The 112,165-nt window shown below is 39.8% G+C and overlaps 1 protein-coding gene across 2 annotated transcripts; it reads right to left on the bottom strand.

Moving 5' to 3' along the window:
- Window positions 1-21,552: 21,552 nt before the first annotated feature.
- sema3g (semaphorin 3G) lies at window positions 21,553-88,828 on the bottom strand. 2 transcript variants are annotated; one of them, XM_085258973.1, is made up of 16 exons: window positions 88,476-88,828; window positions 66,440-66,600; window positions 60,898-60,960; window positions 54,112-54,231; window positions 45,280-45,370; window positions 43,174-43,290; window positions 42,844-42,986; window positions 41,081-41,195; window positions 40,882-40,951; window positions 40,615-40,759; window positions 35,532-35,763; window positions 35,306-35,397; window positions 31,642-31,683; window positions 31,304-31,529; window positions 28,963-29,090; window positions 21,553-27,603 (listed from the first exon to the last, which is right to left on the bottom strand). In XM_085258973.1, the coding sequence occupies exons 1-16, from the start codon at window positions 88,582-88,584 to the stop codon at window positions 27,091-27,093; spliced, it is 2,367 nt and encodes a 788-aa protein (XP_085115099.1). In that variant the 5' UTR covers window positions 88,585-88,828; the 3' UTR covers window positions 21,553-27,090. The 2 variants fall into 2 exon arrangements, with proteins under 2 accessions (XP_085115099.1, XP_085115098.1); XM_085258972.1 differs by having other exon boundaries at window positions 28,963-29,093; window positions 88,476-88,827.
- Between the last annotated feature and the right edge of the window lie 23,337 nt (window positions 88,829-112,165).

The raw sequence follows: 112,165 nt of genomic DNA, 5'->3' as shown, positions 1-112,165 counted from the left end.
ATACGGAAACACCATTTTTACGAAGGTGTGAAGAGTTAATCTAGCTGTGTTTGCTTTTGCAAGAGAACTACAATGTTTTGATTATTGGTTGACAGGTTTTCTTATTTGTGTGAAGAGTTTTGCAAAATTAGCCAATAGTTACAATAAATGTGCTTAAGCAATCAGAAAAAACTGTAATTTACCAGGACTGGAGTGTCATCTGTGTTTTGACCACATGGTGGCAGTGTAAGAACGATCATTTTTGTTCTAGTCGCTATGACTACGCTGCTATAAAACTGAGACTCCACATACAGGGCTGGACATTGGAAAGGCTGAATGGTGATGTTTTATATAGTAAAACTGATAGATGTGTAACATTAACAGTGTTAATCATTCCTAGAAATCGGAAGCAGAAACACATCATTTGGATTTCCAGCTGCCAAAAAGTGAACTATAGCACTCAATAAAAACACACCAACAACAAGCTGCTAATTGTTGTCTTACTACTATTAAGCCCACTGACTGTCCTGTTATTGCTGATGAAAATTGTTACTTGTTCAGATAATCAGTGGTGTTAGTGCAAACAAACACAAATACACATTTAGCACAGACATGTCGAATAGAGAAAGCAGCAGACAGCTGCTTTGCATGGTTGACCTCTCTTTTTGTAGCTCTCCCTATTTAACTGTTTAACTGCATCTACATCTTTGACATGTGGACCCACATTCTTCATCCTGAAATCGTCACGGCAGGCCGCTTAGCAATGGGAACATGAACACACATGCACACTGGGACTTACAACACAGCGCACACAAAGAAACGAGCAAGACCACGACCATTCCTTTACGCATGAAAAACATTCACATATGTTCAAGTTTTCAGACGCTTACACACACAAATGGAGTATGCGGTCACCAGTCATAAACACATAGGAAGGCAAATTTGGTCCATATTACTCAAACTGGCAACCCATTAGTTCCCCAGTGCTCTCAATGAGCTGCATTATTCTGCAAGTGTTAAAATGGGTCTGCTGTGCTCTGTGGAGTTATAATTGAGGTATACTGATTTTACTGGTTACTATTTACCACTCTGTTCCTATTTATGTGTTCCCTGACTCGTATGTTGAGTCAGGGTTGAGATTAAAGAGTGAGGTTATTTTGAAAGAAAAGAAGTCAATTGTTGGTTCACTAATGAAGCAACAGGGGTTTAATGATAAGAACGTGGATTAAACATACACACAGTTACCTGTCTTCTTAAACTGAGGAACCATTGTAGGGTGCAATGGTCAGTACTTATGTGCATGTGTATGTACACTGTATGTTTCTAACTGTGTATCTTTATCAAGATACCGATCTGTATGTGTCTGCATCAATCATTGGCTCTGGGTCGTTCTCTAGTTAACAAAAGGTATGAGCCAGTGATCTGTTAACACATAGTAGACAACTTTTTGCTAAAATTTGTTACCAGCAGCCTATTAAAATGTCATAATTTGTTCTCATTTAGTTAAATCCACGAACAATGTCAAAGATAGGACAGTTTAAGTGACATAAAACAATATTTTTATAACAACAACGTGATTCCCAAAGAGCTATTAGGTGAAAGTTTAGCATATCATAGCATGCTGTGGAGTGTTTCTTTAAACGTTTTGAGGAAATTGGTCTTCTGATGAGGGTTCAGTGAACAGTAGTTGAAGCAACTGAAGGGCCGGATGGATCTCGCAGGTCTTTTGTCAGGTCTTTGCTAGATCATTTCTTAAGTACAAGTACTTCGTCACTCTACTTAAGTAAAATGTTCAGGTATCTGTACTTTACTTGTGTATTTATTTTTTGGACAGCTTTTTACTTTTACTCCTTACATTTTTAAACAAATATCTGTACTTTCTACTACTTCAAAACAGGCTTTTGGTTTAAAACAGTTGTTTCAAGTAATTTTTATGTCATTGTGGGCCTTCATATATCAAACCAGTCTGAGCCTGAGTTACACATGAAAGGCAGATCAACGAGGCAAAATCAAGTGACACAGTAAGGGGTTAAAGTGTTTTTATGTTTTTTTAGCAGAACACTGTGATGAATGCAGATGTTCATCAATTGTGGTTGCGAAACCTCAGGATCTAGCTAGCACTACATAATTGGAGTGAGAAGCATAAAGGGAGTCATGTTTTAAGTAGCAGGTAATTTCAAATGCAGCGTTTCTATCAGCTTAACAAACATCAGCAAACACAAACTTTGCGTGCAGTTTGTCGCACAGTGTGTTGCTAGCTAAAGGTCCAGCTGCTGGTTTTCACAGGGAGAGAAAAAAAAGAGAGCAAACTTCACTCAGAGATGGAGAAAGATAAGAAAGACAGGATAGATCATATTTATAAGGCAAGGACTGCTCAGTGCTATGTGCAACACTGGAATTTTAAACCTTCAACTAACTCCTCTAGTCAGTACGAGAGATATTAATTACCCCACATGCTGAATTTCACGTTAACCCCTTCCCTACTCATTTTCTGTTCAAAGGCAAAGTCACCTGCTACCATTTTGGCAACAGAAAATAGAGGATTGTTAAGAACGGTTTACTCCTTTTTTTTCTGCTGATGTTCTATTTAACTGATTCAAGCTGAGTAACTTTATTACAATTAAAATTTAAAGATGTAAAGTATGTATTCTGATTTACATAGCGCAAGGTTCAGGTAGCTTTCCACAAAAATAGCAGAAACATCAAGTTTAATTCATTGCAAAAGTCAAAACCAGCACAGGTTTTTGGAGCCACAGGCAGATGATGAGAGGTGAACCAGGTTTAGAAGTTTTATTACACAAGAGAAGGTGTTGCAGCCAAAGGCAGACAGGTGAACATCCACAAGTGAGTTGTTCTTTCCCACAGAGAAGGATTGTTTTCTTTGGGCACACCAGAGGGAATCTAAGACAGATGGAGAAAAACAATCAATGAAGACAGTTTTCTAAAATGACACTAGTTACTGCAGTGAGTAAAAAGCTCTAAGTCAAAGTCTAAGAGTACTGCACTGGACAAAAAGAAGCAAGTAAAAGTGGACATGCAATCACTGTCAATAAAATTATATAGCTAGGGTAGCTTCTGTTATGATATGAGTTGACATGAATGTAGCTTTTAACTGAATTCGTATCACTATAAACATGCATTACATTTTAGTGACAGACCACAAAAACAGTCTCCAATGTGATATCCTGTGTTTATTCTGCACAAAAACAGGAAGATTTACAGTATATGAATGAGAAAACTTTAATGTAAAAGCAATTAGTTAGCATTATGTCCTGATGCATAGAGTAGAAGTGTGAGTTTTTAATTGCTTTAGGTAAAATGTACTGCCTTTGTGTTGTTAAGAGACTGAAAATAAACACTGTGCACTTTTCTCTGCTTATCTCATTTGCTATAAACAATTCCTTCAATTTGGAATATTGTGATCACATTACTGAACCTTTCCCTTAGATTTTATAACTAAAGTGCCACTCTTTAAAATTTTTGTTTTTTCTTAAACACCACAATGGGTACTAATTGGCAATTAGGTTGCTGTTAAAAGTCATATTTTAATGTGTACTTGATTGATTTAAGGTGTGTAAATGTGAAAAGGACTGAATATTTTTTGCAAACAACATATTCCATTAATAATTTTTGCAAGGCAGTGTAAATATGACTTTATGATCAGGGCCTGAGCCCTCCCGAAAAGTTTGATCCTAGAGGTTCCCCCCTGCTCTGTACACAGACACAGGATATCAAGACTTTTTTTTCCAAAAAAGTGAGCTGATAGATTTGCAGAGATTTTTTGTGATAACTAGTTAATAATGAACACAACTTGTGCAGAAGAAAATGGTTAGTAGAATTGTCCTTTACTTTCTTTCTTTGAGTACATTTCAGAGCCTTTACTTTTTCACTTGTACTTGAGTAAAGAAGTTTAATCAGTACTTCAGCTTTTGGAGTATTTTTAAATGTAAGTATCTGTGCTACTTAAATACAGAATTTCTGCTTAAGTACTCCAGATCCAGACAGTCGTCCGTAAAATGCGGTGGAGGCACTGTGGCTCTGCGGTTCGGGGCTGCAGTTCAGCCAGTGGTGTTGGAGATCTTGTCAAAATTGAAGAAAAGTGCCGTCAGATTTTGATCCACCGTGCAACACGGTGCATACCATCTGGAAACTGTTTGATTGGAAACAGCTTCATATTTTATCATGGCAATGATCCCAAATGCACTGCCAATGCAGTAAAAGCATACCTAGATGCAAAAAACACACAATTGAACACTATCAGTCATGGATTGGACCTCAACATTATTGAAGCAGTTTGGGATCAGCTCAACAGAGAACAGAACAAAAGGAGGAAAGATCCAAAGAAGAGCTTTGAATGTCCTTTGAGACGCCTGAAAAACTATTCCTGAAGACTAATTAAAGAAATTACAAGAAAGCTATATAGCAAATATTAACTTTCAAGCTTGTTAGAGCTATCCAAGCTCTGTTTTTTACTCATATACTATTATTCCATTTATATTTTCATGATTCAATAAATCGCTGCACCTGTTTCCCATTTTCCCAGAAAAATCTAAAAGAAGGGGTGAATCAGTACTTTCACACAGAACTGTATTTTCATATATAGCTATACAGAGAGCATCATGATGGAATGAATGGAAGCTGGCACACAGTGACCTACAGGAAACAAGATATCACTGAGACTCCTACACACGCAAACTAATGCCCCCTATATTCACTGTTTTCATTCAATTTGTCCCACCAATACTAAAAAGAGTTGAATCCTGTACATTAGTGATCTCATAACATATTTTAAATAACAATAAAAAAACAATATTTTGATCTAAAAGTAAGGCAGTGGATATAAGACACAACTCTGTAGTGTTGATGGAGAAATATTTAAATATATTGGAAAGTTTTTGGACTTGCAACAGTGTAGCGAAAGGATATATCCATGGCAGCTTGTATTGAGAGAGGAGAGCATACACAAAGACACTGCACTCCAGTACTGAGAAACATCCAGAGACATAATCAATAGCTTGCATCAACAAAATTTTAGAAACTTCCCACCATGCAAAAAATTACATTTTCTTTTAAGCTTATTAGTGTATCAACTTTGCTTCCTTAGATCCTCCACTCTGTTATCCATTTCAGAGTTAGTCGGGGAGGGTCTGGAGCTGTCTTAGGGCGAGAGGCAGGGTAAACTCTGGAAGGTTCACCAGTCTGTCACCATTCATACTCTCACTCACGGACAATTAAAAATCAGCAATTAACCTAACCCCACTAACTGCATGTCTTCAGCCTATGGGTGGAAGCTAGAGTATCTGGAGAAAGACCCCAGCCTGGTAGCAGACTTGAACTAGGAACCTTCTTGCTGTGAGGAATCAGTGCTTATCACTGCATCACCGTGCTGCAAAACTTTACACCCTTCAGAAGTATAATGTTAAGATAATCTTTATTAATACATTAACATTATTACGATCATGTGATCACTGTGTCTGGTTCTGTTGAAGGCTTTAATATAGTTTACATTAAATGCAACAGTAAAATCATGTTGTATCACTAAAATCTTTATATTAAAAAACATCAAACTTAGTTTAGAATATTGAGTACATAATTAATTGTAAACCTGGATAACCTTTTACTTTAAGCCTTTCATACTTTCACAACCAAAGAGAGACACAGAGTTGTGTGCTACTAATAAAATCTCTTTTTGTTAGGATGTGTGCTGCCGAGATTCCTCCATTAAAATTTTTATTTGTAAATTTAAAAAAACAAATTACCTTTAGAAAAAATATCTAAAAAATTGAGTTAATATAAACATAACTCTTTGGAAATCTGAGGATAAACAGAACTTCAACTTCAAGGATATACAGGTAAGGTAAACAAAAACAAAAAACAAACAGTATGCTCACCAGCCACTTTGTTAGGTACACCAGTTCAGCTGGTTGTTGTCAGTCAGTCACATGGCGACAACTCAACGCATCTGGTTATGTAAACATGTCCAAGATAACCTGCTGAAGTTCAGAGCTGAATCTGGCAGGTCAGACGGTCAGATCTGAGTATGTCAGTTTTTAATGAAAATGGTCAGAGATATGCAGCAGAGCATCTTTGAACACACAACACATGGAAACTTGAAGCAGATGAGCTGCAGCAGCAGAAGACCACACCAGGTGCCACGCCTGTCAGCTAAGAACAGGAAACTGAAGCTACAGTTCACACAAGCTCACTAAAATTATACAACATAAGTCTGATGAGCTTGAGTTCGGCTGTGACATGCAGACGGTAGGGTCAAAACTCGGTGTAAATAACATGAAATCATGGATCCATCCTGTTTTCTATCACTGACTCAGCCTAGTGGTAGTGAAGATGAGAGCTTTAGGTGGATTTGTTGGAGGATGTGACACAACGTAAGGCTGCCTCTAATGCTTGATTTGCTTGTTCAGATAGTTCATTATTCTTTGGGTGAAACCCTGAAGTCAAGCTATCCTTGTCATGAAGGCGGAACACGTGCTGCACAGGCAGACTGGTAGTCTCCACAGCTGCAGGCGTTTAGGAAGGGGTAAATAAATAGCGGGGCTTCCACTTGGTCTGGGTCCTCTGCTTGGCTCAATCAAGGCCTCCCACAAGGGAAATGATGGTTTCTGAGGATGGTTTCTCCCTAAGAGAAAACTGCTGAAAGACGGTGTCAGACTTAACAGATGAAGCCAGAGCAGTAAGTGACAAAACTCAGCTAGCCTGACAGGAGTTTGACCTTTTAGTGGTTTGGATGCAAGCTCCTATAATGAGTTCACTCCACCAAAGGTTGTTTGGCCTCTTCCAACCAGTGCCTCTACTCATTTAATGCTAATGTAATGGGTTGTTGGGTCTATGGCAGAGATTATCCCTTAACATGAGAAAATCTCTCTCTTAGTAACTCAACAAGACATAACCACAATTCCTGCGCAGAGAAGAGACAAAGGTAAGGCAACAACAAAAACCAGAGCATACAGCAGTACTGACAATGAAGCCAACAGCACTGTTGCCAGTTCAACGATCAGGCATCAACTGAGGGGTTTCCTACATCTTGAATAGCAGGCAGTCAGTCATAGGATTGCCACAGGTGAGTTCATTATCTCAAGCAAAGGTGAGAAAAAGGAAGGAAAGAAATAAACGCACACTCACAGAGGGAAAGAAGAGAGACCATGATGAGAAGAGTTACGTAGAAATGAATCAGGTGCACAGAAGACTGAAGGACCATGTTACCAGCTTCCTGAAATATTACAGCATAGGGCAGCCCTGGTGGTGTCCAGCGTCACACAGGGAATCAGTCGGACATTTTACCAGCAATGCAAACCAAACTCTTGTTCCCGTTGTACAGTGATTGACTGGCCTGTAACAGTGGGCCTGATATTCCATGCTTCCTAAGCATTCCTCAAAAAACACCCACAGGGACACTTTCATTTGCATTTCCATGTCCACAACCAAGACCTCCTCCCACACACACACACACGCACAAACAAACACACACACAGTAAAACTCACTGACAAGTATAATGATTAATGAGCCTAATTAAAAGTAATTACCTTGGTGATTAGCCTTAACAAGTTAAAAAGCCTGTTGGCACAACCGAGACATGGTTCCCACTAAATAACCATAGTCACTCATTCAAACGCACACACACCGACTTCGAGCCAGTGCCAGATTTGTGGTGATGGAAACCTACCACCCTGACAACACAAACAAACAGCGAATTGTTTCTACAGAACACAAGTGGCTCAGACACGAGACAGAACGACTTCATACAAAAGCAAAGACGCCCTTTTGAAAAGGATTGATTCTATTACAAGATTAAGATTGAGATCTATTAAGACTGATTCTATTTAAGATTAAGATTACAGAAAATGCTTCCAAATGCTTGTTTGACCTGAAATGCTGACCGTTGGCCAAAAGTACGTTCTACTCTGCTTGGACATAATTATACATCATGTTTTGACCTAGAACCAGTCAGAGCATGTCTTTTCATTTTGAAGAATACTGTACTCCAAAACCACAAATGTAATCTAATACTGAGAGTGTGTTACTTAGTGTTTGCACCATGTATTGTGTGTAAGTTGAGAGCAGACCATGAAAATCAGGCTATTTCTAAGCTCTGTTAAAAAAAAAGTATATGGACTCGTGCATATGTCCTGCCAAAATCAAATATCCCATGAGCAAAATCAGGTTATTTAATCATCTATGCCAGTGAAGGGTTAGCTGTGTCCCTGAAACACACCTCATTTGACCAACTATTTACTTTATAAAGGGAAAATGGGAGTTAAGTGAAAAGTTCATACCGCGTGGTGAAATAGGTGGTTTGCCGGTACTTTCCAAAGTGACACACAACTATATATTTTCCAAAGAAAAAACCTCTATAAGGTAAGAAGACTACTTGGTTATAGATGTTAAAGAGGCCCATATCTAGATAGAGGGAAGACCAAATTAAAAATGATATCTCCATAGTCAGACTCTCTTGGATGTGGAATTCTTTCATCCCAATGTTACTCTAAGATAGGAAAACCCTCATTTCCATTCCAAACTAGGTGTCAAATCTCTTTTCACTGATGCTTGCTATGTTCCGTGCTAGCGTCCTGCTGATGCTCCACTGCATATGGACAAAACAAAACTTATTGTGACTACATTGATTCTGACTGAAATGATGTTTGTGTAAATCTATCACATTCCAGGTGTTTGATCGTAGACCAAAGTGTTTGATCAGTTTTGAACTGAAGGTGGTGCTAGAGGAAGTTCTGCTCATGATAATGAACTTGAAAACATGTAAGGCAAGGCAAGGCAAGGCAAGTTTATTTGTATAGCACAATTCAACAACAAGGTGATTCAAAGTGCTTTACAGAGACATTAGAAACAAGAACAAATAAAAAGCATGATTTAAAATTGAATAAAACAAGCAAATAAACTAACTAACTAATTAACAAACAAACAAACAACAGTATATAAAATCAAAACAGATAAAATCAGAACAGTAGATAAAATCAGTAGTTAAATGTAAGTTTTGAAATTTAAGCTTAAAGTGTGGATTTGGTGCTTTATTCAAATGCAGCTGAGAACAGGTGAGTCTTCAACCTGGATTTAAATAAACTGAGTGTTTCAGCTGATCTGAGGCTTTCTGGGAGTTTGTTCCAGATATAAGGAGCATAAAAGCTGAATGCAGCTTCTCCGTGTCTGGTTCTGACTCTGGGAACTGATAAAAGACCGGATCCAGATGACCTGAGGGATCTGGATGGTTCATACTGGGTCAGGAGGTCATTGATGTATTTTGGTCCTAAACCATTCAGAGCTTTATAGGCCAGCATCAGAACTTTAAAGTCTCTCCTCTGACGGACAGGCAGCCAGTGTAAAGACCTCAGAGCTGGACTGATGTGGTCCACTTTTTTGGTCTTAGTGAGGACTCGAGCAGCAGAGTTCTGAATGAGCTGTAGTTGTCTGACTGATTTTTTAAGTAGACCTGTAAAGATGCTGTTACAGTAATCAAGCCTACTAAAGATGAATGCATGGACTAGTTTTTCCAGGTCCTGTTGAGACATCAGATCTTTTATCCTTGATATATTCTTGAGGTGATAGTAAGCTGACTTTGTTATTGTCTTAATGTGTTTTTCTAAGTTTAGGTCTGCATCCATCACTACACCCAAATTTCTCGCCTGGTTTGTGGTTTTTAGATGTATAGATTGAAGTTCTCTGGTGACCTGTAATCCTTTTTCTTTGGCGCCAAAGACTATTACCTCAGTTTTGTTTTTGTTTAGCTGGAGAAAATTGTGGCACAACCAGTCATTGATTTCCTCAATGCATTTACCAAGAGCCTGTACAGGGCCTCGGTCTCCTGGTGACATTGTGATATATATTTGTGTGTCATCTGCATAGCTGTGGTAGTTTATTTTGTTGTTGTTTATAATCTGTGCCAGTGGGAGCATGTAGATGTTAAACAGAAGGGGTCCCAAGATGGAACCTTGGGGAACTCCACATGTGATACTTGTCTGCTCAGATGTGAAGTTACCTATTGATACAAAGTATTTCCTGTTTTCTACGTATGTTTTGAACCAGTTTAGTACAGTTCCTGAAAGACCTGTCCAGTTCTCCAGTCGTTTGAGTAATATGTTGTGGTCAACTGTATCAAATGCTGCACTGAGATCCAGTAAAACTAGGACTGACATTTTTCCACTGTCTGTATTCAGACATATGTCATTAAACACTTTGGTCAGAGCGGTTTCAGTGCTGTGGTTCTGTCTAAAACCTGACTGGAAGGCATCGTAGCAATTATTCTGTTTTAAGAAGTAACTGAGCTGTTGAGAAACTGCTTTTTCAATGATCTTACTTAAAAACGGGAGATTTGAGATCGGCCTGTAGTTGTTCATTTGTGTCTTGTCAAGATTGTCCTTTTTCAGTATAGGTTTGATTACAGCAGTTTTTAGTGATTCTGGAAACACACCTGATAATAAAGAAAAGTTGACGATCTGTAACAGGTCTGACTCTAAAGTCTTTGAGACCTTTTTGAAAAAACTTGTTGGCAGGACATCTAAACAGCAGGAGGAGGAGTTCAGTTGACCTAAGATGTCCTCCAGGTCTTTGCTGTTAATAGGTTGAAACTGTTTCATGGTGTTTAAACAGTTTTTTGGTGGACACAGTACATATCCTGGATCTGCTGTTGATGTACCAATTGCTTGTCTAATTTTTTGGATTTTTTCAGTGAAGAATTTGGCAAAGTCATTGCAGGCCATGGTCGAATGAAGTTCAGCTGCCACTGACACAGGAGGGTTTGTTAGCCTGTCAACTGTAGAAAATAAGACCCGAGCATTATGGCTGTTTTTAGTGATGATGTCAGAGAAGTAGGACCTCCTTGCATTCCTCAGTTGTAAATTATAATTGTGAAGTTTCTCTTTATAAATGTCATAATGAACCTGGAGGTTTGTTTTTCTCCATCTGCGCTCAGCTTTCCTACAATCTCTTTTTTCATTTTTCACCAGTGTGGAGTTTCTCCATGGAGACTTTTTCCTTCCAGAGATAACCTTCACCTTAATGGGAGCAATAGTGTCCATTACATTTAACATGTTAGCATTGAAGCTATTGACGAGCTCATTGACTGACCCTCTGGACAGGTCAGGTGTTAATGGGAAGACCTGGTTAAAGATCTGACTACTGTGTTCAGTTATACACCGTTTTGTGATCACTGTTGTTGATATATTTGTGTGGGCTGAGATTTTACTTTCAAAGAAAACACAGTAATGATCAGACAGGCCCACATCAGACACAGTAACCTTTGAAATGCTCAGGCCTTTGGAGATCAGTAGGTCAAGAGTGTGTCCTCTATTATGTGTGGCCTCTGTTACATGCTGAGTCAGCCCAAAGTTGCCCAGAGTGTTACTCAGGTCTTTAGTCCCTTTGTCCTGAGGGTTGTCCACATGAATGTTAAAATCCCCAGCAATAATTACACAGTCAAAATGTACCAGATTTTATAGCTATTCACTCACACACACACACACACACACACGCACACACGCACACACACACACACACACACACACACAAAGAAAAGAAAAGCAACTTTCAGTCATTTACAGGGTATAGCTGAAATAAGCTACCAAGGTCACTAAAAGGCAGTAGGTAGTGCAAGAGTTAAAAGGAGGGAAAAGAAGAAGACAATCAAAATATTCTTTGAAACAAAGCTTGACAATAACACATCACAGAAGAGAAACACTAAGTGGACGGTGTATTAGTGTATGTATCTAAATATGGAATGATATGTTTCAGAAAACCATATAACATAAAAATAGCAATAAGTCAACAACTAGCATGCACTGACACAAAGCTGCACACAAATCTCTGGATGACAAATATCTTTACAAGTACTTATAGGAAGCAACATTTCCTGTTGATCAAGGTGTGACTGTTCCTACAGGAAGGAAACAGCTGAATGACCGCTGCGTTCTATACAAGACACTTCCCTTGACAGACGCACGTATATAAACGTGGATAATGGATTACACTTATATACACAAAGCACATGGTAGTTGAACACCAGAGATGGGCAGTAACGTGTTACTTGTAACGCGTTACTGTAATCTGATTACTTTTTTCAAGTAACGAGTAAAGTAAGGGATTACTATTGCAAAATCAGTAATTAGATTACCGTTACTTTCCCGTAGGAACGCTGCGTTACTGCGTTACTAAAACCGTGATTTTTTTTGCGAGAATGTCTCATGACAGTGACGTAAGCAAGTGCGACGTTGGTGACAGCAGCTGTGTGCAGATCAACAATGGATAATATATCGAGTGCGGGAGAGAGTATGAGCGTGCAGCGTTTAAAGTGTGGAAGTACTGACCTTACTTTGAGTTTGATTCCATAAAAAGTGACAAAAACATTAGCGTCCATCGTGCGTGGGAAGAAAACTTCTTTTTACAGCGAAAAAAACCCCTAAACTTCCGAGCAAGCACCGAGTAGCTACGACGTGATGGGAAACTCACAGAGACACTCGCGCGGATTCTTCAACTGACCGCAGCACACCTGCACCAGGGTAACCCTCCGCCTACCCTGCTCCTGCTTTACAGGTGAAAATAGAGCAAAAGGACCGCTGAGTCTTTGACTTTATTTATTTTCTGCTGTGTTTTACTTGCATCTGTTTGAAAGAGTGAGTGAAAACACAAAAAATATTTTATTTTATGTGCTGGAATGTGTAGAAAATAGGTTTAAATGTTAAACTAATTTATTCAAGTCAGAGAATGTTGCATATAATTAAATGTTTTGCTTGATGCATAAAGTTAAAAGATTAAAACTGATAAAACAAGTTAAAAAAAGAGACTTTTCCATTTGATTACATTTTGTATGATGGATTATGTAGAAAAAGTAGAATTGGGCTGAAAGATCTATCACTTTATCACCTCTTCAGGTTGTAAATCGTGTTTTTAAAAAGTAACTAAGTAACTAAGTAACTAAGTAATTAATTACTTTTGAAAAGAAGTAATCAGTAAAGTAACGGGATTACTTTTTGGGGGGAGTAATCAGTAATTAGTTACTGATTACTTTTTTCAAGTAACTTGACCAACACTGTTGAACACACAGCTGAACTTCACTGAAATGTAAAAGAAAACACATCTGCATGGACTGTAAGGCTTTTGAAAGAGGAAAAACAAGGGACAAGAGGAAAACAAGCAGATAAGCTTATTAAATCACTATATGAATCCTTATTTAGATAATTATCCAATATGTTTTGATCAAAACATTACAGCAGTGAACTGTGTACTGAATTATATGCGAGACGGTGGGAAAATAATGCGGGGTTTTTCTTCTTCTTCTCTTCATCACCATATCTGCTCTCTTACCAGGTACAGTTGTTGTAGCAATCAAACACACACACAACTGCCCAGTGCTCTGAGACTGTTCATTACCTTTGACATAATAAGGACAATCTGGAAAGGACAAAATCCTAATGCAGCACTGATCCCAAACAGGAAAAAGAGCAGGAAGTAGACTGAAAGTGTGTGTGACGGTAAACAACCAGTGGTATGTCTGTTATTCACCGGAGTTTCCAGATTTATTCAAACATTTGGCACGAACATGTGTGTTGTTTTACTGTTTACTTCCACTTTAAATAACCAGGTGTTTGTTCTTCTCTGAGATGTGTTTTGCGTAACTACAGTATTACTTTGTCTCCGATCCAATCAGTTTCCAATGCCTAACAGATGACTCTCCTTGCCAACCCACATGAAAACACATTTTCTTTTTATCCGTGCAGCAAACATCTGTTCAAGGGTCAAAAACAAAACAAAAAATCTTGCTAATATCAGGAAATTAAAAAGCCCAAACATCATCATGTATATCTCTTGATGACAGGCTGCGTTATACAGTGATGATACAAAAGCCCTGTCATCTGCTTGGTAAACAGTGCAAATGAAGTGCTAACCTCAGTGATGACTCATAAACGCTGATGTGCTATAAATCATGTTCAGGATCAGGTATGCAAGGGGTGGGTGAATATTCTGAGTCTGGATTCTGGACTATTAATAATCTGTTTTGCTTTAAGTCTACACGTCCAGACATGAACTCAGCGCGGAGCAGGAACGGGCCACAGTGTCACTACACCCCAGATGCAGCCAAGTTAGCGCCTCACCACCACAGAGGTGAAGCAAATTGCTCTGTCTCTCATATTTTCTTTCAATACCAGCAGATAAACTGAAATGGTGCAGTAGTAAATCTATCCTATGCTTCCTTACTCATCTTACCCAGGTCCATAACTTCAAGTCTATCACCACAATCAGGACAACGTTTACACCCTCCCTCTCCTCGCCTTTGCCACTGACCCAGACAGCATATCTACAGCAGCAACTGTTAATGTAAAGTCTTGTGCTTTACTATTGAAGTATTAGACTTTCACCTTTCACCCAAACACAAATCCACTAATCTATTCCTCCTGCCTAGTGACCAGATTTGAATGGATGTTTTATTTTGTTTATTAATACGTTGAAGTTGTTAGTTAGAATTCACTTGCCTTATTTGTGCTCTTCAGAAGTCATTAAGCCTTTATAATCCATCTGTGCTTCCAGGAACTAAGAAATTCTCACAATTTACAGACATGTAGACTCTTCATAAAGTGTGACTAAGAAAGTGGGTGGAAACGTCAGCATCTAATATGATGTTTTTCATATTCAAAAGAGATGTTGGTCTCAGTGAGATTTCCAGAAGAAGTCAAATTCAACATCAAATAAGTGTGTCACAGCGAATTATGATCAACTTGATTCCAGCAGCAGAATGACTCCAGACGTCTCCATATCGGGGATAGTCTTAAAGTCAAGAGGTTTGTCGTGGGTTTCCTGTCACTCATCAAAGACACAAACAAAACGATTCAAAAGATTCTTGCTTCCTTGTGCTTCTCTCCAAGTTCACTAACATAAGACAAAAGAAACTGCTGGGATTGAATTTAACAGTCCTAGTTTATCTTCAAGACAGTAAAATCTGATTTTTTTTTTTTTTTTTTTTACACCAAACACAACCTTTTACTAAATTCGGAGAGATCTGAGTAATTAAACTGGAGCACATGCTCATGGGAAAGGTTTTCAGTTAGGGAGGTGCATTTAATGCAATTTTTTAGCAAGTGATGACAGACTAATCCACAGCATCTATTTCCACAGGAAGTTAAACTTGATATTAGTTATAAATATGGGGGAAAACATTAAAAAAATGTTGCTTGGGATTGAGTTAACAACTTGAACTACATTATTCATTAAACAGAAAATCGATCAACTCTGTGTTTTTCAGCCAGATGTTCCTTGCCCCCTTTTTCTATAGGATACATCTTTGGTGACCCTGCAACAAACCTATTATTTGTCTTATTAACTTTGAAGCTGCAATCAAGTCTTGTCATCTTAAATCTTAAAAAGGAAAAAAAACTTCTCAGCGAACAGATTATGTGTCTGGAGGATTTTTTTTAGAGCTCTGTTCTTTTTCAAATGAAACTTAAGTCCGCACGGATTAAAAAAAAAACGATTTCCACACTATTTTAATTAAGCATCCTTTCAAGTTGCATCAGTGACTTCTTTTGTGGTTTTATGAAGTATGCAAGCCTAAGGACGTTCTTTGGTTATGTGAAACATCAAGGAGGGTCAGTGAGAGATAAATGAACCTGGACTGTGTACTGAAAGATAAGTAATATATAGTCCAGCTGAAAGTGGGCCACAGTGTTTAAAGGCGTCCAGGGACTGCGTTTCCTGTAACACCGTGGGATAATGACATTAATGAGTGATGGTTCTGTTGTATACAGAGTCCCACTCCCATTCTGCTAAAATAATCTTTTATTTTGAAATGTCTTTTATTTCTTTCCTTCGGGATGACTGAGACCAAACATAAAAGACTCATGCTCAAGCTCGGCTTCATTTCTCATGAGTCTTCCTTCTTCCCTTGGCCATTTCCCTTGTTTGCCCTTGATCATCACTTTCTTTTCAAAAATTTACTATCAAGTGTACCCCACCCATACCCCCACACACATACTATTATGTTTTCCTCCTCCGTTTCCTTTGTGTACTATTTCTCTCCTGCTAGTCCAAACTTGTTGCTTTGATACAATTAGGATGATATGTGCATATCCACAGTCCACTGGTTTACAGTTAAGAAAAAATAGCAGTCATGTATGCATGTTGGGAGAGATCCTGACATGTGGAAGTTAAAGACAATGTGACATTTCATTTGGCTTTGTTCTGTTTTCATAGCTGCTTTAAGTTGAGCTGTAAAAAAGTAGTCTGTTGAGAGCTTCCCTTACAAAAAGAAAAAAGAAAATGAAAAGTGGTTATTCTAAAAATGGGATTTTATCAAAATGTTCAAAAAACGAGTCAGAAAAAATATTAGAAACATCCTTTTAAATTGACACATATGAATGAAAGCTCCCCATTTCACAATAACTACCATGGTAGTAACAGGAAAAAATGTTTTAGAATGAAGACAGATGTCATCCACTTCAGCGTACTACAAACACATGTGGATTTTTAGACTTGTTTTTTTAAAGTGTTGCTGATGTCAAGTCCCCAGAGCAGCCTGGTTTTGCTGCTGATGGGTGATATTTTACTTTAGAGGAAAGTTATACAAAAACCAGAATGTTCCAAAATGAAATATCACTTCACCATCTATCCAGCACAGCCGGCCCCGTCTCTGTGGATTAATCTTCATCAGTCAAAATGGAGCCTCCACATCTATAGCCAGCTCCCTGTAGATTGCTTGAGCATGCCAGTACTTCACACACACACACACACACACACACACACACACACACACACACACACACACACACACACACACACACACACACACACACACACCTGTGTCTCTTTATGATTTCCTCTCAGAATGTAATCACTACCAGCCTAATCTAAAGCTCACAAAAGCTTCTCATCTGCTTTTAGCAAAGTGCAATCAGCATACATTTTCTAGTGAGAGCCAATACATCTAATGCAGATAGCTCTGTTTGAAGATATTGTATTATATCCTTACTGCAAAGGTATGTTTTGCACAAAACGCAGAACATAATAAAGAAATAAGTAAGTCAGTAAAATATGGCTCTCCAAAGACAAATACCGGAAAGCTCAACGGTAGTGAATCTGCCCACATGTGAAACATGCTGCTGTTATGAAAGAAGGATAGGACAGCAGGGATGCAGATAATCTGAAATAATACAGGCACCATAGTAAATGTGTACTGATCTTTTCAAAATCTCTTTTTTGTAAACAGGTTGCTAAACTTGGAAGCAAAACGTGGATTCGAGGCAGAAAAAAATCACAATGAAGCCAAAAATTAAAATGAAATTAAATTGTTTAATATATCATTTAATATGATGTTATAGAAATGGTGGCAGTATTGGGCAGGTCATGCTCTGCAGTCAGTCCGGGTGACACTTTCCAGCGCACAGAATTTAAAAGACAGCCTAACCCATTATGATCAGTGAGTTTAGACTGCTCCTGAAACAGCAAAATAAGCTCAACAAGTGGACACTTGTTTGTAGTCCTCCAGACAAAAAAGTGGACCTACTGAGGCCAACATGGTGAGGTGGGAAAACTGAGCTATAAAGTTGTTGTTGAGGTGCTGTGGTAAAGTTAAATCAGAGGCTATAAAGCTGCTTAGCCCAACCTATTTGAACGCAAATGACACCTCAACACCGGACTGTGGCTAAATCCATCCTGGGAAAGTTGAAGAGACAGTATCGCAACATATTTTGGGTCTTAGCAAAAGGAAACAGTGGTGGCAGAAACATGAAGGTTCATCTATTACCGAGATAATATATACCTTTTCTAGAAATGCAGCAAAAGCATAAAACAGCAGTCGTGTGCTGTATTTTCTTTCCAACGTTTACTACTTTTAAAACATGTTTATTGCCCCGGGAGCCTTCAGCAGCAATCTTTTCACTGGAATAAATGATTGCTCTTGATTATATGAATTTAACCACAGTGGTGTCAAATATTGTTCTATTATATTTGTCTCTCTTTTCCTTTTTATTCTTTTTACTGGTAAAAAGTGATGCATTGCATTAACTGCTCAGCAGTGGGCATGTTATTATTAAGATAATTAAAGTCCTTCCAGTGTGATCCATTATAGCTATTAAATATATCCCTGATCAGCTAATTTAATATCAGTATATAAGTATATAAACATACCCAAAATTTGACTTTAACAGGCCAAGTGTTTTTCCATATGGTCACAGTTTAGTCAGGCATAAGAGGGCTGTGTACAACAGTTTCAAATGAAACATTATATGTGTGCATATGTGAATCAGATCTGTAATGGTGGCCAAGCTGATCCATGTAGATTCTTGCTTCTAAAAAATTCAACTGCGAACTAGAAAAAAAGCTTTAATCCATCTAAGCGAAACAATGCAGTCCGAGCTGATGAAGACATGGAAACTCAGACATTCCTCTTTTTAATCTAAAGTGGCTTCAATCAGTCAGCTTTAAATCATCTGATGGATTTTTATGGCGTGTAATTTATAACAAAGTGTTATCATTCAGATTCACATTATAAATTTTATGGTTACAGGAACTGTGAATAGAGGAAACGAATACAACATGATCAAAAACACTATTTTCAATAGTTAATTGTCTGTGAATATGGGAAACTGTCTGAGCCCTGGTCGTTAAAGTTCATTTCATTCCTCATAAACATGTTAATATGTTTGTCAAGACTGTTGATACCAGTGCATGTAATGGTTATTTTCTCTGAGAGAGAAAAAGCTTTAGTATTAGTATGCAGTGCATACACAAAGAAAATTTTAAAAAGTACAAATAACTTATTGTAAGATCTGAAAGACCTGAAAGAATAGAAGTACCAAGGGCTAAGAGAAGAGCTCAAGAAGATGTGGAGGATGAAGGTAACAGTGGTCCCAGTGGTGATTGGAGCACTTGGTGCAGTGACTCCCAAGATAGGCGAGTGGCTCCAGCAGATCCCAGGAACAACATCCGAGATCTCTGTCCAGAAGAGCACAGACCTAGGAACAGCAGAGATACTGCGCAGGACTCTCAAGCTCCCAGGTCTGTGGTAGAGGACCTGAGCTTGAAGGATAAAGACCACCCACAGGAGTGACAGAGGAATTAATTATGTATATAGTTGTTGATGCATCTATTTTCAAATTAAAATTAAGTTTTCTTTTACAAAATATTGTAGAAATGCAAAGTTGCATTTAAGCTAAAAAAAAAAAAAAAAAGACACATATCTAGTTCTATACAGTCCAATCGTTTCTGCAAAATTTCTATGTACTAAAAATCTCAGAATATTTCAGATCTCAGTGACCTCAACACTCAAGGTCAGGGGTCAGATTTCAAGATTTCAGAAAATCTTGTGAATGCTAAGATTTTGAAACTGATACCAAAGGTGTATATGCACACATATGTATTCGTACATATGTACACATTTTTAGGAGGCTGAAAGGTACCACTGGCTGCTGCAAGTAGTTTCTTTCTTTTTTTTCCTTTTTTTCACTGAAAAGTAGGACATGAGTGTTATAGTAAAATGCAAATAATGCAAATGGTATCTGGGACATAAACAATCATGTTATGCTCCTAACAGAGCTTCAGCTCTTTGCAAGTACACACAGCATGCTACCACAAAGCTAGCAAAGAACCAAGAACGATGAGCCATTATATTTAAACATCTGTTGGGAGGCACATTGAAATCTGTAGCATTATATAACAGGACAGATTTTGTTATGATTTAAATGTCTAGGATACACCTGAACATGTCACAGACAAAAGAATATAAATATTATTTTACCATTTTAGCACTTGAATTTAATTGTTATTACAGGAGACAGCAACAGCTCCCTCTGAGCTGTAGTCATAACAGGAAGCAAATGTAGGTCATAACTCAACGTAGAGAGATGGGGCTGGCGGTGGCAGTGCAGCAGCATCAATAATGCTGTTGTGGATCAGGATTATTTTAGTTAACTAAAATTAAAGTAAAGTGTAAAACAACAATTTAGTTAACTGATATAAAAAAGACAGTAAAATAAAGTAAAATATAATAAACATATACTGGAAATATCCTTAGCTTTAGCCTTTGCTTAGACTTGATTTATATGTTTAATACTGGGAAGTCTATTGTGTTTGTTACACTTGTACAATAATCAATATATAGTCAATAATAGAGGTTAAACAGCCAAGGTGAATTTGATTATTAGAAAATTTATATCTCTTTTTTCAGTAATAGCTGACCATGTTTATGTCTATCAGTGATACAAAGATGGATGTGGCCAGTGTCATGGCATCCATTGGTTTTGTGGGCTCTCATTTTGAACCCTTGAGCTTGTTATTTCAGTTCACCTTTATTATTTTCAAAACAGGACATCGCTGTATTTGGATAAAATCATTTTAATCTGCCAGTTAATATTCCCCCATGCTAGTTTTCCATAAGTCGCTGTGACATTAAACGTAATATGCAAGACTCAAAACAAAATGTACCTTCCTGACAAAGTTAACTTAACTTTTCAACCTCAGAGATTTCTGCTTGATGTGCCCATAGCCTGGAGGTAAATCTCTGCACAACTAAATGAAATCTCCCATTAAATCACTGGAAACCAAAGCATAAAGCTATTTTCTGCAGGCTGTAAGACTTTTACATGTTAATGAGATGTGTCCAGAATTTGAACATTTTGGAATCCGCAGACAGGAACCTCCTGAGGCTCCTGTTGGTTTCCCTTTGTTGATTTCTTGCACATCAGTAAATCCTCAAACTTACTTCAACAAACCGAGGCCGCTTTACTCTCTTTTACACGTTGACTGACGTCAGAACTGGTATTTTGAAGTTTTATAGCGAGCTGTGTGCACGCTAGAATTTCTCATCTGCACGTCAAACGCACGAGCCAACGTTCACTCGGGCTTGTTTGCTCTGTGGTTGTAGTAATTGACAGGGTGTGAAGTCGTTTAGTGGGTTCAGTTGCAGGTTTGATTTTTATGAGATGGTCTGTTTGCTGAAGCGACAAGCAGCCATTGTTACCCCACATTTCCAGTGATGTTACAGCCCAATTACCCTCCAATCACACGCATGGCCAGAACCAGTAACCGGGCAGTAAAATAGGCAGACACTTGGTCTCTAAGTCTCCAATGACCCACATATGTTTTCCTGCTATTATGAAGACTTTTGAGCGAGTGCACACACACACATACACACACGCACACACTCATGAGCATGTGAAGAGCGTATACAATTGCACTGAGATATTTGTTATAGTATGAAAACCTCTTTTAGCTGTATGTATTTTCTAACTTTAAGGTTGGGTTGAGCTAAAAAACAATGCTTTAGGTCTTAACAATATTAAAATAGAGTCAGTGTCTTGTACTGTGACATTTAGTGCTTCATCGCCAGTGTGCTCCATGGTGCTTGTTGCTGAGTATGAAATAGAGCATGTCTTGGTTTCAGTACAGTAAATGTTGCCGTCTAGATGAGTGATTAGATTTAAGGCATTGCTATTTATCCACATTTATGTCACTGGTCCCATTAGTCTAATCCTCCCACAACACTACAAAGTCAACCAAAGTCAAAGTATGTTCACTGCAGTCTGTGAATAAAGTTAAAGTAAAGCAGCCAGTCATGGATCACCTGATGTTAAAAACTTTTAATTGTGTTAAATAGCTTACAAGTTCATAGCATGCAGGATAGAAAGACATTTAAATAGTATTTAAATATACATTTAAATAAGACTCTTTCTGCCAGAGTCTAAAACCAGCACACTTTTTTAAACCACATAATAATGGGAAACTTCACAAAGCAAAGTATTATTAGCTGAAGAATCCTTACGGTTAAAAACATGCTTCAAGAACCCTTCAGGTTTAAAATGATTATGTGCTAGCTGGACTGCAACTACTGAACTACAGGCTTTTCTATTGTATAACTGATAAACCACATTTTGCATTTTGTTTCTTAATGCACTTTAACTGTGGAGTTTAGAGCATGTGCAGACTTCTGTCAAATTCAGGAGGAGCAGCTACAGCCCCCGGCAAAACTATGGTATCACGGCACAATAATAAATCAGAGATATGACACAGAACTATTTTATTCATTAGCTGAACATTCTGGCTTCATGAATCATACCTCAAACAAATTAATTTCAACTATTTTAATACATGACATTTCTGTTCAAGATCATGTGGAGGGGAAAAAAATGGAATCACTGTTGAGGAAATCATCTCAATTTAGTACCTCCTCAGGCTTTTATGACGCCCCAAAAGGTTTGAGGCATGGAGCTCACTAATGAAAAGCAATACTCTCCATCTGGTTAATTCCAACTTTTTCAAATAACAGCTGAGCTCAGTTTTTCACCATAAATTTTCAGTCAGATTGAAATCTTAACCCTTTTTTTGTGTCCATAGCACTGAGGTAATGGGCCTTTTCTGATTAAATGACTCTATTATCATCACCAAACCGGCTTTCTGATTAGAATGGTACGAAAATCTGAGTGTACACTTCTGCATTTACTGCTGAAGTAATGATTGCCATCTTCCCCGGGCCTTTTATTTGATAAAGTTTGCTTGTTTTCATCAAGCAGTCATCTTCATATATGTGTCATTGGAACAGCATCAGGGTATCTTTTCCTTGCCTAGTTGGCTGACTTTGTGATTTATCACTGGAGTCACTTACATCCAATCATCTATAGTCCCAAGATTGAGAGAGAGAGAGAGAGAGCGAGATAGCCTTTCATTCTCTTTTTAGCTCACTGTAACCTTGTTTCTGTATGGATGTTAGTGCTGGTTTTCCTTTTGGTTTTCTGTATGCAGATCCCATTTAATTTTTATAATTCTGTCACAAACATTATGGCCCATTTGTTAACATTTTTGAACATTTTCCATTTTCAGGGCGTACTGCTCTGATTTTCTATCCTGACACTTTGACATCTCCTGTCTACCTGCAAGTTTTCCTCCTAGAACTTTCCCATTTCGGTTGTACTTACTCCAAGTTATAGACACGGTTGACTGGGAACAAACATCTTTAGCTACACTTAGTGTTGGATTCTTCTGGCAATGAGTTTGATTTAACTGACAGCTCTCTTGTTGGGGGCTTGCCTCCTTTCAATCAGCCAGGTGCAACAGCTTCTCTTCCACTACTTGATTTTGAAAAAACCAAATACATTAATTACAATTATTTAATGTGCTTGAGGTATCTTTCATGTTCCACTATTAAACAAAAACAGTTTTGTGACACAGTTTGTTTATTTGCTACAAGGTAAAGGAGTTGAATGAAGATCCTCCACATGCAATGATGCTATAATTTTTTGCCAGAGGGTGTAAACACTGAAACAAGCCTCCTGCCTCAGAAAGGTTCATTTTGACAGATTGTTTCTGCTTAAACACAGGTGTAATTAATAGCATTAGTTATAGCCCATTTCAATTTATATATGTCATGGTGCTATACATAGAATGGGATGAAAAGTTTTGCACTTACATCTATTTGCATGTCAGAATGAAGACTGTGAAAAAGGTGTCTTAAAACACAAGTATCATGATGTTAACTGGTGAATCCCCATCAAATGAAAATGAAATGATCTCGAGAGCATGGGATAGCTATAGAAAGTGAACATCATAAGAACATCATCCTAAGAAGATAAAAATAGAAAATATCACATGCAATAACAAAACACACTTTGTGCAAATCTGAAAAGCACTGAATGGATTTACATTGTTTATGAACCATGCACAAATAACTGCATTTAGTCAGTCACGGCACATTTGTCTGTAAATATGGAGTCCACACTTGTTAAATTTCAATATATAAGTTAAGTAACAGCAAGTTTTAGCATTTATTTTTGGCAATTTCCTCTTCCTGACAGTTACTGTTAGATGGAAATTTGCATGTTTGTACAATTTTACTATGTTTACAATCACGATTACAAATCAACTACACCTTAAAAACATTTTAAAATGTCGCAGTGGTAGTAATTCATGCCTTACTTAGATAAGCAGAAGCTCAAACAAAAGACACCACGGCAAGAAAAGGAAAAAAGTTCACACTAAAATAGGAAGCTTTGAGAAAAAAAACCCTCTTCCATCCTAACAGTGCAGTAGAAGAAGAGTTTATAGAGAAAACACAAGTAATAGGTGTCATTTAATAGGCTTTCTCATACTCTCAAACTAAGAAAATAAACTTCGATGGATTAAAAATGATCATTTGCTGCAAAACTGGGGTTGGAGTTCGGGGGGATCACATTTTAGAAATATTATACAATGATGTATTAAAAAAATAATATTATGGGTTAGGATCTTTAGGAATTCCAAATACAGCCTTCATAAGATGCTTATAGTACCTCTTTAATTAACAACACCCTGACTCTTTTTTCTGCTTTTGTCACTTCTGTCATTTCCTTTCTGTTTTGAAAAGCCATCGACACAGACCACAGAGCTTCCCATTTAACTGTAAATACTGGAAGGACTATAAGAATAAGTACATTGTTGTCGTTATACGTATAGCACACGCTCCCTGTGTTTGTGAAGAATTGCCTTTTGCTAAGCGTACTTGATTACCTGGTCTTTTTATACAGTTCTTTACCAGTCCAAAAACAGTGTTTATGTTGAAGAGATCACTGGCCTTGAGGAATATAACTGGTGTCTCTAGATAATAGTCTGAATAAATATGAGGCTGGTGTTAACAGAGAAGTTATCCCAACACTCATGTCTCACCCAAGTTCAACAAACAGATTTTGTCTTGTTATGAGGGATTTTTACATTTTGTTCATGAATATTTTATCAGAATCAGAATCGCAATACTTTGATAATCCTAACAGAAATTATGTTTTTTACCCAAATATATAATGCTTATATTTCACCTTATTCGGTATTTGTAGTTTTTCAGACAACACTCAATGGTTAGAAACCAAAAGCAAAGCGAAGCCTTAGGAGGACCTGTGGCAGATGGAGATTGAGATCTCGTCATTACTGCTACACCAACACAGGGAGGATAAACGTGAGTGTGAAATTCACTTATTTCCAGACTATGTTTGTTCAGTCTCAATCCCTTCTGTCTTGAGATATGTGCTCTGTTCCATGATGTCAACCATATTTTCTCTTTTCCACCCTCGATTTTAGAAAAGAATTTTTTCTCAGCATTCATAAGTCATATTTTAACGACAAAGCTACTCTTAAAACTAGTGTTTACACTGCAGAAAACTAGAGGAGCCAGCCAATACACTTGACCCCTTTCTATCGTTCCCTCCATTATCAGCGGAGAGCTTCAGCACACAGAGAAACTGTGGGAAAATTAGCTTAAGTGTGAGGCAGGATCCCCCACAGAGAGGTCAAGTTACGTAATTTTGACTTGAATAGCTCCTTTTAACCAGCACTTGAAAAGAAAAAAAGAAGCTATTTAAAGATGTTTATGAGATTGTCACACAGACAAATTGAAAGCATAATGCTGAGTCATTTTGTACAGACACAATAAATGCATAAATTAAGAGGTTATTAAAATAATTGTTATTTGTATGGAAAAATAAATCAGGGTCCTCATTCAGACACGATGCTGACATGTGCCAGTGACTTTAGCTTGATGGAAAGGACTAAAAAGGAGCTTTAGTGAGAGCACTTAGTGCACAGAGACGTATAAAGTTCACAGAGCTAAATATCAGAGACAAGTATCATGCAGGTTCTTTCTAAGAGGTGTTATGGCATGTAACCAAAATCATGAAAAATAAACCACCATTTTGTTTAATGGAAAGTTCAACCCAGTGGAATAAACATAAAGCCATGTGCCTTTAATCTGCTGAACCATCAACAGTCGTCTTATGGTAGCTTCTGGTTTGAGCTTATGCATTTAGCCGTTTGAGTGAGACTTCCATTAATGTAAGACTTGGCACAAATGGAGCCAGACAGACCAAGATCAGATACAGCAATTGCCTAAACATGTTTACAAGTTGCACTTTCCTTCTGCAAATATACTGCAAAGTCATTTATGAGCTGAAGTCACACATGAATATGTAATAACAAGCAAGGTAAGAGACACAGGTCATTAAATGTAAAACAAGAAGGAAATGAATCCAGTGAACTGCATCGTATGAAATTCTTGCAAAAAAAAAAAAGTGTGTGTGTGTGTGTGTGTGTGTGTGTGTGTGTGTGTGTATCCTGGTGGGGACCAAAATCTGATATTTATTATACTGGTGGGGACTTTCTGCACCGTGGGGACCAAAATCCAGGTCCCCTTGGGGTTGAAAGCAATTTTCACACTCAAAATGTGGTTTTAGTGTCAGGGTTACAATTAGGTTATGGTTAGGTTTAGGGTAAGGATCAGGGTTAGGCATTCCTTTTTGATGGTTAGGGTTAGGGTAAGGGGCTAGGGAAAGCATTATGTCAATGGGATGTCCCCACGAGGATAGCAAACCAGACATGAGTGTGTGTGTGCTCTTTGCAAAAGAAAATTAACAATTACATACAAGTAATCACAAACCACCATTGAAGAGTCAATGAGGCTGAAAAGCAGGAAACCAGCTGTAACTAAAATCACCCTGCAGGTACGTGTATGTCACTTAAATCAGAGAATGAGAAGTTTTGCAGGTTTTCTCAGTGAAGACAGAAGTTGATTAAATCAAAACATTTCCTGCCATTTCAGTGACACTAGAAATACGAAAGAACAAAGGTGGGGAAGGCAGACAACTCCTCAGTGACTGGGATTTTAAAAAGCATCCTCAGAGTGTAGTTGAAAAATTGTCTCTGATCTCTTTTTTTAAACTACAGTCAACATCAGGATTAGCAACAACCTGTTTAGTTCAGTTGGAGTCTCTTTTTGTGCCATCCCTCCAGACAGGTGAACACTTCGGTCTATTTTCGGGTGACAGCCAGAAACACACGAGTTATGCACTAACCTCATAATACCCCAAACTTCCCATACACTTTCACATGCAGTTTTTCAGCTCAAGTTGTGCTTCCATCCAACATGACTGTCATTTTTTCAGATTCTTTATACACTAATTTTCTTTACACACTAAAATTCATTTTGTTAAAATGAGCAAAAGAGACACGCTGCTTTGATCTACCATGGTTTTACGAAAAACTATTAGGCTGGTCTTTATGCCTGTCTATTTATCTTGTCCTGAACTAACATTTGTCTTTTTTCCCACTTTCATTTTTGCTCTCATATTCCACTCCTCGCCTTCTTTTTGTCACTCCTCCCACGCCCTTAGATCCCGCGGCGTCCTGTTGCGTTCACCAGAGCTCTTGCTACGAGCCTTCCTGGCGCTCTCCTGTGCTTGGCGGTACTTCTCTATCATGCTTTTGTGTTTCCTCCTCAGCTTGTCATTGCACCACATCCTCTCGCAGTACTCCTCCACGTGCAGCAGATTCGACGGCCCGATGAGCTGCATGATATCCTTGAACCATATGCGCGACTGGCCGATTTGGCTTGATGAACCGCCCCTGCTGTACGCGCTGCAAGGCATCCAGGCTCTGAAAGTCCCTGTAGACCGGTCTTTGATTGAGTCAGAGTTTCCTGTGTGTCCACGCGACATGAGCTCATCCACGGTCTCCCCTTGGAGGACTTCGAGGGTGATGCGGGCCAAAGTCTGCGTGAAGCTGTGCTCTCGAGAGCGGCAGATGTAGACGCCTTCATCTTGGTGGAAAAGGTTACGAAACAGGAGACCCTGATCCGTGGACATCACACGATCATCTAGCTTCACCTAAGTGTGGCAGATAGAAAATATGTGTCTGATATTTGATACAACAACATATTAATGACCTCACTAAGTCAATTCAACCATCACTGCTTTTCACTTGAAGTTTGCTTCAATTTGTCAAGTCATAATGATGCAACGTGATGGAAATAACTTTTCACAGATTTGGTTAAATCTCCACTGACTAATGCAAAGAGCTACATGTGCTAATCAAAAAAGCATGAAAAAGTTAACTGGCACTTTATATATAACTGCAATCAGACCCTTAACCTAACATTTATCTTTTTAATTTATTGCTATATATAGAGAGATTTGTTTGTTGGTTGGTTAATTCTTGATTTCTGTTTAAAGTTTTAGGATTTCTGTCCCTAAAGGAGTTCTGACCAGGATTTGACCTTAAATAGCACATGTTTCTCAGCGCAAATACCACAGAGGCATTGTTCTTTAAAGAACTAAACACTGAAGACTGCCCAACAATGTGTAAACACAGTACAAAGAAATCGGGACAAGAAAGCTTTCAGTCTTCACTTCACATTATGAGAAAAGAGAAAGGGAGAACTGTTTGTATTGTTTTCTCAACTTGGTTTGCAACATCAAAAATATATCATGGGATCAGTCACTGTTTTTATTTTTTATTTTTCTTCCGTTTTCTTTCCTCACATTCTCTAATCTTTCCATACTGCCACCCAAAGTCTCTCTGCCAACCCTATTCATTTCTATATTTTCCTCCATCTACCTCCCAACTCCCCCGTCAGATCCTATCTTTCAACCATCCTTTGATGCCAACAAAAACATGGCAGCCTTGTCAGATAGAGTGGCAGCCAGATGTTTATTTGCAGGGAAATGGAGAAGGGTGGTAATGCTTTAATACTTGCATGGCTGACCACGACACTCAGTTTAGCTTGGAGGAGCATGACCTCAAACAGTTGAATGATTACTGTGGGTTTGGGCATACAGAGCAACATAATTTTCTGACTTAAAAAGAAAAGAAAAAAAGACTGTATTTAAGTCTCAGTGACCAGCAGACAGTGAGTGACACTTTCAGTGGCATATGGTCAAGTTTTGCAGAGAATTCACAGTTTATGGAAGAGAGAGAGAATGATTGGGCATTTTGCTTTGAAATGCAGCTGCTTAATTTCAACCACATGTCAAATGGTTGTCAACTGTATCAACCACGTGCCAAACTCACACTCAAGTCTAACTTTTAAAGGCAATTACTCAGAACATTCTTTGCCAGAAGTTTTATACCACCCCTTGACTGTTTGCCAAAACCTTCCCACCTTCATCCTATTTTGGATGCAGTGACATCGACAGGCCTTTTATTGTGTTGATTCTAACCTGAATGTTGTTCACTGGGAATCTTACCTCTTCCTTGTGGTCATCACGTTGGACCAGCCAGGTGACAGTTGCTTGTGGGGAGCGAGGAACACACTCTAGGAAGGTGCTGTTGTTCTCAGTACCAAAGACCACTCTGTCTTCTGTTACATCAAGGTCTTCTTTTTTTAAAACAGAGAGTGACAAATAGTTTATTAAAGAATGAAATCTATCCAACCATCCATCCGTCCATCCATCCAACATCTTCAGTCTGTCCTGGGTCTAATCATCTCAGCTGGTTTCTTTTGTGGCAGGGGACAGTGACTCTACATTCATTCCCTCCTGAATGACTGAGCTCTTCACCATTATCTGACAATGTGAGCCCAGACCTTTGAAGGGAAGTACCACTACCTATATCCGGGTTACATTCTCCACAAGGACACCTTCTACTGTACAGCATTAACAGAATGAATATAAAAATAAATATAAAGACCTGAATATTAGGTGTGTAGTCACAGACAATATAGTGAATAAAATAAAACTCTGACTGACTTAGTCAAGAGTTTGTCATGTGACTACACATAAACAATGAAGAGATGGAATCTGAAGACGTCTGCCCCTTGAGTACTTATGTAAACAACCTCACACTTGGGCACAAAGAAACTTTGGTTCACCAGGTGGGTGTTAGGGAGGCATCTTTCATCTGTGCACTCCCTTACATTGTGTGCCCTTAGGTAAGAAAACACACTCTTTCTATCCCAATTCTCAATGATGTAATTCCTTTTTCTTGTCTGTCTTCACATTTTCTCACCCTGATCTCCAGTATCAACTCAGCCATTTTCTGCCAAGAACTCAGTATGTTAGCTGATATTTCTACTTCACAAATCCCAAAGCTTACACTATGAGAACTAGTTTTAAATGAATCCTAGGTTGTTTTCTGCATGCACTAACATATTGTAAAACCTTTGTCTCATATACTTGGCAAATATGTCTCAGTCACATGAGTAAAAATAGGACAGCTTACCCTGAGATAGTATAGTATTTTTGTAGTCAGAGACCAACTGCAAATAGTTGAGATGACCACTTTAATTTACAAGCTGATTGTACAGGTTACCTGGTGGGACCTGTCTTCAAACAATCACAGTCCAGCTTAGACTGGCTGGACTCTTAAATAACTGCAGTCCAATTTATAAACACAGACAGATTGCCAGCAAGTTGCAACCAGTGTGAGTCTGTCTGCACTGGGATGCAGACTGACTCACCTGACTCCACTCATTTGTTTTGCAGTAGGCGACTCGATTCAGCTAGTTGTTATCTGGTTATATTCTTATAAAGTTAAAAGCAAAGTTTCCAATTTTCCATTTGAAAACAGATAAAATGTTTGTTTCACATCTGTCAGCTCCTGGTTGGACTCTGCATGTGACTAGTTAATGTTGATTTCTATGCAGGGTAACAAGATTTAATCAGAGTACATGTAACTGACAATTTAACCATTTCAACTAATGCAAACAGCTTGATGACTGACTCTGATAGCTTTTCATTTTATTGCTACACCAAAGTTCCTTTGAAGATGGCAACTGACTGGTCACTGACATGGTAAAGCAACCATTTCAAAGGCAATGAGATCAAATTCATTGGACCAAGAATCATTTTGGTTGAGCTGCGGTCTTCAATCACTGTTTTAATGATCTCCTACTGTAATCGCTATGGTTGTCATCCTGTGGAAGAAGTCTCACAAACATAATCTGACCCAGACAGGCACAGCCACGTTCATTTATTCTTTCAAACTAAAAGAAGCCGGCCTTTGATTTCTAAAGAGATGTGCAGTATACAGGAGACTGACATCTCACTGGTGTCCTTCCTGTCTACTCCTAAATCTCTTAAAATCAGTGAAAAGAGGTCATGCATTTTTCAGCTGATTGCCACTTTGATGTGGAATGATCAGCAACTTCAATGTTTTTCTGGGTTGTCCTACAAAAGTCTGAAATATTGCCATACCTTACACTTCGTTAAGACGCGGTTGTAGCTAACATAGTTTAAAAACCACTCCGTCTCAGGTTTCAGCTCTCCCATGATGGATTGGTTAACCACTAGTCCATGATGTCATGTGGGTTCCTTTTTTAATCATGACAGCTAGCCCTACTAGAATATGAAAATATCAATTTAGTAAGCTTTTGTTTATCCAGTGATTGTAATGCACACTAGATGACAAAAACAAAGACTACTTGATTCAGTGAAGCCCAGTCAATGAAGGGGTATGTGACAGATGATTCAATTGTTTGACTTTCAGAGAAAAGCCTTACAGTGGTTACTTCAAGAAGTCACTGTGGCCAGTCCCACATAATCAACAAAGAAGAAACAAAGAAAGGGGCAGAGTTACAGCCAAGCTTACCACTGAGATTCTGATCCACACACTGCAGTGCAGGGTTTCCATGTCTGATGTCCTGTCTGCGGTAGCGTCGTTTGCTGTTGGGAATGAATCGCGTACAGGACGATCCATCCCATGCACAGTAAGGGTCTCTGGCAAGACAGCATTCAGCACAGGCTTTCCCGTAAGTTTCACAGCGATGGAGCTTCACCTGCGCCACACCTAGTGGAGAGCTTGCATACAAGGCTTGCTGTTTGAAATTATGAGGAGAAAAAAGGAAGTAAGGCATCATGTAGACAACACTGCATGTCAACTGACAGAAGCAGGCACTGAAAGTAGCAGCTACAGTTGGATTAACTCACCCTTTTCACAGATATATCCAGTGACGTAATTGGAGTTGGCACCTGCAATGTTGAAAATAATTAACTTCTGTTGTTGCACTTAGAGGCTTAAAGAAGGGTTGAAATAGAAGAGCAGAATCATAGATTTTACAATTTATGAACCAGCTTTTTGCACAATTCTTGCATACTATCATCTGCAAATAAATCTTAAAAGATAAAGTAAACGAGATGCTGACAAGATGGCGCGGCCACGTCCAGACGCCTTCCTGACCGCTCCGCTCCGACTATCCACTTTTCTTGTTTTTTACTTATTTTTTGCTCTGGTTTACATCCCAAAATCCTCTAGTCTTATAGTATACGACAGCGGATCACTTGTAAACATCGGTGCCAAGGTTGCACATCTAATCTTGGACACTTTTAAACCTGACCCTTCCTGGCCGCCAGAGATTCTACGCGGCGCGGAGAACAACAAAGGACAGGCCGCTCATCCGAGGCGCAGAACAAAGAAGCGCCGGGGAAAACACGCTGGTATTAGGAACAGACTGAGACAGCAGGCGCATCGCGCACCACTGCCCAGTATCCTACTGGCCAATGTACAATCCATGGAGAACAAGCTCGATGACCTAAGAGCAAGGGTCACCTTCCAACGTGACATGAGGGACTGCAACATTCTGTGCTTCACGGAGACATGGCTGACCCCCACCGTGCCGAACCAGGCCGTAACTCCGTCGGATTCATTCTTTGTGCTCCGCGCGGACAGAACGGCAGAGTCGAACAAAACCAAAGGTGGAGGAGTATGTTTCATGGTAAACAGAAAGTGGTGTGATGCCAGGAGCATTTCTACTCTCTCCAGCGGCTGCTCGCCACATCTGGAGTTCCTGAGCATTAAGTGCCGCCCTTTCTATCTGCCCCGTGAGTTCACCTCAGTCATCGCCACGGCGGTCTACATCCCACCCCAAGCGGACACAGGTATGGCTTTGTCCGAATTACATGATGTGCTGAGCTCGCTTCAAAACAAGGACCCGGGCGCAGCCCTCATTGTAGCAGGAGACTTTAACAAAGCGAACCTCAGACAAGTCATGCCAAACTTTTACCAGCATGTCTCGTGTCCAACGAGAGGGGATCGGAGTTTGGATCACTGCTACACGCCATACAAGCAGGGCTACAAAGCTGTCTCACACCCGGCTTTTGGGAAGTCTGACCACAACGCCATCTTCCTCATTCCCCAGTATAAACAAAGCATACGGAGGGAAGACGTGACCACGAAGGAAGTAAAACGGTGGACTGCCCAATCAGAAGCTACGCTACAGGACGCACTCAACGACGTAGACTGGGACATGTTCAGAGCATGCGCAGTCGACATCAACGAGTTTACGGAAGTAGCAGTATGCTTCGTCAATATGCTAGCGGAGGAGATTATCCCCACTGCGAGAGTCACCACATTCCCAAACCAGAAACCGTGGATGGACAGATCGATCCGCACTGCAGTAAACGCCAGGACCGCCTCCTACAACGCGGGTCTCGCCACTGGCGATATGAGCGCCTACAAAGCGGCCTCATACGGCGTGCGGCGCGCGGTGAGAGATGCCAAACGCAGGTACCGGGAACGTGTGGAGTCCCGCTTCCACCAGGGCGACACACGGAGTATGTGGCACGGACTACGCACCATTACGGACTACAAAGCCAGGGACACTGCGCCGATCAACGCCGATTCTGCATTCACCAACGAGCTGAATCGGTTCTACGCCCGTTTCGAGGTTAGCCAGGCGGCTAATGCTATCTACCGCCTGACTACCGAGGACAGTGACGTCATCAGCGAGAGACCGGTGACCAGCATCGCGGAGCATGACGTCCGAGCGGCACTGAGGAGAGTGAACACAAGGAAAGCGGCGGGGCCAGACGGCATCACCGGCCGTCTGCTGCGCTGCTGTGCTGACCAGCTAGCAGGTGTGTTCACTTACATCTTCAACGAGTCCCTGGCGAAGTCTGTGGTCCCCACATGCTTCAAAAGATCCACCATCGTCCCTGTGCCCAAGAACAGCAAACCCTCATCCCTGAACGATTACCGGCCAGTTGCACTGACCTCGGTAGTAATGAAGGTGTTTGAGAGGCTGCTGAAGAACATCATCTCCTCCTCCATCCCAGACACCACAGATCCGCTGCAGTTCGCCTACAGATCCAACAGATCCACAGAGGATGCCATCGCCCACGTCCTACACACCACTCTCAGCCACGTGGACAAGAAACAGGGTAACTATGTGCGAATGCTGTTTGTTGATTACAGTTCAGCGTTTAACACAATAGTGCCCTGCAGACTGTTCACAAAGCTGAGGGATCTGGGACTTAACAGCCGTCTGTGTGCATGGGTGTTGGACTTCCTCACTGGCAGAACTCAGGTGGTGAGGGTGGGCAGGTGCTTCTCCAACAGCATCACCATCAACACAGGAGCACCTCAGGGATGTGTCCTCTCGCCACTGCTCTACTCCCTCTACACTTCAGACTGTGTGGCCACCCATGGCTCCAACACCATTGTGAAGTTTGCTGACGACACAGTGGTGTTGGGTGCCATCTCCAACAACGATGAGGCGGCCTACATGGATGAAGTGAAGAATCTGGCATCGTGGTGCCAGGACAACCACCTCCAGCTGAACGTCAGCAAGACCAAGGAGCTGGTGGTGGACTTCAGAAGGGGTCAGCACAGAGACTACAAGCCCATTATCATCAATGGAGCTCCAGTGGAGAGGGTGCAGTCCTTCAAGTATCTTGGTGTCCACATCTCCTCAGACCTGACATGGGCTGCCCACATTCAGGTCCAGACCAAAAAGGCTAGGCAGCACCTGTATCACCTACGACAACTGAGGAAGTTCAGGGTCTCTCCAAAGATCCTCAGGATTTTCTATACAGGCGCTGTGGAGAGCATCCTCACACAGAACATGACATCGTGGTTCGGGAACAGCTGTGTGAAGGACCAAAAAGCTCTCCAGAGAGTGATCCGTACAGCAGAACGCTGCTGCAGGATTGCTCTCCCCCCGCTTCAGGACACCTACACCAGGAGATGCCGGACTAGAGCAGTGCAGATACTGAAGGACCCGTCCCATCCTGGCAACAAACTGTTCCAACTTCTGCAAGCTGGTAGAAGGTTCCGCATCTTCCGGGCAAGGACAGAGAGACTCAAGAGGAGCTTCTATCCCCAAGCCATCCGTGCCCTAAACACACACACCCGCCCTCTCACATCATCTATAATTGACTGAGTCAGGACTCTTCCAGACACTAAACCAAGGCACAATGTACATTTCAATTCCTTTAATTTTAAATATGTTTATATTGTCTATCCTGTAAAATAGTCAGATATCTATTCATATTAATGTACAGAATTCACCTGCTTGCTGCTACTACTGCACATTCACCCAGTGTATATACTATGTGTGTGTGTGTATATATATATATATATATATATAATGTTCTTCCTCTACACCCCCCCCAATTTTTGCACATGTCGAGGAGCGTGTCAGGCTACATTTCACTGTGTGTTATACTTGTATAACTATGCATGTGACAAATAATAAAGAACCTTGAACCCTTGAACCTTGAACCTTGATGATAACACGTTTCTGGAATATGGATGAATCCTACAGTACATTATCACAGAGTGTATATTTAACCGACTCAATGGAATAAGCCTTACTTTAAAGACTTGTAGCTCCTCTAGTGTGACTTCCTCTGTCTCTAGACTGTTTCCATTGTTTAGTGCAATGACCTTCAACACTGTGCCAATATCTGAAAGAGAAGCAGAAAAATTAAAGGGCTACAGAACAGACATAGTGTTGTCTGCTCCAATAATTCAGTGACTGTGCTTGGATGGCTATAATGGACCTGGATGCCTAAAAGTTATGGAATAAAAATGCACCTACCTGTGCCAATAAACATAACATCATACTGCCCATCCTCCGCCTCAACACGATCCACCACTATTTGTTTCAGCTTATAAGGAATGTTGGCCTTTACAAGCACAGGGCGACGAAGGGCTGGATACACCGGCCGCCACATCAACGGGTGGCTGCGGGCAAACTGCAGGACTGAATCGGGGAAGTCCTTTGTGCTGCCAAACTCCCTGCCAGGTTGGTTGATGATTTTACTGGGGCACTGGAGAGATATGAGGGAAATAAGAAAGACATAGAGAAACAAAGGAAAAGAGAGAAAAACTAATGACGATAGCTGAAATTCAGTCCATAGAGAAAATTGTTGTTTGGCTAACTGATGGCACATTTGCAGTGAAGAAAGTGGAAGGAGACATGGACAGGCAAACAGAATCACGACAGAAGGAAGAAATTTAAATTCTCGCCTTTTCCACGTTGACTCTAAATTCCCAGCATTTTCTTGCATACAGGGGGTGTGCTTTCGGTAACAACTGTGGGCTAATTATTGTGTAGAAAACTTCTCAGAAAGCCCTCATTAAGAGTTTTATTGTGCCTGAAAACTTTGGATGAAAGTTCAGAACCACTGTTGCAGCTTTATGTGCGTGGTAGCAGTTTTTTTGCCAAAAAACAAAGAAAAAAATCTAGTCATTTGTGTCAGTGTAACAGTGAGAAAATGAATGTGCTAGGAGATTCTGTAAAAAATTAATAGTGCTGAAAACAGTCCAAATGAAAGCATTTATATGACCTATATGGTCTCTGGGTTTGTTTATTTGATTTAGATCTGCAGCTCTCCATGAAGCAGCTTAAGGTTTTGTGACACACACTGACAGTTTCATTAATCTTCATTGCAACTCTTTTACATTAGATTTATGGGTGAGAAAATGCCAGTCATCAGATACTTGACCCCTCCATCTCTGCTGGTGGTCAAAACCACTGAAAAGCAACGGCTTTTTCTGCGCTTCCAAAGCTGATTTACCTTCTTCAGTCTGTCAGTTCGTTTAGTTTTCTCTTAAGCTTTGATGGCGTTCCTGTCACAGTTAAAGGATGACGCAACCTGCTGTGGCTCTTATTAAGTTCAAGTACTTCAACAATAAGCAAGTACGGCTTGACCTCTTCTTTACAGAGGTCTTTACTTTCAAGATAAAGAAAAGAGGTTCACAAGACTGCAGTCTGGATTTAATATACAAATGGTCACCAAAGACAACAAAAGAGTACTTACTGGCTCGTTTCAATAGTGTTACTTTATTGAAGTGCAAGTGCTGCAACCAGTTTTTTCATCAGTTCAGATTGCTCAATTCAGTTGAGTTTTTATTTCTGGTTGAGTTGAGTTTCATTTGTTTCAGGGTAATTGGAGGTATTATGACACAAACATGTGTAGAGATACCAGTATCCTCAATGCTTTTTACGTCACAGAATAAAGACTATAGACTATCAGATTCTCTGATTATTTGAAGTTTGGCTTCTCTATGCTGACGACAAGTTTGACATTTAAAGAACAAAAAAGGTTGCAGTAGTAACGGTTTTGCCAAAAAATCTTAAACTGAGGTTGAGAAATGGAGAGAAATTAAATAGAGATTAATGAACTTAAACGTAACAGATTCATGAGAGTCCAGTTTCGTATTTGATCACATTATAATGGAAGGTATGGTATTGTTATATTGTATTGCGTGTAATTGTCTTTCCAGACTGCACTTCCATATGGAGGGAATTTAATTACTACTGCTTATCACAACAGTAACTGATCCACACAATAGCTCTGGAATGGCATAGATCCAGTTTCAGAGGGGGGATTTGAGCTGTGCAGGGAGGTTACCCTCAAATATGCACAAACTATCGATGCATAATTTTTCTGAGTATGCTTTCCAAATCACACTGGTTATAATTTATTCCAGAAGATGTGGAATGTATAAGCTAAACCCTTCAAAGAGAATAATAATAACTCACTAACTTCAAATGTTTATCATACAGTTTTAAATATGAATGCATGACATTGTTGTAAATTGTTCTAGCATACCTTCCAAGCACAATTTCAAATATGGAGCAAAATCAATTGGTGGTATTTGTGTACAGTAAAATTGACCTCACACGTAACCCTGAACATGGTTTCTGAACAGAAATAAGTGTACTTAAAATGCATCTGTTTTCGACCTGCTCAGCTTACACGTTGAACATTAAATGCTTGTGCAGCAGAGGAAACTTCACTAATGTGTCTCCATTCATCTGTTTGCACTTCAAGTAAAACCTAAACTGAAAAAGTTCCCAAGTTAATATTCGACCTATCTAAACTTTGCTGCTGCAGCTGAACTGCCTTATGTCTCCATTTAAAGCCCAACAATAAATAATGAGAAGGAAATGATGTATGTTTGACAGGCACCTATTAATTTATACTATTACTGTATATGTTCACGTGTCAAGCATATGTTTTGTAAGTTTAAATCCTAATGAATCACCTGCATTTTCACCCCTTTTTGACCTCGAAGGTAAAAGAAAAACAAAAACAATACTTCATACTAGATAGGTTGGTGTGGGCAGATATGGGCTGATTTAAAGCATTACAAATATAACTTTAATGCCAAAAAGTATGGTTCATCCCATCTGACTTCACTGTTCTGTAAAGATTAAGAATTAAGATAAAGTTCAAGATCAAATCTGAGGCTTTCGTGATGAAAATTTCAGTAAAGATGGCAAAAAAAAAAAAAAACAATTTCAGAAAACATAAGGTTAATAAATCTATCAAATTCCATATCTGTGCCTTGGTAGGATTACCTCTACAGCTTTAGCAAAACTGTAATAAAAAAGATCCCCCCGTCATTTGGTCTGCTGGAAACAATTCTGGTGAAGTTTAAACACAGGAACATCTCAATCCAAGATAAATATCTTGAGCAGATAAATCAACTAAATCTGAAATTAACTTCCATTTTCCATTCTTTTATGTTTTGACAGGTGACTTAAGAGACGATGATGGGTAGGACGAGGCTTAAATCTGTTTCAATGAAAAATCCATGGAAATAAAAAGGACTTTAATGTTCTGTCGGTGCAAGTGAAAAAGAACAATGTAGGTTATTGTAACTGAGTTTAAGAGGAGAGGGTAACAATTTTAACTGCAGCCAAATATCAAGCCAGAAAAAAAAAGCAACCTCACTCTTCCCACCATCTGTGCCTCCTCCGGTCTGCCCTGAGCCATCACCATTTTCTTTCTCCTTCTCTATTTCCTTTTTCCTTCTCTTACTCGCAGATTAAGGCCAAGACATTCCTGTTAATCAAAGAGCCAGTGCGGAGAAACCACAGAGGTGTCTGCTCTGTTCTCACATAATTCATTTTCCTCCTGCCTCCATACTCTCCCATTCGCTATGGTAATGATGCTGCCTACACATGTGTTTGTGTGTATAACAACACTGAGTTACAGCGATGTGGCTGGGAGAACTTGACAGAGCTCTGCTGAGTGTCAGGATGTTAACCAGAAGAAGGGTCTGCACTGCGTACAGTCATCACAGCTGCACTGCCGTATACAGTAGTTTAGTTTACTGACACGGAAACTTTCTACACCCCATTCTTAATGTTGTGATAGCTCCTCTTTCCCCTCGGATTCAGTACACACAGGAGCCGAGCAACTGTTATTACATATATACACACCATTGCAGTCCTTTTTCTTTTTTTTTTGCTAAATAAGTAATGAAAGAAAAAATTGAAGTGTCAAACCACAATCAGATATGTTTCAGCTACTGTACGGGAGGTAATTTGCAAATGTTATGAGTAAGCTTCAGTTAAGTCAGTTAACCAACAGTCAAGTTTTACTATTACTAGTAAAGTTTATATATAAAGTTTTTATATATATATATGTATACATATACATATATATACATATACATATACATATATATACATATATATATATGTATATATACATATATATACATATATACATATATATACATACATACATACATACATATATATATACATACATACATACATACATACATATATATATACATACATACATATATATATACATACATACATACATACATACATATATATATACATACATACATACATACATACATACATATATACATATATATATATATATATACATATATATATATATATATATATATATATATATATATATATATATACATACATACATACATACATACATATATATATATATACATATATATATATATAAGCCATGAATGGATGTACGTTAATCCATTCATGGCTTCATCCAATTCTCACAAGAAGTCAGCAACAGGGGAAATTTTAAGGTTTGATCTCAGAGTTGAAGGTGTATCACGACTGAAGTGTTATTGGGGCAGTTTGAACTGTTGCTGGCAGAGATGGGATGTCATCTGAGGAGGCAGAGGAGTCATTGACTCATTTGACCCAAACTAATTGACCTGGATGGGGTAAAATACTATGATTTTAATATTTGTATATTTAATAGCTTGCTGCCAAATGCAGTGGTCTGAGTTGTCTGATCTGTTTATTTGGATATGAAAAATCAGAAAAATCTTTCTTGGTTCGCAAATTCGGCCATTGAAATTATGCACTCAGTGTGAATAACAACATTAAGAATGGGTGATTCTAAAAAAAAAACCAAAATGAAGACCTAAGCACACCTGACAATAACAATTAAGTGAGGTGTCTGCATTCAGAAAGTCTTTGCAGTTGGTTTGCCAACACTAGTTATGCAGATTATAGAGACAGATTCTGAATTTCATTAGAAGTTATGAGTGTTTGCTCATAATGTTGGCATCAATAACATGTATTATGTTTTTGGGAAGCACAGCAGGGTCACTGGGATGGTTAATGCTGGGCAGCAACAATGCTCAAGTAACTTTAAAGTTAAAAATGTCCCGTATTCAGTAAATGAAAATAAAATGAACAATAAAAGGTGAATCAAATGGACCATTACGGCAAGGCTGGGATGGTCAATTTGGTAAAGTAAATCCGGTGGGCATCTTTCTTTGCCTTTAGACAACAATTCTGATGGCAAAAGAGCCAAACGGGACAGGCAAAAAAAAAAAAAAAAAGTTAAAAATGATACATTTGGATTGCAATCACTCACCACGCCTGGTCTTGGATAAGGAACCCTGCCTTCATAAGCACCCCATTGGTAGTCAGGACCTTCTTTATGTGCAAAAGGTCCGTTGAAAACTTCTCTGATATCAGTCATGCGGTAAACACACACAGCAAAGCCCTGGAATACATTACTGTAAAGAAGAGAATGTAAAATGTACAGTGTTGGGATATAACATATCCAAAAATCATGTTACTGAGTCGTACAGATGTTGAGTGCACATTATTTTTAAAGCTGAGCTCTATGCGTGTTTACCTGATGGTGCTAAAAATTGCATAGACATCTGGGTTCCTTTCATCCTTGGTCCTCATCAGGAAAACATCCTCTGTTTTATCAAAAGACAGTGTCAGTGTGTGCGTGGGAGTATAAATATGTGCAGATATGATACACTGTAACCAAGTGCAGGATCATATGAAAATTCTTATGTGTGCGTGTGTGCTTTAATGTGTCTCACCAAGTTGGTTGAAGTGAGTATCGATTCCATGAGGTCCTGGTACAGAACAGACAAGTCTGGCTTTGATAAAGGTGCTCCACTTATTGACCAGCACTCTTTGACCGCCGACATCATTCTGGCTCAAGATACAGAAAATCAATCTATAAAGCACAGCTGCGTATTTATTTCCAAACACAAATCATTCATTGTTTTGGCTCTTTACACCACCTCACTGGATGTGAAGTGAAAGATGATGAAAGTGCTGAGTTTCAGCTTCAGCGTCGAATAAGGATTTTCAAGCAAGAGATCTACTCATAGTTCTTCAGTTTATGTGTATGTGTGAATGCGTATAATGGTGATCAGCTTTGGTAAAAAGCTTTTTGGCAAAAATCAGTATAGGAGTGTGGATGACATTTGTCTTGGAAAGAATTGGAGGCCTGACAAGGAAATACTACTTGTATGAGGAAGAAAAAAATAAAGATGGAAAAAGGTGAACACAAGGAGAAAGAAAGTTAGATGGTGAAAGTTTAAGTGGGTTTTTGCCTGAGTGGTTTATCCAAACTTTACTGACACAGTCTATCAAAATCAATGGAAACCCCAGCAGCTGTGTGCGTGTTTTTGTGCTTGTGTGTATTTGTGTGTAATATTTTATGCATGCCTGTATTTGCGTGTGCTGTTACAGTACAGACATGGGTTTATAAGGCAAATCATTGCGTGAAAGAATGTTACGGAGCGTGTAGGGCAGATGGAGATCATTGTTGGGAAATCTGACAGCTGTGTGCATTTTGGAAGGAGAAACATTTCATATACTTCTAAATTTCACGATCAACCTTGGGGAAAGTAAATATTTGATCGCCCCAAAAGAAATTTGTCTTTTCCACAAGGTAGTTTATGACTGACATAATAGGAGGATAAACCCATAAAACCATTACCTTCTGTCCTGGAAAATTAATTCTGCAGACATCTGTATGTGGCCATACACTCAGAAAGTCCCTTGAGTCAAACTTTTTGCTGTACAGTATCTAGCTCAGTGTTTCTGTAGCTTATCAATGACTCAAAATATGAGACCTTTCGTGACTCATCTGGTGCTCCTTTGCAATCTCATCTTCAAGTGAAATATCCCTACAGATGTCTCATTCCGGGGACAGGATATTTGAATGGCCTCGAGGAAGTGCATGTCTAGCTCACCTGAACATCTGGCTTCTCTCATCCACAGCTATCAACAAACCATCTTTCAGTGTTTCAGCATATGTAAGTATCAGTTTTTGTGGATCTCCTGAGTTAATGAAACTTTGTTTCTCTGTCTTTCTGTGGCATTATGATGTGACATGCATGATGCTATATGTATTTTATCAATGCTCAATCCTCTAATAATGCAGTTTCTTGTGTAGTTGTAGATATCTTAAAATATCATCAACAAAGCACTTTATATTTTAAGGTACAATAATAACCAATAGAAAACCCCAACATTTAAATGTCCCCGCTATGAGCAAGCACTTGATGACAGTGGGAAGGAAAAACTCCCTGTTAGCAGGAAGAAACCTCCAGCAAAGCCAGGCTGAAGGTGTGGCGGCCATCTGCCACAACCGGTTAAGGGTGAGGGGAGGAAGATAGGGCAAAAACCCACCGTGGAAGAGAGACAGAGATTAATAATAAACACACACATAGTGAAAAGCCTGGGTCTGTGCACAACGAGCTCAATTGATGTGGCTTTTACAATTTAAATTCTAAACCTTAAAGGAAAGATTTACATCAAATATAAAAAGCATTATGGAGCATCTTACCGCACACACTCGTCCAACTCGTGTGTGTATGGCCCCCTCTGTTTCTCCAGCCTCTGTGGCCTTCTCAGTGAAGAAGAAATACACCTTATCATTGTCTCTGTCATCATTATCCGGGATGAGGTGGGCTGCAATGAACTTGGGATCTGCAAGGTTGAAGATGGAAAAGAGTCGCATGTGGGAGTATGAGTAAATCACTTTGATCTTTATTTCAGCATCTTTATAGTAAAATTTTGCATATTTCTAACAGACTTGCTGTTGTTTGTTTGTACTTCTTGTTGACTTAACATTGTCTTGTATTGTAGAAACGCTCGGGAAAGAGTGAAACATTACCATGAAGGAGTTTCTGGTCAGTCTCTGTCCTCATTGTGGAGCGACCACCCATACTTCTGAATATCACAGAGTCTCTTCCCAGGAAATCTGCTGTCAGTCCTGTATACAGCTCCCCACCTACAGAGAGACAGGAAATGTTTAAAAGAAGGGGGAAAAAGATGATGAGAAGAGGAGAGTTTACAGAAAATGGTTGCAAGAATGTAAAAAGAGGGTAATTAGTAAATAAAAAAGGAAAGGCAGCCAAAAATAATGGGTGAGTTTGAGGTTTAGTTAAATGAAGAACATAGATGCAGGACAGGAAAGAAGAAAATGAACAAACCCAACACAGAACACACAGGGAGTGTAATTTGAAACTTAAGCATCCTCCACTGAGACCATCAGTAGTGGACCAACTTTAACTTTCAGCCACTCTGAAAATTCTTGCAAATGGAGATAAATAACAAAATCCCTCTTCCAGCACATTTTTCACAATATATTTTGGGAAATCCTCAGCTGTTGGAGGTTATTGGTCACAAGACAAGACAGCGACCCCAAATGCCTATAAAACAACCCACTGCAACTATCACATAATGAAGAATTATAAGAGTGAGTTTTTCATAGTGAAGCTGGGTTGTTTTCAAAAACACAACTGTTTTTAATTTTTCCCAGCTGGTGTAGAAACTCAATCTGGTGACAGACTGTTCTCATGTGACCTTGTGGAAAGTGAAAATTAATTCTTCTTATTTTATTTGGCCATGATAATGGTATTAGAAATGCACAGATACTTCTTTACCGTACAGTGAGACACCCATGCAGTCAAACCTATGTGGTAAGACATAATTAAACGTGCAAATATAAACACACGGACAACATAATGCTTGCTGACAGGTCGTGGGGAATTGAGGTTTGCGCATGTTGGGAAAAGATCCTAAAACTGAGGAGGAGAGATCATTGAGTTGATAACTGATGAAGAGGATTTTCATCAGGTTTTTATTGTTTCATTCTCAGCGTCTCTGTTTCTCTTTATCTTTCTCATCCAGGGCTGCAGAGTGTCGGTCGAAGCTCTGTATGTGTATTTGTTGTTTCTTTCTTTCAGTATTTGGTTATGGCTTTAGGGACACAAAAGAAGAAGCTTTAAGGCGAAGAAGAAAACATGCATAACAAAACCTTGTGGTTTTGACCACTAATGATCACTGAGGCCAGCAGACAAACTGAAAGTCAAATTCAGTCCCGTAACAAGAGTCTGAATTCAGTCTGTCATCAAACACATCCTTGCTGACCCAGAGTGGAGCTGGAGATTTGCTGACTGCATTTTTTAGATTTTACCATTCAAATTGATGATGAATCCTAAACCTTTAACAAATTATGAGCCTCTACCAGCATGTACAGTATGCTTTCGTCTTTATCTGTTACTATTTCTATGACAAATGCTTTTGTGTCTCTTTTTCTGTATGCATGTGACCGCTGCAGTATCACTGCAGATGTCCAAACTACTATTTGGCTCTAATTTGCGGTCTTCCTGCCAATTACAGTGCACTGAGGGATGAATTCTGATGCTGAAAGCGCCCAGCTGTGGAGCCAGAAAGGGATGTATACGTGCACACACACACTATATATATTTCCACCCTTAGTGGATCCTGGGATTGTGTGTCATTGGCATAAATCAGCGTTATTTCACAAGCCCCAGTAAATACCTCGTGACATTTAGAGAGAAACACCCAGAACTTTTCAACCTTGTCCGGGGGGTGGGGGGTTAAATAGTCAGATGCGGCAAATGAATTAACAGCTGTGCCACAGAGGCTTATGAAATTGATATTTTGTTGTGCAACCCCTTTGACGGAAAATGATGACGGCTAGAACACCCCCTACTGGGTCTTTAACCTACTCTCTCTTTTTTGGCATGTTTACCTTTACTCTGACAGCAGAGAGGCAGACAGTAAACAGGAAAAGGAAAAGGGGAATTGACACGTGCCAGAGCAGTCTGTGTTTTAAATGTTTGGAATATGTCAGCGTTATTGCTGTACGACAAAACATCTAATGAATCTTAAACGGGTGCCCTCGCCATATGGCTTCATAAACCACTCAGGAAGCTGTTTAGAAATGTAGGCCAAACAATACGGGACATACCACTGAAGGTGCTGGCGAAGGGGAAGCTGGGGTCATGTGGAACTCTTCCTCTTCCATTTTCCACATTTAGAGGGTCCATTGTGAACACGTGCTGGGGAAGGAAGACACTCAGTGTTTAATTCCTTAAGTATAGCTGATATAATGTATCAGTGTTTATTTTTTCTGATTCTGAGGAAAAGCTCAGCAGGTATGTCTCCATAGCAGAGCAAATTGGATCTTGTATAAAGGGTTAATTTTTTAATAACTGAAAGGCCATTGTTCTTCCCCTCTGTTCCATTGTCGACACAAATAAAAGAGACCATGGGCTGGTTTTAGTTTCACCGGGTGTTACATTTATTTGTCCTTTCAGCGAACCCGGCGACTGTCTGAGACTGACGGCGCTGTCTGAGATAAGAGGAAATGCAGGATCAGAGCAGTTGCCAGGGTTCAGAGAAATTTCCCACCCTGTTCCCAGTGCAGATTATTCCTTAGAGCTGTGGATTTCGAAGAGCCAGGAGGGTAATAAGTGTGTGTGTGTGTGTGTGTGTGTGTGTGTGTGTGGGGGGGGGGGGGGGGGGGGGGAGTCCGTAAAACACTTATTAAATCGACTTAAAATACAAACTTTGTCAACAATAAAAAAAAAGTGCTTCAATCCTGAGATCATAAATCTCAGTCAACACATACTCTGCAGGGAAAAAACAAGCAAAAATATACAGCCAAATTCATGACATGTAAATATAAACAGTTTTTTGAGTCTGTGGCCAGATGATAGACTGAACCGTACACCATGTTCATTCAAACCTTTCCTATTTCATTTATTTTCATAACAGCAGCATATCTTGCTGCACAGCAACTGCTGTTTTCAGCACCACCAACAATAGTCTGAAACAAGGCGACAAGAGTCTGCAGCCACATCAGCTCCTTCGCTCACTCCAAAAACAGTCTGTGCTGGAAAAATGTAGGAAGTATGAATGTGACATCACTCTATATTGCATGTTGGGACAATGGCTGAACTTTGTGATGAAATCAAGTTGTTATCTGACCCACTACAGATTTACTGCTTACCTTTGTTTTGTTTGGCTAAAAAGTCTGTTAATTCAGTCAAAATCAAAGCCTGTCTCCAAAAAGGCAGAAGCAAAGCATCGTGTGTGCACCGTGACAACACCCCAAGGTATCTGATGGAGCACATTTGATGCAAATGACCTGGGGTTTGATGGGATTTTGGGGGTTTCATGACATGCTGAAAATGAGCCACACTTACATAGCTGTCACTTACCTTTCTGTGCTTTTGTCAAAATTAAAGCTAAACACAGGTAAAGTGATTTCCCCCCCCCAACCTGGCAGTATAATTTGAGTATGCTGAATAGAAATGGATGGAGACATGATTTTACAGGTTCGTCCTTCAGTGCGTCCAGGTGAAGAATATATTTTAGGTTTTATAATCCAGTTCTTGCCTGCCAAGTTAACATAAATTCACATTCCCCGCTGACGTCCATTTTACGTGAAACTGCATTTAAATTCTACTTTTCTTACTCTGGCAGAGCGGAGTAAGGAAGCAATTAAAAAAGCCTCACACAGAAGGCTTCTTTGTCCTTTACCCTTTTGTAAAGTTCACCTGACAAATACTGGCCATACTGTATCTTTGGATTGTGTGATGTGTCCACTTAAAAAAGGGTCATTGTGGACAAAAGGCCTTGTGTTTTTCTGTCTTTGAATTTCCACTTCAGTGACACCAGTGTACCAGTCTGTGTTTGCCAGAGACGCCTGCATGTGATCAATTCCAAATGCAGTCAACTTCCAGGGAAAAAAAGGGGAATAGAAGGTGACAAGAGCAGCAGTAGGACCTCTGGTTTAATGCAAGTGCATGTTACTGATTTAAGTGTCCTTACAGTGAACTTTGTCCGTCTCAGTCTTTGTTCCTGTAATAAACAATGGAGCATTGTTACAACGTGGGCGAGGCTTTGACTGAGCAGAGATCACAGGGGAGATGATGACATTGAAGTAGGCTTGATAAAAATACTGTAAGAAACACAGTGGACAGCAAATACGCCCACACACAGTGTGTCACCCGGGCAGTAATAAGTGCCAAATATCACGGACACGTCAAATTTCTTCACACTTCAAATTTAATGCACAAACTTTTTCATTTAATCTACATGTAGATTTTTGGTTTGAATGACTTTTAAAGGTGTTGAAGGGCAGGCATATGCACAGAATTCACACTTCATCAGTTTTTTAGATTACGAGGAGAAGTTAAAAGTAATCTGATTCATGTCTTGCCCTGTATGAGAATAGAACTCTTTAATTCTTCCAGTACTACACAAGCGGGATTTATGAGGGCTTCATTTGTCATTTTGACCAGATTTTATCCACACCGTGACAATTTTTATTCAAAAACTTTCATATGTCAATAACTTTATAGCAAAAGAGCAGAACCTTTTGTGTAAATGTATTGTTTAATTAGTTCATTATGTCATACAGTAAACCCTTTCCTCCACCACTTTGACTCTTTCTGTGTTGCATTTTTTCTCATTTCCAGCTGCTTTCTGCTCTTCGTCTCCTCTCATGCATGCACAGGTCGTTTAGCTCATTCATTAGTCATCCTTATCCTTTCGGCACCTCTTCACTCACATGTGTGCACATATGTGTGTGTGTGTGTGTGTTTGAGTGTGCGTGTGTGTTTTGCATTTCTATATGCAGTCTTTCCGCTGTGCACTTGTGCAGCAAATACGAGTCGGTGCGGCTTTCGGGGTGTTTGCATGTGTGCGTCTGTGTTATCTCATTGTGATCCAAAGGAATGGCGCAGCTGCCTGTTCAGCTGATTAGACTGTCAGAGTCACTTTGCCCATACTTTGCCAAAACAAATACACAGAAGTGCCGTGATACAGGGAGAGAGAAACATCCAGGCCACTTTACACACAGCTGTGCCAAGCAAAACACATCGGACCCCCGCTACAAGACCAGCAAGACAAGTGACTACTGACACAGGCACACACTTCCATTTGTGTAATTTAACATGCGGAAAACTTCATTTATTTAGTTTATTCATTAACCTCCATCCAGCGGATTATTTAACCTTTAAATTAAAACTAATACTGAAAACAATGTTCACCCTTAATCAGCGGACTAAAAGAGAGACTACAGATTCAATGTTAAAGACTGACCCACCTTCTTATAAATGAGGTGCTGGGATTCACAAGACAGTGAACACAACTTTGCTATTAGCAGTATATCCAGGTGTTTTCTGTTCCAGCTGTTTTGGTGGTTTGACCACTTAGGGGGCTAATATTTTGTGAGTAATGTTAGCAGTAATATGGATATGTGCGTTTTCATTGCTGACAGCAACTACAGTAAACCAGAATTCAATGAATGACAAAGTTGCATTCATAAATATAGGGCCCGACTTGTCTAGTAAAAACAACTCTATTGCTCTTATTGTTGGGAATGTGAAACCAACTACTGGTTACAACCAAGGGGCAACGTCTGAAGCTGAAAAATGAAGTGTTGAAATAAGCGCAGTTCCTCTACTTGCCATTTGAGGCTGGCTCCAAAACCCCCATAAACTCACATGTTAAGATGTCCAACTTTCAGCATTAAAAAGGATCGTTACAGCCTGCCTTAAACAAAAGGTCTGTACTACTGGATTTGGTCATTTCTTCATATAGTATAGATCTCTGTATCTTCCAGTGCATACACAGGTCGCTTAGCTCCTTCTGTTCTGTGGCTTCAGTGGTTATGAGAGTTTCTGCCTTTGTAATGACTCTGAAATGGGTGACATTTTTCTGTGATGCAATCATTGACAAGTGTCTCAATTAGCATCTCACAGGCTTCAACACTACTTAAAGTGATTAAACTGGACCTATTCACGGTGTTTGTGTGCTGTTGAAACCTTTTGGAGGATTTTAATTTTGATTCAACTTCTAGGTTGGTGACTGCATCTACACTGTTACTTATCATTTAACTTTTACAAGACATTTCAGACTGAACGCCTTCAACCTCCCATATTTTTACAATCCTTTCTTTGTCAGGTTGACGACACAAATGGGTGTGTTTTCTCCACCAGTTAAATGAATGGATAGTGTCTCTTTGGGATTTTTCATTCTGATCCTAATCCTAAGAATAAAATAATAGGCTGCATGCAAAAATAACAGACAGGAACAAAAATTTGACTTTCAGTTTGAATTAGATCATCTGTCCCATTAAGATAAACAAAGGAAAAAAAAATCCCATTTTGTCCTTGATTGTTATAAATGTTTTGAAGAAGTGACGCCACATTAAAACATAAAATCATCTGTCCTGGACATTGAATCATCAAGTTTATTTGACTTGTCCGGGGTTTATTATTTAACATCAGATAAAATTTTGCGACACGGAGCTGTATAAAACACTTAACGTCTAAAAGTGTTTGGTCTCGCTTCAAACATCTTGGACAACTAGCAGACCTCATGTGACACCATGTTGTACTTGGCTATGTCCCCTCTGTCCAGTCAAATAATGACTGGGCTTCCTCTCTCACTATTCAACTCTCCCTCTGGGGGAAGTAAGCATGGGAATCACACTCTCCCATTTCATCTTTTGTTGCCTTTCATTCCTCTTCTGTTTTCGAATTTATCTTTTCTGGTTTTATTTGCTTTTGAAAATTACTGAATATTCGTCAGCCAAAGAGAAACAGTCTGAGAATGGAGGGAGATTAGAAGACAAGCGGGGAAGATAAAGCAAAAAAAAAATAAAGACACAAGGATAGACGGAACGAGAGCTATTGCCTACAATTATAGCAATTATTACAGTTAAAGTTGATGTAAACTACCAATTAAAATGAGACAAATGGGGCAAAATGAGCAGAAAAAGCACAGGCAGTAAATTTAGCTTTCACTTAAAGAGCTCTAGTGAAGAGTCTGATCCAAAGGCAACACACATGAGAAGACTAGAACAGGTGATTTACAAGGAATCAATTTTTCATCATGCTTTCAAGCTTTTTAGTTCACTTGCAGTGCTGTTACACTGACAGGCATTTACTATTTTTCCCAACGGACATGAAAAATAACTCTTTTTAGGCCATGATGGCGAGCGGAAATGATTTAGCAAATTCCTTACTAAGCAAGTTTATTTTTTTAAGCTCCACAAAACACAAATCTTAAGTAAAAGTCAGCTTTAACTGAAAAATGGACCTTCAGGATCAATGAAGCTTGCTTTAACTCCCTGTATCTGCACATATACATTGAACTTTTTTATGTTTGAATGTTTGCTTGTGTTTCTGTCTCCCTGTCCACATATTTATGTTTTAGCTGGTGTTATTTGTTTTGATGGCTTCTATGTGTGCGTATAAGTGTGTGCCCGTGTCTGTGTGTGTGTGTGGTCTTGTATCTTTATGTCGTCACTGTAACATGTTGGTTTATTTTCACATCTATGACGCTGCCCAGGCAAGCTGTGTCACTCACCGGGGGGGACTTCAGTTTATGTTAGTCTTTAAGTGTGGGGGAGTAAGGGAGAGAGAGAAGGGGGAGACAAAGACACACAGACCTGAGACAAAAATTAGAGGTTCATTTAATGGGGATTATGATGCTCTTAACTGATGATAATTCACTAAATCATGGGTCATTTTTCTGAAGCAAGGAACGCGACACACGAGTTCTTCTTGAATGGCCCGATGAAACTTAATCTCATTGCACATGAGCATTAAAAATGCTTTTAGTGGTTTTTAAATGTTGTCTAAGACACGCCTGACCTCCAAGAAATATGAACATTACTGACACGGCCAATCATGAGGTTACACTGGTGGGATCGTTGACCAGAATGTTTCCAAATCCAATTCTTTGTTTTCATCTTTGAATAAAAGTATGAAATACAGTTGGGCTTGGCTAACACCAAAAGGCAATAACAGCATGTCCAATACTAATAGATTTAGTCAAAACACTGTCTGACAGTGCATTTTATTCCACTGAGAGCCAGCTGTTGTAAAATGAATCAAATATTTTCTCACAACATGTTGAAATTTTTGCGTAAAACATTGTTGACAGTCAGGCAACAAAGTGGCACCAAGAAAAAGAGAAGGGGGAGAGAATGGGGTGCCACTGGAGCGATAGAAAGAGTATGTATGTGCCCCCTAACTGAGATGAAACACCTATGAGGTCAAAGGTCATCCCACCCAGAGTCCAGGAACTGAGAGCCTGCCGCCTCAGTTCCTGGGAGAGGTCAAGCACTCAAATGGGTGTGTTTTCTCCACCAGTTTACAATTGGTTATATAAATGGACAGGCTCTCTTTGGTGCTGTCCATTCAGCCGGACTCGCTGACTACCTGACAGGAAACACTTGTAGTCTGAGTGGTGGTTTTAGACAGACACGCAAGCTGGAGAGCAGCTGGCGTCATGATATATTTTAGGAGAGAAGAAGTGATTTGTTTTTTGACATCCATACGACTGTTGCAGGCTGTTCCGCTCATTAAATACACACCTGGGCAGACACACATACGTGTGCAAACACAACTATCCTATCACAAAGTGCATCCCGTGGGGCAAATAAAACAGAAGGAGCAATGATTGCAAAGACAGGTGCACCACCTTCATCATCTTAAACTGGATAGCAACAGATGATTCAATGCACTTTAACAAAAAAAATGACACCTACAGTCCCTGTAGTTTCGTAACTGGCTATCTGAATCATTCCTGCAGGAAAAAAAACCCATAACCGCTTACTAAGAAGTGCTGAGTTCAAGTGTGTTGCTTAGTTGCACTGGGGGAAGAAACTCCTGCACTTCCCAGGAGGCTGCAGTTTAAAACATGTGGCCTACATTTCTGCTCTGCTCCCAAATGCATCGCAACCCTTAACAAGGATTCTGCTGAACTGTTTCTACCTCCAGTGTTTGTTTCCCCAGTTTTGAGCCACGCAGACCACTGTATATTGTCTCTGAGCTAAATTATTTAACATGAACAGAGAAATATGTATTCCATTTTCCATGATGTGCCATAAAACCCAGAGTTCAAAAACCACACTCGGGATGACAGATCAGGGGGGAGGAAGAAAATGACACCGCTAAGGAGAACACACGCTGTGTCAAGCACCTAAATCCATAACAGAAAAGGAAAAATGCACTTCCTGTGCTTTATATGCACACACAAGCCACACACACAAATCAACACACATTCTACAAGGTTGGCACTCTCCCATCCCACTGTCTCATTTCCCTAACAGAGCGCTTTGCCAACATCCACCTCCCCCCTTCCCTAAAGACTGACCCTCTCCTGCTGGGCCCTACAGGGCAGCACACTGGGCAAGGATCTGTTCAAGTGCCGTTAAAGAGAGTCTGTCTTAATAGCTCCATTCATACATTCTTGTCCTTTAAGTGGCTCCAAGTCTGAGAGTCTGCAGAGGTTTCCACTCAGCTGAGCATCTGAGAGCCAGCCTGTGCATTTGAAAAGATGTATAGAGGGTTTAATGCTGCGGCTGAGTGGCCTGCAGAAAAACTCATGGTAGAGCTGCCTGTAGAGAATTAACATTGAACCTCAGGGATCTGTGCACAGACCCCAGTCAGTCTGAACTGTGTTTTTCTGAAAAGCCACATTGGCACCAACCCCATTTGCTCCATTAGACTGATTTCCTCCACAGCTTTGAGGCCACCCAGTCGTTCCTTGTATCATCTCATACATATACACTATTTCTTTTGTATGGTGCCATGCTTTTCTACTGAGAAGTAGTAAGGCCACCTACCTTTCATTATCATGTCAACTGTAAATTTTTGATTAACTGGCCTTTAGTCAGTGTTCATTTACTTAGTATTGACAAATTAATTTCAAATGAACATTTTAAGAGTCACTGGACAATATGTTTGATGACCAATGGAAAAGTGTGCAGAAAGTAACACCCATCTTTTTGAACTCTCTTACTATTTGGCTTGGTGGTTTGATTGTATATTACTGTCTTTCAGCAGTCTCAAAATATACATCATCGACAGTCATTTCCAGGAAAATTCAGGCCAATTGTATCTTTATATGTCCGACTTAAGCCTTGATTATACTTTCTGTACTTGTGAGTCTGCTGGGGTCTTCTTGGGTCCAAATGATATAAATTTCATCATCACACGGTGCGCAAAATGGTTGGTGGACCTCCACATGCCTGCCAATTTTTGTGTGGCCACAGACTCGTCCACTGAGGCTTTACATTTCATTGCAACAGCTACGTATGCACCCCAGGCAGAAGACTTTTAGTGGACGTCAAAGAAAACGTAAAAAGTAGAGCTGAAATGTAGGTCAGTGTAATGAAATATATTGATCCATGCCCGCTGCATGTGCATATAAACAAATTAGCGATCAGTAAAGTGTTTTTGTATGTGTATTTTAAAAAGAGAGAGAAGCAATAAAAGTTCTCAGCGTAACCTGCCAGAGTGCGTTACAGCATTCAGTGCTGTGATTGGTCAGTTATGTGGAGGTGAGAAGTCAGGCTCTTATTAAATTGTGATGTGAAATATATATTCAGAGTTTCTAAAGTTGCAGCTCAAACTGCTAATAACTACACAGTGCATAAAAAGCATGTATAATTTACAGTTCCCAAAAATGCAGAGTGAGTGCAGTTCACACTAAAATAGGAGTTTCCCACAACCGTGACAGCTGCACACCACAGAGCTTTCATCAGCAACCCCAGCTGATATATGTGTTTGCATGTCTGTGTTTTGAGGGGTTTGTGGCTGTATTTAGGTAACTGATTGTCAGTGCATGTTTTTCTATTTTCTGCTGAATGGTGGATGCAGTCAGATAATCAGCTGCCCAAGACAATCTGCAGATGTCCAGAGTTCTATAAGAAGCAGTAGCAGCCCACAGCCACCACCACCACCACCCGCAGCCCATCTTAAACCCTTCTTACCTCTCCTCTGTGCCCGACATAGATGAAGGCACACATGGGCTGGAAGGCACCAGTGCCACAAGCCAGGAGGTGCGTACGATTGTAGGGCTGCAGCAGGCGAACAAAGTTGGCACACTCTGTCTGCAAAGCACACAAACACACAGTCAGGTTAAAAATCTGTATTTCAAATATGTTAACAAACTGCAGACAAGCTGAGGGTACCAAAGAGAAACCAACAAGCTTATTGATACCAAATGTTGTCCTGAGCCCTGAGAAAGATGAAATGTGATAGCCTCCATCCAGGAGTGGTATCTGTGATTTTTGGATGTTCGCCAAAGCGATGATAAAGAAGGAAATTCATCATATTCAGGTCAAAGGAACTCATGAAACCCAAGAAAATCCTGGGAGCCCGTGTTAAAATGTGGTAGATAATTCTGGTGGTTTGGTATAAAACGTTTGTGGTTATGTAGAGGATAAGATGAAGAGTTCAGCAATAAATCTAAATTCAACTTTTGACAACAGCAACAAGAAAGAGAAGAGAAAAAATATAGAATCAGGAAGAGATCAAATCGGAAAGGAAGACTAGAAGCTGCTCCTGCTTTATCAGGCAGTCTGTAACTGAAGGAAATTCAGAAGAAATTCAAGTTAAAGGTCCTAAAAACAGAGATTGGTGACACATGACAGGAACAATAGAAGTAGTGACTAAGGAAATGAGTATTAAGACCTTTTTATGATACACAGAGTTGCAGAGGAAGCAGAGGGCATGACTACTTCCTCTTTCCTTTGTGTAACAAAGCAGCAGACAAAACGGGTGTCAGCCTGAGGAAAGAAAGGATCGGGCAGCGATCACTCGCAGGTCAAAGTCATCTGCACAATCAGTGCCTAAAGTGTGTGTGTGTGTGTGTCTGTGTCTGCATAAGCGTGCTTGACTGAGAGTTAGATACTAGAGTGTTGGTGAAGGTTTTTCTGCGTGTGCCATCTTGATCTCCACATGTGTGCATTTGCTAGTCTTTGTGTTTTTACAAGTGCATGTGTCGAGTAAATCTGCCATGCTGTGCATTTGGCCCCTGTCCCTCTCGATGCTGCAGTTGGACCTGAAACCGCCTCTGATCGTTTCCCCGAGTGCTTCGTTGCAGACCTGATGTAAACCATGTCACTGCAATAAGAGAAACAGTTTACATCATTATATTACTCTCCTCCACTGGATAATTTCTGTGTTTCAAACAAAACCAGGCAAGTGAAAAACAGAAAACGCATTTATATTAAAAATGTTTTCAGCAAATCTAAATGTACTACTGGTTTTTCGATGTACAAGCGTCTAGATTTCAAACATTCTGTTTCCAGTGAGGATGATGGGATATCATTGAGCCAGTTTGGCATAGCTTTTAAAGGTTTTCGGACACCGCGTCCCCTCAGTTATTTATCCTAAATTAGTGTTGTTTTACTTGCTTATAATTTATCTCCAGCCTGTTGGAATCGTCTTCTAAAGGGACAAAATTAAGACGTAAATTTAATTTTGTGGTTGTAAGAAGACAAACAGCACAGCCCACGTAGCCTATTGGAAATGAGTAGAAACCTTCCCCTCCTGCGTTTCTGTGCTTGTACTCGGGCAGTCATCTGAAGATCTGTGTGGCCCTGAGAAAAGAGCGAATTGAAATGTTGAAAAGAGGAAATATGTCTCTCCCACTCTGGGACGTTTGGTTTCACAGTTCTGTGTGGGCTTACTGGGATTAAGTGGCAATAAAGGGAGTGGTGTTTAACAGAAAATGAAGATGTTTGATTACTAAATCTGGTTTTGTCTCACTGGGAGATCTCGGGGAGTAGTCGTAACAACGGCCAGGGCTGAAATTTACCACATAAAAAGTCATGGTTAGGGCAAGATGGTGAAAACAAAAGCATGTAATGTGCTCGTATTAACCTTTAATTAACAAGAGAAGGTTGCCGCCCTCCAAAATGTGTTCTCAGCAACAGTGCTTCCACACTTAAAGATCTGAAATTACCCACAGAAACCACATTTGTGTAACCTGGTATTTGGAAAGAAGAATGTACAGCATTTTAGACAGTGACCTTTTAATCTTTTGCTCTGAGACAAAAGTATCATTAACTTAAGCAAATAAGATCCCTGCCAAATCTCTGGCAGAGCTTTGCAATTTGCAGCACTAAACCTCTTTTCCCACTGAATAAGGTTATTAATTTGGATCATACAGGAGTAAAGCAGTTTACTTTCATTAATAGTACAAGATTTCAAAGTGACAGTGAAACATTTGCAGGGTGCTACTGGAAAGAGAAACCTTTTCTTAGTTTTATTTGACATCTACCTTCCTACTTGTAGTGTGCACAATATACTATATTTAACATATTTTGCTATATTTAACATATTTTTCAGTCAATTTGAAGTAAAAAAACAGAAGTTGAAGAAACAAAGAAAGGTGAATGGAGACCAACTATGTTTAAACTAACTAAAAGATAGAATTGCAATCAGAAATGTATCTCCTGGGCTTATTGTGGCATGTACTTTAGTATTATGTTTAATCCTGGAAGGTCAGTTATGCACTGTGTGGTCGTCCAGGGTTATTTTTTTGCCAATAATACCTCATTTTGGAAGAGGGGATCACATTTGAGGAGGACTGCTTGAAAGTTTGAGGCACCAGTGAGATGCTGATTGGAGAAATTTAATTTTGCGGTCACTGGTCCATTAATTACCCGTGTCCTTGGAACACAAAGCTACAGCTAACATGGAGCAAACCACAGAGAAAGCTCCAGCAGCAGCCAAATATGTTTGAGGATGACTGACCCGGGTAGGGAGAGGCAGGTTTGGACATGGAGAGCAGTTTCCAGTATAAACAGCCAATGTTCAACAGAAAGAAATCTGTTATTCTGTAATACTAACAGGAAGTGAGGACCAACACATTTGTACACACGCACACGCACGCACACACATGCACACAAATATGCGCATGTATAACGCTACAGTGAACAGGACCTCCTACATAAATACAGACACACAAAAACACTGTGCAGGCAGTTCAAAGCTGGACAGCTGAATGGTGTGTTCAAGTCTTTGGTCTCAGTTGCTGTTTGATCCTCAAAGAAACGACTTTTCTCGATTGAGCAATGTCAAGCTCAGTCGGTTGAGCTCAGTCAAGACACGAAACTCCTGTGTGGAGACCTTTGTGGCTTCTTGGAGAACTTAAAAGTCATTCTGAACAGTTACAGACATTTGGTGCATCTTATTGAGATTTATATTAACACAAACAATGAAACGCAATCGAGAGGAGCTTTTGCAGAAGCTCCAATCTGGAGGCCAAAGGCTTTGATGTTATCATAGCTTGGGAGTCTGAGCGCATTATTTATCAAACGTTTATTTATTTTTTAAAACCCAGAATTCTTTATGCTTGGGATCTTGACATAATCAGGTCTTTCTACAAGAAATGTTGGAATACTGACACTATCAGGGCTGCCATTAAAGAAAAAAAGCAGAGCAGTGAGTGCACAATTGATTTTTGGAGCCTACATAAAGAATTCATGCTTCAAATATGCACCCTCAGATGTCAACTTTGCAATCCTAACACCTGTGTTCTTGATCTCAGTGATTTAATCCCTGGAAAGCTTTGTTTGTGCACCATAGGAACAACACTGTGACAATTCCTGGCAGCGATGAATTGATTTGATCATCAACCCAGCGGCAAGTGGAGGAAAATTTAAAACAAGACACTACATGTTTAGCAGAAGCTGCTGTCCGCCTCCCTTCCCTTCTGCCTGGTATTTATTTGTGTGAGCTGTGATTAATGGTGGTGAAGGCCATGAGGTTGTGATTCTGGGAGGAAACACTATCAGTAACAACATGTTTTAGGTGGTAGGCACGTGTCAGTAGAACAGTATGGAGACAGACTTTCATTAAGGAGATAAGATAAACACATTTATTTATTTCCACCGAGTTTCAGTGTCATGATGTCAGGATGTGGATGCTGAAGATATTCATTCTACTGCAATGTGCTGAGAAGGAAAACTGCATTTCATTGCTTTTTTTTACTTTGTGTAACAAGGATTATTCCAAAGATTAAAATACATTCTCTATAAATTATGAACTGTATTTTTAACCTGATTTTCCTCAGTGTGATTGGACCTTTCTCCCTAAATCACCAAACAGCCACACACTAAAGTCCAAAGACCTTTCACCTTTCAACCTTTATCGCTTTCTGACAATAACCGTATAAGTTGTAACACATGCGCCTGTGTGTGTGTGTGTTCAGTGTGTATGTCTTTTGCTTTGTAGATTATATAGGACGCCGCAGTAATCCATCTCATTTGACACCAAAAAAAGCCCAGAAACACACAGTAAAGGAGATATGTGAAGGAATGCATAAAGGTGGCGGTGCAGTTTAACAAAAACTGTCAAATATCTCAATTTATTTCCCGTGTAGGGAAACACACAATCAATACGGCTCCTTTGGTACCAGTAAGGTAAAGTTTCACACAGCTGGTTTTCAGACCTGTGTAATAATGGATCGTGACATCACTTCTCCACTAAAGAGAGTACAGTAGCGCACACACATCCAGCACCGTATGAGCGGCCTGTAGAGGAAACACCTAATAAAGGTGATATAAGACACCCATGACACACCTGCCACTTCAAACACAGAGACTACACATACTTACAGACACACACATAATATCTAACCACTTCCAGATGGAGGGGCTGTCAAACTCCTTGCCATAAGCACAAAAGGGTACAAAAATTGCTGTGCTTTTATAACTCTTACACTATGTGTTCATTTTGGCGTGTGTTTGTGTGTGTCTGAGTGTGTGTCTGAGTGTGTGTGTTAACCAACAGTACCATTTGCTTCTCCAACTGGAACCAAATGCAACGATGTCTCATTAAATCAACCACACTCTAATAAACTTGCCTCCTTCCTTCCTCCAGTCCTTTCTTTCCTACTTCCTTACATCCTTCCTTCCAAAAAAGCACTGAGTTGATCTAAAGTTTCTTAGAACTTATGACATGATGCCATTTGGATAATAAGCTTTCTTGCTTGAAATAATCTTTTCTTTATTTCAATCAAATTCAGTTTGATATATTATTGTTAATTTCCTCTGTCATCATTTTTCTTTTGTATTTAAAGATGATTGTTAGCAGCTCATGTGTCCTGCTGCCAGTCAGATTTTTAAATCCAATAAACTTTGCCAGGATCAGCTCTGAAACCAGTTTATGACTTCTATCATCGTAACTTATGACTTCCTTCCTTTCAATTTAAAAAAATCAAATGTTTAGTTGAGCAGAAACACGGAGAGACAGACAACTGTTCACACTCACAGTCACAATGTGAACAATCTAAAATCACCAGCTAATCTAACCCTTTGAACTGCATGTCTGTGGACTGTGGAGATCCCATTTTTCTATGTTAAAATTTATTGACTCTTCTTATTAAAGATGTGTTACATTCAGTCACATATTTCATGTTTATATTTATGCAATAATGCTTTAGTTTAGGATCATTTTCAAAATAAATAGATTTCATAATGGACATTTTCCTAATATTAATAACATACTGATATGTTTTCATTTTTAAACCCAATGTTAAACCCGAGTGCTACATTTCCTTGACTGTAGGTAGTTGACTATAGGTTTAAACACATATATGTGGATGAGAAATGTCCTTCCAGCTTTGGGCTTCTGTGTCAGCGCCCAGATAGTAAATCACTATGTTTTTCCCTCCTCCTTCTCCTCCTACCTCTCTATATTCCTACTTCCCTGGCATCCTTCACTGAAGTCTTTATTAAGAGCTCTAATGAACAACAAAAATCTTTTCCCTCAACTTCCCTCTGATGTAGACTTCAATACAGAGAAACTTGTTTGGTTCCTAACTCATTAAAATGCTTACTTTTAATAGTTTACTATCTTTTAAGGCAAAATATGACTTGCCTTAAGGCAGGAAACTGCAGTGTCAGCACAACACAACATGGCACCAAACTGTCAAGCTATCCCATTTACTGCACACTTAGTAGCCCTAGAGGAACGCTCTGCTCCTCCCTTCATAACACACCATTTGAGGACTGCTGTTAATGAAAAGCATTGTAAATATTTTGCATCCTAGTTTTCAAACCTAATAAAATCTTGTTTTAAACTAAACAAAATGTAAACCCAACTGAACTCTGAATGCAGGATTTGGATCGTGAGCCTTCAGAATCATTTGGAGCCTAAAGTCAAACTTGGGAAGCTGGAGAGAGCCATCCCTCTGTCATAGTGGAGGCAGTTTATTGAATAAAGAGCTTCTGAGCACCATGAGCCAACTCAGGCACATTTATGGAGAGGTTCTGATGAGATTTTTGGCAGCAATGCACAGTCAGAGTCCAAGTTTCTGGAAACAAGGATAAGACTCTAAAGGTGGACATCAAAACTTTATAGGGAATAACCAGCAGCTTGGAAGACGTGCACAGGTCAGGTAATCCCTGAAGAATGGAAACGTGAGAGGAATTAAAGGGAAGGTGAGGCAGGACTGGGCATGAAAGTGTCAAGACCATGAATGCTCTAAACTCTAGCTCTTTGGGTATGTTTGAACCACGCTGATGGACGTAGCCAAACTGACAACACCCATTTAAAGCCAGCCAGGCAACAGAGACGCCCCCAAGTGTCCATTTGAAGAACAAAAGTGGAAACAAAGGAGACAGAAAAAACACTGGATGTAGTCGTGCCTTTTGAAGCGCTCATTTTGAAAAAAATAAGTTTGCCATTAAATCACCATATTGCAATGAAAATTAAAATAGCCATGTTAAAACAAGCAGATATTAACAATGTTAAAAAGCTACCTGTGGGTCCTTCCCTGTCTGAATGCAGTCTTCTCTGTTGCCAGGTAATGGAGGCCAGAAGATCTATGAGAAAACGGGGACACAGAAAAATTAGTTTGATGATTAATGACCTCATAACTATCAAATACTGTAATGCAAAGAACCGCCTTACTCAGCCATACTGCCAAATGTCATTTTTTCTTGGAGCGACTTTGGTGGGATAGAACAGAAATATCAGTCATTGAGTCGTTAAATGCAAATTATCTTCCTCAAAAATTCAACTTTTGTAGCAGTTAGAAGCAAATTGAGGAGAACAGCTCATCCACAAATGATGAAACAAGGCTTTCCAGTGGGCAGCCAAAGATGTTAGGCGTTAACTTTTGGCTTGTAAAGCTGAAACCCTGTGTGTGACAAGGCAAAAATGTACTTTCCACTCCAACACCAGAAGCCAGAGCCACACACTGAATCATAACTATCACAAGAAATAAATTAAAAACATCAAAAACTGAGCTATATAAAGTTTTTCTTTCAAGCCACGCAGATGATTTGGTTTGAATTTTCCCCAAGTTTTTGATATGACAGTGAAAGAAGGTCCTTTTGAGGCCCTCACAGTAAAACAAACGCATTTATAATGATCAACAGCAATGTCTTCTTAGTGACGATGCAAGGCCAAAGGCTTGTGGAAAGAAATGCTTCTGATGAATGATGTAATGCTCTGTGTGTCATTGTCCCTCTCCTCTACTTCCACAGCGCTGAACAATCTTTAGACCACAATGTAAGTCTTTTGGTTGAAATTTTCCATTCGCTTGGTCCGAAGAGCAAATCTTGCATGTACTGTACATAGGCTACACTAACATACTACACAGATGTCTGAAAGAGTTCAAGACTTTCTTTTTCTGTGCCAAGACAGGAAATTAGATTTCTGGCTATAGATAAGCAGGGAGAAAAGTGTTCAGCCACCTTAAGAGTATCATTTCAACACCATCTGGAGCTATAATAAAACACAAGTTCTCACAGCATAGATTAGGAAACTCCCAGAGTCTTCCTCTCAGTCTGCAAATTGGATAATCCAATGAGGTGAATCTCAGAGAAGCATGAGGTAAAATTTGGACTTTAAACAATGGGGCTAGTTTTCACACTGCCACTGAAGAGAAAAGCCCAAGTCGGTTTGAGCTGAGCTTCAGTGGGGTGTGTAAAGTCATAGTGTTTGTGTACTACCACGAGTTTCTCTGAGACAATAAGTCTTTGTCTGATCTAACAGGAAACTGCCTTAGCGGGATGTTAGCAACCGGAGGGGAAAACAAATGGTCCCGACTTGCTTCACCATGTCTGATTGCGCTCAGCGCGTGGATGAACAGCATGTGCACATGCACTGAGTGCCACTGCGAAAGTCACTGTTATCAAAGAGCATTATGTTGATGGATGTTTATCATAATGAAAAACTAAATTGATGCACATTGTTTAGCACTGGGATCCATAAAGAAAGCCTTTTGGTCTCCTAGATGAAGGTTTAGCGCTTTGTAAACTAGCCGTCCATCCCAACTACCTCCTGGAGCTGTTCCGAAATAGTGTGCTTCATTTAGTTTAAACAAATCCAGCCAGTGTGTACACTGCAGCTGAACGTAGATGGAAACTGTTTAGTTGAGCAGAAACATGAATTCTCACCACAGCCGTGTGAGTGGTGACATGCTTCATCCAATTCTTTTCCAGCTTCCTAATCAAAAATGTATTGGAGACAAATCTTAGTATGAAATGGACACTATTGCTGATTCATTTGTCATTTACAACTCCACAAGCTGGCTTGCAATGGTAGAAATCAACTGGAAACAATGTATTCTGTGGATCAGGCTAAAGTTTGGCTTGATTATGGTCTGTTTCAACATTTTTTAATATATACACAGTCAAGAGGGTCTTAAAGTGCTCCTTAATTTTGAGACCATAAATGCCAGATGTATGCATTTTATTGTTTTATTCATCAAACACAACACGTTTTATGTGCTGTATGTAGCTTTTTTTTGCATTTATGCACAAAATAATCTGACATCTCTGCATAGCAACACAGAGCCAAGGCAAGATGTAAATGAAAACTTGATTTAAATACTAAAAGAAAACATTACGAGTCCTTTAAAACCTGCTCAGTATTTAAATCGTCTCTCTAAGAAGATTTAAATACTGATTTAAATGTCAACACAACCACCACTTTTATCAACACATCACGTTTTACGCTGTGCTCTTTTCGGGCCAAAGAGATCACTCTTTGGGTTAGATGCCATCTCCACAATCTCCAAGGAAACACACAATATACACTGTAGTGTGTAACCAAAAACTCTGCAAAGTAAACCAGTTGTCTAAACTTGCTGAAAAACAATGTTTTTGACAGCCAGCCACATTTTCAAGCCAGAAAAGCAAGAGTGAAGATTTCATATACATTTTTCAAAGACGGGATATCAAATACCAATCAAACGTGTTTATCTTTTCGCATGGAGCAAGTGGAATATTTATTCGATCACGTGAAACATTTAGATGTACTAAATTATTATTTGTTTTAGTTTTCCCTTGGTAATTATCATTACGGAAATTTTTCCACTTTCCTGATGTGATTCAAACCGTAGTGGAGCCAGTTCTGGGCTGACACATGCAACATGGACCGAGTTAATGCCATCTGATTTTTATTCGACTAAAGCCTTGAGTTTAGAATTAAATCACCCTGCATTACTGCACTGCTGGTCAGATTTATAGAGGGCACCAAACTGGGATTATATAACAGATATATACTGTAGACTTTTATGGGCAAAGATTAAGTTGAAAAGCTACAATATGCAGTACTATGAAAAAGTCTTCCTTGTAATTTCTTTAGGTAGTCTTCATGAATAGTTTCAAAGCTCTTCTTTGGATGTTTCTGCTTTTTGTTCTGTTCTTTGTCAAGATGATCCCACACTGCTTCAACACTGTTGAGGTCCGGGCTCTGGGGAGGCCCTTAACTGGTAGTGTTCCACTGTGTGTTTTTCTATCCAGGTATGCTTTTACTGCATTGGCAATGTGTTTCCCAATGGTTTTGCATGGTGGATCAAACTCTGATGCCACTTTTCTGTTTTAATATTTCCATCAATTTTGATAAGATCTCCAAAATCACTGAAATGGAGCCCCAAACCATGCCAGAGCCTTCACAGTGTTTTACAGATGGTTATAGACACTTACTGTTGTACCTCTTTCCTGACCTCCGACTGAGGATGACTTGAACGAAAACGTTCAAATTTGGATTCATCGCTCTATAAGACCTGTTGGCACTGATTTTCAATCTGCCTGTTGTGTAGTTTGGCATACCTCAGCCTTTTCTCCCAGTTTCCCTTCCTTAAGAATGACTTCTTGACAGCCACCCTTCCACTGAGACCATGTCTGATGAAGCTTAAGTAAACAGTAGATGGACCACCAGATGGGCCAGACATAGCTCCCATATTCTGTTTCAGGTCCTTGGAGGTATTTTTTTCCCTTTTTGTTAAGGGCGTGACTTTCATACCGTTCATCTGCTGTAGATCTTTTTTGGTCCTCCACTTGTCCAGGATACTTTAGATTTAAGAAAATACTGTACACTGTGCTGAAAGACGGCAAGTTTCAGCTAATAGCTCTCTTTGAATCTCGTTGTTGGAGCAGTTGACTGAGTTCTTCTCACATTTAAGTAAAATTTGTAAGATCACTATTCAGACCAAACTTTTAATTGTAACTTTTGGATTTTTTCACCATATTTGGGAAGATCTTTGCACACTCATGCATGCTGAGGGAAACATTTGGCAGGTTAAATGAGAAAGGGGTGCATATTAAACTGACTAGCTAAACTAAGAAGGATGTGATTTTACAGCATGATGTAAAATCATGTTGTAAAAAGGGATAAGCTGTGGGACATGCTGTGCTTCTGGAGTTAGGCATACTTTCTCTTAGCGATGCTCCCTCATGTGAGGACAAACTAAAGTTGAAGTTAAACAAAATTTCTTTCTTCGAGTGCTGGTTTATGGATGATTTGGCAGATGTCCTTAATCTTGTAAAAATTTCTTTTACTGAACTCACAATGGCCGGCTCCTTTAGAAACATGGTTGTTAAACCTCACACCGCTCACAGCGCACTTTGTCGGCAAACACCGTGTGTGATCACGAGCCAAGACAGAGAGCTGTGAGAGAATGCGAGAGAGGGATGGAAAATTAAGAGGTAGATACGGTGAGCGACATCTGGCTTCCTGCGTACTTAAATTCCCCATTCACCCATTCACTTCATGTCATCAGTCTCTCTGACCCATGTACACGCACCGCTGTTCTTAGCTAAGTGCTGTAGCACACCGGGGACTTTGGTTTGAAAGGGTTGTTTTTGTTCACTATGTACTAGAAACCAGTTTAATGGAACACAGAGTAAACTGGACATCCTAGTGGAAATTTAAATATTGATGCAAATTTGCAGTACATTCTTGCTCCAAAGTAACACAGTTAGATGAAATTATATCCTGTTTGAACCTAAACTCACACATTTCCCTGATGACAAATTCTTCTAATAAAATCTGTCTGAAACCTTATAGGATGCAGCTGAAAGGTATAATAACAAATCACAGCAAAACCCCATATGGATTTACTGTTCCAGAGCATAAATACTAATAAAACCTAGATTACACTCTAGTATGAAATGCATTTTTTTTCAATAATTTTTAACATATTCAGTCTGTTTGACTTAAACTAATCAGTGATTGTTCTCAACTTAATCTAGACTGTGAATTAGATACTTTCTTTTAATATAAAAAAAGATAAATTTTCAATTTTAATTATGATAAAGGCAATAGAACATCTCTTCTTTTTGTTTTGGTCAGACTCTCAGTCTGTGATAAATCTGCAGTGAGGTTCCTGGTTTATAATTTACCTTTCAATTCTCTTTGCTGTTACAGTGTTTAACAAACCTTAATGACAAACCGGTGCTGAAATTAAAAGCAAAGCAGACAGAAATACGATGTTTGATTTATGGGTAGCTGCATTTTTATAGGTGTTCCTTTACTGGGAAGGGTGGAAATGAAGTGTAGTTTAGAGGATACCTGTTTATAACACAAGAAGTGCAAAAGGTAATGTAAAAGTAAAGAAAACAGCGAAAACCCCAATAATCATATGACTCCCTATAAGCACTTTAGCAACAGTGGGAAGAAAGAACTCCCTTTTAACAGGAAGAAAACTCCAGTGGAATCAGGCTCACTGAGTTGAGGGTGATGGGAGGAAGACTTTTCAGTTTGATGCAATACCAGTAATATTAAATGAAATGTCTGTTGCCATATTTGTAGCTGATTTGTAACAGAACACTTAAACAGATGTTCTACAAGGAAGGAATTCTGATAAAATGTTAAATCCTCCATCTGTCTCTTCAAGTCATAAATCATCTTTCTACAGGGTGAAACCACTTGAAGCACAGTGTCCACAACCTAAATCAAAATAAAATGACAAATGTAGACTGTGCAGTAAAAAAAACTTTTACTGTGCATCAATCATCGAAGCAGAGCTCTGCATACTCAGAAAAAATATATAAAACACATCATTTTTACCTCTTTCGATTCACTGCTAACAGGTCCCAGCGTGAGAGAGTACAGGACGTCTTTCCCGCCCAGGAATAAACGGTCACGGTATTCATCCAGGAAGACAGCGGTAACAGAGAGGTGGCCATGGTGACCGCTGAAGATGGATGACCTGTTGGTGGACAGCAGGTCTGCAAAGAGAGCAAGGCATTAGTGACAGCAGAAAATATGGAGGAGTGCAGACTAAAAAATAGAACAAAGGCTGTAATATTTTTGGGTGCGCTATTGTCACGACCCTGCTATTGTGCATTCTGAAAAAATGCACTTTTTGCATTATATTTGCTGTATTTTGTATGGGATTCAAAACTTTAGTGTCAATTCATTTCACTGAAATCAAATTACTTCACTGAAGTAGTTCTTGTAGTTAAAACACAGCACTAAAACAATAAGAGGAAATGTTAAATATTAACATGATGCAGTACTGCAGAAATTCATGATACTAAAAGTAAAAGTACCATGGTAACGAATATGGAGCGATTTGGCAGCAGCTTCAAAGAGGTTCTTGCAATAACTCTGCAGGCTAGATGCAGACTGAGGTGAACTCGAGTTCAGCTAGACACAGGGTGTCTTCTCTTCACACACACATACACTGCATATTGATGCACGTATACGCCACAAAAACCAAACACAAAACCCAACTGCCTGGAAGTCTCTGACAACTTTGACATCTTCTACTCTCTCACCCAAACACGTCTTATTTTTTCCCACTTTTTCTTTGTTTCTGTTCATCTTTATCGCCCGCCACCTTACTTTCTTTCTGTCTAGGTATGAAAATGAGGAGAGAAATGTGTGTGTGTGTGTGTGTGTGTACACGTCGCTGGTATGTCAGACTCTCAGCGGAGGAGTCAGCTCGGGCTGAATCGACTTTTCGTTTGTCTCTCATCACTCATCTGTCACATCGGTTATTTCTCTCCTCATTTTCACTCAGCACAATACACACTGACTAGCATGCACAAACACAGAGAGTGAGAGGGGGAGCCCAAGTCACTCGCCACTCAGCGTGAGTACTGACTGAGTGAGGCAGGAGGGTCCTATGTACCAGTGATACCTTGTCCATCACTGGGGCCATGTACACACAATGGAGCTGTTTTTATAAGAAATCAGCATTTTTCCACATACATAAGCATGAACACTTTTCAGCAGTGCTGCAAGTATGCTTTACTTTCTCAGGTATTATTTCATCACTTATCCACCATTTATTTGTTTTAGCTCACACTCTCATAAAGGCCTTCCAAAGAGGTTTCCACTGATATTGACATTCATTTCATCCTGTGTCTTTGCTGAACAGCCAAAAGTTTGGCTGATTAATGAGAAAATTGCCAAGCAATAGCAATATAAGGTAGGGAGAGAGGAAGTTAGACAAAGTTAGAGAAAGAAAGAAATAATTGGTAAGAGAAGGAATGCAGACATTGAAGAGTTCAGCAACTGGTAAGAGTCTGAAAATAATTAGAAGGCAGACAGACAAAGAGAGCAGTACGACTGATTGATTTCTTGAAACTGGCAGGGCTGAAAAAAATATGCTGGAGAGACAGAAGGAAAGATAACCGACAGTAGCTGAAGCTCAGCAGTCTCTTCCACCCTCTGCAACTTTTACATCTGCCACACAGAGATCCTCCGCACTGTTGCTTTGCTTATTTTCACAAACCAAGCATTTCCAGGGACAGCTTCAACTCAGAGATGAAGCTGTTAAGCTTCTTAACAAGCATAACCCCAGAGCCACGTGGCTGTTGCACTTGAACTGGACTTTATAATTAAAGAATTTATGTAAGGCTTTATGTTATAAAATTCTGTATTTTCTAATCAGGGGCAGAATTAATTTATAGCCTGGCTGCTGACAACATTACTATCTCTTATAGACAGAGAATAGCATTTATCAGTCTCGTGTTTTCTCAAAAGTCCGACATGTTTTGCATCATTAAATCCAAACTCTTCTTTTTTCTTCTTTCTCAATATGAAGTGCGTGCAGTTCTGAGCCATTTGTTTTCCACAGCACAATCGGATTCATTCTGTTTCCACCTACATGCACACAAACCCACTCAGACTGAAAGCAGCCTTTCTCCCTCCCGTTGTTTCTCATAAATTACTCGATTGTATACACAAATCTTCCTCAAACCAAAGCAAAAATGCAGCGACATAAATACCAGAGCGCACATACACAGAGACACCAGCAAGCACACCCAAACAGAGAGGAAAGGTGAGCTGACAGCTTCCATCTGTAGCTTGTTATCACTCTAGCAGCTCATCACCTCAGTGTGGAAATCACGCCAGTGTCTCACCTCTCACCAACCTCTCCCCCTCTCTCTTCCCTGCTCTCTATCCAGCTTCACCTCACCTCTTCTGCGTCTCCACCACACTCAGTCTCTTCTGTCTATCCATCTTTAATGTCCTTACTTGAAGTCATTTTTGAATAATAGTCTTAAGTTTCATCTCTTGTTTCTTTCTGTCTTCCTGTCCCTTTTGCTACTTGATCTTTATTCCTTGTCTCTCTTCTTTTTATCCATCTTTTTGCGCAGTCTATATATACATCCACAAATTCATGACAGCATCCATAGTGAAACATCTGTCTTCAATGTGCATTATTTCCCTAAAAGCAGTCAGCCAGTGCTGCACTGACAAACAGCAGATGTGCCAAAGCAAAGCGACACGCGAATGAGCATCTGGTTTCACTGTGTCAACCCTCACGCAGTCTCACCCGCTGCAAAGATGTGTTTGCAATAATTTATTATTGATTTGTTTACATTTCACTCTTCTGCACAATCGGTCTAAGGCATGCCCTGGTGTTTGTCAAATCTACACGTCAGACGTGTGGACTTTGCAATCTCATTCACTGCTCCTGTTTTGCATACTACTCTTTGATCCAGGAGCCTGTGCAGTGAAGGAAAGAGCATGAAAAGGAGGAGAAGTGAGGTAAAATTGAGGGCACCACCACTGCCTGAATAGATTTTAATTTGGTTCTTAACTAGGAGGTATCACATGTTCTGCTGAGAAAACTTATCTGCAACTGTTTTTTCCATCATGTTAAGCAGTATGGCCTCTCCGTGTGGAGTTTGCATTACCTGCGTGGGTGTCTCTCTGATGTCCAAAGGCATGCACGTTTGGCTATCTGGGGGCTCTAAATTACATGTAGAAGTGAAAATTGTGTGTCCAGATTGGATCCTACTTCATGTCCAATACACGCTGGAGAATGGATGGATGGACTATGACTAGACCACTAATAATGCTGCCAACTTGCAGACTCCCTCAGAGCAGTGGTCGGATTTTGTGGTCAGACTGAGGTTGAAAGGCTGAAACACAAAAAGTAACTGGACCTGGACAATCAAATGAAATGAATGAAACCAAGAAGTTAAAAAAGTTGGGGAGATTAATGACACACTATTAAGCAATTTTTCTTTTAAGGTTAAAAAAAGACACTAAAATTCGGTAATTGTGGATTAGGAGTACATGCAGTATTGTGCAAAAGTCTTAAGATGTCACTTTCACATACTGCTCTTCTGCTATATTTGAACTTTTAGGTCTGGAACTTCTTCTTTTGTCCCCTTTGTTTAAGGAAACCACACTGAGATATGCCAAAAGAGCCATGAAATCTTTGGGAATCAGCTTGTTGGTGCAAAAATACTGTTTTACGCCTGTCCAACTCTGTTATCTTTGTCATGTTTCATTAATTTTAATGATGAAAAGGGAACAGAATTTGTGATAGTGATGTGGCAGGCTAGTAAAAGCAAAGGGTCTAAAGATACAATTTAAAATTTGTTCTTTGCTAACTTGTCTCTTATGTGCAGACACAACACACAACACGGAGGGTACATCCCATGGGTTGTATGCTTTAATGATTCAAAAGTAAGTGCTAAATGGCTTTACAAACCAGAAATGTTTCTCTGAAAATAGGCAAGTTAATGATGAGACTGAAAATGAGTGAGCTGTGATCTTGAGCGGTGTCTTAAGACTTCTGTGCAGCACTGTATGTTGCTGTGTGGGTCACTGATGTCTGGTGCCACAAAGTTTGCTTAAAATTTTAAAATATTGCCAAACAAGTGAATAACAATGAAAAGAAGCTTTCATGTGCAGCAAATATGCCTTTTTTCAATGAGTACCTGTACAACTTATTATCACACACACCATATTTAAAGAGTGTCTATGCAAAGTCGCAATATTTAGGAGGGATTATTAACACAAAATCTCAATGGTAAACCTAAGAGTCAGTGTTTTATTGCCAGCAACACACACTTCTGTCTGCACTGTCCGCCAGTCTGCTGCTGTCATTTTCATGGCTCCATTTAGTGATGAAGAATAAATGTAAGAAGCTGGTTTGAACTGAGAATTTTATTAATGGACTATCGGAAACAAAAGAAAAAGTGGGTTAGATAACAAAGTGAAGAAAATATAATATACAAATTGGGCACAAGCAAAGTATAGGTACAAGCTATGTTACGATATATATATATATATATATATATATATATATATATACATATACATATATAGCTGGATAGCGTAGTGGTTAGACTACACGCCTTTGGAACAGAGGATCGCAAGTTCGATTCCTGCCTGGGGCGTCTGTATCCAGTAAGGGTCCTAAGGCTAGACCCCCTATGCTAAGCAAGCCTACCGCAGACATGAGCGAGACAGATAAATATGAAGGCATGCCGGCTCGGACGTCGCCCGGATCAACAAGGTCCGCGTCAGGTGTTGAGGAACCAGGGCACCCTGACGAAAAGTGGGCTACTGGAACAAGAAGGCATCGGTGGGCAAGAGACGAAAACAGGGCGTTGTTGGAATGCTACTACGCAAGTAACCCCGGCGGAAGGGGCTACATGAATAGGATGACGGACCTATGGATTCTTCGATACCCAACATCCACAATGACGGCGAAACAACTAGTAGCTCAGTGTTCCAACATTCGAAAGAAGGGACTGCTCTCACAGCTAGAGATTGACGAGGTACAACACAAATGCTACGGCAAGGAGGAGTCAGGACGCCAGGTCAGGGGGGAGATATCATCACCCCCACCCGAGATTGGGTACATAGCCCCAAGTGTGATAGGAGAAGGATCGTTGAGTGCGAGAGGAACTGACCTGAAAAATAGGATCATGGCCAAGCTTGAAACCTGGATCCCCCGTAGCCGGTTACCAAGATTACGTGAAGTACCCTCAGAAGGTCTGCTAGATGATGTTAATGCAGCACTACGGGCAATACCTACAACCACGATTACCGACACTAACAAGCTGATCTACAATACGGCAGCAGTGATCAGTGAGATGCTTGGCTACAAGTTGAACAGCCACAAGGGGCAGTACCCTCCATGGAGAAGGAGGCTAGAGGGCAAGATCAAAGCAGCACGGAGAGAGGTTAGCCAACTAACGGAGTTGCAGAAAGGTGCGACGAATAAGGTGCCTAAGAAATACAGCAAGCTGTCCATACCTGAGGCCCTGGAAACTGCCAAGCAAAGACTCACAGCCTTGGCCAGCCGCTTGAGGAGGTACACCAGAGAGATAGAAGGCAGGAGAATAAACCAGCTGTTCTCCACAGAACCAGCAAAGGTGTACTCTCAGTGGCAAGGGAACAATAAGAGAACAGCACCACCAAGGCTGGAGACGGAGCAATACTGGAAGAGCATATGGGAGAAGGATGCAACCTATAACGGCAATGCTCAGTGGCTAGAGGATCTGAGGGCAGACCACAGCGACCTCCCTGAACAGGGTCCAGTAACCATCACAGTGGCAGATATCCAAGAAAGGGTCTCCAGTATGAAGAGTTGGACAGCACCAGGGCCCGACATGGTTCACGCCTACTGGCTGAAGAAGCTGACTGCACTCCACGAGCGTCTGGCAGCACAAATGAACCAGCTGCTAGTTAACGAGATACACCCGGAATGGCTAACTGAAGGCCGGACGGTCCTGATCCCCAAGGACCCCAAGAAGGGACCGGTCCCCTCCAACTACCGACCAATAACCTGCCTCAGTACTACATGGAAGCTCCTGTCAGGCATCATATCGGCTAAGATGAACAGGCACATGGGTCAATACATGAGCGGGACACAGAAAGGAATTGGCAAGAATACCAGAGGCGCAAAACACCAGCTACTGGTAGACAGAACAATCAGCCGAGACTGCAAGACCAGACTGACCAACCTGTGCACTGCCTGGATTGATTACAAGAAGGCCTATGACTCAATGCCCCACAGCTGGATACTGGAATGCCTAGAATTGTACAAGATCAATGGGACCCTAAGAGCCTTCATCAGGAACTCAATGGGGATGTGGCGTACAACACTAGAGGCCAACTCCAAGCCCATAGCACAAGTCACCATCAAGTGCGGGATCTACCAAGGAGATGCTCTGTCCCCACTGCTGTTCTGCATAGGCCTGAACCCCCTCAGTGAGATCATTAACAAGACTGGCTACGGATACCGACTACGGAACGGAGCAGTTGTCAGCCACCTCCTGTACATGGATGACATCAAGCTGTATGCCAAGAGTGAACGAGACATCGATTCACTGATCCACACTACCAGGCTATACAGCAATGACATTGGAATGTCGTTCGGACTGGAGAAGTGTAGTCGGATGGTAACAAAGAGAGGGAAGGTAGTCAGAACTGAGGGGATTGAACTACCAGAAGGCAACATTGCAGACATAGAGGACAGTTACAAGTACTTGGGGATCCCGCAGGCGAATGGGAACCATGAAGAGGCCGCTAGAAAAGCTGCAACCACCAAGTACCTGCAGAGGGTCAGGCAAGTCCTGAGGAGTCAGCTGAATGGTAAGAACAAGATCCGGGCCATCAACACGTACGCCCTGCCCGTGATCAGGTACCCTGCTGGGGTAATAGGCTGGCCAAAGGAGGAGATAGAAGCCACTGACATAAAGACAAGAAAGCTCCTTACCATGCATGGAGGGTTTCACCCCAAGTCCAGCACCCTGAGGCTGTACGCTAAGCGGAAGGAAGGGGGCCGGGGACTGGTGAGTGTCAGCACCACAGTCCAGGATGAGACAAGGAACATCCAAGAATACATTGGGAAGATGGCCCCAACTGACCGAGTGCTCAGTGAATACCTCAGGCAGCAGAAACCCAAGAAAGAGGAAGGAGACGAGGAACCAGCATGGAAGGACAGGCCCCTGCACGGTATGTACCACCGGCAGATAGAGGAGGTGGCTGATATCCAGAAATCCTACCAGTGGCTGGACAAAGCTGGACTGAAAGACAGCACAGAGGCACTAATCATGGCAGCACAAGAACAAGCTCTGAGCACAAGATCCATAGAGGCTGGGGTCTATCACACCAGGCAAGACCCCAGGTGCAGGCTGTGTAAAGATGCCCCAGAGACAATCCAGCACATAACAGCAGGGTGCAAGATGCTAGCAGGCAAGGCATACATGGAACGCCATAACCAAGTGGCCGGCATAGTGTACAGGAACATCTGTGCCGAGTATAACCTGGAAGTCCCGAGGTCAAAATGGGAGATGCCCCCAAGGGTGGTGGAGAATGACCGAGCTAAGATCCTGTGGGACTTCCAGATACAGACGGACAAAATGGTGGTGGCTAACCAACCGGACATAGTGGTGGTAGACAAACAGAAGAAGACGGCCGTAGTGATCGATGTAGCGGTTCCGAATGACAGCAATATCAGGAAGAAGGAACACGAGAAGCTGGAGAAATACCAAGGGCTCAGAGAAGAGCTCGAGAGGATGTGGAGGGTGAAGGTAACGGTGGTCCCCGTGGTAATCGGAGCACTAGGTGCGGTGACTCCCAAGATAGGCGAGTGGCTCCAGCAGATCCCGGGAACAACATCGGAGATCTCTGTCCAGAAGAGCGCAGTCCTGGGAACAGCTAAGATACTGCGCAGGACCCTCAAGCTCCCAGGCCTCTGGTAGAGGACCCGAGCTTGAAGGATAAACCGCCCGCAGGGGCGTGCTGGGTGTTTTTATATATATATATATATATATATATATTAGGGGTGCAACGATATTCGTATCGATATTGAACCGTTCGATACAGTGCTTTCGGTTCGGTACGCATATGTATCGAACAATACAAAATTTGTAATTTATTTTATCAACTTTCCTTCTGACGATGCTGTCTGTGTTGAGCGCTCAGTGAATCTGCGTTTGACTGCTCCGCCTAGGGTCGACAGTGCAGCCTAGGCGGAGTAGTCGAACGCAGATTCACTGAGCGCTCAACACAGACAGCATCGTCAGAAGGAGGAGCGCAGGGCAAGCTAGCGAGACAGAAGTTAAGCTCTCCTTACAACACATTTACGCCGACATCATCCTAGTGCAAAGACAAGTGGAAGCAGAAAAAAACCAAGCAAGCATGCTACTAACTTTAGCCGAGTCATTTAGACAGCTGTTTAATATGCTGCTGAGAATATAGCCCAGAAGAAGCGGATAGTATAGCTTTTATTTTGGAAAGAGACATTTCTCTGTAATAAACTCTCTTTTCCAAAGATGAGTGATTCCTCAATCAGATACAGGGCTCGCAATATCGCTAGCCCGACGTCCCGGGGCTAGCGATTTTTTTCAGTCGGGCTACCAAAATCTATCTCTTCCCTGCCCGTCGGGCTATTGTAGGAAAAATATATGTCAATGCTTTTGCATTCTTTCAGAAATGTAGCTGGGTAATTATGTCATTGGCATCAGTGAGCCACTGTCAATATGTGACATATTGAAGTCGCGTTTGAATTTGCGCTTGTTTTTTTGCTTTCACTTTGCAATCGTGCAAACTGTGTATAGAGAGCGACAGTACTGATCTGTGAGTGATGATAATTTGTGCACCAATTCCTCTGACCTCGTCTTATTAATCGTTAGCTTACTATGCAAACATGACAAGTGAAATCTCCCGCAGCAAGCTTAAACATGTGAGAGGTTGATCGCGCAGAGAATCGCTGAGCTTATGTGAGTGCGTGTGTAAAAGCATTTCAGTTCTGCTGAGCCAAATAAGACAGGTCAGGGTGAAGAAGTGACAGCCAAATAAAAGCTTACCACAAAACGGAGAAGTTATGACAAATCAGACTATAAGGCAAAAAGAAAGTGCAGCTTTAAGGTTTCATGGACAAAAGAATTTCTGTGGCTGCAATATGATGAGCTAAATAACCAGGGCTGCACATAAGTGATCCGCAGGTGCGCATTCGCTGTCAAAATAAAAAACGCGCACAAGGGTTAGGGTTAAATTTAAAAACTGTACTTTTGAGTTAAAATATATATTTATAATTTTAATAAATGACAAATAAAAAATGCATGAACATTTTTTTTGTATCGAAAAAATATCGAACCGTGACACCAAAGTATCGAACCGAACCGTGAATTTTGTGTATCGTTGCACCCCTAATATATATATATATATATATATATATATATATATATATATATATATATATATATATATATATATATATATATATATATGTATGCACATGCATACATGTCTGATAGTATCAGTGTTATTGTTGGCTCGGCAGGAGAAAAGAACACATCTGATGCCTATTAGACCCCCTGAGCTACAAAATACGCGCTAGTAGGGCACACATGCATGCCATAATGAACCAATAAGGTCAAACTATCCTTGTTCAAACCACATCTGTGCACATCTGAGATGACAAAACTTACTGTCAGACGCTTTCTCTAAATATTGCTCTTTGATGTTTTATTTTCACGAGCTCTGATACCAAAAAACGCACACACCCACATCCACAAACAGAGGCTCATTACACTGCTGACAGACTTCCCAGGGTATCATTAGATCTTGGCTGTATATTATTGCAGAGTGCCAAATATCTCTGGAATCCGCTGCGTGCACAAAAAGTCATCTCACAATGCTTCTCCTCTCACCTCACCCACTCCTCCTGGGCTTCATCCTCCTCTCAAGGATATCAGATTCCCTCTCATCCTTTACATTTTTCCTCCTCATTTTTACAAGAGCTGGAAAATTCCTCAGAATTATGGACCTCTTCCTGACTTATGTCCTCGCTTTTTTTATTTCCTTCTTGACAGCATATGCAAAGAAAAAAAAATGCACAATGTAATTCTGCTACATTTACTGTTAACTACTTACCTATTGCATTTGACGCTTCATCACAGACTTTACTTTTCTCTGGGTTGATTTGTTTACATTATGGCATGCTTGAATTAGGTATACTGTTCCACAGAGTTTCACCTTTCCTTTTTCTCTCACTTTTTCTTTCACTTTTCTATCACTTTCAGCTCAGATTGCCTCGCATTTATTGATAATCTGAACATTTCTTTCAAAAATTTGTCTCAAAAAACTTATGAAGCAACTTAAGGCAACTTTTGTTGTGATTCGGTACTATATAAATAAAACTGAACCGAGTTGAACAGCAAAATTACTCAAAGCATTCAGAAAAAAGAAGACTAAAACCAAGAGTCACTCTCTGCTGGTCATTAGAAGGAATATGTCTCTTCGTTTGCCGCACTTTTTGTAGGTCAGTGATGTCCATCTATTATATACAGTCTATAACACTTCCTAAAATATAACCCATTTATCTAAAGCCTATTAGCAAACTGACACAATAAACAGATTAAAATGGTAAACACAAGCTTCAAATCTTCATCTTCACATTGTTTGAAAGGATCCATGTTAGTCTGTTTGTGCTAACAACCAAACTAAATGTGAGTTTTACTCAGAGTAAAGAATAACTTTCAGACCTTTGCTGAAAGTTATTCTTTTTTTAGTGAGGTAATCAACCTCTTCCCATTCTACAGATTATCTGTTTTCTATAAATGAGTTATAAAAAAAATGTATCCTCAAGAACAAAACTGAGCATAGCACTGAATTTCAGTTCACAAATACTGCAATCTGATATTAAGATTTTTTTTAATAACAGCTGTGATTGTAGCCTCTGTCACATTCTCACACAAAAAACACTTTTCTATACTCATGTATGTAAATTGTGTCCTGTAAGATAATTATTTGGGGGGGGGGGGGGGGGGGGGGTTCTACTCATTTTGCTGAAACTGGAGAAGAAATCTAACTAAATATGTAATTTTTTCATGCAGCTTGCACATATCACCCATGTGCTATCAATTTTGTTACGCAATTATTTTGAAAGTATTAATTTGCAGCTATTAATTCCCACATTACATTTCCCCAGGATTTATCCTGCAGATAACTCATGACAAAATAAATCCTGGGATTTCCTGCCAACCTGTTACTGCTCCTCACTGCAGATGTCATTCTACCCTCACAGCTCACATTTTAATGCAGCCAGTCCTTTATGACATGTGATAAAAACTGAGATGAATTTCAGAAAGGGAGCACAATCTTACGTGGGATTTTCAGTTTCTTTATTTTCTTACTTCCTGAATCTTCCTTCTGTCACAAAATTCTGACACACGCGTGCACGCACGCACACACACACATGCACGCACGCACACACACGTACGCACACACACGTACGCACACACACGTACGCACACACACGTACGCACACACACGTACGCACGCACAAGTAGTCAAAGCATCTTCTCCCTAAGTCGTCTCAGGATGCTTGTCAGTATTCCTGTTATTCGATCTTCCCTCTTGGTCCAATCAAAACACAGCGTAGGGTGTTACCTCATCACCCTCAATTCCCATCAGGTCACCCCCCTCTTCCCTTATTTCATCATCTCTACCTCCTCTCTTTCTCTCCTTATCTTTCATCCTCTCTGACAGCCAGATGCTTTCTTTTTATCCAGCTTTCTATTTTGTCCTCTTTCATCTTTTCTTCCTACTCCCGTTTTTAATCCACTCTAACTCCATTAATCAATTTTACCACACACTTACATCCAAACTGATCCCTCATAAACTCCATATCTCCTGGCCTCAGCTTTCCTCCATTCTTTTCATCATCCTTGCTTCTAACCTCTCTTAATCTCGCTCTTTCTCCCATTGTTTCAGAAATCCTTCTGTCTTTTCCTGTCAGGCTCTTATTTAATATCACTTCATCAGTCCTACATCACACTTAACTGTGTGAGAGAGAAAAAAACAATGCTGCATCTTTCTAGATTTTCTCCTCAGACTCAGCTTTTTAATTTACAGTTTTGCTCCCAGCCATTGCTCCCTCGATGCCTCCAAATCTGTATGAAATTCTGTGATGTCACTTGTTTTTGCAAAAACAATTCAACCAGATTACAGCTGGCCTCACCCACGCTTTATCTAAATGCAACAAAATGAAGACAAATATGCATTTAATTCCTCATTCCTAAATCAAATCCACTGATTAAATGATTTTAGGACTACTGAAGTAGCTCTGCTGTAATCTGCTGCTGCGCTAATGAAGATGAACGATGTCGCTGCGCTGCAGATCATTTCTAAAACATACAAAATATTTCAAATTCAGTTTTGAAATGTAATAAAAAAAACAAAAACAACAAACTGATTGATTTGTTCTGTTGTAGCAAAACGAATCAGGATTCAATTAAAGACAGAACGCTTAAAATCGGACAGCTGGTTGCAATACACGTTTGGCTGTCACAGTAGCAAACACAAAGATGCATTCACGCATAGAGCCTTCCTCTGGTATAAGTTAACGGCCATGTTTGTATGTTTGCAGTCGCTGTTTAATAGATCCATCAGTCCACAGTGGAGTCCTTTGTGCTGTGTTCTTCTTGTCAGCAGCTCTTGTGGAACTAATTGACTGCTACAAGCTTGAGTTTGTTTGTTTCGGTGGCAGGGGTGAAGCATCTCCCTACATGTGGCTTGTAATGCCCCTCGCCCAGCATTAGAGAGGGCTCTGACCTGTTTATCTGCCATTTCACTTTGGCTTGGAGCCAAAACACTGAATGGTAGCACACTACAATGACGTGAGTGGGCAAGAGGAACCCTCTTTGTCTCTTAAAGGGTTTTTGTGTCCTTTTTTGTTTGCTTCATTTCTGCTGGAAGACTCAGCTGTACCACATTTCTATCTGAAATGCTTACTACTCCCTTTATGTCTCCAGAGAAAGAATACATAAGCAATGATAAATTCATTTATCTGTCTCAGATCAAGAAAATGAGTGGCTGAATGATGTTTGTTCCTCAAGCTGGAACAGCAGGACTTTGTATGAAAAACACTGGCAAGGCATCTGTCATTTCAGCACCACAGCCCTGCATGCTCTTGGCAGATGATGACATGCTGGAGGAGGCCAAGTTCAACATTAGTCCAAGTGAGTACAAAGTTTTCTGTGTGATTTGTGTAAAGCTTTTAAAAACTTTGGGTGGACTAACAGTACAGACGATCGTGTAAAATATGTGGACTTTCATTTTAAACCTATATTTCTTTGTTGGCCATAACACAATTATTATTATTTTTTACCTAGGCTGACCATGGACTTCTTGTGATTACAGCATCTTGTTCACTGATTTCAGTTCAGGTTACAGGTTCCAAAAGAGTCTCGCTTGCTCATGCATGCGGCTTGGTGAAATCACCATTTTATTAAAGTGACGGTAACAAACCAACTGGAATGACTTTTACCAGCATAGTTTTATGTTCAAATCACATCACATCTCTGTGTGTGCCAATATCAGTCTCCACATCAATCTCATCCTCATATAATAGCAACTTGACAATCACAAGGTCCTAAATGGCATCATAATTTCATCATGTTGCCTTAAAAAAGACAAAAAACTAACACCTTTGATGATAAAATAGTTAAGAAAATGTTTAACGAGGTCATAAATCACATAAGATGTAGGGTAATTTTCTCATAGGTTTCTACGCAGTCTATTTCTTGCAACCAGACGTGCTGCCCCCTGTTGGTCATTAGAAAGGTTGTAGAGTCTCAACATACTGAAGCGATCGTGGCTCACAGAGAGATCATGGCTCAAGAGTTGGGAGTTTGCCTTGTAATCGGAAGGTTGCCGGTTCGAGCCCCGGCTCGGACAGTCTCGGTCATTGTGTCCTTGGGCAAGACACTTCACCCCCTACTGGTGGTGGGCAGAGTCCGGTGGTGCCAGTGTCCGGCAGCCTCGCCTCCGCCAGCCTCGCCTCTGTCAGTGCGCCCCAGGGTGGCTGTGGCTACAATGTAGCTTGCCATCACCAGCGTGTGAATGGGTGGATGACTGGATGTGTAAAGCGCTTTGGGGTCCTTAGAGACTAGAAAAGCACTATACAAATACAGACCATTTACCAAGAAGGGTGTAGTGTATTTTCAATGTCTTCTAACTTTCCTTTGACTACTTTTCCAAGCCTACCTTGAGAGCCTGGACTTGGATGTTTTATGACACTTTTTTGGTCATAGTTTTACCATTTTTCTTTTCACTTTAGTGTAGATAACATGATCTGCAGCTCCACTGATGCTGTCTTCAAGAAGCTGTCAATGATGCTAAGTGCTAATTTGGCAAACAAGCGTGAAAATGTAAGAGACTTCCTAAAAAGCTTTCAGAAAACTTCCTCCTTACTTCTAAGTCTGATTGTTATCAGGAAACAAGACCCAAACTAGATTCAGAGTAGAGAAGACCTATTGTGAAAACCATGGAGGGGGGCGGCTGTGTGTCTTTTGGGTGTGGCAGAGTGTGGAAAGACTAGATAAATAGTTTGTCAGGACTTGAGTCCCCCTCGCTCAAGACAACATAAACCCAGCACTGAGGACACTGAGATTGGTTTTGGCTAGCCTCTTAGCACACATGCACACTCACACATACAGCCATTTACACACACACAACTCTTCTTAACGTGTTAGTCAAACAATTGTGGGCAGCCAGAAAGGCTTCACAAAAGACAGGGATACAGGATACTCCCACTATATGCACAAGACTCACCAGCGCACACACACACACCCTGTAATTCCTGTGTGTAAGTGGCATACTTAGTAATCTACATGACAGATAGTCAAAGCCACATTGTTGGGACTTGAACCCTCAACCTTTGCTTCTCAAAGGGACCAGTGTCTTTCAGTCGTCAGGTTAGCTCCTGTCTTCTCTTTATCCTTCTATCTGTCATGCTTACACCGCTCTCATTTTTCTCTCTCAACCCTTTCAACCTCCTGTCGTTTCCTTTCCGTTTCATTCTCCTAGCCCCTCTCCGTCTTTTATCATCCATTTATCTCTCTCTACTACCATGACCTCTTTTTATCTACCCTCCTCTGGCATTTCCATCTTGTAAAATGCCCCCCCAACTCACCCCAATTCACCATCCTTTTTTCGCTTTCTTTTACAGTCTCTCTATCAAAAATCCCTCATTGGTTTTCTCTCAACATTCACAAATCTTTCATTGATTACCTCTCTCCTTTTCCGTCTCTGATCTTAAAATTTCATTGATGTTTCTTTGCTTTCATGAGCATTCCCCCTCTTCAGTTCATCATTCACCTCACTGATTACTGGGGGCGCATGTGTTAATTCAGAGTTCAGCTTTAGACAGTCGAGCCTTGTAAGGCCTGAGCGCACTGACCTTTTAGGGCATCAATGCAGTGTTTATCTGAACATGTTTTGCACCAGCATTAAGCCATTTAAATCCAACACTGGTTTATCAGTACAGCCTTGAACTTTAAGTGCTATGCTGGGGGGTTATATTTATCTCCTAAGGATAATGAGTAGGTGCTTATCCACAGAACTGCCATGAGTATATCTTAAAATATGCTACAGCTATGTAAACCTAAAATAACTTTATTATTGCTGTCATCTTTCAGAGACTCGCAGAAAAGTGATGGTTGAACATTTGACAGAATAAGGATGTCTTACTTCATATCAGCTATTCTTCATATTTTCCTAATTGTAAGCAAATTCAGTGAAATGACAAATTGACAAAATTAACACTTACACTGTCTGGCACGAAATCACTGAAATAAAAATGCTCCCTTATGTTGATAAAGGTATAGCACGTATTGCAAATAGGAGAAACGTGCTACTAAAGTCTGGTCAGTGATATAAAGGGATATATTTTAACCCAAAGCATTTTCCCCTAAAATTTTACCAAGACGTTTTGGTGCCTACAGTAAACCTGCCAACATATCAGTCTGCAACAAGATTGCTTAATTGCGTGATTATGTCCCTCGTCACTCTGTATACCTGTTAATGTGGATGTTTGTTGGTTGTTTATTCTTCTTTGTCAGCAAAATTGTGGTGGACTTCTGAAATGATGATGCATTTATAAGATTCTAAGTTTATTGGAAATGTGATGAGGAGGGGTTTCTGACTAAGTGTCAGGAATGTGTTGGACCAACACAGATGCACATCATAGACATAGCCTCCTCCTCCTGGTGTCTTTATCTTTCTTGTCTTATACTGTGCCATTTTTTTCTTGATCCTTTCCTCTCACGCATACACTATTTTTCCATCCTCGCATCTGCGCTCTGAAACCTGGCTCTGCGTTGATATCAACACGTCTCACACATTTACTGTCAATTCTTATTTCCCTCGTCACTAATTTCTCCATCTGTGTCTTGTCAGTGATTTTGGCTGGTCACCGTCTGAGGCTTGTCACACGAGGCCACACAAGTGACACTTTGAGAGACACAAATGTGGACATCAGATGCATTAGCTCTCTGATTGAGACACTCTCATACAGTTAACTCTGCACACGCACACATAGTCTAGTAGTTCAGTACATGCAGATGTTTACTTTTAAAAGCAGTACATCTATGTATTTAGCAAGGACAAGGCTACGCACGCGTGCACATTACACACTTCATACACACATAAAACACGCACACTCACACATTAGTGCTTTGTATTTATCTCTCAGACACTCTTCACCCCTCATATCATGCCTGTGGTGTTAGAAACATGCAATGTGTTTCTTCTGTCAGCAGGTCTACATACCAGACAGGAAAGGTCTCATTATGTCTCTGTAGCCTCAAAAACAATTATGGCTGATATTCCCGAATGGGACAAAGTACTATTGTGCCTCTTTTATATTTTATATAAAGCACCTGTGAGTTTAAAACACAAACACACATTTCCACCATGACTAGATTTACAGTAATTATATATTATCAAAACATGCATACAGTTTTGAACTACAGTGACATGTGCAGGCAATGTGTTCACTATGTTCTGAAAGCTCAGCTTTGCATACATGCATTTGTGCTTAAATGTTAATCCACACCCTTCAACCAATCACATTTGCAAATAATTTCACAGTGTCAGACGTGTAAATCTTTGAGGCAACTTCTACATCACTCTTATGATTTAAGCTGTAAGTACCTTGTTTTAGTTGATAAGCTTATATCACGACTAACAAATGTGAAAGCTTAGCTTTCGGTTACATATACCAAAACAATGTTTTAAAACAACATTTGCTTTTTGATTGCTGGAGGCTGTCTGTGGGATAACATGAACAGCCCACTCTGACCCATTTGAACAAACATGGACAACAGTTACATGCTGTTTTGATAGGATGTTTAATGTGCTGTGTGCTTTTTTTGGTAATTGCAGGGTTAGGAACAGTTTACTGCTTATAGTAACTGGGCAGTTCATTAGGTACACCTTGCCAATACCCAGTTGTACCTGCTGTTGACTTCAGAACTGCGTTAATTCTTCATTCGCACAGATTTAACAAAGTGCTGGAAACATTTCTGAGAGACTTTACTGAATAATTATAGGATAGCGTCACACAGTAGCTTCAGATTTACTGGCCACTACATCCCAAAGATGTAGCTGGATTGAGCTCTGGTTACTTTGGAAGTCAATTGAGTACAGTGAACTCACTCAATGTTGAAGAAATCAGGTTGAATTTATCTCAGCAACAACAGAAACAGAGGCTGACTTTGACTTTCAGCACTCGTGATTAGTAGCACATGAGCTTGTCCATTTCAACTTTTCATTAAGACACTAAACACCACTGTTTCAAAGTAACAAGGCAAAAAGAGAAACTCAAAGAAAAGTCCTTGAATTTTCCTGCTGTGTACCGAACTCTTGCCTGAATCCTGGTTTCAGAATTCTATACATAGGTGACTTTTACAGCTTCTTCTATCAAGTTGTTAAATTAAAACTCTGCTGTCTGCCACATCCTGCAGTTATGAAGGCTGTGTGTCTGAGGAAATTACGCACATGGTTTGTTGGCCTAGCAAGTGATGGTGCAGCTGCTTTGATGGGCTGATAGAGAGAAGCAGACACACATCAGAGTGAAAAGAACAGTCCTGCACTGCATCATTCACAAGTTAGAGACTGCAATCTATGAGGCTGCAATACATTCAACAGAACTGAGTCATTTTCACATGTTCTTCGTTTTTTCCTTACTATAATGACTGTACGGTAGCGTATTTATGTGTCTGTTTGTACCCTATCTCCTCATTAATCTGTGTGCCAATCCAAATAAAACTTTGCATGAACATCATCCCATATGCAGCAGCAGATCTCAGTAAATGTAGGATTTGCCTCCTTCTGTGTTGAAAGGTTTGCAGATGTGGGTAAACAAGGGGTGATGCGCTCCAGTTGGTGCACCACAGGACAGCTGTGAACTGTGAAACAGCAGCAGTTCAAAGTTCATCTTTAAATTTAAACCTCTAAATGACCTCGTCTATGCATGTTTACAATACCTGATACTCACTTAGATGTTTCTTAGCATTTTGTTAGCACAAGGACAATAATCATACCCTCCATACTTAAATGTTCCATGATTGGAATGGAAAGTAGAAGTTGTTCACCCTCATATGATCCATTTAAATATCACTGGTATAATGCTGCCACTATAAAAAAGTAATTGCAACACATAAACACATACATAATAAGATCCAGTGGATCATTCTTGGACAAAAACTCACATACAAGGCTTAAAACAACAACGCAGCACTTTGATTTTGACCCAAAAGCTTAGAGAGCTTTTGAAATGCTTCTTTAGATGCATCTTTTTCTAACTAAGGTGTATTGTACAGCTGAAATCAATAAAGGATCACTACTTTCACTTGGATCAGAACCCTATTTAAAGTCTGTTTCTTGCCATTCCTGCATTTTTTCCAGTTTTATTAAGCTATCTGGACTATTGTTCATGTACGGTAAACTTTAAATATTTGCTATTGAGCCTGCAGGCTAAAGGCTCTCTTGACTGTACGTTAGCATTTTACACAGGCATTTTAGATTTAAACACATGTCAGCTATTACTAAAGCACAAAAAAACCTCTAAAATATTCTTGACTGCCTAGTGCAAACATATATACATTGTAGTTAAAAAAAAAGAAAGAAAAAAAGGTAAAAAAAAAAAAAAAAAAAAAAAAAGCTCATTGGCTTGTGTACTAAACCCTCCAGTCTCATTCCTTTGTTTAGCTTTTTTTCTTTGCTGGACTTTCAATCCAGTCAGAGGACTGGGAGCACTTCAGCTGAATGTGACAAAGGCATTAGGGAAGACTACAATAAATGAGGAGGGTGGGAGAAACTGATGCAGACCAGAGGGAAAAGACCCAAAAGATGAAAGGATGGGAGACGGTTTACATTCCATCTGTTCGGACCATCTCCATCTGACTTGATGACAGATTACACTCCTCCACCTAAGAACAACTAACACCAGTCTGCATGTAAGCATCCAGGCAAAGCCAACTAGGAAAACAAACTCATTAATTCACAGGCTGTAAGCAAAAACAAACAGGACCCTTCACACAGAGAGCTAATGCAATCTGATCAGAATGGGACGCTGATGTGAACGTTTGTGTTTTCAAGTGCACCCCCTGCCTTACGCCAGACAAAGTGAATATTGTGTTAGACACGGTGTGTGTGTGTCTAAAGTCAGTGTGGGATAGTGTGTGAGCACACAAGACCCAGAGAATTCGAACGAATAAAAGAATCGGGCCAGCTGAAGGGAGAGGAGAACAAATGAAAGACATACACAGACAGAAAGAGAAAGAAGCTTGATGGGAGATTTGTATAGATGCTTTGCTGGGAGGGCAGGGAGCCCAGCCAACACATCACACATTACAGACCTCAACGCTGCAGCGTCAGCTCACAGATACATGAACACACACATTTTTACTTTTGCACAATCACGTTTTCAGAAAATATAAACTACAATAAATTCTTAAAATATAGTTTTTATAATGAAACAAGTCACAAGGCCATTCAAATGAAAAAGGAAAATTAATGAAAGATTTGCATGTGCTAATGAAAACATTTGAAACTGGGCGCACTTTGCAACAGTCATTAAAATGCTATTGACGCTATAGCCATGTGTTATGTAGAAAAGATGTTTTATCATTAATTTAACTGAATTGTTAAATTCAACAAACCTTTGAATACATTTTTCAAACTATGGTATTTGAAAAAAAACTAAGAAGACAAGAGGGATCCAAGTACTTTAATGGTTCCTATGAGGTAAAAATGGCCTTCTTCCTGCTTGAACTTCTACTAACTAAGTGATTGAAATGAGATAATGACAGCTTTTCCTGTTGCTAAATTACCTCTACATCCTCCTGGGAATACAAACACCCTCTGGGCTTTTGGGGGTTGCAGTGGCATATGCAGCTGATAGAGCACAAGAGAGCAATATAGAGGGGAAGGATAGATGTGAGGCAGGGGAGAGATTAGACTAAAGAGTGAAATGATGAGACACATGTAGAGGTTATGAGAGATTTGCTTGTAAAAAACAGATGAGGAGGGGAGAGACTTGAATCAATGGGGAAATTATGTAAAATAGGGTAAAGTGATGGGTCAAATCTGAGGTCATGATGAAAGGAAGCAAGAAGCTCCATAATGTTAATCTCGTAAGCAGAGACCTCTCCACACTCCATGTGATGCTCATAAAATGAGAAGTGAGTGTCTTTCGATGGCAAGCTATGAAGAAAAATGGCTCAATATGGATCTGCTTATTGCACCACCAAAGTGAAAATATGGGATTTGCAAACTAGGCTTTGCATGAGCAAATACAGTGAGTCACAATCGTGAGCTTTTTCCATTTCTAGTGTTTGCCTGGGGCCTGACTTTATTTGCGCCGTAACAGAAGTATCTCCTCCCTGCCTCTTCTCCTAAAATGCTAAACAAATTCAGATTTTCATGCCATTTATTAACTTCTGCTCCTCTTGTTGCCCTTTAACCTCAATATTAAAAACCACTTCCATTTTCTCTCCCTATTTTCTATGAGCCTCTCTCGCTCTCTTTCTTCCACTTGTATTTATTTTCAGTCCAGGCAACAGGAAGACAAGCAAGCTCAGTTGGTGACTTTTCCCCTGAAAAAATGAACAGAAGGAAATCCTGTGTGATATCTATCGCTGATGATGATTACAGAATCATTCAAGCCTGAGTGAAACGAAACAATGACAATAGTTTGGCAAAAACCCAGTCAAGCATCACCTAACCACTCATACACTTTACTGCCTCATTATCATTAAACTTGGGTGAGTCATAGACAACAACCGGGCTTAGATTAGAGCCAGGAAAGGAAGAGATCATGTGTGGGAACAAGCCAAAAGATATGGCAATGCTAAGGAAAAATATTTGGTAAACTAGTAAAAAATCTATCATCAAGCAAGCAATTAGTACAGTCATTTGTTGGAGAATTGTGATTACGGCAGCGAAACAGCTTGCACACAATGACGCACAAAATCCACCTGTGAGGACGACTGCAGTAAAAACGAAACAAACAACAAAAAAGACCAAGTCTTGCTAAATTCTCCAGTGCTTATAACAATTTAGCAGCAAAAATGTTAATTATCAAACATCCTCGTTTTAGGTACCTATTCCGTCGCAGTTGCCCTCCCTAATAAACTTTTATAGTGAGACGATCGCCGCGGTGTGTCTGACCGCAGAAAGACGAGCCTCAGCCAAATTCTCTCCTCTTGCTGCGCACCCGGCTTGTACTGCGAGCTGTTTCAACCTGCGAACCAGCAAATGCATACATGTGCGTCTCCTAAAGCGCATTAACTCCCTGAAACAGTAGCCCAAAAAAAAAAAAGCAATTTAGCTCTTCCAGCTCAGACCACCACGGAGACGATAAGTGGTTTGAGGAGAAAATGCGCAAAATACAAGAAGCGGTTATTGGAGCGTCTCCAAGTATCAGATAAATATTTCACAACCAAGACTTTTCTCCCGAAAAAAACAAACAACAGGAAAAAACCAAGCGCATAAAATAGTGATGGAGAGCTTTTGCCCATAGATAGATAGATAGATAGATTACCTTTGTGGGACAGTCTCAGCCGTGGCACGTTTAATTTGGTGGCAGAGACGGTGGCGACAAGTAGCGCAACAATAATCATGATAGAGCAAGGTGAAAATATCTTCATCATCCCGAGGAGATGTCCTCCAGCCTTAAGCTGAAGCTGTACACAGGAGCTGTCAAACACAATATTCCCACAGAATTTAAAAGGGGAAAATCCGACGGATCCTTCTTCTCACGATGCCAGCATTTGACTTGGAAGTGTAATTCCCCCCCCCAGCACGTAAATGGCTCTCTGACACACCAGCTTAGTGACTGAGCCTGGGCTGGTGAGAAGATTTACTGACTCAGCTTCAGCAGTTCACTTCCAACAGCTGCCCCGCAGAAGTCTGTTACAGCCACGGAGAGAGAAATACCACGCCTCAACAGAAGGGAGAGAGGGAGAGCTGTAGTAGCGAGAAGTGACCTGCCCCTTCTTTACGCATAACAGAGCACTCTCCAAACAGACGCACCTGGAAGATGACTTATAGTACAAATTTATCATCATCTGCTAGTGATGGCACTCTAACAGCTTGAACACACAGCTGAGTAAAACTTCTGGAGACAACAATAAAATCTTAACCCCCACTTTAATTCCACCCACATTCTGTAAATATTTCTCAATTGCAGCACATAACAAACACAGAAAGGTTACTGCAGCGTGTAGCAAAAACTAAGGACTCACAAGCTGGACTGTATGCTGATGTGCTCAAGGCAAACTCCTGATAAACCCCAGAACATTCCTTTCACAAAAATAAAAAGCTCCCAATTTCTAAAAGTAGCAAAAGCTATTTTTGTGTATGTTGTGTGAGCTGTGGTTTCACAGGACAGAAGGAGGAAGACGTCCCTCTTTCAAGGGACTGAAGATGTCAAAAGACCCACAAATTTATGAACTATGAATGAATCAAAAAGATCTCCCCTTCTACATTTCTTTCCTCCACAACACTTTTAAGCAAGTTCTCTGTTTTAACCTCTTAAGCACCATTGTGATGATTTTAATTAAGTTGTGGAGTTCAAACACCCCCTCCTCCTATGTGCATCTATTCACAAGCAAACTTTCAAGTGAACACAGAGGTCACGGCAGAGTGAGAAAGAGCCATTCAAGGTGTCTGTGTTACTGCAACCCCGGGTCTTTTGGAAATGCTTGTTTGCAGCATGGAAAGAGTCCCACACACTGTGTGCTCATAAAACTGAGCCACCTCTTAGCTCTTGTCAACATCACTGTGGAGCCCACAAATATTCATATGTCTTTAAAATTAATTGTTTGTTCCTTTTTAGTACTTGGGAGGTTTTTAAACTTTCCAAACAACACCTACTGTCTTATTTTTGAATATATGCTGAAAGTGCACTTAAAACCACAATGCAATATCTTTCAAGAACTGGAGAGATACCTAACTGTGTACTGCACACTGTCCAGAACTATTATTCAATCAGTCTGTACTGCAAAGAACAGAAACATGCACGGTAATTACCATTGCTTTAAAAGTCTCTCGTGAAGTAACACAAACATTAATCTATCACTGGGCAAATTATCAAAATAACTTGCAAAATGACGGCAGATAAATGAGACCATAAGGCTGACAAGGGGTAGCCTCCATCTTATTCTAGCGGTATCGTGCTTCGTGAAATTGAGGTCATATTTCGAGTAAATACTGATGTTCACTGATGGAAAAAAGATGTTTCTACTTCTCCTTCTCTTTGGGCACTTTTCGGTATCTTTTAGTACACAAACATGTTTGGAGGGATTTTTTCCATTTGACATTCTTTGGTTTTCTGTTGCCAGAAATGCTGCAACAGTATCTGTGCATTCTCATGTTTGTACCTTTAAACAATATAACAGATGTATTTAAATCAAAGAGAAAAAAAAATCAGGTATAATGGTATACATGCAGAAATGCAACTTGCACATGATGATCTATGTTGAAGTAAGTCAGTAGAAGCTGCCAAGGATGATGCTGTGTTTGTTTTCTGCTTTCAGCCACCATTAATATGACGTCAGTTTGAGGCTGTGTTCTCTGTTTTAATGATTAAAAGGTGGCCGAAATCAGATTGCATTTAAAACATGGTTCAGAAATCCTAACATATAAAGTTTATTCACATTAATCCAAAGATGATCAGTTCAACCTTGAAGTTCAAAAGTTTGTTGCATTTATGCTGTTTTCATGTATTAATAATTAACTGGAGCAGATATTGCTTTTTTTAGGCACTCTTTAATAAAATGCATCAGTCAAAACAATAACAGTGTAAACTTAATTGACTTATTCTAACTTAAAACAAAGGATTGCTTGAATTGTATGCAGAGAAGATTTTTTGGTGTAACAACGAGGCACTGCTAACTAACTGTGCAGACAAACGATTCACATGACAATGAAAGCAAGCTGACAAAGATTACACGAATGCATTTCTTAGGTTTACAAAATTGCTAATGAGAAGGACAATTAAAATTTACAAACAGATTTTACAAATTGGTGACCGATTGTGATTGAAGTCATTGTGACTGGCAGTTTTGTTGAAGTGCTCAACAAAAGTCCTCGGGGGCTCGTGATTGGACAAAGGTCCTCAAATGTAGTTTCTTTCAGAAGGACAAACAGACGTGGGAAAGTAACACAAGAGGCCACAAGCGGGGCGAGTGTTTAAGAGCTGAATTAATTAATTTGTAAAAGCAGCAGCAGCAGCCCTCTTTCCATCCTGGTGAATGAGTGTTCTCCGTTTTTGTCAGAAGGAGTGGGAACGACCTGAGAGCAGAAATGGCAGAGAGGACTACAAGGAGCTGAAATGATTAAACTAAATCAATTTCCTTTGCTCTGCTTTACTTGTCTTTTCTCTAACGCTGCCCGTGAATTCCTCAGTGTCATTACCAATCACAGACGACACTGGTGTGGTTTTCAAACATGTTGCTTTCTCTTTACAAAAATCTCACAATGGATCTCCTTGGTTCTCAGTCTCACCAAAACTCTTTAACAACATAATTCATTCTGAAAGGTGCGCCATTCCTACTGTATGAGTGAAAGACTTTCTTTGCACCTCACAAAATCCTCCGGGGGGCTACATTATGCTCTTCGTGCTGTCAGTACAGATGAAACCCGAGACCATTTACTATCATCCTGACATTGCGTCGCACTGACAAATCACACTGCTGCTCCTTGAGTGGTGATTAGGAATGGCAGAGCAGAAGTTCATGAATTCACAATGTGGGAGGTTGGGCAGAGAGAGTGGATGGAGAAGTTGGAGGCACAAGGCAAAGAGACAGCTGGTGTTTTTGTTTTTATGCCACGGGGTTCGTAAATGTTTCATCTTTTGTGGTGAAAAAGAAATACAAAGAACGGAGCTCACGTTTATCGAGGCAAAGTGATGAACAATATGGTTTAGGAAAGGCACAGTGAGTGGAGATGTTAAGAAAGCAGTGATCAGTAGTGACAGGAGCAGAGGGAGAGAGTGTTGATATCCATGACCAGTCAATTGTAGTCTATGTCAAATGTATAGAATGGGAAGCTCAGAGGTACTGTGCAGTCCAAGGACAGTGAACACAGCACTGTCAAAAAGTATGACACACTGAAATGAAATATCATTTAAACTGGACCTTTCCAGTCGCACCGGCCACTTAAAGTGCTGTACAGTACACCACATTCAACCATTCGCACAGCACTTCAATCACCTCATCAATGTGTCAGTCACACCTACAGCTATTTTTCATTTAACCTATTCACACATATGTTTCTGCACTGTGGGAGGAAAACAGAGACCCTGGAGGAAAATACATGCAGGTAAAAAGGCCTGTTTTGTTGTGAGGTGATGTTACAGCATTGTGCTGCTGCATTTTGTTTAAAAAAATATATACTATATAGTACACAACGTATGTGGAGGTTAAAACACATTTAAGACTTTATTGCTACTGCTGTGATGAAGCAAGTGTTAGAAGCTATGATTACGTACTGCTCAAAAGACTTGATCCATCCCTCATTATCCTCATTACTTTATATTTTACTTCCAATGAGACAAACTTCCTCGTTATGTTTAAAGTGGTCTTGAGAAACAGTTCTCCCGGATTTCTGAAGGAACTTTTTCTTTGGATATTGACTGATTCTTCACTCATTTTCAGTCCAGTCCTTGTACCTGACCATTTTCAGAGGAATGTTTTCTTGTTTGTTAAGCCACTTAATGACCTAAGAATCATTCAAGCTTAAGAAATGGCACCTAAGTCAAAGAATGAACTGGCGTTGTGTGTGTTGTCTGTAAAAACAAGCACTTGTAGCTAACAGCCTATTACAAAAGCACAACATTTGTTCCAATTTCTTTAACTAAATCTACAAACACACAGAGACACACACACACGCACAAAGCTACAGTAAGAAGTCGTTTTTTGTGTGTGGTATGGGGTTGCCTGTTTGTAACAAAAACCATTCTTACGGAAAGATCACCAGGGAGAAAAGACTGAGGTATCCCAAATCGACTGAAAATCAGTGCCAGCAGATCTTATAAATCCAAATTTTTAATTTCAATATTATTGAAGGGATCATCCTGACAGAGAAAGGAACAGAAGACAGCCAACATCCAAAGATTAACTTTGAATGTGCTTCGAGAAGCCTGGAGAACAATTCCTGAAGACTACTTAAAGAAATTATAACAAAGCTTGCCGAACAGAGTTCAGGCTGTGATAAAGATTCAAGGTGTTCATACCAAACTTTTAAAATTCATACAAACCTAAGATTTTGCTGTATCTATTTACTTGGAGCAGCATGTACCACTCAGTGGTACAAGCTCAAGAAAACTTTAAATATAAAAGAGTGAGCAGTTTATTTTGGCACATAATACATTATACAAAATGGAAATGACCTAAAATTGGCAAACCTTAACATGAAGAGCTGCTGATATGAGTGTAAATAGTAATTGTGGGAAAACTGAAATGAGAGACGAATATGAGTGAGTCAGTTTGACCAAATTTGGAAGTCTGTTTTGTAACAGGCTACAGCATGTTACTTCTTTTTTTCCCCACTTTTCCACAGGGGAAGCAGGAAGGAAAGATCAGCACAAGCCAACATTATTAAGCACATGTTACTCTTACTCACCTTTCACTTTAGACAAACAAAAACCAACCTGTGAGCAAGCACAAGAATTAACAGCAATCAAACACTGAGGGCTTTCCACGAGACTGAGAGAAAGAAATCCATTGAGAAAAATACTCCCAACAGCTGCAGCATCTGTGAGAAGGGGGAGCGCAGCGTTTCCACACAGCCCTGAAATGTTTCGCCACATTCTTCAAAATACAGCTCTCTGTCATTATTTTGTGGCTTTCTTTGGCTATGGCTGTATTTGTTTATGTTTCTTAAGTTTGTTGGAGTGTTTATTAATTTACTTTTTAAAAAGCAATATTTTCATCTAATGCTATATTATGTGGCTTTCCCAGCCAGTGTACAGAATACCAAGTGTATGTAACATCATCTCACTAAAATCAAAGGTTGGGTCCTGGCATTCATGTGCATGCTGTCGAACATCCTACACTGAAAAAAAGGAATCGTCCATCTCTTGGGATTATGTAAGCATGTTGCATGTGTTTATGTATTCAACACAATTGCCTCATGCTTTAAAGTTAAGTGTAACTATATAGTGTAGAAACTACATGATATACAGAGAGGGTAAATGAAATTATTCATATCATGTTCAAGTGAAGTAAGTCAATAATATAGCAATGTTAAATCTCACGATAAAACACGTGATTTCATCTCACGCGCTTTGGATCATGGTTTGAGGAAGGCATCCATCTCGGTCAAGGCGAGCAGTCACCTCTACTTTTTTCGGTATAACTATCTTTATCCGGGTTGCAGGGGAGCTGGGGCATGACCCAGAAGTGATAGTTTAAGGGTACACCCTGGACAGCTCACCAGTCTATCACACAGAGACAAACAACCATTTGCACTCACGTTCATGGGCAATTTGGAATCACCAAGTAACCTAACTCAAATAACTACATGACTTTAACAAAAGTAGGAAAGCCATGATTTCGAGACTTGATGCAGAATTTCCTGTACGTTTTTGTCGTTGACAGGTAAAGATTAGACACACAATAAATAGCGATAGCATACACGTGGTGTGTGTGTAGCTGTCTGCCTCTTATAACTCCAGTGATTTTTCTGCAGTTTGAAATCTCATGTAATCTTTTGAATTTCAAGAGTCCAGCAACTAACCACACTTACCAGATTGTATCATGTAGGATGGTAGTTGTTGTAAATCCATTCAATTTTTATGTTAACCAGACTCTAGACTTCGTTGAACATTATGTAATATGAAGACAACATGTAGTATTTTAGTGATCAAGTAGTATCAGGGTAAACGTTACTGAATAGTGTTGGAATAAAATGCTAAAATGGTGAATGATTAAAATATTCCAAGAGCTCAACTTACTTTATCTAAACATGTTTCAATCATGTTTTATCAACACTAAATGAACAGGTTTACTGAATATAATTAAGTTGTGTTGAGTTAACTAAGTTTTTTAAGTTTCTGCCAAAGCAAAACAATTGTGTGCAACCAATGTCCACTATTGAATTAAGCAAGTCCAACATGGTCTTTTTTTCAGTGTAACATTGTTTGACACAAAGCCGTCCTGAGTGGATAAAGGCAGCAGATGAAATGACGGGAGTTGCTGAGGAACATCAGTTATCTAGGCAATATTTGGCCGGTGGTTTAAATATTGTGACTGATCAAGATATGAAAAGAGTAATGCTGCTCATAGTTTTTCCCTGGATGCCATGGACTCGGCATCAGAGACGACAATTTGCAGCATTGTTTGCTTGTGTTCTGCTTTGCTAATTTCATCTGGCTCAAATCACAGGGCAGAAGATATAATCATGAACATCTGCGCTCCTTCAGCAAGCCAGCAGACTGGACGGCTATTTAGGCGTAGTTTCAATTAGAAGGCTAACGAGCCAACAATGATTCTGTTTTAGTTTTCTCTCAAATCTTTTCTCTCGTTGTACTTTTTCATCCACCTTTAAATACACACAGCTACACAGCAACAGAAGAGCGGGCCTTCTGCACATATGGGCTGTTAATAAAAGGGTGACATTTGGGAACTGTCTGCACACACAGAGAGACCATGCGGGGCACCTTTAGGACCTATATGTGCCCCCAGTCTCAATTTAGACTGATTAGAGCCTGACCTCAGCAGTGAACTGACACACACACGCAGAGGGAGAGCTCCTGCCTGTCCTGATTAAGCTGTGACCCTGCCACTGACCACTGGACACTAAACACTCCCAGACCAGGATAAAACACAGCTGACATACTGGGGAGACCACATGGGGACTTCCATTATGCAGAAAAAAACGTTTTTTTAAAAAAAGCTTAAGCTGTGGAACTGCATGAGGAACTCATTTAAAGCTCCTTGTCCTGCTCAAAATGTGGGTAATTTCACTTTACTGCAGCGTGGAAAAGTCAAAAGTTTCCTGCTATAATGATATTTAGATTTTTCATATGCCCAGGGAGTGTTTTCTCACATATAATTAAATGTATTGGAAAACGCCGCCGCGTCTGTTATCAGTTATTTTGCCTTCAAGTCCTTTCAGAAGATACTTTTTGTTTGAAACGTATGTCAGTTAACGACAGTTTTAGTGATTATAATGATCTTATCCACATTTTTCTCCCTTCAGTGTGGTTGCATTCAGTGTTTTGCTGCTTTGGATGTCGTGCTAAAAAAATAAATCAATAAAAAAAAAATCCACGCAAAACATGAAACACTTTAATTGCATCGTTTCCATGTCATATATATTTTTTCTAGAAGAGCCCGGGTGTGAGTGAGATCATTTTCATACAGATGTCACAGATGTGCGTAATGATTGCTGCAGCTGGGATGTTATTTAGTCTGAGAATAAATGTCTGACAAATCCCAGGCTGTAAACATATATATATATATATATATATATATATATATATATATATATATATATATATATATATATATATATACATATATATATATATATATATATATATATATATATATATATATATATATATATACATATATATATATATATATATATATATATATATATATATATATATATATATAAAACACCCAGCACGCCCCTACGGGCGGTTTATCCTTCAAGCTGGGGTCCTCTACCAGAGGCCTGGGAGCTTGAGGGTCCTGCGCAGTATCTTAGCTGTTCCTAGGACTGCGCTCTTCTGGACAGAGATCTCCGATGTTGTTCCCGGGATCTGCTGGAGCCACTCGCCTAGCTTGGGAGTCACTGCACCGAGTGCTCCGATTACCACGGGGACCACCATTACCTTCACCCTCCACATCCTCTCGAGCTCTTCTCTGAGCCCTTGGTATTTCTCCAGCTTCTCGTGTTCCTTCTTCCTGATATTGCTGTCATTCGGAACCGCTACATCGATCACTACGGCCGTCTTCTTCTGTTTGTCTACCACCACTATGTCCGGTTGGTTAGCCACCACCATTTTGTCCGTCTGTATCTGGAAGTCCCACAGGATCTTAGCTCGGTCATTCTCCACCACCCTTGGGGGCATCTCCCATTTTGACCTCGGGACTTCCAGGTTATACTCGGCACAGATGTTCCTGTACACTATGCCGGCCACTTGGTTATGGCGTTCCATGTATGCCTTGCCTGCTAGCATCTTGCACCCTGCTGTTATGTGCTGGATTGTCTCTGGGGCATCTTTACACAGCCTGCACCTGGGGCAGGTGCAGGCTAGTTCTGCTGAGCCAAATAAGACAGGTCAGGGTGAAGAAGTGACAGCCAAAGAAAAGCTTACCACAAAACGGAGAAGTTATGACAAATGAGACTATAAGGCAAAAAGAAAGTGCAGCTTTATGGTTTCATGGACAAAAGAATTTCTGTGGCTGCAATATGACGAGCTAAATAACCAGGGGTGCACATAAGTGGTCCGCAGGTGCGCATTCGCTGTCAAAATAAAAAACGCGCACAAGGGTTAGGGTTAAATTTAAAAACTGTACTTTTGAGTTAAAATATATATTTATAATTTTAATAAATGACAAATTAAAAAGGCATGAACATTTTTTTGTATCGAAAAAATATCGAACCGTGACACCAAAGTATCGAACCGAACCGTGAATTTTGTGTATCGTTGCACCCCTAATATATATATATTAGGGGTGCAACGATACACAAAATTCACGGTTCGGTTCGGTTCGATACTTTGGTGTCACGGTTCGACATTTTTTCGATACAAAAAAATGACCTGTCTTATTTGGCTCAGCAGAACTAAAATATATATACTGCTACTTTTACACACGACTCACATAAGCTCAGCGATTCTCTGCGCGATCAACCTCTCACATGTTTAAGCTTGCTGCGGGAGATTTCACTTGTCATGTTTGCATAGTAAGCTAACGATTAATAAGACGATGTCAGAGGAATTGGTGCACAAATTATCATCACTCACAGATCAGTGCTGTCATTGCAAAGTGAAAGCAAAAAAACAAGCGCAAATTCAAACGCGATTTCAATATGTCACATATTGACAGTGGCTCACCGATGCCAATGACATAATTACCCAGCTACATTTCTGAAAGAATGCAAAAGCATTGACATATATTTTTCCTACAATAGCCCGACGGGCAGGGCAGAGAGATTTTTGTAGCCCGACTGGAAAGATCGCTAGCTCCGGGACGTCGGGCTAGCGATTTTGCAAGCCCTGTATCTGATTGAGGAATCACTCATCTTTGGAAAAGAGAGTTTATTACAGAGAAATGGCTCTTTCCAAAATAAAAGCTATACTATCCGCTTCTTCTGGGCTATATTCTCAGCAGCATAAGGAGAATCACGTGCTAACAGCTGTCTAAATGACTCGGCTAAAGTTAGTAGCATGCTTGTTGTTTTTGTCTTTGCACTAGGATGATGTCGGCGTAAATGTGCAGTCATATTCGTTGTGTTCCCACTAGTGCTTTCAGGTTAATCTCGTTGAAATGACCTTAACGCCACAACACGGCAAATCTCCGTTAACGAGCTACCGCCGATCGCCCCGTGCATGGGGCTAGACGGCCAACACGTTAACGAGCTAACTGCGCTAACACACTAGTTCACACCCATGTAATTGAGCATTGCATGGCACATCCAACATACTGTTTTACTTTAGTCCATGACTCGCTTACCTTCAGGGTCATACGTCACATGAAAACCAAAATAATTCCAAACGCCAGATCTGAATGAGGGTGGGGGAGGTCCATCTTGCAAGGAGAGCTTAACTTCTGTCTCGCTAGCTTGCCCTGCGCTCTTCCTCCTGACTATGCTGTCTGTGTTGAGCGCTCAGTGGATCTGCGCTCGACAGTGCAGCCTAGGCGGAGTAGTCGAACGCAGATTCACTGAGCGCTCAACACAGACAGCATCGTCAGAAGGAAAGTTGATAAAATAAATTACAAATGTTGTATTGTTCGATACATATGCGTACCGAACCGAAAGCACTGTATCGAACGGTTCAATATCGATACGAATATCGTTGCACCCCTAATATATATATATACATATACATATATATGCCATTTGTCAGAGGTGTGGACTCGAGTCACATGACTTGGACTCGAGTCAGACTCGAGTCATTAATTTTATAACTTTAGACTTGACTTGAAAAAATGTTCTAAGACTTGTGACTTGACTTGGACTTTTACACCAATGACTTGGGACTTGAATTGGACTTGAACCGGTTTACTTGAAAAGACTTGATATTTTACCCCAAATACAAAATTTAACATGCATATTATATAGAGATTGAAAATGTGACGTCATTCACGGGTAGAACCGCAAAGGATTCTGGGAACTCGTGGCAAGCGGTACTAGCGCACGCAGGCTTTCAATTAAAATCAGTTATACAGCGATAAAAAGAAACACAAGAAGCCGTTGTATTATTAACTGCAATAGCCGGTCGCATGACAGCCACGGGAAGCCGACGGGTAAAGAGATCGGTTGTTATCGGATTACGTCGTTGAAGAGAAATTGTTCAAGCCATGTTTCCGAAGTAACAAAGACGCGACGGATGGCCTGGATTGCAGCCATTCAAAGGTCAAATATAACGTCCCAGAACACTCCAGCTCACAGGTTAGTCTGCTCCAAGCATTTACACAAAGGTCAGTCTGCTGCTGTAGTTAATGCGTCACTTTCATAACATAATTAGTGATATAGGTTACAAGCAAGTCTGGCGCTGAACAGAAATTGTCGCGCTATGCTCCTTTATTTATTGTGCATAAATAGTGAATTGTCCTGACACAATATTGCGTTTCGCTTCTGTTATTATGGTACATTGACAAAAACATATACTTTTATTCACAGGGTAAAACAGTTGTTTTGTATCACTAATTGTCCAGTACGATTACAGCATACAGTATTATTGTCACTGCTACATTTCTGTGATGCTACCAGAAATTATTTCCACTACTAATTAATTACCGTTGAGCTCAAAGGTCCTATTAATAAACGGTTAAGGAATGTGTATTTATGACGACAATTTGTGAGACTGGTAAACTTATGATACGTACGATGGTCTTTACTTTCTACACGGTGCATTTCAAGGTCCTGCACCCATCCGTCGGTAAACTGTACCTGGGCTTGTTGCAGTGACCTGAAGTTACTAAACTTCATGAGTGTGTGCACTCACTCCAAGAACCGTATGATTATAAATATGCATATAAATATGCTACGATGAGATAGCTGACTTCATCCAACTAGCAAATGTTGTCCAGGCTACGTTGGTGATGCAGTTTTTTTTAATGTGTATGATATTTTTGTCATGCGATTTTAAAGCTGGTCCTACAACCGCATCCAAGAATAACATGCAGCTTATCTCAGAACTGTCGGTGAAAATTATTCTTGGAGCTAGGTTTAATTGAGCTGCATTTTAAAGAGGTGCAATTTCACAATTTGTGTATATTTTCTAAGTTCACTATTTTGTCATGTGTTGAGAAAAACACAGATTTTAAAATTACATGGTCTAATATTTACATTTAGCATAACTGCAACATTATTTTTTCGTTGTTTTTTTTTTTTTAAAGACTCGAAAGGACTTGAAATTCAAAGTTTCAGACTTGTGACTTGACTCGGACTTTTACACCAGTGACTTGAGACTCGACTCTGACTTGCCTGACATTACTTGAGACTTGACTTGAGACTTGAGGATAAAGACTTGAGACTTACTTGAGACTTGCAAAACAATGACTTGGTCCCACCTCTGCCATTTGTGCAAGGACAGGTCTAACATTAGAAAAATAAACTGAGTTGCTGTATTTGAATGTGTTGTTGCCAATAATGTGCGGATCAGTTCAGATTTGAATTATTTCTTTAGTAGAGCATGTGTACATATTTCCATGTGTGCATGTTTCCATGCGTGCATGTTTTTGGCTTTTCAGGCTAAATTTTTTTTTTTACAGTTGAGTAGCTCTTCTTTGTTCTCAGAGAAAGTTATCTCTGTTTAATTTATAATTTACTCCAGGTTGCTCCCAGAAGCTGCATCCTGTAGTGGGAGGAATGAAGTCAGGTCATGCACGAGGAATAACATCTGCACTCTGCTACCAAACACTTCTACACACACTCTCTCATGTGTCTGTGTCCTTACCTTGACATATCCTTCATTCTTATCCCTGACTCTGAGTCGTACTTTCATGTACTCTGTTGCAAGGTCGTCTTCCAAAATGTCTCACCCAAAACTAAAGCCGAGTGGATTTTTGTTGTTATTGCCCCCAGGCTCGGGAATAGTCTGCCATACTTTATGGTAATAAGAAAATCTGTGAAACAACAGACAATTTTAAATCAATCAAATCTGAGGTGCCTCACGGTTTTGTCAAGTCCACTGTGAACGTTTTCCTTCTGCACTTTCATTTGAATTCTTTCTACTGTTAAAATTTATTTCTGTATATCTTTAAGTATTTTTATTTAAGTGCCTTTATAATTTTATCACATATGTGTATCTTTTAATTACTGGAACTTTTTTTAAGTTCTTAAGCTGTAATTACTGGTGACTGGTAAGTTACTTGTGTTGGACACAAGTTCAACCAGAAAATGTAACAGCATTCACAGGGAGATGAGGAAATGAACGTAACTTACAGGGAAATCAAAGGATTTCTAATCAGTCTTTTTTAAAACATGTAGATGTTAATAATAGTTACATGTGTGATGATGTCCATGCAAAGTGTCATTCATTGGCCCACACGTTAAGGAGGAGACCATCACCCTACTTCATAGCACTTGACCATCAGTACATCATTATAGTGGGATTTTTTATTCCTTTTACTTGCTTTGCAATGACTGCAGGTGATTGCTCATCATGATCTGTTATTACATGTGATTTACATGTCTGTATTCACATGTCTGTATTCAATATCAGTTGCTTGTTTACTTGTTATACTGTTACATGTTGTATTTGTTCTCATTTCTGCTGCCCTCTTGGACAGATTAATCTCAATGAGACTTTTACCTGAATAAAAAAAGAAAAACATTTTTATCATGTTATTTGTTGTGTGCGGGTTTTATGTTTTCTAAGTAGGTTTTTGGACCTGGAATGCAAATATGCCTGCCTGCAAAGCACTTAGGGTTAGCTCCTCTTGTTTTAAATGGGCTAAATAAGTAAAAGTGACTCGACTTGGCTTAAAGAAGTGATAGCATACTAAAAAAAATCCTCACTTAGCGTCTCTGTGAGGAAAAATTGGCCCTTGTAAGCACAGAGTAAACAGACCCAGAGATAGTTTTATCCTGGGTGAAATCCCAATTGAGCAACTTTCCTGTCGTCACCCTCATCCCCCTCATCTGAATCATCCACCCCTCTGCTCCTTTTTTCCCTCCCTCGGGGAACCCTCAGCCAGTTTCCAGGTGAGTGCATAAAACAGCCTGCAAGGAGACAAACTACCACTGACTTTCTTATCAAAAGAAATACTAGCATAAATTATATTTAATAGTGTGTTGGAACAGGTTTTCCTGTAGCTCACATTCCTTAATACACATGTATTCAAAAGTATCTCCTGCAGATACCAGGCATGCATTATGCATGACAGTATCTGATAAGCACTGTAGGAAAATAATGACTGCAGCCCGCCATTTATCTTGTTCTGCGATGTAGATAGAGAGACCATATATTAACTATGAGTGAGGAAAATAATATGGTTTTAATTCATTCTTCTTTTTTTATTTAATTCATAGAGCTTTGGTAGTATTATTGTTTTCTTATCAGTGCTTCTCCAGCCTCACAACTCACAGAGTGGAGACAGTTTTTTAAGGAAAATGTTTTACATTGTTTATTTATAAGATTATTTCTTGACATCTTTGAGACAATTTCAGTGCACATTTTTTTCCTGTCCGTCATCAAAAAAATCACCATTAAATTAAATCAAACAATGTGGTGATGTGCAACCACTCTGTGGGGACAGAGTGATGACTATTGTGTGGTTACCACAGCATGCCAAGGTCAAGACCCTGCACTGAAGCTCACGATAACCAAGATTAGCATGGTGGTGTCATGAACACACAAACACACACACAGACAGACATTGGCCGTGGCTTGTAACCTTTTGACCCACTGATCCGCATTCACAGATGTTTATTTATTGATTCCGCTCATCCTTAACAGCATCCATCATCACTGTCAGAGTGGAGGAGGAGTGTGTGTTTGGGTGTGAGGGTGAGGGTGCCATATTGAGTGCTGAGAGATGTGCTGGGGGATGATATTTAGATGTATTAAAATAAAAAAGAAAGATTCAGGGTTACGCTGTGTTGTTTGTTTGTTATTGAATGTTAAGGTTTCTAGAATGAGGACATTTCTGAAAAGTCAGGAAGGTTTCACTGACTGGAATTCTTGAATTTGAAACTGGCTTGGAATTTTTTATGTTTTATGACAAAGCATGTAATTGTGATAGCTGCAGAGGTTAGAGAATAATTGACATTAAAGAAGCTCATCACATGATCTAAAGTGTATGTGTTCACTATGTTATGTGTTTTAAAATCTTGTTTCAGGAAAACCAGACTGGCTCCTGTAAACAGTTCTTTTTTCCATGACATCAGTTGGTTAAATTATTGCCAGTAAAGATTTACTTTTATTATTTTTTTCTTCATCAGTGTTAATTTGGATAAGTGATTTGGGGGAAATGTGCAGGATTTGTTCAATAACACGCATACTTGACCACTGTCAGCATGCTTGTTAACATCCGACCACAGCTGTCAGTGTCAAAAACAGTATGACATTTCAATTTGAAGCGGTTAGATGTTGTGTTGTGTGATTTCCTTGCACAGTTGTTAATGGATGCTGATGACACTTTCCAACCTTTGATGTGTTTCTGCCTGTCATATTTCCAAAGCTAACAGCTTTTCCAGTCAACTGCTGCCTGACTGGAATAATATTTTTTCAGCTTACTTATCATATTTTCCAAATTTTAACCTTCAGTCAGTGAGCACACGCTCTGGAAGCAGCACAGAGCCAGAGGTTGCCGGCCAACTTAATCAAACTTGTGGAGGGTACTGGCAAAGGAAAACATTTGATTTAGAACAAACTATCACTTTCGATTAAATGAAAATCGTAAGCCAAATTTTGAGCATTTCTTTTCAAATATATCATTTTTCTTGGAGATGATAAACAGCAGCCCCGCTCCTGCTGCCGTCTCACTCCAGGCCATAAAGGTGAGCTGTTTTATGTTCTGTAACCCTCGCTGCGTAATGGTTTTCAAACCTCTGAAACAAGGAAAAACAAGGTGCCACCTTAAAATTTATGAGACATTAAATCCCTTTACATTAAATCTCAGTCAATCCATCATCATTAAGGCTTATCAAAATAATCACCAAGCCTGTAAAACAGCTTAACTAGTGCTTCAGCTGAGGTGTGAGGAAGAGGTGTGTGTGTGTGTGTGTGTGTGTGTGTGTGTGTGTGTGTGTGTGTGTGTGTGTGTGTGTGTGTGTGTGAGAGAGAGAGAGAGAGAGAGAGAGAGAGAGAGAGAGAGAGGGAGAGAGAGAGGGAGAGAGAGTTTATGTGAGTTCATGTGTGTGACTCTCTGTCTCTTTGTTCCAGTTTGGCTCTCATTGACAGAACAGGTATTTCTCTTTGTATAAATACAAGTGAAAATGTGCTTCAGCAAATTTTCATTATAACAAACTGTGTCCAGTGTGCAGGATAGGAAAACATCAATTACATGTGTGAATAATTACACAGCTGGGTACTAAATACTATAATTTGGTGTCTAATAGCATTTAAGTCTTGATCAAAACTTCCCAGTTTAAGAGACAAATAGAAAGATTTGTTCTTTTCATTTATACTTTAAGATTTTGCTGTTAAACCCATAAATACCAGAGCTAATTGTAATAAATAGCTATTCAATAGCTAACATAATTTAAAGATATATTTTCATGCACTTTTCTTAAAACTATGTATTAGTTTTTCTCTTTTTTACCAAAGTAGAGTTTATGAAAAGGGTCATTTAGTCACCTTGTGCCCTCAGAAATTTCTCGTTTTCATTGTTTTCATCTATCTTCATTGCTGAGAATGAATGAAACAGTAGCATAAATGCTTGTCCTCTACTTTGTATATTTTTATTTTGGATCCAGAAAATAATTAGACAGTGTTTAGAAAAAAAAAATGTTTCACTTTCTCACCCTCCTCTGACTTTTTTCTTTTTCAGTTTTAAACATATACCTAAGAGTCTTTCTGCTTCGCTGATGCTCAGTCGTGCAGCTCAGTCTTTATATTCATCTTAAAAGCCAACTCCGCCTTTCCCTGTTGACAGACCGGACCGAGCCAGCCGCTGATTCAGAGCGTGCCCAGTGGAGCCCGATTAAAGCCCCCAGTGGTTTCTGGCTGGCAGATCACAGTTTAACTAAAAACTAAAATGGACAGCTCACAGCTCACAAAGCTTAGCTCACTGGAACTCAAATCAAAGCCTTCCTTTTTGGACAAATTTGGACAAATTTTGTTGTGTATTTTGGCACTTTTCGGCACAGAGATTCACAATAATGGCAGAAGATGTGTTTATAGTCATAATGAATAAAAACTGGCAGTATAATTTATTTCCTCTGCAGCGCAAGTATTGGATAAACCTAGTGTGACCTTTCCCAGAGGCTGGCTTTGATCGCCACAGTGTGTTCATGCATCTGTTTGACAGTGATGGATTAGGGAAGGTCAAGTTAAACACAGGCCAAAGAGAACATAAAAAAAACTCTGTTTTTCAGACTTTCATGTTCTTGTAAAAGTCCTTTGAGAAATCTGCAGCTCGTCTGCTATCAGCTCCATCGTTTTACATTTACTAACACACCCAAATAAACAAACCAACAGTGTTCCTTTGCCCTAAGAGGTATATATAAAGCACTCAATTGGATAAGTAGTACCTTGCTATTAGGCACCAAGTAAAACTGTAACTGGGTAAACACAAGACCTCTCATTTACTGCATAGTGGCCATTTTAGGATAACTTGGGCTTACATCCTCTTGGTTTAATTGTCATCATATCTAAGCAGTCTAAGCATTTTTAAAATATGCTGCTTTCACTCTATGACTGCTGATATACTGTTTCAGTGATCTTGTTAGTTTACATTAAAACAATTAAAGCTAACAATTAATGTCAAAACAATATCTGCTTGATCTGTATTAAGGCATGCTACAATATAAGGATTTTTGTTGCTTGTGACACCTACACTGAAGGTGTAAACACATCCAGTCAATGAAATGACGACCAGGAACTGAATGACCATAGAAGCAAACAAAGTCAAAAACATTTAGTTATTTATTTGTTTTGCTACCTCTATTATGAGGTAGTGATGAAAAACTTGGACAATTTATTATTCATCAAACTTTTCAACAAAATTTGGATCAAATATCACAGAAACGAAAAAATAGTTGTGTGTCCTGTGAAGTCATTTTTACTTTTCACTCTCTCCCCGTCTCTGTAGACACTGGTTTAATTATATTTTAGTATTTCAGCATTACATTTCATTTGCATTGCTTTCTTTGTACCTGGATGGCTGAAATCCATATCGACCAATGAGGTGTTTCCCAAATTTCCAAGCGTTTTCACTGCCCCTGGTGGGTCACTTCAGTACTGCAGGTGGATCCAAAAAAGTTTTAAAAAAAGATTGATTTTTGTAATATGTTGTAATATTTTTAGTATTCCAGCTTTCTTTTCCTCTTCACATTACAAAGAGGATAATCCATAAAACTGGTTACAGAGATCATACAAATCCACTATTCTTAAAATAGAATACTACACTAAAATTCGCTGATCTGGTCCATTTTCTCACTGCGCAAATTATGTATAAAGCAATAAACAATCTACTTCCTTACAATATTGCTAAAAGTGAACAGCGCTAAAATTTGAGAAGGGAATTAAATTTAAAACATCCCTGAATCCGTACAACACTAAAAAGCTTTTACATCTCTGTGTGTGGAGTGAAGCTGTGGGATAGACTAAGTGAAGAACTGAATCAATGTCTCAGCATGACTCAGTTTAAATAGCGGTTCAAAAATATGGTTTTTGCAAAGTACAGGGAGGAGGCAGGGCTTTGATCGGGTGTTCTCTCACCCACTACTTTCACACTAGGGATGCGTATGGGTGCTTGTATTACTGGGGTTATCATGTTAGTTACTAAATAGTAGAAAGGGGGTGTGAATAAATAAGTTTATCCTTCTTCCTACTCCTTTTTGAACATGCAAGTAATTTATAATTATTATTTCTTTGTTTTCCTTTGTTTGTTTCTCTTTTTTTCTCTGTTGTTGTTAAACTATTTTAACATGTTCAAAATAAAGTTACAGTACAATACAATCCCTCCAGATCTTCTATTTAGCAAACGTTTGCGCTCAAATTATTTTTTTAATCATTGTAATAGCTTTACCATAGAATTAAAGGGACTGCACAGTACAGCTAGTCTTGGTCTTTCCCTCCTGTCAGTTTTCAGAGGTGAAACACCACCCACAGAAGATCGATGTGTATCAAAGTCATAAACTTTTTAGTTGCAGTTAAAGAGCTCAATAAATACATCACAATTTTTCAAGGTCTGACATCAACAGGTCTCACTCTGTGCATCAAAAGAGTTCCTCCTCAGTCAGCACAGCGGTGCATTAAACACAGGGACATCAGTTTCAGCTATGCTGCCTTTCTGTTGCCTAGCTGCCTCCATCCTCACATCTCCGCTTTAATTAACCGTGCTGTGCACTCTGGTTTGAATAAATACACCGAGCGATCAAAGTAAAGTGAGGTTTCACATGGTTGACTTTAACAGAAAATCTGTGTTATACATCAAACTGCAGCAAACTGACAAGCATAGATGAAGATGAAGGTGATTAGCAGGGACCTTTTTGCCAGATGGATCCTGAATGTAATTAACCAAGTGGCCATTCCAGGTGATTCATTCCCATGTTTACCATTGGCTGGACTTGAAAAAAAAATGCAAATATAAACTGTTCACACACTTTTTTGTGTTATTCTGTGTATGTCTGAAGTCTGCACGAAAAGGATAGAGTCCAAAGTTAGCATGACTGTTCAAGGCACAACTGCCAAAATAACAGGAAATAATATGTGGTTGAAATAAAGCAGAATTTATCCATGACTTTTGAAATGTTAACTGATGCTATGGCGTGGTACAGAGGCTGACAAACTTTATTATTCTCAAATATTATATTTTACACTTAAACCTTTACCATTTTCTTTTTCTCTCAGCACTTTTATGTCAAGCTTTCTGTACTCTAATTTGTTGGTACAGAGGTCTAAAGTTGATCTTTTTTCTCTTGCTGTCTCTTTTTAATTTGCTAAAGTTATTTCTCTTTTGGTCTTTGTCACTGGCAGCCTCCTTATGACCCTATTAATCTCCAACTTCCCTGCTCTGCTTTCATCACACGCTCATTCAGTGTCTGATGTCTTCAGTGCTTCCTTCCTTCCTCTGTCTGTCTGTCCCACTTTTCATCTCCTCTCTCTTTTATCTCTCCACTTTCCTTTTTTCTTCTCTTATTAGTCTTTCTCAGTGAATCCCCCTCCCTCCTCAAGCTCTGATGGCAACACAAAAACACACATGCAAACACAGATTTGCTTTATAACACTATACACATAAGGAACGTTTACAGAACACATCAATCTGCACTTGTCCACAGGAGTGTCTATAAAAAAGCTGCTTCAATTCATTTTTTTTTTTTTTTTTTTTTTTGCTGCTGCTAAACAGCTTCACTTTACGGTGCTGGTGTGTGAGTGTGTAAGGAGAAAGCATGTAAATGCATACGAGGAGATATATCTTTCTTGTTATTTTGTGATGGGCTTGTCTTTATTGTTTCATTTAATACTAAAAATGTTCTTTATATAAATGTATGTTTTTGTCATCCACATGACAACACACATTGATTTTTTTCACTTCCTTCATTGCTCATTTATTTCTCTGGGTTCAACCAGCCATACAATTAATGTGTAAAGGATACAGTTAGGTTAGGCATAGGTTAAGAAAACCCGAGTTACCTTCAGGTTTTGTGTGTGTGTGTGTGTGTGTGTGTGTGTGTGTGTGTGTGTGTGCATGTTTGCATGTGTGTGTGTGTGCTTGCATGTGTGTGTGTGCTTGCATGTGTTTGACTCATAGGAACTCTGCTCTGTGAGCTGGTAAAACAGAAATACACTCCCTTTAAGAGAACATAAACCTTCTGTGATTTACAGTCAGTGTCCAGTCCAATTACCTTTACATATCCCCACATCACTCTCTTTGTGTTGCTCACACTCCCACAAAGGCACTCTACAAATTTTACTGCACCTCACGCTACACCTGAGAAATGAGGGTCACAAGGTTTATGGCTTCATGTGAAGGGGAGCAGCGAGATGAATGGTGCAGAAAAAAGACTGAAAGTGAAAGAAAGGATTTGAGAGAACAGGAATTATGTGAAATATGAAATGCAAACATGCAAAACAGGATAGAAGAGCAGAAGTATTTATGAGGAGAACTGACTGGAGGAAAAGGGGAAAGTTAATAAAATGGAAATACATCAAATGAACAGTAAAGGATGGGGTTGAAATGCATACATGCAGCTGCATGAAGTGTGATATTTCCCCTTCGTTCCAAGACACACAGAGTACTGGTGGCATTGCTGCTGTGGAAGTGGAACTGACTGCTCTCTTTGGCTTGCGGATTCTTTTAATGCCAAAAATTTGGTTTGCGTTGCCAAAAAGGAAAAAAAAGAAAAGAAAATTAAAATTTCAAAAAGTGTGAGCGTGACTGTGTAGAAAGAACACATATAATTCAAAACTTCTGACTTTGGTCCTGGATGGTTATTGATCTTTTTATTTTGTCCACTTTTATCCAATAATTTCATTCACCTTTCAGATTTCCAGTGCAAACAAGATTCTGCTGAGAGGCACTTCAGAAGTGGCAGACTTCATTTGCTAACACAAAGTCTCACAGAAAGTAACTTTCTGTGAGACTTTGTGAGCAAAATAAATATATCATCTTTCAGCTGGAAACTCTAAAGTTATAAATAAATCAGTAATTTGAAAAAAACAATGTGGACATATCTATGAAGATTTCCAGTGTCAATGACTCTCATTTTTACTACCTCTTTCAGTTTGATTTAATTGTCCTTCCTATGTTAATAGTAAAATTAGAAATTGGATTCTTCTTCTTCAGCTGTTATCCTCAGCTGCCTCCATCTCTCTCTATCTCTGCCACTCTCTTCTGTCACACCATCTCTGCATGTCCTCCTTCACTACATCCATCAGTTGCCTCTGTGGTCATCCTCTTTTCCGCCTCCTGGGCACCTCCGTCTTTAAGATCCTTTGTCCAGTATATCCACTATCCCTCCTCTGCATATGTCCAATCCATCTCATCCTTGGGTCTCTAATTTCATCTCAAACCGCTCATCATGAGCTGCACCTCTGATACTCATGCCTAATCCTACCCCCAACTAAACATGCCATAGCTGACATAGAAACCAGTGAGAAAAAAGACAAGCTGGACCACGAATGCGAAGCACTTGTCCTTTTGACGGCAGGATCTGATAGAGAGTGTCTTTAAAACCTCAGTTGATGGTTTTAAACCACCATAAACACAGGAAAATGTGTTTTAGTAACTGGTTTAAACAAAATAAGCTCCTCTCTTATATTTAATGTTGATGGCTTTAACCACATAAACATAAATGTGCTTTTAATAGCAGGCTTTAACTTTATAAATATGGGTTTGTTTTTCTGCGGCCTCGACTCTTCTTCTGATTCTGCCACCACTGATGAAGTACAGACTACCCCTTTAATCCCTCGCAGCCCCCCTCCCACCTACCTTACCTTTAAGTCTGGCTTTTAAAGTGTGGCAAACATAACTCAGAGCCCAGAGTCTTAATGTTTTTCTCTTGTGAATGAAACCTCTTTAATCCCCCCTAGAAGGTCATGGGATGAAGGGGTTGCGGAGCTGAACTCATCTGGCATATATTTTATTTCCACATGTACAAACATGAAATGCACATCAAATACAAATGTCTCTCCCTGTGCACATGACACCCACCATGGAAACCAGGTTTGCTACAAATTGTGTTTACGTGCAGCCAGACTGCATTAATGATTTACATTTAGTGGTTTTATGTTCGTTTGGAGCATCACTTCAGCCAATGTTATTGAAAATATTTTCATAAACGCTGCATTGTTTGCAGACTATTTTGCAGCCAGGTATCTGGTTTTTATAAGTGTTGGAAGATTACTTCTGAAATATAATAGTTTATTACTAGTTACTGTTCTAAAATTAGGTAACGTTAAGTGCTTTAATGACAGCATCAAAGTAATGTAAGTAATCACATTGGATCATTTTTTGATTACTTTTTCTAACAAATGTTTATAACTGGGAAGCAGAATCCTTCCAAAAACATTAATTTAAATCAGACAGTGTAAACCTCACAACAATACTCAACATTAAATCCTAATAAACTTTAATCAAAGCAGAAATAGATGTTTTGAACACACATAAATACCATGGTGGGACAGAGGGTACATTATTTGATGAGACTTGTTGTGTCAAATTAACAAACCTTTTAATCTGTCATAGATTGAGTCACACTCTGACTTCATCTATATGCCTTTTCTAATTAAAGTGGGAAAATGTTTTGAAACTTCTGCAGTGAAATGTGTTTAAAGGTTTGATGCAAATATACAATATAATTTCCCCTGAGGCAAAATTTAGATTTCTGCAGGGCTCCAATGTAAATGGGTGACGTCACTGCTCACATTTATGCTTGTCCTGGTACATTAAGTGTTAATTACCATGTGGACGTGTCCTGGTGCTTCATATGCAGTGCCAAAAAAATGTCAAAAATAAAATAAAATGCTGGGACTTTTTCCCTCCTTGGTCCGCTCTTTGTTATGGTCAGTTTGTCCCTCTAATTTTTTCCACTCCTTTGTTCATTCCCTCATGTCCATTTCCATACTTTCAGCAGTCTCACTCCAGGAATTTTGCTGACATTTGTGAGTCCTTATATCGATGCTATGATTATTATTCTTTATACTGAGGTGATGATTGTTATTTCCTCAGTGATAAATTCAAAAAGTGAACAGGCCAATCACAACAGTTGTGGGCTGCGTCGACCTGTTGCTCCATTTCTTAGGAGGTGCGTGCCAGGTTACGCTTCAGTGCACACCTTAGTACATACTTTATTAGGCACCTATCAACTAACCAATAAGATACTGTTAACTTTTTAAATATAAGTTTAGCATTTTATTTCTATTAATTATAT

This window comes from Mchenga conophoros, linkage group LG20 (genome assembly GCF_057382185.1).
Source record: "Mchenga conophoros isolate Kocher_MC1m ecotype Shallow Benthic linkage group LG20, M_conophoros_male_GT1.1, whole genome shotgun sequence".
Classification (NCBI taxonomy): Eukaryota; Metazoa; Chordata; class Actinopteri; order Cichliformes; family Cichlidae; genus Mchenga; species Mchenga conophoros.
Note: the sequence above shows the minus strand (reverse complement) of the source record. Positions and strands in the feature narration are given on the sequence as shown.

Bases quoted from the DNA above. Each gene is read 5' to 3' on its own strand.
- sema3g (XM_085258972.1), bottom strand. From the start codon at position 88,584: ATGATGAAGATATTTTCACCTTGCTCTATCATGATTATTGTTGCGCTA. The intron at 41,196-42,843 runs GTAAGATGCTCC...ATCTTGAGCCAG, and splicing joins GAGTTGGACGAGTGTGTGCG to AATGATGTCGGCGGTCAAAG. The intron at 35,398-35,531 runs GTAGGTGCATTT...CTTCTCTTTCAG, and splicing joins TGTTATGTTTATTGGCACAG to ATATTGGCACAGTGTTGAAG.